The sequence below is a fragment of the Phoxinus phoxinus genome (assembly GCF_949152265.1).
Source record: "Phoxinus phoxinus genome assembly, chromosome: 9".
Taxonomy (NCBI): domain Eukaryota; kingdom Metazoa; phylum Chordata; class Actinopteri; order Cypriniformes; family Leuciscidae; genus Phoxinus; species Phoxinus phoxinus.
In genome coordinates, this window is record NC_136884.1 from 21,055,001 (window position 1) to 21,199,179 (window position 144,179).

General features: G+C 39.6%; 4 protein-coding genes and 1 long non-coding RNA gene across 16 annotated transcripts; 2 read left to right on the forward strand and 3 right to left on the reverse strand.

The window, feature by feature from the left end:
- Window positions 1-2,841: 2,841 nt before the first annotated feature.
- On the forward strand, window positions 2,842-20,163 carry LOC307004200 (uncharacterized protein). 7 transcript variants are annotated; one of them, XM_079623299.1, is made up of 15 exons: window positions 2,842-2,901; window positions 4,567-5,202; window positions 7,978-8,075; window positions 8,176-8,425; window positions 12,488-12,611; window positions 13,954-14,076; window positions 15,696-15,918; window positions 16,013-16,289; window positions 16,412-16,589; window positions 17,541-17,617; window positions 17,704-17,884; window positions 18,064-18,312; window positions 18,456-18,627; window positions 18,710-18,807; window positions 18,903-20,163. In XM_079623299.1, exons 2-15 carry the CDS (start codon window positions 4,921-4,923, stop codon window positions 19,028-19,030), a joined length of 2,460 nt encoding a protein of 819 aa, XP_079479425.1. In that variant the 5' UTR covers window positions 2,842-2,901; window positions 4,567-4,920; the 3' UTR covers window positions 19,031-20,163. The 7 variants fall into 7 exon arrangements, with proteins under 7 accessions (XP_079479425.1, XP_079479427.1, XP_079479429.1 ...); XM_079623301.1 differs by lacking the exon at window positions 13,954-14,076; XM_079623300.1 differs by lacking the exon at window positions 2,842-2,901 and having other exon boundaries at window positions 3,210-5,202.
- A 694-nt stretch (window positions 20,164-20,857) lies between these two features.
- On the reverse strand, window positions 20,858-25,330 carry LOC307003812 (uncharacterized protein). Its single transcript, XM_079622629.1, has 13 exons — window positions 24,628-25,330; window positions 24,423-24,523; window positions 24,224-24,343; window positions 24,092-24,139; window positions 23,911-23,994; window positions 23,762-23,827; window positions 23,158-23,246; window positions 22,581-22,638; window positions 22,277-22,327; window positions 22,154-22,198; window positions 21,832-21,896; window positions 21,659-21,736; window positions 20,858-21,580 (listed from the first exon to the last, which is right to left on the reverse strand). The coding sequence occupies exons 1-13, from the start codon at window positions 25,268-25,270 to the stop codon at window positions 21,121-21,123; spliced, it is 1,908 nt and encodes a 635-aa protein (XP_079478755.1). The 5' UTR covers window positions 25,271-25,330; the 3' UTR covers window positions 20,858-21,120.
- Window positions 25,293-27,879, reverse strand: LOC307004496 (uncharacterized protein; the record flags this gene model as incomplete). Its single annotated transcript, XM_079623816.1, has 8 exons — window positions 25,293-25,310; window positions 25,343-25,380; window positions 25,472-25,613; window positions 25,722-25,915; window positions 26,054-26,158; window positions 26,247-26,451; window positions 26,717-26,856; window positions 26,946-27,879. 8 exons carry the CDS (start codon window positions 27,877-27,879, stop codon window positions 25,293-25,295), a joined length of 1,776 nt encoding a protein of 591 aa, XP_079479942.1.
- Window positions 27,880-28,271: 392 nt separating this feature from the next.
- Window positions 28,272-30,482, reverse strand: LOC307004489. 2 transcript variants are annotated; one of them, XR_013799056.1, is made up of 4 exons: window positions 30,435-30,481; window positions 29,569-29,595; window positions 28,747-28,912; window positions 28,272-28,595 (listed from the first exon to the last, which is right to left on the reverse strand). It is a non-coding gene; the product is annotated as an uncharacterized lncRNA (long non-coding RNA). The 2 variants fall into 2 exon arrangements; XR_013799055.1 differs by lacking the exon at window positions 29,569-29,595 and having other exon boundaries at window positions 30,435-30,482.
- Window positions 30,483-54,224: 23,742 nt separating this feature from the next.
- On the forward strand, window positions 54,225-73,767 carry LOC307003862 (uncharacterized protein). Of its 5 annotated transcripts, none has more exons than XM_079622713.1 (4): window positions 54,225-54,277; window positions 56,385-56,516; window positions 70,139-71,082; window positions 72,025-73,767. In XM_079622713.1, the coding sequence occupies exons 2-4, from the start codon at window positions 56,435-56,437 to the stop codon at window positions 72,214-72,216; spliced, it is 1,218 nt and encodes a 405-aa protein (XP_079478839.1). In that variant the 5' UTR covers window positions 54,225-54,277; window positions 56,385-56,434; the 3' UTR covers window positions 72,217-73,767. The 5 variants fall into 5 exon arrangements, with proteins under 5 accessions (XP_079478839.1, XP_079478843.1, XP_079478840.1 ...); XM_079622717.1 differs by lacking the exons at window positions 70,139-71,082; window positions 72,025-73,767 and adding exons at window positions 62,913-63,725; window positions 63,803-66,928; XM_079622714.1 differs by lacking the exon at window positions 72,025-73,767 and having other exon boundaries at window positions 70,139-71,299.
- The last annotated feature ends 70,412 nt before the right edge of the window (window positions 73,768-144,179 follow it).

Consider the following 144,179-nt stretch of genomic DNA (forward strand, 5'->3'; position numbering starts at 1 on the left):
AATATTTTAAAAAATACTCAGCTTCACTGAGCTGCCAAACTAAAACATTTTAAGCAAGATAAAACATTTCTTTATGTCGCAAATAGAGCACGAATGGAACTTATGAAGAGTTCATCGAACAAGAATTTGCGTGCTGCTACAAGGAGGCTTTTTCGACAGTCTCGAAATTGACATTCAGGTAGGTATAGGCGTAACGTTATATATTTTGCAATATTTTGTTTTCGAAAAGCTTTCCTTTTTTCAGTTACTACCATCAATTCTCATTGGGATGCATACGCTTTTTCTCCATTCAATCTCATTAACATTTGATGTTGGTTTGTATGTTGCTGGAGAAATTTAAATTAGGCCTAATATTATAATAAATTATAAAAAATATGAAATGTAGCCTATTATGTCAAGAATTTGGTAATTGATGTGCAAATAAAAAATAGTCCCACAATTGTTTGCATTTTTTTTTTTTTTTTTATCAGCATGACCAGGGGTGCGTTTCCAAAGCATCAACTATGCTCGCAAGTTCTACGGGAACACGTGTCTCATTTCGAAGGCTGTTGAAATAATATAAAAATTATATAAGAATGGCTTGTACATGACCATTGCAAAAATGATAGTGTGCATAATTCATGGAGGAGTTGGCCCTCTTTTTTTCTGATTGTCTCTTTATGCAACTCTGTGATATCTCCCTTGAGGAAATAGCTTAAGAGAAAAAACACTCATAGGTGATTATAAACTTTAGACATCCACATTAAACAGTCTCATATATGCGAGGATTTTTTATTTTTGTCATTTGCAATGCTTTGTGATTTCATGGCATAACTTTCTAATGCTTTACTTGTAGATTAAAGAAGCAGACTCTCTTCAAAAAGCTAATTCTGCTATCTCAGATGCTGGGGACAGGAACATGATGGGAGTACAGTCTCATCACTTGAAGAGAGAGATTCTCTGGTCCAATCTGCAGCAGAATACTTTGTGAATGGGCAGACAATTTGGCTCTCAGACAGTAAGTATCCATCATGAGAACCATGTAAAGCTAAACAATCATGCTGAAATCTTTGAGGACCTGTTTGTCAATGTGGTCAGACCACTGGAGGCAAAAGATCTGACAACTCTTTTCGAAGTGGACTTCTCACCCCTTGCCAGCAACAAAAGGCAGCTAGGAAAATAAGTCCATCAGTTCCTTTAGAGACTGGTTAATTGATGTAGAAGGTAGGGGGTTTAATGCTTTATCATTTGAACATTACAACCACTTTGTGGTAAAAATTTAATTTGCATTTAATGTGGTTTTAAGTGACAGATTTTTGTGAAGTTACATTTCTTTCCAATAAAAAAAATTTGTTGGCTTGAAAAAGCCAACATACTGAATCTGCTATTCAATTTAAACCTTATTCTGCTTCTTAGTGTGTCTCTCTGTATCTGTGTGACTACAGAAGATGACTGCAATCCGTTAACACTGGAAATGGTGCTGGAGTTTGCTTCTGGAGCCTCATCTGTGCCTCCTCTAGGATTCCCACATCAGCCACATCAAATCTCATTTCTTCTTACATTTGGTCAAGACACCAGAATATTTCCAGAGGCCAACACATGCCTTATTGTTCCCAGACTTCCAGTACCTACAGTAGAATATTTTAGACCCTACGTACATGACCGAAGGTGTTCTGCAGTCGCCAACTTTCAGGACCATGTAGTACCTTGTTAATGTAAGGGTGATGAAAGAAATACTTGAAATAATTATCTTAACACTTATTCACCATTATTCCATCTCAAACACACATTTTACTGTTATTGTTGTACTGTTCTTACCTTTAATGTTTGATTTATATTAGCACATTTTGCTTAATTTACTCGATTTATCAACATCAGTTTTAATTGCTCTAAATTGAAAAAAGTACATAACAGCAAGTTGTGATCCAAAATAGTGATCCATCTGACATCCAAATGTTTCACTGCATAAATGGAACAATAAAACCTGAATCAATTTTGATTGAATTTGTCTGAATCCTTTTTTCACATTGGAGTCGAGTAATCCTGCTAAAAACATTTTGTCAGAGGCAGAGCATGAATAATACAGTGTGGTATTTACCTGAAGGCATTTAATCTATTTTATTTTATTTTTTCTATTGGGGGATGTGAAGCCAAAAGATTATGCTATTATCTTTGATTCAATCCCATGAGTTGTAACATTATAACGAAGTCAAAATTATTTGAGTTTTTGTCATCTTAATATTAAAACATTCAGTGGAAAAAAAAAAGTATGGCCAATAACAAATATGTTTTTTTTTTTAATAAAAAATAAAGTTAAATAAGTATTCCTTTAAAATTCTACACAGAATTTACAGTGTAAATGAGTTACTTGGGCGTTTCAATTTGAATATGGAAAACTTGAAGACTCTATCTTTTATTTGAATGTGAATATTCTATAATATGTTGGTTGGATGTCTCTAATTTAATTTCTAGACTGTTTGGAACATTAAGACACAGGATTCGTTTTTTGTACAGGATACCATTGATTCCAAAATAACAATCTTTTTTCTCATTCAACTTTTTATTTTACTTGGAAAATATCACATTCATGTGAAGAAATGGGCTAAAGCTAAGCCAAATTGTGAACACTTTATAAAATAAATTAAACAATATGGCACTATAGAATATATTAAAAGCAAAAAAGATTTCATCACTTTAACTTCTTGCAATATTTTACCCCTGGTATAAATTGTTTTCCCCTTATACACTCATCAGAAGTATATTTGTTTCCATATTTGTTGTGAGTTGTATATGTTTGTACAAATTTTGTATATATTTTTTTGTATTTTAAATACCAGAAAAAGAAAGGACTTTTATTTTGGTATGTTGATGTGACGTCACAAGGCTGCGCCACGGTCCTCTGTCTAATCTGGCTAAAGAAAGGTTTGTGCGTTTAAAGTGTTTAAGTCAATTCAAACTGTTGAAACAATTTTATAGTTTTTAAAAGAACTGTTAAAGAACTCAATTACTAATGAAAGTAACACTAATTCTTTATCTAACATTAATGTAAGTTATTTTTGAGAGTAAAGCTCTTCAAGCAGAACAGAAAATGTGCGTCTCATGTAACGTTAGCTCCTTGTATTATGAATCAGATTGTACAGCCCAAACACGAATTGAGGCACTGGAAAATTCCAATCGGAAGTGAGCATCCCTATGCTTTTTTTTTTTTTACTTTGTTTGTTTTTTGTAATGCTTTATTTAGTAACAAAGCACAACAATTAAATACAAAATAGCAATAATTAAAATAAAATAACAGCAAGAAAATCTGTAAAAAATATTATAAAATACAGATAGTAGGCTACTAATAATACAAATAAATAACAAAATAACACAAAGTACACAGGGGTATTGAAATCATATTACTAAATAAATACACATAATAAGGATAACATGTAATGGCTTTACCACAATCTATAGTATTTTTTGCCTTGGTGTTCTTTACACCCTCCAATGATTTAAGATACTGACAAAGCTCAAACACAAATTGTATAGAACTAGGTGTATTTATTGACCACAAACACATGAATGTGATATTTCCATAAAATAATTAACAAATTAAGAACAAAACTTTTTCTAAAGGCTTTTCTTTTTAACATGAAGGCACAACACTTGCATAACTAATAATCATAACAACTAACAAAAATAAGAAAGGAGCAGCAGGGTCTCCTTGTTTTACACATAAATATTAAAATATTATATCTGGAAGTTGTTCCAAAAGGTAATTTAATTGAAGCTTTGCAATCGTTATACACTGTACGAACCGCTCTGATCATATTATTACCAAAAAAATCAAGAGTATCCATCATGAATGCATGGTCAAAGGCTTTATAATAATCAATGAATGATATATAACTTTCATCCTAAATTAATAAATGATAATCAATTAAATGCAAAACTAGATGAATACTATTTCCAAAATATCCGCCACGCATAAAACCAGACGGGCAGTCATCAATCATTTTATCCAGACAAAGTTTCAATCTCTCTGCAAATATTGTCAATAACAATTTAGCATTATTAATTAATGAAATGGACCTCCAATTTTCAAAACTAAGTGGATCTTTACCTTGGAATAAGGGTTATTAAACTCTGATTCTTGTTTGCAGCATTTTCTCAGCTTCCAATATTTCCTAAAAATACATGTAAAAGGAACACAGAGATATCTTCCTAAAAGGTTTTTATTAAATTAAGTTACAAAAAACTGAGAGACCTTTGAAATTTTAGCATCAATCCTAAATCACTTTAAGGAGGACAATTCAGTATTTCTCTTTTCGAGATTAAAGGCCACCTATTATGTAAAATTCACTTTTACATGGTGTTTGAACATAATGTGTGTTGGCAGTGTGTGTACACAACCACCCTTTAAAGTCGCCATAAAATAAAATTTTACAATTCGTATTTTTATATGTAATATTGTAGTGTTTATTATAAATGATTTATCTATGCACTTCATTCACTTTTAAAAATCCATGTACCCTTATAATCTTTAATCAAATACGTTATCCTTCCCTCCTCCCTCAAAACGTCTTCTCTTCTCTTCCTGTCAAGTGCTATGGCGTGGGAGCGTGTCAACTACCCTCAAACCGTTAGTCTGCTATGAGCGAGAGATGGAGAGGAGGAGAGCTAAAGTAAAACCCTGCCTTCTATTCAATTTTCCATTTCATTTGGAAATACGTCACAACACTGGAGAAAAGTCGTTTGTAACTTCCGGTTCACGGGGACTCTAATGATAAAAATCCACACAGTGTGTTTTTTTTTTTTAATCCCCATAAATCATAAGCTGTCTCAGAACAAGCCGTTTTCTGATTCTGGGCAATGTGACTTCCTTTTGCACAAGCCCTGCCCTGAGTGAGCTGTACACAGGCCAACATTGTTTCAACGTGGGAGCAGCTGTAGACAAGAATGTCTTCTAAGCGATTTAGGTGTTTTGTTGTTGGATGTAAGAATGAACACCGCAGTCGTCATTTACTCCCGACATCTGAGACCCTGAAGACGCGGTGGATGACTTTTATTTTTGAAGGGAATGAGGCCCCGAATCTACCTAAATGCGTTTATGTTTGCGCAAATCATTTTACACCAGACTGCTTTGTGAATGAGGGTCAGTACAAAGCAGGTTTTGCTAAAAAATTGATCCTGAAGGACGGATCGGTACCGACTCTTCGTTATCCAGCTTCAACTCCAAAAGTAAGTGGCACACTGTTTATTTTTTATGATTTTTGAGCAAAATGCCATTTCAGTCGATGTGCCTGTTAGCCATTTCCTCAACAAATGTGGCTAAAGCTATTGTCTTAGAGACTAGGGACCCTATGATATACCCGGCGCAATGCAGCGCCAAGTGTGACACAAGTGTTATTTGATAGTTTCAGCCTGACGCCCCTATCATTTTCACGTCCTGCGTCACATTGTTTAAATAGCAAATGTATTTGTGCGCCCATGGGGTGCTGGTCCGAAAACGAGGTGTGTTCAGGCGCATTGTTGGTGCGTTGCTATTATGAGGAACTGAAATAGACTGCGTCATTGACCAACAAAAACCTGGTCTAAAGTCAATGGCGCAATATTTATTTTTTGTTATTTAAAGAGCACGTTAGTATGAGCCTATAGGCCGGTCAACAACGCGCGTCCACTCTGCTTATTTACACACACAGGAATACCCAGCGGCACACAAACTAGCCAAATATAAAAAATAAATGACAATTTAAAAGATTAATATTGCGTACATAAAGATATGGTGGAATCCGGCTTGTCCCGTAGGTGGTCTGGTTGCCCGCTTTAGATCCATTTCCTCTCTGGACACGCATTCAGTCTTTCCGCTTGGAAATTCCGGCATGTTAATAGCAAATCCGCCATGGCGCGAGCGCGACTGGGTGATAAGACTGGTTGTTTTTTTGCACGTTACGCTCAAAACACACGGGCCGATGACGTGACGCATGTTTTTTCTGTATTTAAGTGTAAATGTTTACTGAACTGCATAAAACAACACATGCCAGTGGGGCATAGAACATAATTTTATTTCAATATTATGATTTTGGGATGTAAAATGTATTTGGTGTTGTTCATATTTCAAGGTGAATAGCAAAATGTCCTGCGGTGTGACTGCAACATTGACTCATCAAATTAGTTATCAAATATTAGTAAAATAAAGCAGATATTTGGAGCAGCTAATAAATGCCTTGGCATTATTTTGTATGTATTTACTTAATTAACTTGTTTTCAAAATGCTAAAAAGTACTAAAATAATATTTACAGTACATTTAGTTTTGAAACACAAATGCTGTCCTGCAGTGTGACATAGGATATTAGATTTTTGTACTGGCAGTTACATGGACAGCCATAGGGGTCCTTTAGTCAAGCCCCCTACCAGAAAGTCCCCCAGATGTTTGGATGTGCTAAGGAGGTTAAAAGGTGAGTGATAAGCCGCGTTTCCACCGAAATTACCCGGAACAATTTGTCCCAGGAACTTTTTTTGCCCCAGACCGGTTGCTTTCTGCGTTTACACCGCGGTCTAAAGTACCGGGAAGATTATAAACTGCGCGCGACTGCTCCTCCCAGTCTGCACGGATAGTAATCAGTTTTGAGCGCCACATTTATAATAAGTATGGAGGAGATTCAAACTGTGCTGTAGTTGTGTTTGTGATGTATTGCGGACATTGACCGTGAGATGGCTGGGACGAACACGCAGAAAATTTCCTGTTACACAAATACGCTTATAAAGCCTGAACCTCGTCGTCGGTCCAGCTGGGTTTTTTTTTATTTTTTTTATTAAATTCCATATTTGCAGACAGACAACTCCTACTGCATGAAGCCACGAACCGCAATAGATTTTTTAAAAATGCCGGTTAAAATAGGATGCTGCGTGGAGTCCTCCATTCAAAATGCGGCGTGAACACGACCAATCAGCATGTTCAGCGCACAAGTCCCACCCCCGAAAGTTCCTGAACTTTTAAAAAGTACTACCTCGCGAGCAGGGACTTTCGGAGGGGGAAATATTTACCCGGTAACTTCATTTAGACCCTGGTTCCTGCGGTGTAAACACACCGAGTACCACCCCAAAGTTCCTAGTTCCTGGGCAAAGTTCACGCGGTGGAAACGCGGCTGTAATCTCTTATTAATTTGATAAATTTAATCATTTCTGTCAGACCATGAACTTGTCCATTTTGATAGTCCTGTGGTGTGACTGATCTAGTTCGAGAAAAAATAAAAATATTAAAAAAATAATCATATTCAGGTTTAAAACGATGAACTTATTCAGTTACTGTAATGCCCAAGGCCAGTCTTGTATAGCAATGACTCAAAATGGCTGCAAAGGTGAAAGAGTCCTGTGGTGTGACAGCCCGTCCTGTAGTGTGACATAATTAAGGCCACATTTACACATAGCCGGGTATTTAGAGAAACGAATATTTCTCCCCCTCCGTTTTCAATAATAACATCGTGCACACAACCCGCATAAATACGCCGTCGAGCGCCTTTATAACTATGCTAAACCTATGGGCGGCAGTGTAGGGAGAAGGATAAAGCCATGCAAAGCCAATCAGAATCCTCAGAATCGACAAGAGAGAACCTAAAACCCCGTTTCTCCCAGTTGACATGACAACATATAACCGGCGTTTTCAGAAATCTCCACTTTGGCCGGAGTTTTTAGAAATTATCGTTTTCTGGGATAAAAACGGCGTTTTCGTGTAAATGACAGGCCAAAACGCAGAGAAATATCTGCGTTTTCCTATCGTGTAAACGGGGCCTAAGTCAGATGTCTAGCTAGATTCTCGTCTGTTATGTTTGCAATATTAAATGTAAATCTCTCTCTCTCTCTCTCTCTCTCTCTCTCTCTAATATATATATATATATATATATATATATATATATATATATATATTAAACACAAATATATATCTGTCTTCATTTGTTTGTTGTATGTGTATGTTAACAGTCACTGATCATTGTTTTTAAAGTGACTTTTGTCAGTTTTTAGGCATGAGCAAAGAAAGGACAAGGAGGTACCGGGAAAGGTTAGCACAGGATGAAGCCAGGCATGAGGAGATCCTTAGGGAGAGAAGGAGAAAGTAAATACGTTTATAATAGGGAAATTGAGTTGGTGAAACATTCTCTAAGACGTACACTTGTATAGAAAACATGTAACAGCTGTCTCTGTTCCATCAAAAGATATCAAGAAAAGAAAGCTAAAGGAGAAATTCAACCACACAATATAACCAGCCTCCCAAAACTTAAGAGAGCAAAGCTTCGTGAGAAATGGAAGAAGACAAAGGCAAGGAACAGGAAGAAGGAGGAGGATCTTGCAGCCATCTTGGATATTTCTCCCCCATCACCCGAAGAACTTGATGTGTCCTTTAGTCCAGTTCATCTTTCTCCTGCTCATGGTTCCATTTCTCCAATTCCAAGTCCCCCCCAAAAGGTTTGTCCACCCAAGTTGACAGCAAAAATTAAGAGGCTGGAAAGAGAAAACAAGGAGCAAAGCAATGCTCGATGGCATGAAAAAAGCCAATAGTAAAATGAGGGTTTAAAAGCATCGCTGGAATAAAGCTAATAAAGCACGTCAACCTACCCTCAGATCTTCGACGAAAAGAGCTGCGACACAAAAAAACCCCCGGCAAGTCACCAACTTTCTTTACAGGGATGAAAACAGCAGGCTCTTGGGATACTGTGTGCCGGAAAAACAAAAAAATGCTGCGGCGGGTTTTGACCAAAACCATGAGTGAGCTATACTCTGAATACAACCAAGAATATTAGCTTCACAATGCAAATGTCGTACCGGTAGTTTGCTCGCTACAGGCCCAAGCACATAACAGAGACCAGGCCAACAGATAGAAATACCTGTGCATGCTACCAGCATGAAAACATGCGCCTACTGATTGACTCTTTGGTTTTTAAAGGCATGATTTCAACCAAAAGCCTGTCTAATCTTCTTTCCTCCATTATTTGTAACACAGAATAACAAAAATGTATGTACAAGCAGTGCACCAACTGCTGTTTTGATGAGGTGCGTCTCAACTCACTTAATCCTGATGCATTCGCTAGGTGGGAGCGGGTGAAGGTAACTGTAGGGGAAAAGGTGTTCACGAACTGGGTTAAAAAAGGGGTTGAGGGAAAGCTGGCAGAGACCTTCCAGCATGACCTGGAGTCAATTGCATCCCATCAATTCAATTGGATGCACCAATCAGCCAAAATGAGGGAGTTAAAGAAGAAATTGCAAGAAAATGATTTGGTGTTGCACGTTGATTTCTCTGAAAATTGAGCTGAACTAAACAGAAATTAAATCTTTCCACTTTGGTGGAAATAGAAAACAAGTAACCGTACATATAGTGGTTGCCTACACCAAAACGGCCATTCAGAGCTTTGCAACCGTCTCAAAATCCCTGAGGCATGATGAACGTGCTGTATGGGCTCACTTACAGCCAGTCATTTATAGTTCAAATTCATACACTTAAGTAATAAGATTGTACTGATATGTTGCATTTTCATTAAAGGGCACCTATTATGGAATTTTGAAATTTACCTTTCATGTAGTGTGTAACATAGATCTAAGTGAACAAAAACATCCTGCAAAGTTGGAAATATGAAAGTGCACCGTATATAAAGTTATTGTCTTTCAAAAGTAAGAGTCGACTCGGAGTCATTTTTATGAATCGTTAGAAGACCGAAGCTTTTTCTCTGACTAGATGACGTCAACTTGTCAAGTTATTTGAATACGATACGCCCACTTATTGCGCTCCAAGGCCAGGGAAAATATCATGGCGACGAGACGCTGTGTTCTGAAGTGCGACTCAAAAGCCAACTCTTTTCATCTGCCCAAGGAGGAGCATTTGAAGACTAAGTGGCTACAATTCATATAACTATACCACAGAAGTATAGTCCGAGCCTTGTGCTTTGTTCGCGCCATTTTGAAGACGATTGCTTTTTAAATGCAATCAAACTTGGATTCGCGAGCCGTCTGATATTGAAGGAAGGTTAATTTCTAAGTGTATTTGCATCAGCTTCCTCCTCCGTATCACAACCTGTAAGTGTTATTAATAATTGTTGCTTTTATGTTTTATGTAGCATGCTTAATTATTATTTTGTTTGTTGTGTACGCACCGTTTAGCTTCTAGGTCTTCAATGGCAATTATATTGAGATATGTTAAGTGTTTGTCATTGTTTTCGGAGTTGTCTTAAAGAATAGAGTAATACCTCGTAGTAACGTAACTGCATTTTTTTTTTTGTAAAAACGTTATGTTTATGCATCGGGCTAATGCAAACAAAGACTGATTGTGCTTTTACAATATGAACTCTGGGCTATGCTCGCTAACATAACATTAAATTCTTTATCTTATTTTTAGTTTTTTACTACAAACTACAAAGCAGTGGACTATAATCATTATTATAACACGATTTAATTGATAAAAGCATCATTGTACTCAGTGTTAAACAGTAAGTATTATCTCTGTAAACACTGCTGGGTCATCTGACCAATCGCAGATTAGCGTCGCGCAAAGGAGGGGTTTGGAAAAATGAGTCGTTGAACGAATCATTTGGGAGTCGGTGAGCAAATCAGGTAAAAATAAATGCATATTATACGAAAACAAAAGTGTTTTTTGACATTGCATGCACGTAAAACTGTTGTTGGGGACTCCCTAAACAACATTAGGAACATTTTAAATGTCATAATAGGTGCCCTTTAATGTTCAAATAGAGATGCAAATTAATTTGTTTGTTACAAAAGTATTCAATAAAATTCACCATAAATGTTCATACAGTGTCTCATTTCGTCCTGTGGTGTGCTGGGATGTCCTGTGGTGTGACATCACTTCAAACACAATTAAACGACTTTTACTATGTTACCTAGCTTAAATAATTATATGCATTTGAAAACGTAAAAAAAAATTGTAAAAAATAATAATAAACATTTTAAAATATTTTTTTTACACAATATTTCTACTGGAGTGAGTGGTAAAAGATGGCACAAGCAAAAAATATAATCGAAAAACAGCTGTGAAAAAAAATATATGCAGAATTTTAATGATCATTCTTTAAGAATACTTAAAGGGTTAGTTCACCCAAAAATGAAAATAATGTCATTAATGACTCACCCTCATGTCGTTCTAAGCCCGTAAGACCTCCGTTCATCTTCGGAACACAGTTTAAGATATTTTAGATTTAGTCCGAGAGCTTTCTGTCCCTCCATTGAAAATGTATATACGGTATACTGTCCATGTCCAGAAAGGTAATAAAAACATCATCAAAGTAGTCCATGTGACATCAGTGGGTTAGTTAGAAGTTTTTGAAGCATCGAAAATACTTTTTGGTCCAAAAATAACACAAAATAAGACTTTATTCAGCATTGTATTCTCTCCCGGGTCTGTTGTCGAATCTGCGTTCAGGACTCCGCAGTGACGCTGCTGACGTAAGACGCTGATGACGTGTTATCTGGTGCGCCCGAGCTTCGTTTACAGTCTGAGGGAGACGCACGCTATATTCAAGCTATTCTACATTGTTTGCGTGGATATCATTTTTTTAATGGTGCGTAAATGTGCATGTCGCGGATGAGACACTTTTACAGCGTGCGTTTCCCTCAGACTGTAAATGAAGCTCGGGCGCACCAGATAACACGTCATCAGCGTCTTACGCCAGCAGCGTAACTGTGAAGGATTCACAACAGACCCGGGAGAGAATACAATGCTGAATAAAGTCTTATTTTGTGTTATTTTTGGACCAAAAAGTATTTTCGATGCTTCAAAAACTTCTAACTAACCCACTGATGTCACATGGACTACTGTGATGATGTTTTTATTAACTTTCTGGACATGGACAGTATACTGTATATACATTTTCAATGGAGGGACAGAAAGCTCTCGGACTAAATCTAAAATATCTTAAACTGTGTTCCGAAGATGAACGGAGGTCTTACGGGCTTAGAACGACATGAGGGTGAGTCATTAATGACATTATTTTCATTTTTGGGTGAAATATTCAATAATATTTCAATATTTTAATTTTATAGTAATGTCATGTCACACCGTAGGACATATTTTGCCTGTAGCTGTGAGAAAAGCTTAATAAATTACATAATGAGAAAAAAAATCTGCTAACCTCTAACAGTTTTAGAAACAACAGTATTTGAACTTTACAAATTCATACAATTCTCAAGCAACTTAGAACTTTGTTAAAAAAAAAAAAATGCTGTTTCACCCTTATGTCATCTACCCACACCAATTACTCATTAAGAAAATAGGGAAAACCGTTTTAGACCATGTGCCGGGCGCAGACCATTTTTCCCGTCGTTAAACTAGTCACTTTAGACCATGTGCCGGGCGCAGACCATTTTTCCCGTCGTTAAACTAGTCACTTTAGATCATGTGCTTAGATCGTTAAAATAGGGCCCTGTTAAAATAGATGTCTGTTGTGTCTACCACATGTTTATAAAGAACAAATTCTAAAAACTGTCTAGGCCTATTTTAAAATCGTTTGTTTATCTGCAAAGGCCAGCACGTCTACACAAAGCCGTAGCTCGAGGGATGTCGGCGTCCAGACAGAACCATCACAGCTTCACAGTTTTGTCACACAACCATCAACGAGGACATTTCAAGAACACCACAGGAGTATCGGTATGTTGATGGTTTTAATTATATTTGTTTTGGACAGTAGCCGCAATAGAGAATGTGAATCTACCTCGTTGTGCATCGCATACTAGGTAGTGAGCGTCATATTTGTGGGAGCTGCTGAGGAGTGTACAATGACAACAAATAAAAATCACCAGTGGAGAAATGTCTGTATTTACGTTAAAACATTGCAAAAAGTGCTTGCACTCGGTTAGAATAAAATAACTAATATTGGAATGTCTTGCATTCATTTGAGCGCTTATTAGTCGTCAGTCTATCATACACTCGTAGAAATACTACGTAGCTTTCAATAACTAAAACATGACTATGATGTTTCTGCTATATTAAATAATAACTACAATATAGCTTGATGGGTGATTCTCACAAAATTAGACTTATGAGGTGTCATGAAACATTTTGATGATGAAAGTAAATGCTTTCAAAATAAGGATACAGATAAACATCTCTTCATGTACTATTTTGCACATGATTTCAAATGACATCATAAATACCAATTTGGTTGTTTTTTTCCACATTTAAGGGGACATTTTTCATTACCGCAACGTGTCCATGACTGGATTTGGGTTCTTTGAAAAGTTTCAGTGCATGTTATAGTATTTGATGATCATTGGTAAATGTAGTGACAATAATAAGGAATATAAATGTGTCCAAGACCACATTTCTCATCCTCCGCAACAATTTTCAATCATTGTTTAAGTCTTCAAGGAACTAATATTTTCAAGGAATTTTGTTGGAAGGGACATAATTGACTGTGACACTAAAGATGGCTACCAGGTAAGCAGTTCTTATTTTTTCTCTCCAGATAAAAGTTACAAATTTGTTTGTCATAGTACCTACACGACTTTTTAGTTCTCATTACCGAAAAATGAGTTTGTGAAGTTTTAAAAAATGTTGCCGTTTTAATTTTTTGATTACTATATACCCCATTATGGTCTAGATATAAAAAGAGAGGAAAAGTTTAGCTAACCCTCATTTAGCAAGAATGTTTAAGGTCGCTCATCCTCCGCAACACCATTATCATTCACCGCAACAATTGAAGGCCTGTTGCGGTGGAGATACTCAATGTTTCGATAATGAGAAACAGACTTATGAAGGAGGGACATGCACTATAACTCTTGCTCATTTCAATATAACTTGATATTTGCCTTAAACTTATTGAACAGATTGCGTAAACAAAATAGCTATCAAGTGCTTCCACAAAAAGCAGTATAAATGCAGTATAAGCCACCTACTATAAATGTAATATTATTTAATATTTAGTAGTTTTACTGTGAAACTTTTTTACGAAATGTTATACTCAAGATGGCTATTGTGTATTTTGTTACAGGCAAGCATCAGTTGAAAAGAAAAGGGCATCAGCGAAAGACAGGCTGGCAAAGCATAGGGAAAAAATATACAGCAATCCAGTGTTACTTGAGGAGTAAAGAAGAAAGGAGAGCGAAAGGACAGGGTGATAATAGAGAATATAACTATATTAACTATTAAATATATTAATATTAACTATAAATATAACTTGGATTCATTGTTTTGACCAACACTTGCACTCACTCCCACACAGACACATGTATGCGCACAGAAACATAAGTACAGACACACACACACGTACACACACACTGATGCTGACAGGCTAACGTGAAGGCTGACATAATTGTACAGTATACTATATTGTACATACACACACTCTCTTTCACACACATCACACACAGACATGCATGTGTGTGTGCGTGCTTACACTCACACACGCATGCACACACGAACACACACCATTCCTAAATTAAGAATTGTGTTCAATTTTGGTCATAGTGGTCCAAAGTTTGTATTTATCTCAGTTTTTACTGCATTTCACCTTTCATTCATTTTTTATTTTCCAGGTATCGAAAACGTAACGAAAATGGTAAAATTAAGACTACTCAGGACCTCACAAGTAGACGGCATGAAATTATTCTCAGAAAAAGGTTGTGTGGTTGAAATGTCAGGACCAAAGTCTTTTAGCTAAACTAAAATCTTTTTACAAGAGCGCATGATGCTGTTACATTTAAACGTTTCTCAGGGACCACATGATGGTATGTTACATTGAAAAAGTTATCATGAACACATGAATGTATGATATACTAGAATGATAATATTTATACTAATGGTTGTATATTTGTTAGTACTACAGTGTAGGCTATATGACATGATTCTTTATGAGCAAATTATTGTAACTTGTATACACAACACTTGTTAACACAAGGCATGGTACTGTGATGATTACGATAAATGAGAAAATGAAACACTGTTTATGAAATAAATATTCTTTTAAAAATTGTATGTGTTTTGAATATGTAGGTTAGGCATCAAACCCCTTTGTCAACAGTGAATGTGTGAGCTAAATCTCATTTCCGAAACATTGATCCTTATTACCGAAATGGCATTTTCATTACCGCAACATGCATCTTTTTTTTTTTTTTTTACAAATTAAGTAATAATTAGATAATCATATTTTGTTTTAAAATGTATATACATATTATACAACACTACTTATTTAAGGCCTGCTACATAACAAATGTGTATGTTATCTTTTAGTAAAACAATAAAATAAAATAGATTGTAAATCATCACGTATGTTTCGGTAATGAGAGAAAATAAGGAAATTACAAAAAATAATAAATATGAAAAAGAAATCTCTCCAGAGTTTTACATAGCTTTGAGCAGGAGTAATAAGAGTTTACTTTAACATTAGCCAAAAATACACATTTTCTTAACCATATATTTAATGTAATGTTATGTTGCGGTAATGATAAAAAAAATTATGGACTTCATCTAAATGTAAATATATAATATAAAATATTTTTTAAAATCTTATAAAATAATGGTTATAGTAAGTACAAACTTTAATCTTATATGTGCAAAAAGAAAATTGGCTTTTATGGCATTTTAAAAATTCTGATGCTAGACACCTTTTAAATCTGGATTTCGTGAGAATCACCCTGGCCAGTGGATCGTTTATTCAATCATCATATCACCCTAATTTCTTAACGTTAAATGATGTGCCATAACACTAAAACTTTGCTGCATTATACATTCCAGGTGTCCAGACAACTGTGTCAAGTTTTGACCTTAGCATGGCATCAGTTTCCCATACAGCCGTTATGTCTTCCACACCACTCAAGACTCCATCAAAGAGACCTCATCTGGACCTTAAGGAAGAGGGAGATGAAGAAGATGCTCTCAAGGAAAGCTCTTCTATACTAACACAAGAGACTGATGTCACATTCAATCACACACCAATAACAGAGCCAAAAGGCTTGTTGTAAGTTTCTCTCATGTGCAGATGGTTTAGAATTATGTTTGTTTTAATCATAGCAACCCTCACGCTGTGCTTATATGCATTTGTATACTTTCAGAGCTCAAGCTTCCAGTCCTGTTCAAAACATTAGTAAATATATTGTCTATGAGACCTGCATAATGGAACTGTTTGAGGTGTGCCCGGTATGTCAGCGAAGCTGTCATGTACGATCGCAAAGGCTTGGGACATTTCTACGTGTTGAGCAACTCTGCCACCACTGTCAGTTCTCACGGAAATGGAACAGTCAGCCAATTATGGGATGTACTCCTGCGGGCAACCTTCACCTTTCTGCTGCCGTGTATCTCTGTGGTGCTTCATTCTTCACACTTGAAAAAGTAATTGAATTTCAAATAATTAATAGCAATGCATTTACAGACACTAAATATTTATAATGTCAAAGATAATTACATTTAGTAATTTATTACTTTACTGTATAGCAACTTCTCTATGTTGTCAGATATTTGCAGCAATGAAGCTACAACTTTTCAGGTACGACACCTTTCGTCGTCACGCGCGAATGTGGATTGAGCCTGCTATTCTTCACAAATGGAGAAACTGGCAGGATGAGATGCTACAGCAGTTAACTCAAAGGGAGAAGGTCATTGTTGGAGGAGACATGAGGGCTGACTCACCAGGTACATTGTGGGAAAAATTTGTGATGCGATCTGGAAAAACCCACCACATGGTAAAATTTGACACATTACAGGTTTTGATACCACATTAAAGCTGTTTCTTTGCCCTTTCCAAATCTGTTTTTTTTTTTTCTTTTATCGTTTGTCTGTAACACGTTATGGTCATCTGAAGTCGGCTGATCGCTATGATTTTCAGAAACGGAATTTTGAGAAAAACAGATTTAATTAACTGTCCTGTCCTTCTAGCGGGACGACTGGCGCTCTTTTTTTTATTGCCTTTTTTTCATATTACATATTTTAGTAATGAACATAGCTTAGGTATCATTCGAAAACTTATAAACTCAAAATTCATCCTGTGAAAACCGTTTTGAAATTGGACAATTGAGAGGCGAGCAAGATCTTTTAAGCAAGCAGCTACTTCAGACTCCGTTGTTCTCTTGTGCTCCGCTCCGCATCACACAATAACGTTGGATAAAAATAAATAAATAAAAACGTGCGTGCCCTTGTAGTTTACACAGGACTGGCGGGACCTTACTGGTATGTGGTTTATTTTGATAGGTGAACTGTCTTTGTGGTGTTAAGAGAAGGAGAGCTGTGCGCGATTAAGTTTTTTTGCACCTCCACTCCGCCGTGCGTGTTCTTAAAGAGAAAGACACAGTCTTTTCAGCTTGCCACTATAAATCGCCATTTTTCTGCACTAAACTAGCGAATTTTCCTAAGATATATTCAGAGATGATAGACAAGATGTTATAGAATAATAATTTAATGAAAACCCAATTTTGACAAAAAACTGACATTCTATCTATTTTTAGATCTTACTGAAAACGTGCCAGCGTGACATCCAAAGGGGTTTTCCCAGATCGCATCACATTTGATTAAGAATGATAGGCTTTTTGCTCATCTACCAGACAAGGCATAGTATGTAATAAGGAATAATGTAACATTTTTTCTAAGGGCACTCTGCTAAGTGTGGCAGTTACACAATGATGGACCTGGAGACGAACACCATTGTTGACGTACAACTCGTCCAGGTAAGTGAGCAGAAACCTTTGTAGCAACATGCTGGAAGACTTGCGTTTTTAATTAAAAGACTCATTATATTACGTTTCTTTGACAGAGTAATGAAGTGGGAGGAAGTTACCACATGGAGAAGGAAGGTTTGAAGAGAAGTCTCGACTTTTTGGACGCTCGTGGTGTGACTCTGGACTGCATTGTGACTGACCGGCACCCGCAAATTCAAAAATTCCTCAGTCAGCGCAATGTCAACCAGTTCTATGATGTCTGGCACATAGAGAAAGGTTTATAACTTACTACCATTCACAGCATTTTCAAGAGTTTTACAAACTAATAAATGTGATAATACTGTAATAGCGGCTGTTTCTGGTTGTTGTTTATTTATTTTTATATCCACCACCTATTACACATTGGTCCACTTATTGTGAGTGTTGTCATACTTGTGTTTAATTGTAATCTCCAGGAATTTCAAAACAGCTGGAGAAAATTTGCAAGTTGAAGGAATGTGAGAAACTACGTAACTGGTTGCGTAGTATTAAAAATCACATCTATTGGACTGCTAAATCATCAAGCAATGGGCCTGAAAGAGTGGCTAAATGGACATCTATGCTGAACCATGTCCAAGATAAGCACACACATGAAGACACCAATTTTCCTGCATGTCTACATCCACCAAGGAAAAGTCTAAGCAAAAACAAGTGGCTGGCAGCGGGTATGTAGTCTAAAGAAGCAATGAAGTTTGTTCTAAACAAACTGTGTGCAAAACATAAAGCTTGTATTTTTTAATCAAAGTAAAATGCTTGTTCAGTTCTTATTTCTGATTAGTACAATAAAATAATATTTCCAATTCTTTAGGAACTCTGGCATATTACAAGTTGGAGAAAGTTCTTTCCAACAAGAGAATTTTGAAGGATGTGGCCAAGCTAAGTCCTCACTGCCAGACTTCTTCCATTGAGGTTTTCCACCGTGTCATACTACAGTTTGCACCCAAAAATGTGGTCTTTCCATTTCTTGGAATGTTGTGCAGGTAACGTAATTATTGTGAAATTAATTTCACATTTGCATGCACCGTTGACATGTTATGTTGATAATATATTTCTTGCTTTCAGACTGTACCTGGCTGCACTACACTACAACGAGAACGCCGGGCATCCTCGAGCCACACCAGCAGCAGGTCAACCCCTGCTCAAAGTACAAGCAACTTTCAGTATGTATAACTTGCAAAAGTTTACTTACAAAATGTGATAGATTTGTATATTTTTTTATTGCACTTTTTCTTACAAGCTATGTGAAATTGCACAGGATATGTGGATGACCTGCTGGACCTCATATTTGATAAAGTCTTTGTGGATCCTGCACCATATGCGGATGAGGTCTTGAGGATCCCCATACCACCGCCATTGTGTCCAGAGTACGACCGGCTTGCTTAGGATGAGGCCATCTCCAGCAGGGTGTCTCGTTTTAAGATATAGGTGGTCGAAAACCTACATAGCTGCCCTGGGCATCGGGAAACTCCCTTCGAATACTCAGGAACACACAGGCTGAATCACAACTCGTACTCTTCGTCCCAGGAAACCCAAGCACCAGCTAACAAAGCCACCGATAAGCTAAAAATATGTAATGACTGACACACAGGGACATTATCATAACAGGGTTCAAGGATTTTTGGGCGTTTCTGTTTTACGTGTCTATCAATACATTTTGGCACAATTCTTTTATTGATAAACGTCATTTTTAAAAGGTCATTTATTTGAAAATTATGTAAATAAATACATTTATATTATTCAAATTTTCACATGAATTTACATGATGTTTTATTAAAGTTCGGGAGGAGCACGTTCAGATAATTAACACAAGTGGAGAGCTCTCAGGAATCAACGATAAGAGGGTATATATAGACTCAGCAGTCTCACCTCAATCCATTGACAGTTTAGCAGCATCCCTCCACCACCCCTTCTCCACACTTCTAGTTCTAACCACTTGCATACAGGGGGCGAACTCTGAAAACTTTCTTTTCAAATATGATTTGGTGAGACTGTCCACATGACCTTTTAAATGTGGCACATATCAGAAACTTGTCTGAACAGGTGACACTTCAACAACTCTTTGTCTTGTCTTTTATTTGCATCCTTCACTTTTTACTTTGCCTTGACGCTGTTTATTTTCTTTTGCCATGTGGTTCTCCACCCTCATGACCAACTCCTCTGGCCACATCTTTAAATACTGAGCAAAACTTGTATAGAGTTCATATATTGATACAGTTGTGGTCAGAATTATTGACACCCCTGGTAAATATGATCAAATATGGCTGTAAAAATAAATCTGAATTGTTTATCCTTTTGATGTTTCATTCAAAGATTCCCAGATCCATGTTGGTGCTTCTCCTCTTCAGGGGACTGATATGGTCATGGCAGAAGCTTTGGGCTTAGTGACACATTTTGTGTTGATTTTGATGTTTGTTTTGAATCGTTGTCCTGATGGAAGATCCAACCATGGCCCTTTATAAGATTTCTAGGTTGTCAGGTTGTTGTTTTTTTAACATGTATCTGAACAAGATGTCCAAAAAATACAATATCATCCGACTGCGGCCACAAATGGGTGTTCTCGTGCTGGTGGGGGTTCCCGTTTTCGCAGACTGAAACGCCCCCCCTTTCTTGCTGACTGTCAACATCCGGCCTCCTCTTCTTCGCCTCTTTTGCTGAACTGCTAACTGTCAACATCCGGGTTAATATAACAACATTCGCTAGTTAATTTTTCTCAAAAAGAAGTCTGTAACGTTACGGTTAGCATAAAACTAACGTTAGCAAGCTAAGCCATCTACAGAACGTTAACGTTAGTCCAATTACATCTTAATAAAATTACATTTACGTGTAGGACAAGTTATCTCAGTCCTATCTTTAAGCATAGGAAGACGTCAGCTAGCATCGAACTAGATGACTAAGCCAGCTTTCGAGCGGCTTGATTAAGTTTAATTTACTGATATTACAACACAATTTTAGGGAGGCTCCATGGTAGCTAAATATAATGAGAATGTTGTGGTTGTGCAGTACGTTCATTATATTCTACGAGTTGAGGACACAGATCTCTCTATGGCCCTGCCCTAGATATAAGTTTGTTGCTTCAAATAAAGGAACCCTTTGAGATCCAGTCCGAAAACAATACAGTCGTCTTAATGTCTGAATTGAGTAATGAATAGATTAAATTAACACTTGGGACATTGTGCTGTTGCAGTCCAGTTAGCAGATGCACTTAATGAAGGCTCAAACAGTAGGCTATTTGACCCCAAGGATTCACTTACTTTTCCAACAGGCACTTTTGATGTTTTCAATAAAGACACAAAATACAGTAATTTCTCTTGAACAATTTACTTTTGAACATTGTAGTACATACAGTATAAAACAAACAGATTTATTGGCATGCAAAAATGAAAGGGATTACAAAATAAAACATGTCACAAATAAAATAAATGAGTAATAAAAGTGTTGACGTTGTTCTAACCACACAGACTCAGAGAACAACACTATGGTAGGCAGACATCTTCAATCAGATACCTGCCATAAGCCATGTGCCTCAGCCCCAGGCGTGCGCTCGGCCAATTCCTTCTTTTGGAAAAGCCTTTGAGGCGTAGTGCAAGGCCGCTGCCACGGCCTGCAGTCTTATAAATTTTTCTAACAGTTATATGCATCAGACTGTCTTTCTTAAGTTTGAGGTCCCTTGCCAAACTATCATTAATATAAACGGAGGGGTGGAATGGCTTTGCGAGTTCCTGGAAAGTTTTCGAAACTCTGTTGAACACGCCAAGCATAGCCATGTCCATACTCAGTGTCTCTTCAATAATACGCTGAAGGACTACAGGTGGTAAGAATGGACTGTCCTCTGTTGTAATGGGTGTGCCTGATGGACAGCTTCGAGATTGGAAGGTGTGGCTGAGATGGGGAGATGGAGAAGGTGAGATGGGTGTGTCAGCTAGTCCTGCAGGGCTAGAGAAAGAAAAGAGAGATCAGTATATTGGCTACCAATATAAGTAAATAGCAATATATGAACACAGTATATAATACCTTTCACTGCTTGGAGATTGTAAGGTGTGGCTGAGATGGGGAGAGGGTGAGATGGGTCTGCCAGCTAGTCCTGCAGGGCTAGAGCGAGAGAGAGAGATATCAGTGTATTGGCTTCCATCTTCATGAGCACCAAATATAATTAAATGGCAAAATATGGACGCAGTATGTAACACCTTTCTAATGTAAAGGTCTCCAGCAGCTGCCCACACCACCACCTCCTGATAGAGAGCATGTCCACCTGAAAATAAAGTTATGCTTTAAATGTCTTCATAGCCTGATACAAATCCATGTTACAGTACTATTTACTCATTGATGGGATCTATGGCAGTGTACATTTTTACAGATGTTGCCATCTCCTTCAGCAAGTACAGTACCTACAGACAAAGTTAAGTGTAAGGCCTATTGGTGCATGTTAACTGTAGCCTCCAGATAGGACAAAATGATTAAAAGCCTTATTTCACACTACAAATCTGATTGAGATTTGAACGAACTCACCTCACTGAAATCATATGGCTTTTGGAGGGTAGAATACATTGCATACTGAAATAAACATACAAATGTGTTAGTTGTTCTGCAAACTAGTAATCAGTTATCACTTCTGAAATTATTGCATCTCACCATCAGCATAAACACACCACAGCTGTTGCTCTGATGCTGGGGAGATGCGCCCTGTGGTGGTAAAAGGGGTGTGTGATTTATTATCAATGATTCTTATTATATGATGCCTACTGATATCCACACTCATTTTGTAGCCTTAAATCATACAAAAAGTGCAACACAATGTGCTTTGAACTTGCATTTAGCAGCAACTAGGGTCCATCAGCGTCACTTTATAAAATCATAATAAATAAAAATCAAGACACCTGCCTATGTACGCTACTTTACTAAATGCAATGAATCGTGCTCCAGCCACACATTTTACCTCATCAGCCAAGTAAAATGACTTCCATGGTCCATTGGACACCGCATGAGCCAGGTTACTGAAAAGGTTTGGAAGACGAGTTAATTGCAATTCATGACTTTCAAATTTAACATTGAACCCCTTTAGGAATTGCTGAATCTCTACCATGACTACACATACCCACCTTGAGCCCTAAGAGCATGGTTTAAAAATGGGGTTGAACTACACCTTCCCATGCTAAAAAGTGACCTGGGAGTAGCAGCAATTCCTAGTAGGGACTTAGAACGTATGGAACATATGAACCAAAACCATAAATGCAGAACTAAACAAAAAGGAAGTATAGTCCAAAACAGAACTACCATACTTCCAAAAAACATGATCATATCTAAGTTTTTGGGTTCTCAAAGCAGTATTTGGGTGGTCTAAATAAAAAAACAATTAAAGTAAAGATGCAGATGAGGTTTCTAGTGAACCAATGAAGAACTACTTTGGGGTGTAAACATGGAAATTGCTTTGAATAGAAAAATATAGTTACTGCTGCAAGACCCAGAGTTAGATATGAACATAGGGAACCAGTATTCAGCTTTCTATGAAAAACCTGAAGATTTCTAGGTAGCGGCCATCTCCAAAGCCACTAGGGTGTCTTGAATCAAAATACTGCATAATCCTCTGTCTTGGTTTGAGAACCTGTTAAGAGTTTTATTTCATGGAATGGCAAGATAAGGGTTGGTTAAAGACCCAAATCTTACGTCAAACAAAACAGTTATAGTAAATAGTGCATTTACATATATGTATGTACCGTATATGTATATGTGTATGCATGCATGTGTATATATATATATATATTAAATGAATATAATTTTATACAAAGTGCTTTACAAGTGATTGCTCTCATTCATCCATTCTTTGAGGCTGAAACAAAATATCATTCAAATTTATGTTCAGCATGGCCAAAAACATTAATTTCATTGGGAGGTGGGAGTGTATGGTAAGAGTCAACACACAATCCAAAATAGGGGGCATAGAGAAGTTGGAATTGATCCAGAAAAGGTTGGGTTAGATTCTTAGACCTGAAATCGTTATGCATATCAAAAATGTTGTTATGTACTGCATGAAATGTACCAACAAAGCATGAATGATGATTCAATAATAACAGCACAGTATTTCAGATAAAAAAGCCACTTCAAAGTGAGTTTACTCACACACAATGTCCAGTGCCCAGGCTGCCAGGCAGGGAGAAGCACCACGTCTTTGGATGCAAAGTCACACTGAGGAAAATAAAAAGAGTTCAAAGAGGAACTTGAACGTGAGGTTAAAGCTGAGGTACAAGTTCTGTTACATTACTACTCACAATCATTTTAGCAATGGGAGAAGCCTCATATGGAGGAAGCCAGGTGACCACCACATAGGCATCCACAGTCACGGTTGCAATGCCCTTTATTTGAAAACAGACGCATAACACACTTTGTGTAGGCAACAAAAGTATACAGTCAGGAAACTTGAATGCACAGATTATGTTAAATGTAACTTACATGTGCAATTGCAGTCTTGACGATAATGTTGAAACAACAATTTGCAATCTAAAAAAAACAATGATTAATTAGTAAGACAATTAATCATCTCACACCATAGGAAATACAGTTAAACACTTGGATCAGATTTACCGTTGCTTCAACATCTCGCTCTAGGCCCAGAGTCCAAAAGTCAGACCTTGTGAGGATCGAGTTGTTGGCTTGAACAATTTCCTCCTTAGGGTCACCCTTACTATCCAGCACATAGTCCAGCTATGGGGAAATATACAGAACATTATGAATGGATGTATATTTAAAATGTCTAATTCACAAAAACTAATCTCAAACTTACTAATTCACAGAGTCTTGCGTTTGGTTCTTGTTTCCAATCAGCAACTGTAAAGTTGGGATTAGCACGGTCAACAGCTGAGGAGAGCGACTGTAACCTTGAACCTAATTCAAAATAAAGAGATGAGACAAAAATGAGAGGAAATGTGTTATTGAATAAATATACACAATCACTAATACAATGCATAAAATATAGAAGATTTCCTTACGTTTAGAGGGTGGTGAAAGATCTGGGTCTGAGCTGAACCCCGTTTCTGCTGGCTGAGAGGAGGCGGCAACAACTGGGTCGGGGCTAAGTCCTGTTGGCTGAGAGGCACAGAATTCTGCCTGACCATGCTCATTGAGACACAGCTGAATTTCAGGAGTCACAAGCTTCTTTAATTCCTCCTTGATCTTCTTGTTCTTCCGCTGATTGTAATTGTGAATAACATTACGCATCATGAAAACATGAGCAGATGGCGAGAGCATGTTCATGTAATAATTGTTTTTTTTCATGGTTGAGAAGAGTTGTTCTGCAACCTGGCTGTTAATTCTCCCTGCCAGTTCAGGTACCATCTTTATCCTCCGGAGGATATCTTTCGGGTCTTTAGTGTTTCCCTCATGGAATCTGTCGTAGAGACAATAGTGGTCTGCTGACCCAGTCAATGGATGGCCACCCGGGTCCGGCACAGTTTTCTTAGTGTTAAGCCATGGTAAATTGACCATACCACCATTAGATGCGTACTGCAAGTTTTCATGGCTGGGGTCCAACAGCCTACCCTCATGAGGGCTGAAAGGCATCGTCTCGGGCTCTCTAAGGTTAGCATGCACTGCCAGACCTCTTGCAAAATCATATATGCATATGTTGGGCATGTGTTTCCAAGATAACAATAAATCAGTGAAGTCCCTTGGACTTTCTGCCCTAATGTTAAATTTCAGTGAGACAACCTGCCCACAGGGGCACATAACAACAGCCCAGCCACCTGAGGAGAACAAGTGTTCAAGGAAGTCAAACTAAATTACCAGCAGTAGCCCAATGAGAAAAGACATTGTTGGGACATTTTTTTTACTTACCAGATGCTCCCCAAACCTTTTGGAAAACTTTATCAAATTTGCTTCGGGTTTTCATTTCTTCTCTCAGCCTTAGAACTAATTCCATTTTGGAACCTTGGGAATCAATTCCGCACTCCCTGCAGAGCTTTCGGATGGCATGGACCTGTAATAGATTACCAAAATAAAGGTGTACACTGTAAACACATTTATACTAGCTATATTGATTATATAGAATAAACAACAACAACAAAAAACACATAGACCTGTTTACCTTCAAATTGGACACTTCATCCAATAGCCTGTCCTCTGTTATGTCAGTCTCTGTCTGTTCTTTTGGGTGCCTTGTTGTGTGGACCTTTTCATGCTCCGTATTGAGCACCTTGTTGGATTTGCGGGTGTGAGGTCCAATCCACGGGGCCCAGTGGTGGTACGTAGGTTTAACGGCAAAAGGATTTTGTTTATCACCTGAAAGAAAAACAGTCTGCATTGATGGCTAGAAATTAACTTTGTAATTCTTAAAGTGGAGTGAGAAAGACAAGGGGAAAAAAGGTAACAAAGGAATTATATATCTCTGGGAAACATTATATTTAAAAAGTCACTTACTTGGAACAAAACCACGTGCAATCCTCTCTAAACATAGAGAGTCCCAGAACTCATCAATGTCCACCTCCCCATCAAATCCATCTGGTGGATCCTCTAGTTCACTGACTAAAATAAAAAGAAATATCAATATACTGTAGTTAGACCACCTGGAGGGGTGGAGGGGTTCACCATACAAATAAAACCTGTATTGTACCTGCCAAGCTGAAGACACAGCTCTTGTGGAGATCCATGACCACCACAGGAGGGTGATGTCCACAGCGGACACAGGAGAAGTTATAATCATGGTCTGTTAATGCTTCAAAATGTAGGTATCCATGTATTAGGCTATTTTTGTTTGGGTACTGCTGTCCCGACGTCAGCTCCCATGTCTCGATGGCTCGACCCAGAGCTGTGTGAGTCTGGAATAAAACATCAATAATAAATTAGAAAATGTACTTCCATAAAAGTGTGCAACTGGGAAAGTTCCAATTATGTATTTAATGGCCTAATGTCATGACTGTCAGCTAAGAAGTCTCATCCTGCACCTTAGTTCTAATTACTTAATTAATGGCCTACTGTGCATAAAGATATGGAATATGAGATTTACGCATTTAACATACAGTATGGTCACATCATATTCATAAATCACAAAAATCACACGTATTGAATTTTTGAACATTTGACCTGGAGGCAGTTCCGAAGATACAGGCAAAAATGGAGGGTTAGAATGACTTTGTCATTAAAGTTATGTAAGCCATCCTCCCATTCCTGGTATCGCACCATCATTCCACATCTACTGCATTTTTTCCCATAAGTTGTCACACCTGAAATGAGATCATTGGAGCATTTAGTGGTATATACAACTTGGAAAAGGAAGAATAAATGTCAATTTTAGTTTAAACATGATACAGACCCTCGATGATTCCCTTGACAGTAATGATTTTTGCTGATTTGCTGATGATCAGGGGTTCACCAAGGGGAAGATCACCAGGACACTCAGGACAAACACACTCTTTGGGCATCAGATGTTTAGGCACTTCTGTCTCACTTGTCAACCCATACACCTTTGCTGGCAAGTCTGCAGGAAGCCTTTTCTTGTTGTGAATGTACCTAACAATTCTCCCCAAATCCTGATCTCGAGGGGGATACTGAAAATCACTTGAGGTGACAGTTTCCACCTTGTCTTCAGAGCCCTGACTATCTTGAGTATCCTCGCTCTCATCTCCCGTGAAGAGCTCCTTTCTTGTCTGGAAAAAGTGCCATTTTGCAATGGCCTTGTGGACACAGGCCTGTTTGGCTTTAACACAATGGCAATGCCACGTGTTATTTGCTGTGTCAAACATGACCATCACTCTGCCAAACTTGTTATAGTAAGACAGATTTGCCTCATAAATGGAAACATATCTTCTTGAGGAAGAGCTTCCCACCTCAACATCAACACTGAAGGGGATCCCTTCAGCGTTTGCCGCCGTTTTTTTCAGAAGACATGCCCTCTTCCGCTCCTCGCTGAACCACCTGCTACTGACAATGTCCCTCAGAACATCCTCCCTTAGTTCAATCTGAGGGCTGAGGGGTGGTGGGCAGTATTGCAGGGACTGCAGATGGGCACAATCAAAGGATATAAACCCACTCCTATGCATCACCTCAGTGTTGCGCACACAGGCATCCTGCTCACAACGAATTTGATGGCTTGGCCCCGATGTCCGCTTCTGTACATGGATGAGTGCGCTATTGCTGCTGAAGGACTTTACAACAGCAAATATTCCCCTTTCAATCTCTATTGGCTGACATGCCAGATGACGGTCGGCTGTAATGTCCTCCTTGACAGTTGAGTGGCGTCGTCTCATATGCTGCTTTACATTTTTTTTATTTAGCACTAATTCACACTTTGTGCACTTAACCTTTCTGACCCTCGAACGTAAGCCAACAGTTTTTTTTGGTTGATGAAGCTCTACCATAGCCTCCACAGGGTGTAGCCGGGCTTCTACCATGGCCTCCATAGGGTTTAGTGGGCCTTCTAAGGCTTGAGGTGAAAAAGAGTGCAGTGGGCCTTCTGCTGGCTGAGGGTGGGGTTGGCCTTCTGCTGGCTGAGGGTGGGGTTGGCCTTCTGCTGGCTGAGGGTGGGGTTGGCCTTCTGCTGGCTGAGGGTGGGGTTGGCCTTCTGCTGGCTGAGGGTGGGGTTGGCCTTCTGCTGGCTGAGGGTGGGGTTGGCCTTCTGCTGGCTGAGGGTGGGGTTGGCCTTCTGCTGGCTGAGGGTGGGGTTGGCCTTCTGCTGGCTGAGGGTGGGGTTGGCCTTCTGCTGGCTGAGGGTGGGGTTGGCCTTCTGCTGGCTGAGGGTGGGGTTGGCCTTCTGCTGGCTGAGGGTGGGGTTGGCCTTCTGCTGGCTGAGGGTGGGGTTGGCCTTCTGCTGGCTGAGGGTGGGGTTGGCCTTCTGCTGGCTGACGGTGGCATGTGCTGAGGTGTCTAAGCAGTTGTTTTTTTCTTTGAAACATTAGAATACAAGCACAGCAGTGGTAGTGGGACTCCTTTCTGCAGCCCCATTTGCAGGTATACATCACAACCTCTGAAAGGAAGGTAAAAAACAAAGCAGGCTTTAATAACTGGTCCAAACACAAGTGCCTTCTTGACCACGGCTAGTGTCCTCAACTTATTCATATCAACACAAAGGTTATTAATCTAAACCAATGAATCAGCCAAAGAATCCTTAAACATACCTCCATGCTGTACCACTGTTTTCAGATGGGACTGTAAATGTGTTTCCACTTTTGAGTAGTCACCCTTATAAAGTGGGCAAAAGGGGCAGTGGAGAAATTGGCATCCTTGCTCAAAACATCTTGTGGGCTGGGGCTTGTGACCGCTCGGCAAAATTGACAGATGTAGCTATAGATAAGAGATATATGGAGCACATTAACCAAGCTCAACTTACTTTTCGCCCCCTCCTAGCACTAGCTACTACCTGCTGCGTTGAATCCAAGGAATCTTCAGGTGAGAAAGCTAAAACTCTGTTAAAAAACTAACTACGTGAAAAACGAAGTTAGTAAACAATGTGTGTTTATAAATTCTGTACCTGTAAAAGACTGTTACACAAAGTTACCTACCTCCACCAAAATTCTCCCAAAACAAAGCAATGCGCCCACCAATGTTATCTGTCACCATAAAGAATCAGCGTGGACGCTACATCATGCCTCTTTGCGAACACGTTAACAATATTAAATTCAAACCTGATAATATATTTCATATATTGAAATAAATGTAATAAAATTTCACTTAAATGGCAATTATTAATTGTCATTTAAGGGAAATTACTAACTTATATACAAGCTTGATAAAAATGATAATTCTAGAAAATAAATTCTGATGGCACTTAAAGGCTTTTGCATCTGAATATATATATATATATTCTGTTACTAAAACCAATATCCAGATCAAATATATTCTAGAATCCAGTAACACACACCCTTTGAAGTTGAGATGAAAAACTATGATTTTTAAATACATTTATTATCAGGTTGATTACAAATGAGAAAAATACCTACGTGAAAATCTTTTAGGTCCATGCAACTCTATATTCAGAAAAAAAAAGTTTTTACACAAATGTATTTGCACATCTGAATCAGCATTGTTTTTGCATCACTTTTGACAGTTAAACAAAGCAGTTATTTAATTATTTTAACAATATAACACCATTTGAATTTTGGGATCGAAAATAAATGGTGTTTAGTCGGGTGAGATTGAGATTTTTCCTTTTCGTTTTTTACTTTGTAGACGATCCCTATCTGCTGTTTTACATTACAAAATGTATAGGTTGCGATACAGTAAAGGCGATTAAAACAAACACTGTGTTATCGTCTACATTTTAAAACAGTTCGAACACAACCTGTTTTTCATTCTTATGCCAAATCGTACTGATGTATTTAAGTGTTTCGGAGCTGAATCTCTGACAAATGTCAAACTTCCAACGTCAAACCAAATTCTGTAGAAGACTATTTTAGACAAATTTACTAAGTTACCACCAAAACGAGGCAACGCGCCCACCAAAGTTATCTGTATCCATATCGAAGCAGCTTGGCCGCTAACAGTTACTTCTTACCTCTTACCATCTAGCTAACACGTTAACATCCAACTTAACAATGTAACGTTATGTTAACTTAGTCTTCGCTACAAACTCTAGCTTCTAGCAACAAACATTCTTATACATTGCTTTCTTCTGGCTAGTAGCTATGGCTAAAATGAGATAGCATGACATTAGCGGCTACCGAACCATGCTTGCCGCGATTATTAATATCGGATTCGGATACATAACGTTACCATACAAGATTAAGAAGACACGACAGCTATATCAGTGATATAAAAGAGAATACTTCCCAGTCAATGTTGTAGAAATAAACAATAGCCTACTTACTGACATAATCTCTCATCGCATGACCGCTTGACAAACGTTACTTCTTCTCCGGCGAAACTTACGAGGTAAAATTGCAAATATGGAAGGGGAAATGACATCATACCCAGTGTGCCTTGCGAAACGCTTCCCGATTGGTCGATGAAACGCTACCAGGAACGCCCAAAGGGCATTCTTGTGTCATTACGGGAACGCCCAAGCTGCAGCTGGACCCTCCTCAAAAAATAGGCCCACAACATTAAAGATCCAGCAGTATATTGCAGATCCAGCAGCTGGTCGGTTCAATCAATTCTAGGCATGTTGTTGATGAGAGGAATGATGGCGTTCCCTTTCCAACATTGCCATATTTTTCTATATGCGCTTTCAAAAAGGAATCAAACTCGCTGATAACTTCCAGCACACCCATAAAGTTCCTATTATCCATTTGCCCAAAAACTTCACTGTGTCCCCTAAACGGTAGTCCTCGCTCTGCTAAAAACTTCACTACCGCAATCACCCTCTTTAAAACCTCGGCCCAATATTGTCAAATTGTCTTTTTAGTTCTGAATTTATCCACCCACCATCAGCACAGCGAGTAACATACACGAGCATTGCCTTTCTGTGGCTCTCTGATCCTTCATGTTCAGCTAGGCACACAGCTGCCTTTTTCCAGTCACTATAGCCTGATGTCAGTGCAGACCGCATGTCACTGTCCCCACATAATTTACATGCAAAACAAAACAGTGCCTTTTGAGGGGGAATAAAGCAGCAATTCTCTTGGCTGAGTTTTACCATTTGCCAGTTTTCTTTTAAACAGGGTTTTGGAAAAGTACTCTGTCAACTTTCAGGTCCCATTTTAATCCAATATGGCCTCATGTCTTCACCAAACAGTTTCTGAGTCCCATTGACTTCCATAGTAGGAAAAAAATATACTATGGAAGTCAATGAGACCCAGAGACTGTCTTGTTACTGACATTCTTCTAAATATCGTCCTTTGTGTTCAGCAGAGGAAAGAAATTCATACAGGTTTGAAACAACATGAGGGTGAGTATATGATGACAGAATTTTCATTTTAAAGTGAACTATTCCTTTAAGCTGGACTGTGACACTATTTTCTTCTGAAACAAACTTTGTTGCACTATTTTCCTGTTATCTCTGTAAAGTTGCTTTGAAACAATCTACAGTATATTGTAAAAAGCACTATATAAATAAATGTGACGACTTGACTCACACACCATGGCTCAGTATCCATTTAAGTTAGCACACCCCCTCAAGAGCTACATTAAGAAAATTACTAACAACAGTATTTAGACACACACACACACACTCATTACAATTACAGAAAGTCACAGGTGTAGAAACTTACCGTGTAAGTTTGCCATGTAAACATTCAAGGGTATGTAAACTTTGATCAGGGCCATTTTGGTGTTTTCAGTTATCATGATTAAAAACGGAGCCAAACAACTATTTGATAAACGGCTTTGTGTGACCAATATCCCAAAAAGTATTTTGTATGATCAGTTATATTTTACAAATAAATGGCAGTATTTAACAACATCTGCCGTTGTATGCAAGCTTTTCAGCACAATTGTATATGAAACTGGAATATTGATGAAGTCTCCCTTGGGATTGTTACTGCTAACCTCGTAAAACTTATGCAGTAGAATTGCACGCACTGGTTGTGACTTGATTCCAGTCTTCTGTCCTCTCCCACACCAATTTAGTTTGGTGGCAAATTCAGGAGTAAACACTTTCCTGCAGACTCGCCACACTGTTTTTTAATGTGGTTTCCTCCAGTTATGGACAGCTTTGCAATCTGTAATAAAATACAGAAGAAAATGTTACTACAGACAATCAAAATTGCCTATTTTCTGTCACGTCTTGTTAGTTTGATCAACACTCCTGCTTGGATTTGTGCAGGCCAACAAACAACTGACTCAACTAATCAACTCCCCATTTTGATGTTGCTTACCCACTGTATATACACCTCAAAGTATTAGAGGACATACCATGTGTTTCTTAAAATCGGCATCTTTCCAAAGCCTTTCGTCAAATTGATTTAGGTCTTCCAATATGGAAATTGGAAGTACGTTTTGGTAGTCAGGGCTTTCTTATTTTAAAGCCCTGTTTTGAGTGAGGGACTGGACAATTTTTGTCAAATGGTCCAGCTTGAGGTAAAGTTCCCCTAGCTGTTCTTGGACAATCCTTTCAACTGCTGTTAGAAATACAGCAACAATTCCATTATTAAACTTATCCTAAAAAGAGCAGTTTACCGACATCAAGAGAAAGATGTGACCAAACGTAGCAGTGCAGTTAGTTGGCATGCGTTGATGGGTAAGGCAATATCTTGGTTCTAGGTCACATTTGTCACATGTCACATTTAGGTCAGGAAACATTCAGTGGACCATGAAAAGGTAAAATTTTCGTATGAATACGTTTAGCTGTGTTTATCACTGGCAAAGCATTGCAAGCTATATAACTAAGTCTGTTTCATGCAGTAGACCTAGATATTGTGAAACTTGAACTCGAACTTGTAACCTCAAACACTGAAGGTGGCCATGCTAATAATTATGCCACAGCCACTTAGGATATCTGCTGTTCGCTGCCATGTCTCTTAGAGTCTCTTATAATTGTCCATCCTTTCATTTGTGTCTGTATTTGTAATAGAGTTATCACAGTAGCAGACATACATGCAGTGGCCAAGTGAGGACCTTGTAAAATACCCGTCCCCAGCAGTTTTAAACCATGCTGCACACCCATGTCTATGTCCCTAGTACTTTTCATACCAAACTGATGCCTGTAATGCCTTTAAGTTTGACACAATGCAGCCAGGCAGATACCATTCTCCAAACTCATCCATGACATGGTCAACAAATACCATGTATGTTAATTTCACCATGTTTCTTTTAGGAAGCGTCAACAAAACAGATCCCACAGACCCCAATGAGGTAATAGGATTAAATAGCTTACGTTCAGGAAAGCCCAGCCCTTCATCGGGCAATGGAGTTGGATGCCGTTCCTCCACTTGCTGTTGGAGGACACTGGTCTGGGCTGTGAAATGAAAACATTACAAAAAGATAAAGCTAGCATGTTTGTCACCACAAGTCTAGCGATGTTGAGTCTTAGATGTGACTTTGATGTGATTTATTTTGACACACAGATCAAAATAAACTTACCAGCTCTGATGGCATCTGTGGTCTTTGGTCTTATGACCACTGGTAAGGGAGGAGGGGCTGTTAAGTTTCTTGTAGGGGGTCGGTTAAGTCTTTTTGTTTTTTTGCAAGGTTGTATTTATGGTAAAGTTACCAGAAGGTCATCTTCCTCTGATGATGTTGATGAGGGTAATGGTGACCTGAGACGTTTTGGTCTATGTAAATGAACCATTATGAGACGTTTTGGTTTTCATGCATAATGCTATGCAATACAAGCAAAGGTGACAATATTTCCCTCAGGCATAAAGACATGACACAGTTCCATTACATTTTGTGTGATACAGTTAAAACTCAGACTAAAATGAGGATTATTTCATATTCAACAAAGAAATATGTGCTTACTTCCTTCGTTGTTGTACAGGTGTAACGTCTTGTTCTCTGTCTGATGTTATGACCTTTCCCATTTTTGTCTTATTTTGTCAATTGAATCTGTAAGCAAGATTTAGCCTGGTAACTATTCAACTATAACATAAACTAGGTATAACTTAATGTAGTGATAGTATTTGACAATATCAGAACAAAGCAACACCAGATGGTGTAGTACTCAATTGCATACTTCTACATCGAAAACTACCTGATTCGTAGAGCACACGTGCAGCAAACTGTTTCCAGCCCTTTGATGGATTGGGTGCAAGTATTTTTGGAACACCTCTCAAAATCTGGAACTTGTCACTATACGGGGGCCACCAAGCAAGGCCATCTGAAAACCGCTCCTATGCTACCGGGCCAGTTTTGCTTTCCTTCTCAAATAGTACTATTAGGTACATATTCACCTAATACAAAAAAAAAAAAAAAACTAATTGTGTTGTTTGTGTCAGAAGAATGAGACTTATTTTTAGTACTCACTGAGCTTGTGCTCAAACTTTAATGTCCGAACCAAAATCATCACATCAAGAACCCCGTTCCTCTACCACTGTCTCTAACAGTCCTTTTTTACCCGCTAGCCCCCTCTGCAGGTCTCATTAAGTATCACACTGTTTATTCATTGCATATCAACACATCCCCCTTTCTTTGAAACTTAGAACAAAAAACATACCTTAACATATGTAAATAACACCTGAATTGTACAAGATTCACATTTTCTCTTATATATATATATATAACTATAACTATAACTTATATATATATAAAGAACAAAAAACATACCTTAACATATGTAAATAACACCTGAATTGTACAAGATTCACATTTTCTCTTATATATATATATATAACTATAACTATAACTTATATATATATAAAAAACAAAAAACAAGATGAAAACATCACATGTCCAGTATTTATTCACAGATCGAGTCTGACTGGTCTTCTGACTTGACGCTCAGATCTCCTTAAGACAGGTGACTCTGTGTGACCATCACTTGTGTCCACATGCACACATCCATCTGATTTCAGCTCTGGCACTGACTCTGCATGTGACACGAAAGCACTATCATCTTTATCTTCTGTTTCTCTGAAAGTCTCTTTGGTTCTGAGAAGGTTACGACGGTTCCTTCTGAGCACGTGACCCTCCTCAGTCCTTACTTCATAGGATCTCGGTCCGACCTCCTGGAGAACAGTAGCTTTTTGACTCCATGCATCCTGGTCTTGAATACGCACTACATCATCTTTGGCAAGTGGTCTGAGTGTTTTGGTTGACTTGTCATAACGCTGTTTTTGTTTCCATTTTGTATTTTCAAATTTTGTCTGTATCTCAGCCTTCTCCTTGATGTCTTTATAGGCAGGTAGGGTCGTGCGCAACCTGCGATTCATCAACAGTTCTGCTGGGGATAAACCACATTCAAGCGGGGCCGTTCTGTAGCTTAGTAAAGCTAAATAAGGATCCGACTTGCTGTCTGTGGCTTTTTTGAGTAGCTGTTTGATGATATGCACACGCTTTTCAGCTTTGCCATTTGCTTGTGCATGATGTGGACTTGAAGTGACATGGTGAAATCCATATTGCCTTGCAAACTGTTGCCATTCCTTGCTGTTATAACAAGGACCATTGTCACTCACTACAGTCTCTGGTATCCCATGCCGGGCAAATATGGACTTGACATGAGTAATGACACTGTTGGATGTTGCACTTGTGAGAAGAGCAATTTCAGGAAAATTTGAATAGTAGTCTATCACTAGCAGATAGTCCTTACCATTACAGTGAAACAAATCTGTTCCAACTTTCTCCCAAGGAGCAGTGGGGAGATCTTGAACCATCATAGGCTCCCTTGTCTGTTTGCTCTGGTACTTGTTACAGGTTTCGCATTTTCCTATCATGTTCTCAATTTCTTTGTTGATCCCCGGCCAATACACGGCGTTCCTGGCTCTCCTTTTACATTTCTCAATGCCAAGATGCCCCTCGTGTAGCCTACGAAGTATCTCTGGCCTCTGGCTGTGTGGAATGACAATTCTACAGTCTCTCAATAACAGTCCATTTGCCACACTTAGCTCTGATCTTATATGATAGTACTTCGGACAGGACCCCTTGGGCCAGCCACTGTGAATGTTTTCCATCACTGTATGTAGCTCTTTGTCTTTGATTGTTTCGTCACTAATCTCTTTTGCTTTATTGTGAGATACAGGTAGAGACTCAACGATCATGTTGACATGATTTTCAATGTCATTTTCAGTGGAGCAAGCAGCAGTACTCAATTCTGGCGCTCGTGATAGCGCATCTGCCAGCACTAAGTGCTTGCCTGGTGTGTAAACAAGCTCAAAATCATATCGTTGTAGTTTCATGATGAGCCGCTGAATCCTCGGTGACATCTCATTGAGATTCTTTTTTATGATTGCCACAAGGGGGCGATGATCTGTCTCAACTGTGAAAGTAGGAAGCCCATAGACATAGCAATGAAAGATCTGTAATCCATAAGCTAGTCCAAGACATTCTTTCTCAATTTGAGCGTATCTTGTTTCAGTCTTCGTCATGGATCTAGAAGCGTAAGCAACTGGCTTCCAACTATCTCCTTCTGCCTGCAACAAGACAGCTCCCAGTCCGTCCTTCGACGCATCAGTTGAAATCTTCTGTCTCTTGTTGGGATCGTAATACGCCAGCACGGGTGCATTTGTCAGTGCTATCTTTAGAACATTCCATTCTCTCTCATTTCTCGATGTCCACTTGAAATCATTGGAGTCATGGAGAAGTTCTCTGTGCTGATGTTTTCACTGATAGACTGGGAATTAATTTTCCAATAAAATTGATCATCCCCATTATTCTGAGCACCCCTTTTTTGTCTGTGGGTCGCGGCATGCCCAAAATGGCTTTTATTTTCTTTTCATCTGGCTCTATCCCTCTAGAAGACAGTTTGTCTCCAAGAAACGTTATTTCTTGCACCCCAAATTGGCATTTAGCACGGTTTAACTTTAGTCCATTCTCACGCACCCTTTGGAGCACTTTTGTCAGTCTTTCATTGTGCTCACATAGCGTAGATCCCCAGATCACCACATCATCTACATAGCAACGAACCCCTTCTAGACCCTCTAGCATGTTGTCCATTGCTCTATGATATATTTCAGAGGCCGAGATAATGCCAAACGGCATTCTCAGGAATCTGTACCTCCCAAAAGGTGTATTAAATGTGCAGAATCTTGAGCTCTCTTCGTCCAGCTTGATTTGCCAGAAACCCTGTGCTGCATCTAGCTTGGAGAAATACTTAGCTCCTGCCATCTCACTTGTGATTTCCTCCCTTTTTGGTATTTGGTAGTGCTCACGTTTTATGTTTTGATTTAAGTCTCCTGGATCCATGCATATTCTCAGTTCTTTTCTTGCATTCTTTTTGTCAACGCATACCATTGAGTTTACCCACTCAGTCGGTTCTTCCACTTTCGTGATGACTTTTAACTGACACATCCTTTCCAGTTCCTTTTTAAGGCGCTCCCGAAGTGGAGCTGGAACTCGCCTTGAAGCATGGATCACTGGAGTTGCATCCTCTTTGAGTTTGATTTTGTATGTGCATGGAAGGCATCCTAGTCCTTTAAAAACGTCAGAGTAACGATGCACAATGGACTCAACTGTTCCTGTGTGAGCATTTACTGCCTCTGAGCAGTTGATGTGGTATACTCTTCTTACCAGATTCAACTTCTTTGAAGAAACACCACCGATCAGTGACTCTCTGCCCTCAGGTACGACAAAGAACAGTACATTGTGGATTTTGTCCTTCACTTTTACTTTTAGTCTGCACTGGCCTTTGCTTTCTATGTCTTTTCCGTTGTAATCTTTCAGTTGCACTGGTTTCTTGGTTATTTTAGGTTTTTCTTTCATGGCTTTAATTTCTGTCATGCTGATCAAGTTTGCTTGTGCGCCTGTATCAATCCTTAGTGCTACTAAAGCCCCATTAATTGGCAATGAAGCAATCCAAGTATCTTCATTTTCTAACTGTTTAGCATTTTCATTTTTTTCTTCATTATTTGCATTATCACATGACACCATGCCAACAAAGAAAGTCTCACTTAAGTCAGTATCTTCAACTAGCCTCACAGACTTGGGCTTGTCTTTTGATAAGCACTGTCTTGCAAAGTGATTTTTTTCATTGCATTTTGAGCATCTTTTACCATAGGCAGGGCACTGCCGGGGCTCATGTCTGCTACCACAACGTTTGCAGGAATATGCTGCTGAATCTTCTCTGTTTTTCTTTTGTGGTGTAAACTTTCTTGTCTTATTTTTGACTACAGACACATTGGCACTGTCATGAACTGTTGTGACATTCACTTCATTAAACGTCTTTGCATGCTGTTAGGCTAATTCACTTGCATGACACAGTCTCTCTGCTTCTTCCAGAGTCAGTTTAGCATCTCTTAAAAGCCTCTCCCTTATCCTTTTATCTTGGATTCCGTACACTATCTGATCGCGGATCATAGAATCTTTCAGATCTCCAAAATCACATGACTGCGCTTTAAGCTTCAAATCAGTCACAAAGCAATCAAAAGTTTCGTCGTGCAGTTGCATCCGAGACCGGAACACATACCTTTCATACACGATGTTCTTTTGTGGAGAGCAGTATGCACTGAATTTTTCCAGTATGGTGTCGTACTTTTCTTTGTCTTCATCTTCGCCAAACTCAAATGTATTGAATACTTCAATGGCTTGGGGACCCGCTACTGTTAGTAGCAAAGCAATCTTCCTGGCGTCAGGTTTATTGTCCAGTCCTATGGCAGCCATATACAACTGAAATTGTTGCTTAAAAGACCGCCAATTGCTGTCCACATTACCCACCAGTTTCAGTCCCTCCGGTGCTTTCAAAACATCCATTTTACGAGTTAAACTGAAGCTTGACAAATCGGTTTACTCCTGGTACCATGTGTTGTTTGTGTCAGAAGAATGAGACTTATTTTTAGTACTCACTGAGCTTGTGCTCAAACTTTAATGTCCGAACCAAAATCATCACATCAAGAACCCCGTTCCTCTACCACTGTCTCTAGCAGTCCTTTTTTACCCGCTAGCCCCCTCTGCAGGTCTCATTAAGTATCACACTGTTTATTCATTGCATATCAACACACTAATTAATTAATATTCATTTGGGTAAAGAAAAAAATACTACCTGTTACAGGTCATGCTCTTGTGTGATACATAACGTCGTACACCAGAAAAATCTCTCACAATCAGTTTATATCAGGACACCAGGGTTTAACCTTCTGGGGACGAACTGGGCGGTTACGCCCAAAATTGCATACTTTTACAAATGTGTAATTATCTTAAAAACTATTAATGATAGAGAGGTTTCAGAGCTGCGTTCACACTACAAGCGGCAAAGCGACACGTTACCATTCATTTCAATGGGGAGCGGGCGTTTTCCGGCGACACGCGCGATCGCGGCCATTGGCGACCTGATGGGGCGTGTCTGGCGACGCGACAAAGTTGAGATCTGTTTAACTTTATGCAAATGAAGAGCGACTTTCGGGAGCGACAACCAATAGGAGTGAAGTCAGTGGAGCGTGCGTGATCATCCGTCACTCTCTGACAGAGGCAAGTTGAACGAGAAGCTACTTTCAGCAGTCAGATAAACGAATGAATGAATGAATGAATATGCCTAAATAAATGAATGAATGCATAAATAAATGAGCTCATTAATGTAATGCTCAGGAACCGATGCTCTCGAGCCAAATATGGTTCTTTCAGTGAGTATATGGCTCGACGGCAGGAGAAAAATAAACCAAACCATTTTTTAACTTTTTTTGTTCAATAATAAAAGGTAGCGATACATCGTTTACCATTTGATGAAACAATCATAGTTTGTTAAATGAAGGCCAGGCCTACGGGCCTATTATGTGAAGTGTAGGCTGAACAATACGCGAAATGGTGACTTTATTATTTTAACATTTTTTATAATTTTGCTGCAATAGTATAATAGTAGCCTACAGTATTGGTCAAATTTGCATGCACATTTTTTTTTTTAAATAAGTCCCTTATGTGCATCAAGCCTGCATTTATTTGATAAAAAATACAGAAAAAAATATTACAATTTAAAAAACGGTTTTAATTTAGCCTACTTTTAAATATCATTTATTTATGTGATGCAAAGCATATATATATATATATATGCCTTTTTACATTTGAGCCCCTGCCCCTGAGGAACTCTCTGCACGTTTTATGCTTACCGTTATGAGACTACGTTCTGGGAGTCCCAAGTCCACTTGCTTCTTGTGGAGTTCATGGTTACGTCGCTAGCTGTGTGAAAAAGGTCCCGACAATATTACGACATAGTCCGAGGGCGCGCTCGGTTTTTTGCCACTGGTCATGCAATGCATTTGTGACAGCCAAGTTTAAATTGTGACCGAAGCAGTTAAGCCACGGCCAATGCAGGGACCTGATTGCAGCAGAAATGTTGGCAGCGTTGTCAGTGGTTATGGCTGAACGTTTTTTTCTCGTCAAGTTGCCAGTCCTGAAGTGCAGCTCTGAGTGCAGCAGCAAGATTGTCCGCCGTATGACTCTCAGGAAAATACGTTGTTTGGAGGCATTTGGATTCAAGTTTCCAGTCAGGTGTAATGGTGTGGACAGTCAGGGACATAATATGGTGTCATGTTAACAGACGACCACATGTCAGGGCAGCACTTGAACATTGTCTCTAACTTTACTATATAAATGTGGGAGTCACATTGAGTCAGGCTGTTTGTGAGAAATGTGTCCGTCCAGACAGCTCGTACTGGGCATCTAGGACCTTTACCATGTCCTCAAAGGACTTTTTTTCGTGTGGAAAGAGACCATTTCCTTCGCCAAGTATTTTGTCACTGCATCAGTACAGGTTTTCCACCGGACACTGTCCCTTTTGCATCGGTATAAGCGGGAGGCGTTGAAACTGTTGCACTGAGTGAACTCGGGTCCATCCTCGCAGCAGTGAGTGGATGGTGGTTTCGGAGATGCGACCTTAGGTTCGAGGTATTTCCATCTCTTGCGGTCAGCTTTTTATTGCACAATTTACAAATTGCCTCATCCGTATTTACCGCCTCTCCCTTCTCGTTTGGTCGGAACCCGAAATACTGCCAAACTGCAGAAGTTGTGTTCTTTTTCGAGATCAGGTCACTCGGTGACATACAACAGAATTTTTTGGTAAATTGTATGAAAGTGATTCTAATGCTATTGACCTTTTTCCTATTCTAAATTCAATTATGCTTAATTCTGGCTCCCAAAATATTCTAAAAATATTGGCATCTGTTCTGGCAAAACCACTTAAATATGGGATTTGATTGATGAGTGCCAGTCAGAGTTTATAAAGGGTCACCACATATCAAATAATAATAATAATGCATTTTATTTCATGGCGCCTTTCATAACACCCAAGGTCAACTCACAAGCTATATACAGGTCACTGCATAAGACAAAACACACAACAAATAAGCCCCATATACAGATAAAGTGCAGTAAAGTCTCAATAACATGTTATAAAAAATCCTGTATAAAAAGATGTCTTAAGATGCGTTTTAAAAGTCAACAAGCACTCGCTATTGTGAACATCAAGGGGAAGAGAGTTCCATAGGTGGGGGGCAGCATAGCTAAAAAATCTGGCACCCATGGTAGTAAGTTGAATCCGAGGTACCACAAGAGAATTTGAAGATGAAGATCTGAGAGCAGGTGAAGGAGTGTAAATATGGAGAAGTTGAGTAAGGTATTGTGGTGCAAGATTATGAAGTGCCTTATAAGTAAGTAGCAAGATTTTGAAATTCAACTCTATACTTTACTGGTAGAGAGTGCAATTGCTGAAGAACTGGAGAAATTTGCTCAGTATAAGGTGTTCTAGATAGAACACGAGCTGCAGAATTCTGAACCATCTGAAACTTATGTAGCAATTTGGAGAGAATACCTGTGAGAAGAGCATTACAGTAATCTATATGTGAAGTGACTACTGCGTGAATAAGAACTGCAGTATTATCATTTGAAAGAAAGGGACGGAAACGGTTAATATTAGTGTTGGGTCCGAGTCCACCTTTGTCGAGTCCGAGTCGAGTCCAAGTCCTTAACAACCGAGTACAAGTCCAAGTCCGAGTCCAAAGAGGGTCGAGTCGGACTTGAGTCCGAGTCCTTAACATCCGAGTCCGAGTCGAGTCCGGCCGAGTCCACAAAGATTTAAATTATTTGAAATTGACCTTTCACAAAGACCCGCCCCTCTTGGTTACTGTTGCTACGTCCGACAAGCCATTCCTCTCTCACTCCACATGTTCTCGGTCGGAGCAAAGAGGACACTAACAATGTGCCAACAGACAAGACAGAGCAGGGTACTTTTGGTTTGAAATAAAGTCTCAGCTTTCAATGTTTTTAATTTTTATGAAATTCAAACGATAAATACTGTTTTGTGGTGCTTTAATGTGTAGGCCTCAGTTCAAGCAGCACGTGAACTGATAATCTCTTCTAGTTATATCACAAATTAAACATAAATGAACATCAGAACTGCAAAAAGAAATCAATACACACTATTTTTCAAGTTCAAGTCCACTGCCTTTAATCTACTAACTGATTTGGTTTGTTTGTCGAACAAAAATGGCGTGTATCTGCATTATAATTGGTCAGATCACCTGTCAATCAAATCCCGGTGAAAGGTCTCAACACTGAGCTCTTAAATTAATATTTTAAACCTTACAAAATGATTGCAATGTATAGTTACAGTCATACGTTTACCTATTGTACATCTTTTAGAATCTGCAAGGTAATGCTTAATAATGCAACACGATGCATTAAGAGCCAGGGGTAAACTTTTGAGCAAGATGATGATGTTTAAATTTTTCTTATTGTGTTGTACATGCTAATATCTTATTTAGCCTCTGAAGGGTTGGACTAAATTAATGAATGTATTTTTAAACAAATAAGACCAATTTACACCAATGATCCAGTTCAAAAGTTTACACATCTTGGCTCTTAACGGATGCTTCCTTCTTGTGCATCACTAAATGTTTGCAGGGTTTGTAATAGTTGTGTATGAGTCCCTCAGTTGTCACCAGTGTGAAAGTATGGATCTTACAATCATAGTCACTGCTAGTAAGGAGTCAAATATGCAGAAGATGCTGGAAAAGCAAAGAATGTGCAGGAGCTGGATGATTTTTCCTCAACCATAAAAAAAAAAAAAAAGACAGGTAATGACACAATATTAAAATCGAGCCTATGTAATTTGTCTTTATTTTGTGTTTGTATTTTATTTAGGCTATTAAACATCTGTTATGTGAAAAAGCTTTTTCAGGGCAGTACTAAATAGAAACAATGTGTATGATCCTTCTTATTAAAAAACATATAAAAATAACATTTTGGAGATTCTGCAAAGAAGTATGTAAACTTATGACTAAAGTATAAATGCAACAAAAATGATAACATTATTAGACGCCAAAATGTTGCTATGGTTATCACGTTCTTATGTTGCTATGTGTCAAATCATCGCAATTTCATGACTCAAAGGACAAAAATTAAGTGGATTCAATCCCACATTTAAATGCAGTTATCACTCTTTATAATTTACAGTGTGAACGTAACCACTGGTCCTCTAGAAGTATGAAAAACAAAACTATTTAGATTGTCAACAGCGCTCCCTTTAAGCCATCACTTACCGCGTTCGGCACTCTCCCTAAAACTCTCGTCATAAACACTGACTGAAGTTGTCCGCACTGCACAGTGAATATCTTATTTATATTGCGTCTAGAGAGACTTTGTTGTTTATGAGGGGATTTGCGAAAGGATAAAGCTCGTGCTGATTCTAAACATACATTTTGAGCGAATTATTCGCATGCGGACTCTAAAACGCCTCTGATTTGCCACTGTGTTTATGCACTTAACTGTGATTGGCTACAATGCTCAACGCTGAAACAACGTTGTTTCGTTTCGTTTTTGAATAAAAAAAGATTCACAAAATTTCGTTTTGTGTCATCCAGTGCCCGGACTCGACTGGACTCGGACATTTTTCCGAGTCTAAAATGTCCCGAGTCCGTGTCAAGTCCGAGTACAAATTCATTCGAGTGCGTGACAAGTCCGAGTCCATTCAAAATTGGACTCGAGACCGGACTCGAGTCCGAGTCCGAGTTCGAGTACCCCAACGCAAGTGGAAGTATGCAATCTTTGTGATATTATTAATTTGAGCTTCAAAGAATAGTGTGTCATCCATGATGACCCCCAAACTTTTAACCTGTGAGGAAGGACAGATTGTAGTATTGTCAATGTACAAAGAGAAACAATTAGATTTAGACACTACAGATCTAGTGCCAACAAGCAGAGCCTCCGTTTTGTTTCCATTTGCCTTCAAGAAGTTAGCTGAAAGCCACTCTTTACTTGACAAAGATGGTGGAGGAAAAGAACCAGTGGGTTTGACAGACAGGTAAAGTTGGGTGTCATCCGCATAACAGTGAAAGTTAATACCATATTTCCTCAAAATATAACCAAGAGGGAGCTTATAAATAATGAAAAGAAGCGGGCCCAAAACAGAACCCTGGGGAACACCAGCGGTGACTATAGATTTTCTTGATCTAAAAACCTTTTAATTGAATACGCTGACTGCGTCCAGATAGATATGACCTAAACCAAGACAGATCAGTGCCAGTAATACCAATAGAAACTAACCTGTCAAGAAGTATCTTATGTGAGACAGTATAAAAGGCAGCGGTCAAGTCAAGAAGGACAAGTATGGTTAAAAGCCGTATCATGTAAGGTTAGTACTTGATTTGATTAATTATCGTGATTTTGTTTTGGGTCCTGCTCTAATTATGTTTTTAGACTTCCAAAAAGCCTTCGATACTAGTAGGCATAATTTATTTTTTAGTGTATTACGTTTCTTTGTCAAAAATAATTATTTTATCAATGCAGTGATAAATGTTGTTTGTAAGAGGAAATTGTCACAGGTCGGGGCGTGCCAATCACACTGTACCCACCCCTGAGACCCTTACCACCCTTGGGGAGTCGGACAGAGGTCAGGCAAGGAGGACAGACACAAGGCTTCAAACAACAGTTTCTTTTATTAATATAAAAATAGATAAAATCATTTAAAATGGTCAGTCTTCGGAGCAGGGTCGTTCCGTCCTGCGGACCCGCCGAAGGCCCACTTACGGCTGGGGAGCTTCACTGCCAAGCAGTCAGGTGAGTACACAGGCGCGTAATCCTCTTCTTCAGCAAGTGACAGACAGGGAACTTACGGCTGGAGGCTTCACTGCAAAGCAGTCAGGTGAGTATACGGGCACGTCTTCCTCTTCTTCTCTTCTCCGCTGGGGAGCTTCACTGCCAAGCAGTTGGGTGAGTACACAGGCGCGTAATCCTCTTCTTCAGCAAGTGACAGACAGAGAACTTACGGCTGGAGGGCTTCGCTGCAAAGCAGTCGGGTGGGTATATAGGGACGTCATCCTCTTGAGGGGCCGGCAGACACAGAGCTTACGGCTGGAGAAGTTCACTACAAAGCAGACAGGTGAATAATACAGACACGTAATCCTCTTCTTCAGCAGGTGACGGACAGAGAACTTACGGCTGGAGAAGTTCACTACAAAGCAGACAGGTGAATAATACAGACACGTAATCCTCTTCTTCAGCAGGTGACGGACAGAGAACTTACGGCTGGGGAGCTTCACTGCAAAGCAGTCGGTTAGGCATTCGCCTACGTGTCCCTCTTCACAATGGGCTGTCAGATAATACACTCGAATACCTCTGGAGTACAACAGTGTTAGCCTCCTCTTACGTCGTTAGAACGTGATAGAAAACTCAGGTAAGTAATGGACATCCAGCGGGTTTAAGTTCACACTTCACACATCAAATCAGTGCATCACATCACTTCATCACTTCAGTTTCAGCACTCAGTGGGAAATACATATATAAATGGCCGTCGCCCATTTTCTGACCTGGCATTCACATCAGGGAGTCCAAAAGACACGAGAGAGAGGATGGAGATCGATCGGACTACTCACAGCGATCTTACTGTCCAGCAATTTCCTCCCTCTGGTTGAGTCGGCATGTTCCTTCTCCCAAACTTTCACACTGGCAGTTTTGTTAGGAACAGGGCACAGTTTGCATGAAAAATCGCTAATGTGAACGCTGTCATGCGAACCCGGGTGCGCACTGGGGTACCGAACCCGAGACTACCTGGAGGAGGTGGTCTGAGTTCGGTTGCTCCCGAACCGTGCTGCGGTTCGCGTGAATGTGAAAGCAACATGGACTCGTGCTTGTTCAGGGAGTAAAATGACCGGCGCATGCGTTTTAGCTGATTACGGTGTAATAAAACGCATGTAAGGGATGATAGTGTTGATGATTTACCTTGGATAAGACAAGAGAGAGTGAGCCTGCAGGGTATTCGCGCATAGCGCATGGAATCGGCAACAAATTTGGAAATCCACTGTTTCCTCAAAAGAGTCCATTTGCAAGCAGCAGAAGGCCACCTTAAGCGACACACACACAGTAAACCTGTGTTGTTCTCTCAGCTGCACATCATAGCACAGAATGAATAAAAACACAATATATTAACCCACGTTCTGTTTTCTATCATGCCGGGAACAATCGAGCTCGGGCTCGGAACGCAGCAAACGAGCCCAGTGTGAAAGCCCCCTTATATCTGGAACAAAATCAAAATGTCCTTTTCACAGAGGAATAAGACAGGGTTGCTCTATTCCCACCCCTGCCTTTTTTTTTTTGTGACTCATGTTACTCATATTTTAAATACAATGGTCAACCAGAATAATGTGATTGAAGGTATAAGAATTCATGAAATATCAAAAATTTCCCAATTCACAGACGACACCACAATTTTCTTAAAAGATCAATCAGACGTTCCTATAGCATTGGACTCTCTTATAGAATTTTCTCAGGTCTCCGTGCTCAACATTTCAAAATGTGAAATATTGTCTTTAAAAAATATTGATAAACCGGCAGTCTGTGGAATTCAACTCAAAGATGTAGGTAATTATTTGGGGGTAAAAGTATCTTAAAGTTTAATTCTTGGGTTGCGAGAGATTCTCACTGGCTGAGTTTTATTGTCAAAAGCAGAGGGTCTATCAAGAGGTTGATATCTCTTTTCTGTTATGAATTGTCCTAAGTCATTATTCTCCTTATTAGATACATTATTATATTATTTTATATGGAAAAATTAAAAAGGAGGTTCTAAGAAATAAGATTAGTGATGGGGGTCTAAGAGTTGTTGACTTCACTTTACCCTATTTATCAATGTGTTCAATGTAAATTAGTTAAAAAAAGAACAGGCTCTATATGGAACATATTTCCTAATTAGTTTTTAAGAAACAGAGTAAGTAACAGGTTTTATTATCATGGTTACTGGCTTACAAACATAATTTTTCACCTCACCGTTGTTTTATTTGGAACAATCAGAATATTATTTTATGAAATAAATCACAATTTTTTGAGAAATGGTATTGAAATAACATCTATATTGTTAATCAGCTGATGGATGACGATGGTCAGTTTTATTCCTTTTCTGAATTTTCCAGAAATTTTGATTTTGGAGCATTCGTTAAATGAATATAATATTGTATTCAACAGAATTCTTAGTGGTATAAAAAAAAACAATTGAAAGGAGAGTAAACCTATAACCTATGACAAATTCAATAACCAATTTGTTTTCAATCATATTAATACAAACATCTATCAAATGGATGAGTCTAGTCTGGTCTTGGAGCTCCGTCGAATTGATTCATAAATCATTGATTTTCTTCGTTACACTCATTTATAAACGAGCATTTTCTATTTTTCCAGCGTGTGAACATATCTCCGATACTACTCTCTATAAAAAACAATCGGATTGCTTTGATATCGCTAGTTATATCCAACTTTCCGAACTTCCGTTACTATCTCTAACGTTAGCCCGCTAGCATTGCACGCGTGGTCTCGCCTATCGACCGTCTTATTTACACTCGAATCACTGAAATCGCTTTGTTTGTGTTGGAGTTTGTGTTTGTGCTTCGAATCGCTTTGTTTGTGTTTGGAGTTTGTGTTTGTGCTTCGAATCGCTTTGTTTGTGTTGGAGTTTGTGTTTGTGCTTCGAATCGCTTTGTTTGTGTTTGGAGTTTGTGTTTGTGCTTCGAATCGCTTTGTTTGTGTTTGGAGTTTGTGTCTGTGTTTCGAACCGCTTTGTTTGTGTTGGAGTTTGTGTTTGTGTTTCGAATCGCTTTGTTTGTGTTTGGAGTTTGTGTCTGTGTTTCGAACCGCTTTGTTGTGTTGGAGTTTGTGTTGTGTTTCGAACCGCTTTGTTTGTGTTTGGAGTTTGTGTTCGAATCGCTTTGTTTGTGTTTGGAGTTTGTGTTCGAATCGCTTTGTTTGTGTTTGGAGTTTGTGTTGTGTTTCGAATCGCTTTGTTTGTGTTTGGAGTTTGTGTTTGTGTTCGAATCGCTTTGTTTGTGTTTGGAGTTTGTGTTGTGTTTCGAATCGCTTTGTGTTTGGAGTTTGTGTTGTGTTTCGAATCGCTTTGTGTTTGGAGTTTGTGTTGTGTTTAGAATCGCTTTGTTTGTGTTTGGAGCTCCGTCGAATTGATTAATAAATCCTTGATTTTTTTTCTTCGTTACACTCATTTATAAACGAGCATTTTCTATTTTTCCAGCGTGTGAACATATCTCCGATACTACTCTCTATAAAAAACAATCGGATTGCTTTGATATCGCTGGTTATATCCAACTTTCCGAACTTCCGTTACTATCTCTAACGTTAGCCCGCTAGCATTTGCACGCGTGGTCTCGCCTATCGACCGTCTTATTTACACTCGAATCACTGGAAGGATACGGGTTCTATCCATGATTTCAGTCCTAAATTAGTAGTGATATTGGTAGCATCACTGCTAATTTATTGTTCATCTGTCATAATGGCGAATACATCGGATGTGTGTCTACCTCTGAGTGCAGGTGAGGACACGTTTGAGCTGCATTCGGTGCGGTTAGAGCTGGAGTCCGTGATCTGCTGGGGAGGCAGGCCGAGCTGCGAGACCGACGATCAGCGCTTGAAGCATCACGCGCCGATGCTCACAAGTCAGTGGTTAGTAACTTTTCAACTCCGGCCTCCTCTACTCCGTGTATTTCTCTGCACAGGACCCGAGCATCCCTGCCCTCATTCACCCCGGCACCGACACAGCACCATGGACCCTGGATGATTCCACAACGGAAGACGCGAGCCAGGACCAGAGCAAGGACCTCTCCGCCCCTCCCGGTCTTCGAGATCTCCACCCGGAACCGCTTCTCCCCTCTTCGCGAGACGGAACGCGACGACGCTGTGATCATCGGCAGTTCCATGGTCCGGCATGTCCGCGCTACCTCAGGTAAAGGTATGGTGCGCACTCACTGCTTTCCTGGTGCTCGTGTTCTCGATGTCGCTGCGCAGGTCCCCGAGATCCTGAACGGTGACGAGCGCGTCGGAGCTGTCGTGCTGCACGCTGGGGTGAACGACATCAGGCTGCGGCAGACGGAGGTTCTGAAGAGGGACTACAGGAGCCTGATCGAGACGGTACGCAGAACATCGCCTGAAGCAAAGATCGTCGTGTCTGGACCGCTTCCCACGTACCGACAAGGACAAGAAAGGTTCAGTAGATTGTTTGCACTAAATGAATGGTTAATGTCATGGTGTAATGAACAGAGACTGCTCTTTGTAAATAATTGGAATCTGTTTTGGGAGCGACCTAGGCTCTACCGTGCTGATGGCCTGCACCCCAGCAGAATCGGAGCGGCTGTTCTGTCGGACAACATCTCCAAGACGTTACACACCATATGACTAGTAAGTCAAAGTCCAAATCACATTCTTTGCTGTCCCAAATTAATTGATATAAGTACCAGTGTAGAACACTTTATAGAAACTGTGTCTATTCCTCGTTTAGTGAGGCCAAAAAATAAATCTACTGTAGGATCTAAGAAAAATCTAATTGTGATTAAACCAGAAAATCTCAATATTAGTGAACAAAAACAATTTCTAAAGCTAGGTCTTCTAAACATTAGATCGCTTACACCTAAGGCGTTTATTGTAAATGAAATGGTCACAGATAATAGCTTCGATGTACTCTGCCTTACTGAAACCTGGCTTAAATCGAATGATTATTTCGGTCTTAATGAGTCCACTCCACCAGGATACTGTTATAAGCATGAGCCCCGTCTGATTGGTCGTCGTGGCGGCGGTGTTGCAACAATCTATAGAGATATTCTTAATGTTACTCAGAAAACAGGCCACAGGTTTAATTCGTTTGAAGTACTTGTGCTAAATGTTACGCTCCTAGATGTAAGAAAGAAATCCCTATTATCTCTAGCCTTGGCTACCGTATATAGACCGCCAGGGCCTTACGCTGATTTCCTAAAAGAGTTTGCAGATTTTCTCTCAGATCTATTGGTCAATGTCGATAAGGCAATAATTGTTGGAGATTTCAACATACACGTTGATAACACAAATGATGCGTTAGGGGCTGCATTTACAGATTTATTAAACTCCTTTGGGGTCAAGCAAAACGTTAGTGGTCCCACTCATCGTCTTAATCATACTCTAGATTTAATTATATCATATGGAACCGATCCAACCGATATAGATATTATACCGCAAAGTGATGATGTCACTGATCATTACATGGTAACTTGCATACTACGTACGGCTGAAATGTGTCATGTTGCGCCGCGTTATCGACCAGGCAGAACAATCCTTCCAACCACTGTAGATAGATTCTTGAATAGCTTACCTGATCTATCTCAGCTTCTCAGTGAACCCAAACAAACAGATGAGCTAGAGGAAATGACTAGCAGTATGAGCACCATTCTCTCTAGTACATTAGAAACTGTTGCACCAATTAGATTAAAAAAGGTTAGAGAGAAAACTAAAGCACCATGGTACAACAGTGCTACGCACGTTATCAAGAGAGAAACTCGTAACTTAGAGCGCAAATGGAAACAAACAAATTTAGAGGTCTTTAGAATAGCGTGGAAAGACAGTATGTCACGTTATAAAAAGGCTCTAAAAGCAGCCAAGGCTGAGCATCTCCGCAAACTAATAGTTGTGTTTTTTATTAAACAGCTTTAGAAATTGTTTTTGTTTTTTATTTAAATAAAAAAGTGTTTTTTATTTAACACCGTGGCTAGATTAACAAATAAACAGACATCACCTGAACAAAATATTCCGTTACATTTTAATAGTAATGATTTCATGAATTTCTTCACTGAGAAAATAGAAAGCATCAGAAACACAATTGTAAATGTACAATCTTTGACAGCGTCTTATGATTCAGCCTCAATTATCGCCCCTCAAGAACAACTACAGCGCTTTACAACTATAGGACAGGAAGAGCTAAATAAACTTATCACTGCATCTAAAACAACAACATGTTTATTAGATCCAATACCCACTAAACTACTGAAAGAAGTGTTACCTGTAGTGGAAGAGCCTCTTCTCAATATTATTAACACGTCTCTATCTTTAGGACATGTTCCAAAAACATTCAAGCTGGCAGTTATAAAACCTCTTATTAAGAAACCACAATTAGATCCAAATAACCTAGCAAATTACAGACCCATTTCAAATCTTCCATTTATGTCTAAAATACTAGAAAAAGTTGTGTCCGCTCAACTGTGCTCTTTCTTGCAAGAAAACGATATCTATGAAAAGTTTCAGTCAGGATTCAGGCCACATCATAGCACAGAAACTGCGCTGGTTAAAATTACAAATGATTTACTTTTAGCTTCTGACCAAGGCTGTATCTCAATACTAGTTTTACTCGATCTTAGTGCTGCGTTTGACACTATAGATCATAAAATACTCTTAGATCGACTTCAAAATTACACTGGTGTTCAGGGACAGGCATTAAGCTGGCTTAGATCGTACCTATCAGACCGTTACCATTTTCAAAGATAACGTCAGTAAATTATGGAGTGCCGCAGGGATCTGTATTAGGCCCCCTGCTATTCTCAATTTATATGCTGCCACTTGGTAATATTATAAGAAAACATGGAATAAGTTTCCACTGTTATGCTGATGACACTCAATTATATATTTCATCAAGACCAGATGATAACACTAAATTATCTAAAATGACAGAGTGTGTTAAAGATATAAAATATTGGATGACGTGTAATTTTCTTCTATTAAATTCAGATAAAACGGAGGTATTACTGATTGGTCCAAAAAACTGCCCACAAAACCTCTTACAATACAACCTTAATCTAGAAGGACGTCCTGTTACTTTATCCTCTACAGTAAAAGACCTGGGTGTTATACTAGACCGCAATTTGTCTTTTGAAAATCATATTTCAAATGTCACAAGAACAGCCTTTTTCCACCTTAGAAACATTGCTAAGCTACGTAATATGCTATCAGTTTCTGATGCAGAAAAGTTAGTTCATGCATTCATGACCTTGAGACTAGATTACTGTAATGCTTTATTAGCTGGCTGTCCTGCATCCTCCGTAAACAAGCTACAGTTAGTCCAAAATGCAGCTGCTAGAGTTCTTACTAGGTCAAGAAAATATGATCATATAACACCAATTTTATCATCTCTACACTGGTTACCTATTAAGTTCCGTATCAATTACAAAGTATTGTTACTGACCTATAAAGCCCTAAATGGTTTAGCTCCTGTGTATTTAAGAGATCTTCTATCGCCATATAATCCATCGCGCTCTTTAAGATCGCTAAATTCGAGGCTTCTGGTCGTACCTAGGATAACTAAGTCCACTAAAGGAGGGAGGGCGTTTTCACATCTAGCTCCTAAACTCTGGAATAGCCTTCCTGATATTTTCCGAGGTTCAGACTCGCTCTCCCAATTTAAAACTAGATTAAAGACGCATCTCTTTAGCCAAGCATTCACATGATGCATCTCATACCTTTTATACTACAGTTAAATCAGATCAAATGCATTCATATTATGAACAGCAGCTACGCTAATTATTTCCCATCTGCCTTTTTTGTTGTTATCTCGGGACGCCTGTCCCGAGATAACTCAAATAGAGTTCGTCAGCTCCAGTTATGGATCCAGCCTCTCATGGAGACTTCAGATGCCCCAACGCCTGTGATGAGACGACTCGACGCCTGTGAAGAGACGACCCAACGCCGGCGATATGTTATGCCGTCCTTCGGATGAGACGTTAAACCGAGGTCCTGACTCTCTGTGGTCACTAAAAATCCCAGGATGTCTTTCGAAAGAGTAGGGGTGTAACCCCGGCATCCTGGCCAAATTTGCCCAGTGGCCACTGTCCATCATGGCCTCCTAATCATCCTCCTATATACTGATTGGCTTCATCACTGTCTCCTCTCCACCAGTAAGCTGGTGTGTGGTGGGCGTTCTGGCGCAATATGGCTGCCGTCGCATCATCCAAGTGGATGCTGCACATTGGTGGTGGTTGAGGAGATTCCCCTCTTCTATGTAAAGCGCTTTGAGTGTCCAGAAAGGCGCTATATAAATGTAATGAATTATTATTATTATTATTATTATTATGCCCTAAATTTTATGATTAACTAACTGTATTTTTGTATGTATATTTTTGAAATGCATTTTCTGTAAAGCTGCTTTGAAACAATATGTATTGTGAAAAGCGCTATACAAATAAACTTGAATTGAATTGAATTGGTCTCTTCCATACAAATATCCTTTAACAAATCGGACAAAATAAATTAAATTTTAAATACTACATGCTACCCTTGTAATAGTGTACTCAATAAGTATATCCAAAACATTGAAAATAAATGCACTTTCGGTGATGTAGAAGAAACAATTGTACATCTTTTTTTGTGAGTGTGTTTGCGTTAAAGCTTTTTGGAATGAGTTATGTACATATCTTCTCTCAGAAAAAACAAATGTCAGAATATGTTTTATATATTTATATTATTTTTCTTTATCACAATTCAAATTTTCATATCCAGTACATCATTAATCTCTTGGCAATTTTTTTATTTTCACATGCAAGTGATTGGGTATTTTTGATTTTACTACTGTCAATATTTATTGTTGACTATGACTCATATGGTTTATCTTTGATGGGCATCACAATACAAAAAATATTTGATAAATTAAAGATTGCTTTCAATATTTAACCTTTTTTTCTTCTTCCCCTCTGTCTCTTAGTTATTTTATTTGTATTGTTTTCGTGATATATGTCCTGGTTTTTAGTGTTCGTGTTGTTATGTATTTGTTATATTTCTTCTTCTTCTTCTTTTTTGCCATAAAAAAAAAATAAAAAAAGAAGAAGCAGGAAAAGACAGGACTTTTATTATCTATCTTGTGCTGTGACGTCACAAGGCTGCGCCATGGTCCTGTGTCTGTGATCTGGCTAAAGAAAGGTTTGTGCGTTTAAAGTGTTTCAATCGTTGTTAACTGTTAAAACAATATTATAGTTTTTAAAAGAACTGTTAAAAAAGCAATAATTATTGAAAGAAACACTGTAATGCTTTCTAACATTAATGTAAGTTATTTTTGAGAGTATAAAGCGCTTCAGCAGAACAGGAAAAGTGCGTCTCATTTCACTCCTTGTATTATGAATTAGCTTACTTCCTAAACACGAACTCAGGCACTGGAAGAAAGGGAGCTTTTGAGGGCAAATTCCAATCGGAAGTGAGCATCTCTATGCTTTTTCAATGCTTTTTTTAACAGTTAAATACAAAATAATAATAATAACAGCAAGAAAATCAGTAAAAATACAGATACTAATAATAAAAATATCTAAATAAAACAAAGTAGAACTATACACAGGGGTATCGAAATCAAATCCATATGTCTAATTGCACAAAGGTCCTTTTAAAAGGATAACATTTCAAGGATTTACAAAAATCTAGTCTTTTTTTTTTTTTTTTTTTTGCCTTGGTGTTTTTTTACACCCTCCAATGATTTAAGATACTGACAAAGCTCAAACTTAAATTGTATAAAACTAGGTGTATTTTTTGACCATTTATGAATGTGACATTTCCCTAAAATAATAAACAAATGAAGAACAAAACAAATGTTCTTTTCTAATTTCTTATTGTAATTTTTTTTATATATTTTTGTTCTCTAGAGTCATGTCAGAAATCTTCTTAAAAAAGGCCTAAAATCACACTAGAACAATGTAGTACAAAAACAATAAAAAACGATGACAAACATGTATCAAACATCATTTAAATTACAAGACACACATTTCAAATCAATTTCTTACTTAAATCTTTATATGGCCTGATTTACTGGATAAATAAATTGAATAATTTTAAATGAAACCTCGCGAATCTTATTGATGACACAGTATCTCCTGGAAACCACAAAAGCCTCCTCCTGCTTAATGTCCTGGTAGCATGAATTCCAGAAACTTTTAGCCCAAGGTATCCTAAATGAACAACAAATCTTTCAGAGGAAACTGCTTTTTTTATTAACAATATTTACCATCCAACTTTAAACTAAACTCAATAGTTACATCAAAATCAACAGTATCAGCAAAACGCCGAAGAACTGAAGGAGACCAGATTGTATAGCATCAAAAACAACTGCATAATTCTTTAAAGTTTTAGTAAGAGACCATCATTTTGCGGTTTATTCTAAATTTCGGTTAAAAAAAACTATTGCGAAATGACGGCGTTTACATTAACCGATGTTATGCGACTAAAAAGTTTTTTTTTTTCCTTTTGCGATCAGTCAGGATGGTAGGTTTATATATATCCCAGTCACCGCACTAGCCATTATTTTTAATGGAAGGACACGTAGGCGTGTTATCCAAGCATTAATGGCAAGGAAAGATCCCTGTGAGCGGCACATGTTGTTTCTGGGTGTTTCGCCTTTATTTCTGCTTCAAGCTCGTGATTGTGGCATTTCTTTGAGGTTTAGAATCAAGTATTCCTGTAATTCTTATCTCTTTTATGAATTTAATAAAGAACTCTGTCTCGTCTTCTGTCCAAAATACACCGCGCCATCTACGTCAGGTGACTGTGAATGCGCAAAAACTGTTTCCATTACAGGTTTGCAAAATATTCCTTTTTTCAAAATGCCTGAAAAACCACCTCATGTAAGTGTAAAACTTTTTTGCGATAAATGGGAGTTTTTGTGAAATTGACGTGTTTCCATTAAGCGTATTTACAATTTGAAGGGTAATGGAAGGTAATTGTGTCACCAATTAAATATTATTTCTAAACCAAATTCATTCTTTTTTAAATGCAGCTAGAGCACACCATAAGCATGATGGCAACTGAATATATATATATATATATATATATATATATATATATATATATTGGAGATGTTGTCATGAAAGTGGAATCTATTAAGTGCAAATTATTATTTATTATTATAATTTTTGTACTCTTGGCTAATGAGGCCAGTTAAAGGCCAATAACTATCAGATACTCTGAGTGACTCTCATGCCAGTGCTCTGACTACTGAACTATTTATTTTTCTTTCTGTTAATTATTATCATCTTAAACATGACAGAGTGAAGTCAACTCCTGGTGAAGCAACTGAGATCCACGTGACGTATAAAGATGACGTCTATTAAAGAGGAGAGTGAAGATATCAAGATTCAAGAAGTATTCAGCATGAAACCAAATACTGACACACAAACAGGTTGGTTTCATTATCATTCAACTCATTGAATTCTTTATTAAAATATCCACTTTCACAGAAAGTACTAATATTTTGGAAGAATGTCATGAGTGTTCTAATTAAAGTAATTAATTTATAAATTTTTCAAAGTGCCGTCAATCGACATGCAAATCATAAAATACCATGGCATTGTGAGAGGTAGGGTATCACCTAGGGCTGTGCAAAAATATTGATACTATCGCAATATATATATATTTTCACAATAGTGTATCGATATTCTTACCTCTAGTATCAATACTTAAAAAAAAAAAATCATGTTTTAAACAGATTTTACATTTCATCAAATCCCTCTGTGTCAAACGACCTCCTCAGTTCCTGTAGATCGCTGACACGCTATCTACAAAGCTAACCGTTGTCTGTCATATACATTCATAAGGCCAATGTCTCAGAAGTAAGCGGGAGCGAGCATGGCAGAAAATATGAGAGCCTCCAGCTTGCAGAGCCGACGTGTGGGTGCATTTTGGTTTTGGGGTGTGCGATATCATGATTTTTGATCGTGGAAGATTAAAATGCCTCCACGAAATATCGTAGTTACAGTGCATTCTATCAGTTGCAGTTCTTGCGTCTCCGTCTCAACAAAACGTACATTCACATATCACATGTTAAGGAAGATGTACAGTTACACTCATGGGACACTCCAATTGACAAAAGTGAATTATTTGCATGTGCTTTATAGCCTTGCCGGTTAAACATTTAATTCGCATGCTGATGCGCAGTTTCTGACAAAATAGGGTGCACGCGCGTCATATGCGCGTATATTTGCTGCGTGTCGGTCTTAAAGTGACAGTAGCCTTATAAACATGCTGCCGCTTGTCCTTAAAGGGATAGTTCAACCAAAAATTAAAATTCTTGGTTATTTACCTCATTAGTTATATACCTCATTATTATAATTTTCACAAATTCCCATGATCGATCGTCGTCGTTTAAATTAACGATCAATTAATCGTTAGCCTTAATACTTCAATATAGCTGCAGCGGCATGGCCAACAGCATGATGACAGGGTCTGCAAATCCTGCTCAAAACGCGATGTTCCTCACCAAATGATATGACTACTACTAATACAACGTATTACAACTTGCCAATACCCAGCCCTAGTATCTAGGGTGACCATATTTTAGTTTTCAAAAAAGAGGACGGGGGCGTGGTTTAGGGAGGCGTGGTTAAGGCGTGGGGGAGTGGTTGGGGGTTAAATGCGTCAAAAAATACTTGACAAATGCATTCACAACTTTGTAACTATGTAATTGTACTTTAATACATAAAGTAATACATCCTTTCCATTCAATGTTTGGCCCGCAACAATGAATCATATTTTTTTTAAATAGTTTAGCTTTTAACACCTTTTACATGACACTATTTCTTTTCATGGCCATGGGTTAAAAATTCTACTACACTATTTCAGTAAAAAAAACAATTTCAATCAACATGCATTCTGCTTTACATGGATCCCGACCAAAACAAAAACACAGGAATTTTCTCTGTAAATTATCTGTGAATTTACATTTGGGCTTTTTTTTTAATGCTGTTAGCTACTTGCATCTTATCTCGCACTTGACCGTAAACTGAAGCGTCGAGTCACTCTGCTAAAATTCTGTGAACATAAAGTCCGCCTACTTTGATTTGATTGGTCATTTTAAATATTCTGACATTGACGAGCAGTGACAGACCAATGAGGCTGAGATAAAGTGTACAGTGCTTTTTTCATGAAGTTTTGCCCTTTGTAGAAGTTACATAATATGTATAACTTTGTAAACATTTACAGCTTTTTTTTTTACACAAAGAAAGTTGTAGTGGTTGAATAGATAGGATGCTAATGCTTGCACACAGATGCCAACATAATTCTCAATTTATACAAGAGAATGTCATGGCCTGCGTTTCCTGACAACGTTGTCTCTTAGCGCGCTACGAAGACTCTTAAGGTATAATTTAACTAAAGGTATACCATTTCTAGGCGTGTTCCCCGAGCCATACCATAGGAAGTTGCTTAAGATATACCTTCTTACGTGCAATGTTACCAGGCGCTGTCCGCGGCGATAGTGCTAAATTTGTAGATACCGATGGCTCACTGCGTTATGTGAGAAATATTTTTCTTTATAAAATACCGTATTTTCCGGAATATAAGTCACACTTTTTTTCATAGTTTGGCCGGTCGTGCGACTTGTATATAAAAATGTATTTATACTGACTGAGATGAACCAAGAGAAAACATTACCGTCTACAGCAGCGAGAGGGCGCTCTAGTTAGCGGAGTTGTTCAGAAGCGACACCGAGGATGAAGAGTTGGCTACAGTGATGTGGAATGAGGCCGCGGGAGCTTGGTGAAATTGCTTACCGGTGACTCGCTGGCTTATGTTAATTTAGCCTATTCAGCCTCCCATGTATATGTGATTTATGCTATTGTGTAGCTGAATAAGGGTTTCCCGCAGAAAATGTGTTAGTTAAGGTGGTGGGGTGGGGTTTGTCAGAAAGAAAAAAAAAATTCTGTACCTCCATGAAATACCTTCAAGTTAGCCTACGTGTCGCCACCATACACATCAGCATAAATGCTCCTGATAAATTATTTGTTATTAAAGCATTAACATTCACAAACCACTGTTAAAGGGGTCATGACACGAGAACCCAAATAGGTCTTTGTACCATTAAAACGTCCTGCAAGTTTCATAGCTTAAGACGTCCTCCCCATTATAAACGAATCATTTATTTAATCAAGCTCTAAATACAGCTCGTTCTGGATCCATGGTAAGAAGTGACGTCACGGTACGAAGTGACGTACCAGCGTTTGCATATGACCGCCTCCATGCACATGACAACTACGCTTTAAGCGCAAGGCAACTACGCTCATTTCGTATCATCGTCGCGCCCGCGCGCTGCGCGCCTCACAAGTGTTCAGTCGACGGACAGCGAGTGGTTCTGTGTACAGGGAAATTACGGTGTCACGCAGATGTGCTGTTCCTGGCTGTGGACAAACAACATCTTTGAATACGCCGTCAGGGAAAAATGGATGCACTTTGGATGTCACGGCAGTGTTAGTTTAAGCGTTTGTTCTATACATTTGAAGGATGACTGTTTTGAGAACAAATCCCAAAATGATGCTGGCTTTGCCAGAAAACTGTTGCTCAAAGATAAGTCCGTGCCGACTATTCTGGGCTCAACAATGACGACGCAAACTGTAAGTAATGTATTTAAAACTTTAAACTACTTTTTAAATACGCTGAATCCGCAAACGTTCTGGCTGGGGGCGTTAATAATTGAAGCATAGGCACTGACGGTAGCCAATCATAACAGTGGGCGTTAACACTGAACTCTTAAAGGGGAAACACCCCCAAAACAGACAGTTTGAATCAGAGGATGAGAAACAGGGTGGGAAAAGGTCATAAATCACTACATTTTAAAAGTTTTTTGTAAAAAAAACTATAGTAATACTATAATTGCACCTAAGGGAACATAATAATAAAACAAAATAAACCATGTCATGACCCCTTTAATTTAACATAAAAGCAAGCAGGCTGCGTGCATGGTTTGCCATGACTGAATGCGCGCTCCCTTAATAATTCCTAAAAAGCTGACATCAGTTCATCGCAATCTCATACATCTCTGTTATTATCAATGAAGCTGACTGCATAATGAATCTTTCATAATATCTACACTTTGTTTGTTATAATCAGAGGATTTGCCAGCATGCAGAATTCAGCACTGAACAAAAAGTACGTTTTGAGCCGTGAGGGGATTCTATCTTAAATGCTTCTGATTGGCCATTGCGTTCAAGAAATCAACACATACAGTCATGGCCAAAATTGTTGGCACCCCTGGTAAATATGATCAAAACTGGCTGTAAAAAATTAATATGCATTGTTTATCCTTTTGATCTTTCATTCAAAAAATTGCCAAAATTCTAACCTTTCATTGAAGCAAGAGAATTGAAAGTGGGGCTAAATCACATTATGAAATAAATGTTTTTCTCCAAAACACGTTGGCCACAATTATTGGCACCCTTTTATTAAATACTTTTTGCAACCTCCTTTTGCCAAGATAACAGCTCTGAGTTTTCTCCTATAATGCCTGATGAGTTTGGAGAACACCTGACAAGAGATCAGAGACCATTCCTCCATACAGAATCTCTCCAGATCCTGCAGATTCCCAGATCCATGTTGGTGCTTCTTCTCTTCAGTTCAGCCCACTCATTTTCTATAGGGTTCAGGCCAGGGACTGGGATGGCCATTGCAGATCTTGGTTTTGTGCTCAGTGACCCATTTTTGTTTTGATTTTGATATTTGTTTTTGGATCACTGTCCTGTTGGAAGATCCAAACATGGCCCGTTATAAGATTTCTAGCCCCGGCTGTTAGGTTTCGATTTTTTATCTGTTGGTATTTGATCCAATCCATGATGCCATGTATCTGAACAAGATGTCCAGGACCTCTGGCAGAAAATTAGGCCCACAGCAGTAAAGATACAGCAGAGTATTTCATTTTACACATGGGGTACTTTTTTATCCCTGTGTGCACCAAACCCATCTTAAGTGTTTGCTGCCAAAAAAGCTATTTTTTTGGTTCCTCTGTCCATAGAACGTTTGAAAAGTACCTGACACAACTGGCACTTCAAACGGGACGGGTTCTATGGTCAGATGAAACAAAAAAATAGCTTTTTTGGCAGCAAACACTTAAGATGGGTTTGGTGCACACAGGGATAAAAAAGTACCCCATGTGTAAAATGAAATACTCTGCTGTATCTTTAATGCTGTGGGCCTAATTTTCTGCCAGAGGTCCTGGACATCTTGTTCAGATACATGGCATCATGGATTGGATCAAATACCAACAGATAAAAAATCGAAACCTAACAGCCGGGGCTAGAAATCTTATAACGGGCCATGTTTGGATCTTCCAACAGGACAGTGATCCAAAAACAAATATCAAAATCAAAACAAAAATGGGTCACTGAGCACAAAACCAAGATCTGCAATGGCCATCCCAGTCCCTGGCCTGAACCCTATAGAAAATGAGTGGGCTGAACTGAAGAGAAGAAGCACCAACATGGATCTGGGAATCTGCAGGATCTGGAGAGATTCTGTATGGAGGAATGGTCTCTGATCTCTTGTCAGGTGTTCTCCAAACTCATCAGGCATTATAGGAGAAAACTCAGAGCTGTTATCTTGGCAAAAGGAGGTTGCAAAAAGTATTTAATAAAAGGGTGCCAATAATTGTGGCCAACGTGTTTTGGAGAAAAACATTTATTTCATAATGTGATTTAGCCCCACTTTCAATTCTCTTGCTTCAATGAAAGGTTAGAATTTTGGCAATTTTTTGAATGAAAGATCAAAAGGATAAACAATGCAGATTAATTTTTTACAGCCAGTTTTGATCATATTTACCAGGGGTGCCAACAATTTTGGCCATGACTGTATGTCTGTGATCAGCTACATCACTCAACGCTGCAAACATGTTACAAATAGAAACTCTTGCCTGTAAATCTATTTTGTTTTAGTTGTTCTTGTTGCTTTTCTGCAACAGATGAATAACAATTTATTAGTTTTTATGTTTTATTCATAGATATTCTATTTAATCATTTTATTCTGCCGCAGCCCGCACACACAGAGTGAGTGCATTACCGCTCGCACTTGGCCATCAAATCTAGTCCCGCGCCGCACGTCTCTAGATCACGGGCCCGGCCCGAGTATAGCGGCAGGAAATATCGGGCTCGGGCAGAGAATCTGAGCTCTAAACAGGACAGAGTAACATGGCGGATATCGCTCATATAAATTTTTTTGACGACGTAGTTAAGGCGGCAGGCGTGTGTTGCTTAGGCGGCCGCCTTAGTTCCAAAGAGCTGCGAGTAACCCTGTGTTACTTTAACATGCCTATTCAGCCTGTTGTTCTGTGTGCTATTGTGTAGCTGAATAACTTGCCTTCCAGGATTAAATATTTTCTTGGTCTTGGATTTTGTGAAATACATTTCTAAATAAGTGTGACTTATAGTCCAGTGCGACTTATGTTTTTTTCCTCTTCCTCTTGCATTTATTAGGACTTAAATAATTATTTAAGCATTTACTAGGAAAAAATAATCCAAATTGCAAACTGAATTCAACCCTAGATATTTTATATAATTTCGGAAAGAGTGCATGAACGCGCAACCTCATGCTCAAACGTATCATGCGTCAACCCACTACACTAACTGGCCATATGCTTTCATTGCCTTTGAAAGGGCCATTTATATTATCATAATATATTTGCTATAGTGTCTTCATTTACTCCACAATCAGGGTTGATTGCCCAGCAGCTGCATTACATTATTGGTGTAAATTACAAATTTATGTTATTGGATGACCTACTCAATAAAAGCACAACACGCAAACATTTAATCAACAGCTACTATGGCGAAGAAAAAAGAAAGAAAGAGAAGAGCCCCCAGCTTTAATCCAACCGAAATGGCCATCCTTTTACACGAGGTGGCACTCCACAAAGATGTGCTTTTTTCGAGTTTTCGGACAACTGTGTCCAATAAAACAAAAAAAGATGTCTGGGAACGCATTGCCATGAAAATGGCAGCATCAAGTTCCAGCCCCCAGAGAGAGTGGGAAGTTATTCGTAAAAAGTGGCACGATTTTGCCAGTGCTGCCAAAGCAAGAGGTGCTGCTGTCCGGAGAGACCAGGCAAGAACAGGTGGTGGGCCCAGCTCTGTGCTTGCACTCAGCCCCGACGAGGAAAAGGCCCTGGCAATCATCAGAGAAGCGGCCTTACAGGGTATCTCGGGGGCTATAGATCTGAAAGTAAGTGTGGATACCACTCCATGCTCTCAGAGCAGGCCATCCTTGCCCCCTCGCATCCTCACACCCTCTCCCCCCAGCAGCAGCGATAGGGCTTCTCCGGGATCGGCGTCACCACGCCGGTCTGCACCTTCATCTGCCTCCACTGAGGTCGCCCAACACCAGCAATCTGCAAATGACTCTAGAATGTGTCGTTCTATCCGATGCGACTGCAGTGAAGAGCTGGTGAAGCTCGAAAAGGAGAAGCTGGAAGTGCTCCGAGGGATCGAGCAGAGGTTACAGGAGGCCAACAACCTTGCCCGGGCGACGCTGGAGGTGAAGAAGGCGAAGCTCCAGATTCTGGAGAAGCAATATGCTTTGTCCGAAGCAAAATTTCAAAGGCCAACCATTTCCGTTCCATTAATGCCAGGTCAAGGTAAGCATAATTATGATGCTCGGTAATACTAGTGTTGTCTGTTATCTTTTTGTTCAAACTATTTGATTACATTACAGATGAACTGTCAACAAACCAGTGACTGCGGGCTTCAGGAAAGCAGACTTTGTTTATTTTCAAATATATTAATTTTCAGTGCTTTTGTTTGAATAAACACCAATTTGATTAAACAAAAAACTTGCTGTCATCGATGTTGGGTGTACAGAGCATCTTTATTGTAAAGAGTTCATTGCGTAATGATCAATATCACATAATAGTAAAGTAAATGTTACTTTAACCTGTTAAGTTTAAGACATTTAAAAATGTGTTCACGCACATTATACCTCTGTGCTAAATATTGTTTAAGATTTCACATGACTGTTTACCGAAAGAAAAAGGGGACTTATATTATCAAGTGCCCGGAAGTGCGGTGGTTGTTGTTAGCGCACGAGCGAAGGAATGTATGTTTTGGTGCAGACGAATAAAACGGATGATCGATTCTGAAGTGTATCTTTTTGAGTAACAAACCATCCTCTACTGTGGAGGAGAAATGAACTCGGCTGTGCACAACAGCAAAAAAAAATTACGGAGAAAATGTGTACGTCCACAAAAAGGGTAAAGTTATATGGTGATGTAAAAATAGAGTGCAAAAAAATACATCAACCAAAAACAGTGTGAATGATTTGCTGCCTTTGTCCACCAGCAGCGTGTAGGGCATCTCCAAGTTGGGGTGGGTTGTGGACACCTTCCTCTTCTTCCTCCTCTTCTGGCAAAGCTGCACCTCCACTGACTACAATGTTGTGTAGCATTTCTACTGCAACTGCACAACATCTTTCTGGCTTTGGACACAACCCTCCTGCTGATTTATGCAGATACTGGAAGCGCATCTTCCAAGTTGTGGGTCCGGATGTGTGCTATGTTGTAATTCTGCTCGGCCTGCATGTTGGGCTTGGTGACTGGATTTAGAAGGTAGGTTCTGAGGGGGGAGCCGCTGTCTCCTATAAAAAAAACTCTGCCCAAAAAACCCTCTTTCTGCGTCTTGACCCACCGCAGAATTCGCCCACAAAAAGCTGTAGTGTGCGCTATCAGGCAACTTGGCCACCACGTCTGCAAACATCCCCCTGTGGCCACCACCACCTGGACATAGATGGCCGCGAAGCCCTTACGACAGATGAAGGCCTAGTTGAGCGCTGATGGGTTGGCTATGGGGATAAGTGTCCCATCGACAAGCCCTATTACTTGTGGCATACCGGCAATGGCATAGAAGCCTTGATGCGCCTCCATCACTTCGTGCCTGGCGGAAGGCATGTGGATATAATCTGTGGCATGACGGAGCATGATGTTTGTGACTGAATGAACGCACCGCCACACCGAGGTCTTACTCAGTCCATATCCATCCCCAACCACCTCCAGAAAACTCCCCACTGCATAAAAACAGCCAGCAGCTGAATTTCGGGGATGAGGGGGTAGTTCCGACGAGTTTGTCTTGACGCATTCGGACCAATAAGATCTAAAAGCTGCTGAATTTGCTGTCGTGGCAGGCAACATTTATTTTGAATTGTATCTTCTGACATGGTAGCCAGGGGACTAAAGTTTTCATGAATATAATAGTGCACATACACTAAATGGCTCCGCGGACGGCGCCGTCTTTGATTTAGGAAAGAAATTGAAAAAAATTACTAAAAACTTACACAGCTACTGATGTTATTGTTCGTGCAAGCACGAAAGAGAACTCGATTCTGGCGCCTGTCTGTGCGCACGCGTTAACATTGACAACCCTAATATAAATATTTTAATATTTGTTTATAATAATTTTTTTAATAGCCCAAGTATGCATACAGGCCTGTAGAATGGTGTGCAAAAAATGATAAGGAAAAAAACTATAAATAATATATCAGCTCCATAGCGGATTCCAAGTGATCAAGGGCTTAGCGCGTTCCATCACATTGTTCCACCAGTAGTGGGCACTCCAGGGTTTTCCTGGGTCAAAATTGGTCTTCGGTGTTGGCCGACAGACACGGTCATCCTTTCTTTAAGCTGTGATTTTACCACTTGCTATACCAAAAAAGATATTTCATAGCTTTGTAAGATAAAATCCTTCTTTGCTAGACCTGATAATTATTTTGGTTTATAATCATATCAATGTCAAAAAGTTGAATAAAAAAGTAGTAGTAACTAATAGTCTAATTTTCTATACTGTACAATTGAATAAAATTAGCTGCTAGATAACAACTTGATTTGCACTAAACTAAATCTAAGTCTAAACTAAATGATTTTTTGGGGTCATTTTTCTACACATTATCATATAAATAACCTGAAAATACTATGTAGTTTACCAAAATGGGGTAAGCACACTTTCATTCTCATTTTATGAGGTGTTCTGAATAAATGATTTGTTTTGAGAAACACAGCTGTTACATACATTAATCGTTTGTTCATGTTTGTAACGAGGTTCAGATGTTATGGGAAGAAGGAGACGGGCACCAGCAAACATTTCACAATTTTTGAACAAATACAAAAATGAAAGTATAAGCCAGCAGCCCCTCGCGGACAACTGCTGGCCACACAAAACAGAAACAAAACATCAAATAAAATCCAGGCCTGTCCTCTCTCGATCTTCACAGTCGTCGCTCCTCCTTTATACTTCCGCTCCTCAGTGAGAGATACGAGACCGGTGCGCCTCACAGGGTGCCGTTCATCATTAATCACGCCACCTGTTCTCTCACATCCCTCGACCTCGTCCTGCTCGCCACAATGTTTCTTCACAGTGCATTAACTAATATTAACAAATACAACTTTTGTTTCAATAATGTAGGCTACTACTAAATGGTGAAAATTAAGGGTGTATTCACACCAGGAAAGTCCGCTAGTTCACTTGCTTTGGTCCGGACCAAATACCATGTTGATTTTTCTTGTTTGGTACGGTTCGCTTTCACACTGCCCTTTTTGCAAGTGAACCAAAATTTTGTAAACAAAACCACATGTGTGCTAAAGTCATCCATTCATTGGACAGACAATCTCAAGCAGGGAAAAGCAGGAAGTACAAAAACAGGCAATTTATGGAGATCTTCCGTAGTGCAATTTTTATTCTTTTACTGATTTGCTGTTATCAGCTACTAACGCAATATGAAGAAACTTATGAGCGCAGAGCTGCCAACTCTCACGCTTTCGCCGTGTGACACGGTTTTGCCTGTTTTCACACGCACTCACGCAAAAAAAAACTCCCCGACCATAGATGGCGCTGATGAGCGTCACTGAACCCAATGCGCTGCACCCCGAACTTAGTAACAGAAGAAGAGATACGAGAAAGACGGCGGGGAAAACCGTGACGACTGGTGATGAGAATCTGAGCTCAGCTGAGAGATATTAGTAAATAAACCCGAACTTACCGAAATGTATGCCTCGGATCAATCAGTGTTTTTCAACCGCGGTAAGAAGTCAATAAAACAGGTAAATGGTAAATGTAAATGGACTGCAAAACAGGTCGGCTAGAACAATGTCACATAAGTTACATTTACATCAGGAAAGCAATTTAATGACCATTTATAGGCTGGAAAAATTAGCTAGAGAGTTTTGTTAAATATGTCCACTATATTAGGCTACATATATTTTTACTTATATCATTAAAATATTATAAAGTTGTTATTATAATAAAGAACGCATTATATTTTATTTAAGTTGTTATTTTTAACCTTTAATAAAAAAAAATAGGGCTCTCTATGTTTTCAGCATTAGTGATTTATTTGTTAACATGTATCTACTGTAACTAATAATTATCAAAATGAATCGATATTGAATCAAGATGTCAAGCAATAATAAATACAGTAACCTGCCAGCAATTGTAACCATGCAGCTAAACATTGTAACATGTTGTCAGTAAACTTAATAAAAATAAGTTACCAAATGTTTTGACAATCACAACTTATTGTGATGCAAGTTTTTTTTCTCCCACACACAGAAATGTGGGAGAAATTTTCTCCCTTTTTTTACTTTAAGTAGGAATATTGGGTTTATGCTCAGGCCAAGAAAAAATTACAAACATCTGGTTTATTTTTCAACTATGACATAACCGAGAGAATACTTGCAGAGAATTTAAGATGAGTCCGTCTTAAGGAAACGCAAAAGAGGAATCAATTCGGTGTTCGAGTGCTATAACGTGCCTCTCTCTCTCTCTCTCTCTCTCTGCGTGCGCGCATTTAACGCGGAAGTCCCGATTTTCGTCTCTTCTTCTGCGTTTAAAATTGTTTGAATGTGTAAATTGGCAAGACAAAACACGTCCAAATGAAAAACTTTCAGTAATTTTGTAGTTAATCCGCGAATCACATGCGTGCCGAACAATGGGGCAGCTGGTCCGTACGGATCACCGATCAACTGCGATCCATTGCACCACTAATGTATACCTGTAGGCATTTCATCACCCCAAATTACATTACCCTGTCAAAAAAGGTGCAGTGCTTTCTGCAGTTGGGTCGGTTCATGTTCACACCGTAAACGAACCGTACCAGAGTTTGTTTGGAACCGTACCGAGACCACCTCTTCAGCTGGGTCTCGGTTCGGTTGTTTGGTCCACACCCGAGTGCGATTGCTGTATTCACACCTGCCCAAAAGATCCGCACCAAGGGGGGAAACGTACTTGAGTTCGATTCAATCGAACCAAACAAGGCAGGTGTGAATACACCCTAACATTAACAAAGATTAAAAATTCTGTAGAAGTGCAGTTTATTAATAGTTAATGTAGTTAACTAGAGTTTAATAAATGGAACCTTATTGTAAAGTGTTACCGATCTGTTATACACCGATTCAGGCGTCTCGTGAGTTCAGTGTTGCATAGATCAGTTGTTATAACCATTCATTAAAGTGAATTGGTTCAAAGGAGTCATTAGTTCCCAAATCGGATGTGTACGGCACGCGTTGTGTGATTATCCCTGCAGTTAGGATATCACACAATATTTGTGTCAACACAGAAAACATTTAATCACTGGATATTTTTATTTTTTTGAAAGTGTTTTTTATGTCAGGTGAATGTGGGGAATGCTTTTCAGCGAAGATAAGGCAATGTTTTTCTTAGCACAATTCACACCCAGTGGTAATTCAAGAAATAAATCTCTTTTACCATCGTGTCAATTGATTTTGATTAATATGAGTGAGGGAGAGAGAGCAAGAGTGAAGAGAGTGCGTGCATATATACGTCACCTCCACTAGACCCTCCCAGACCCTTCTCCGTTCTTTCAGTTAACATGCGCCCTGTCACAAGCGCAGCAGTCATCTACATTACTCACTGATCAAATAAGGCTTTGGCTGGACAAAAATAGGCTTTGGCGGCCGCCCAAAAATGTTCAATGCAGGAAAAGCAGGAACATGCATCCGAGTGAACGAGACAGAGGGAACTTGGTGAGGGTAGAGCATTAAAAATTGGCCCACTGAACTCAAATTTTTTTTTTTAGCTTTTAGTATGAATATGTTGTATTTAAAGGAGTAGTTTACTTTAAAATGAAAATGAACCCATGATTTACTCACCCTTAAGCCATCCTAGGTGTATATGACATTCTTCTTTCAGATAAATACATTCGGAGTTATATTAATAAACACCCTGCCGCTTCCTAGCTTTAAAATAGCAGTGCATGGAAACTAAGTGTTTGAAGTGCTCAAAAAATGCATCTATCCATCATAAAATACCACACGGCTCCGGGGGGTTAATAAAGGCCTTCTGAAGCAAAGCGATGAGTTTGTGTAAGAAAAATATTCAGATTTAAAACTTATAATAGTAGTGTAAAATAAGATACATGTAAAAAGTAAAATAATTAGCTTCCGGCCAAACGAACATACGAATTTGACTTAAGTCTATCGCGCAACTTATTCGAGCAATACGACGTACTACTGATATACACGCAATATTATGATGCACTACGCTACATCCGACATCATAAATTGCGCTTTAGACGCGAGTAGACTGCATTTGGCCGGAAGCTAGAATTTTACTTTGTGACGTGTTAAATATGAATAAAATTACATCAACGCATCATACAAAGCTGATCTATCAAAGGCACACCAGTGGGCCTTTAAACGCAGCCCCAATCCTGCAGTCTGTACTTATGAGCTGATGAGTTGAACCAGGTGTGTTAGATGAGGGAGACATACAAGATGTGCTCTGGTGGGGGGTCCCCAGGACAGGTTTGAGTCAAGCTGTGTTTGATAAAATTTTTGATAACTGCCAGCTTTAAAGTTTTTTTTGGACGTGTGCTAAAGAATGTGAATAGTTAACAATACTGACATTAGTTCTGAGATTACAAGAAACACATTTTTTGGTAGCTCAGTGCCTATGTATGATTCCAGCATACATGTTGTTTGTTTTGATGTCTTTTGCTTTTTGTCCCACTAAACTGGAGTTAACTTGTATTTGTCTTTTTTCACTTTAGTCCTGATGGCTTTTACAGAGAAGAGTCAAGAACTGAATAAAGTAGAAGAAAATGTTCATTATGAGAAACATGATTTCTTGACTGGAGAAAAATCCACACAGACAAAAACGACTCGAAAAAGAGCTCCGAAGACCAAATCTAAAAGTTGTTTCACCTGCCGCCAGTGTGGAAAGAGATTCAAAGAAAAACAAAACCTTCATGCCCACATTAGAGTTCATACAGGAGAGAAGCCTTTCGTCTGCCAGGAGTGTGGAAACAGTTTCACTCGAAAAACACACCTTAAAATGCACATGAGAATTCACACTGGAGAGAAGCCTTTCACCTGCCAACAGTGTGGAAAGAGCTTCACAGCAGAAATAAACCTTAAGGATCACATGAACATTCATAATGGTGTGAAGCCATTCACATGTGATCAGTGTGGAAAGAGTTTTACACGTAAAGTAACACTTACTTGCCATATGGGAACTCACTCAAGTGAGAGCTGTTTTAAATGTCATCAGTGTGGGAAGAGTTTCAGTCATAAAGTAAACCTAAAGGTCCACATGAAACTTCACACTGGAGAGAAGCCTTACACATGCCCTCAGTGTGGAGAGAGTTTCACGTATAAAGAATCGCTTGATATCCACATGAGAAATTACACTGGAGAGAGCCCTCACACATGCAAACAGTGTGGGAAGAGCTTCACACGAAAACTAAACCTTAAGCATCACATGTACGTTCACACTGGAGAGAAGCCGTTCACATGTGATCAGTGTGGAAAGAGTTTCAGTCGTAAGGAAACCCTCAAAAACCACTCAAGGATTCACTCAAGAGAGAACTGTTTTAAATGTCAGCAGTGTGAAAAGAGTTTTGCAGACATGAAACGCCTCGACAGGCATGTAATAATTCACACTGGAGAGAAGCCTTTCAAATGCCAAGAGTGTGGAAAAAGTTTCAGTTACAAAGTAAGCCTTAAGACTCACATGAGACTTCACACTGGAGAGAAGCCTTACACATGCTCTCAGTGCAAAAAAAGTTTCACATATAAACCATCGCTTGATTTCCACATGAGAAGTCACACTGGAGAGAGCCCTTAGATCTGCAAACTGTGAGCTTCTCACAAAAACAAAGTCTTAAAGGGATACTCCACTTTTTTTGGAAATAGGCTCATTTTACAACTCCCCCAGAGTTAAACAGTTGAGTTTTACCGTTTTCGAATCCATTCAGCCGAACTCCGGGTCTGACGGTACTACTCTCATTCCGGCGTAAGAATCAAGGAACTGTGCGGCCGTACCATGGGTGCAGCAGGCGTAATGATATGAAGAAGCACCTGAAAATAGTCCCCAGCTCGGTAACTTCCAACATGACCGGGACTAAGTTTGTGTAGTTTTTAGGCGGCAAATTAGGTTTCCAAATAAATACGGTTCGGGATCAGCACCAAAGTAAATGTCATCTAAATCGTCTCTCACAAATGTCTCCATGCTACAAGGCACGCTCCCTGTGCAAGCAGGTTGTCACTTTGGTTTGTTGACGGCAAGTGCTTCGTCATATCATTACGCCTGCTGCACTCATGGTACGGCCGCACAGTTCCTTGATTATTACGCCAGAATGAGAGTAGTTGCTAGCCATATAGGCTTGGAAAATCGCAACTTTTCATTTTCCATCGATCTTAGTACACGGTTTAACTACAGAAGAGTCAAGTTTTAAATAGGAAAAATATTGAAACTCGTTGGTCAGTTTTAAAGAAATGCTACTGGACTCATCAGAATCAATGATCTATGCTAAGCTATGCTAAAAGTGGTACTGTCAGACCCGGAGTTCGGCTGAAAGGATTCGAAAACGGTAAAACTCAACTGTTTAACTCTGGGGGAGTTGTAAAATGAGCCTATTTCCAAAAAAAAGTGGAGTATCCCTTTAAGAGAGAAGCCTGTCACATCCCCCAAGGTTTCACTCATCAAAGAGAGTTGAAATGTCATAAAATGCAGTGTTCTGAGAGAGTTTCAATAATCACCTGCTCATTCACTCTGGAGGAAGGTCATTTGACTGTGATCAGTGCAATAAAAGATTTATTTTGCCATCACACTTACAGATACACCTGAAAAGTCATGCAGATGTGAGACCGACCTTATTTGTGTTCCTTGTGTGGAAAGTTTTAAATGGCTCAGCAATTTAAAATGGCACCAGAAAGCACAGATCTGTGTGGAATTAAAGCTATGTTTACACCACAGATGGAAGTGAGACAAATCTGAGTTTCTGTTCAAATATGATTTGGTGAGACTGTCCACATGACCTTTTAAATGTGGCACATCAGAAACTTGTCTGAACAGGTGACACTTCAATAACTTGGTCTTGTCTTTTATTTGCATCCTTCACTTTTTACTTTGCCTTGAGGCTGTTGATTTTCTTTTGCCATGTGGTTGTCCACCCTCATGACCATTTGCATCATGCACATTTGAACTCCTCTGGCCACATCTGATCACACTATTAAATACTGAGCAGTTAGATGTCTCTTTAATTTCTATTGTATATAGTTCAAATATTGATACAATTGTGGTCAGAATTATTGACACCCCTGGTAATTATGATCAAATATGGCTGTAAAAGTAAATCTGCATTGTTTATCCTTTTGATCTTTTATTAAAAATATCTGCAAACGTCTAACCTTTAATTGAAGTGAAATAATTGAAAGTAGGGGTGGAAATTGCATTATGATATAAATGTTTTCCTCCGGAACACATTGACCACAATGATTGGCACTCTTAGAATTTTTGGTAAAATATATCTGAAGTGTATTCCCATTAATATCTATATGTTCAATGTAATTCATGGGGTAATTCTCCTTTTAAAGTGAACTACTCCTTTAATGCTTCAGCATACCAAGACATTTTGGACAATTTCATGCTCCCAACTTTGTGGGAACAGTTTGGGGCTGGCCCCTTCCTGTTCCATGACGGCGCACCAGTGCACAAAGTAAGGTCCATAAAGACATGGATGAGCGAGTTTGGTGTGAAGGAACTTGACTGTCCTGCACAGAGTCCTAACCTCAACCCGATAGAACACCTTTGGGATGCGGAGACTGAGAGCCAGGCCTTCTCCTCATCCAACATCAGTGCCTGACCTCACAAATGCGCTTCTAGAAGAATGGTCAAAAAAATTCATAAACGCATTCCTAAACCTTGTGAATAGCGTTCCCAGAAGAGTTGAAGCTGTTAATAGCTGCAAAGGGTGGGCCAACACCATATTAAACCCTACGGATTAAGAATGGGATGTCATTGATGTTCCTGTGCATGTAAAGGCAGATGTCCCAAACCTTTTGGCAATATAGTGTGTATGACATTAATATGAAATCTATTTCAAACACATTAATGTACATATATATAATTATAATGTCATTATAAATATATAATTGTTTATATACAACACTGTAAATGCATTTATTTAAAGGGGTCATATAATGCCATTTTTGTACAAGCTAATATGATTATTTAGGGTCTAAATTAAAAGTTTGTAATACACTTTAATTAAAAATTCTCATTAGTATTGAAAGAAAACACAATTTTTACCTGGTCAAAAACAGCTCTGTTTTCAGCATGCCGTTTTAGTGCATATGTCTTTAAATGATAATGAGCTTTGCTCACCCCGCTGCTCTGTTCTGTGGTGAGTTTTTTACACAACACACGTGGAGTGTTGCCTTGACAACAGTTGAGGGTATATTTTGAAGAATGGCAGCGGGAGTCTCTGAGGATAACATAATAACTATAACGCATCGTTCAGTATAAACGTGGAATTAATAATTATATTGAGAACGTCGTAAAAACATGCTGTAATGTAACGTTACCCTGAGTGTAAACATTAAGTTAGCCGCATTCATCGTGAAGCGTGCTAGCGATTTGCAAAGATTAATATAAGGATTAATATAAAGGTTAATAAAACGTTACACTCACTTTTTCTGGAGGTTCAGCAGGAACATGAATAGTTGGTACAGATCCTTTTTTTCAGGAGCAGCTTCTTAGCAAAACCAGCTTTATATTGACCCTCATTTGTAAAGCAGTCTGGTGGAAAATTATTTGCGCAAACAAAAAAACATTTGTCCTGGGGAATATTCCCTTCTAAAGCAAAACTCAGCCACTGCGTCTTCAGCGGGTCTGATCTAGGAACATTAAAATGACTGCTGTGTTCCTTATTGCACCCGAGAACAGAACACCACAATCGCTTAGATGCCATTCTGCTCATAGACAGTGCTCCAGCGTATATCAACAATGACACGCGGACTATGATTGACAGCTCGCTCACGAGCGAGGGCGGGTCTGTGTTGAAATGCTGCTGTCAATCAACAATCTTGGGAGGGGCGTCGATTTTGTGACGTAACAAAATCGAACAGCTCAATTTGAGACAGGGTAAAACATAAAAGGAGATTTTAAAAAAAACACTGGATGGATTTTTATAATTTTATGATGGTTGTGTACAGGCACTGCTAACACACATTTCAGTACAATCAACTTGTAAAAGTGCATGTACCATTATATGACCCCTTTAAAAATATTTATCCCCAAGCTAAATAGGCAGTGAATGAGAGAGATCGACTGAGCACGTGCAATTACCCGTGTCTGTCTTTGAGGTCATATATATTTGTGAAAAGGTTGCCGTGTCCAAGGAAAGCAAAATATTTGTCATATCCTCCTTTTAACGTTTAAGGGGCCACATATCGCGTCTTTAGTGTGCTCAAGTGTGTTATTTTGGTAACACTTTATGGTAAGGGTACACACTAAAAAATGCTGGGTTGTTTTTTCAACCCAACCGCTGGGTTGAGACTGTTGGGTTATTTTCTGAGTGTTGGGTAGTTTTTGTGAATAACCCAATCGTTGCTGTCTGGGTCAGAAAGCTCTCGGATTTTATCAAAAATAACTTAATTTGTGTTCTGAAGATGAACAGAGGTCTTACGGGTTTGGAACGACATGAGGGTGAGTAATTAATGACAGAATTTACATTTTTGAATGAACTATCCCTTTAATGCATGTGTTTTTGACTTTTGATCATTTAAAACATGATCAAAACAGTTATGTTTTAATGACAAAAGTTAAAATAAGTGAGCAAATGGAAAATATCTGTATCGGCCACAAAAAACAAAAAAACAATCTTATTGGTGTATCCCTAGTGCAAAGTTGTCTTTATTGTCAGTCATTGATTTAAAAAAAAGTATGTGCTCAAAAGTTAAGTGTTTTAGAATTTCTCATATTCTCATCTGTTTGATATACTGTCCATGTTGTCTCATTTAAATGTTTTAAGAAACGTGATGACTACTTAAAACTCACAGCCATTTTTCCACTGACAGGTTGCAGAATAACAGCTTATAATAATGGATAATTTTGTACAGGAGAAGCTGAAATAATGGAACTTGGATGTACCAATCTTTAAGGTAAACTTTATTTAACTAAAATTAAAATGCACTTCTTTATATCCATTAAAACCCATTGAGCTCTGAATAGGCCAGTGTTCTTACATTCTTCTCTTGTCTCTTTTTCTCTTTACAGATGAACAAATTGATGAAGAAACCCTCCTGCTGCTTGATGAAAAATCACTTGAAGCAATGATACCAAAGATAGGCCTACGTCTGAAATTTAAAAAACACCTCAGAGAGCTACTTGTTGTGAGTAAAGAAATCCACATTTAAGATGGGATATATCTGCTTTAAGTGCAAAAAAACTGTTGGAGCCCATGTTCGTTTTTAGTTTTCTCTAAGGAGAATGCATAATGTACATAGTTCATCAAGTTATTTTGAGTGTTGTTCCTTAGAACATAGGTCTTCACCCCTGCTCCTGGGGACCCACCGTCCCGTGGAGTTCAGCTCCAACCCAAACACACCTGAACCAGCTAATCAAGCTTTTCAGGATCATTTGAAAATACACAGTCAGATTGTGCAAATACACAGTGCAGAAGCAGGTTGGAAATAAACGTTGCAGGACAGTGGGTCCCCAGGAGCAGGGTTGAAGACCTCTGCCTTAGAGTAATGACAATAAAATAATTCATTGATACAAATTTTTATCTGCACAGAAGCCCAAAGTGACATTGCACTCAGGCTGCTACCTGTGATACTGCCCACCCCTGTCTACAAAAACAGGATGAAAATGTTCAAACCAAGCTTGGAAGAAAATATCAAGTCTTTCATTGAATTCAAGAATGTAAGTAATGTAGCATTGCACACATCTTCATATGCAGACCATACTAAGAGCGAATTAAAATGGCTAAACATATCAAGTTATTTCAAAGTATTGCATTCTATATTTGTCATGGCTAAGAATAAAAAAATAACTGTTGAAGAAAAAACAATATGCAATAACTCATTAAAAATGCAATAATCAATATGCGATACGACCCAGTTATTGCAAGCCATTGCGATATGTACATTTGTGATATTTCAATAATTTTGACATATTAAACAGCCCTAATGTTATGTAACTGTCATGATTCTGCCTTAGTGTCCTTGATTTTCCCTGGTCGTAAGGCAGGATCATGACTGAATCATGTTTTGTGTGCAAGCACATGGCCTTTTGTTTGGGCCATGTGCTTGCGTTGTCTCGTTACTTAACCCCGCCCCCTTGTTATCCTCGTCTTGTCATTATTACCTAGTCAGTGTTACCTGTTACCTAGTCAGTGTTACCTGTTCCCCTCATTAGTTTCTCCCTTTTTAATCCCCATGTGTTTGCTGTCCTGTGCCGGTTCATTGTTAATCATTGCGTGTTCATCTCTGTGATAGTCCTGTGAGTACTTTGTCTGTATCCTGTTTAATGAGAATTGTGAGTTTGTGTTGCTGTTTGTTAGTCTAGTTATCAGTCAAGTCTTAGTGTAGTTTGTCTTTGCTTTTGCCCTCCAGTCCTGTTTTGCCCCCTCGTGGGTTTTGTTTTCCCCTGTTTTCTGTTATAAATAAACCTTGTGTGTTTGCATACAGTCTGCGCTTGGGTTCTTCTGCTATCCACATAACAGAATGAACCGGCCAAGAAGGAACCCAGCAGACAGCATGTCCTCCCGCCTCCGGCTACAACCGGAACAATGGTGGTTGTCGGCTCCCACCGACAGAGAGAGGGTCAACTGTCCGATCCCGTCCAAGGGTGAGTGGATCCTGAAGAACTATGCCCGACTCTGGGATCATTTCTCCCAGGAGGATCAACACACTTCTTCCTCGGGATCTCCACCCTCTGCCTGTGATCTAGGAGAGTCGCATCTTAGGCGTTGTTACGCAGGAGGAACAGGGGTGCCCCGCTTCGACTCCTGAAGCGTCATCCGCCCCTGTAAGTCTCCGCGGCAAACGGATTTCTTGGGATTCTCCTTCGGAATCTTCCTCGACGGAGTCAACGCTGCCTGAGACTGTTATTCCAGCACCAGTTACGATCCCTGCGGAGCTTCTCCCAGAGCCCGCTACCGCAAGCGCTGTCCCAGAGCCCGCTACCGCAAGCGCTGTCCCAGAGCCCGCTACCGCAAGCGCTGTCCCAGAGCCCGCTACCGCAAGCGCTGTCCCAGAGCCCGCTACCGCAAGCGCTGTCCCAGAGCCCGCTACCGCAAGCGCTGTCCCAGAGCCCGCTACCGCAAGCGCTGTCCCAGAGCCCGCTACCGCAAGCGCTGTCCCAGAGCCCGCTACCGCAAGCGCTGTCCCAGAGCCCGCTACCGCAAGCGCTGTCCCAGAGCCCGCTACCGCAAGCGCTGTCCCAGAGCCCGCTACCGCAAGCGCTGTCCCAGAGCCCGCTACCCATGTCTGTCCCATGTTTTGTGTGCAAGCACATGGCCTTTTGTTTGGGCCATGTGCTTGCGTTGTCTCGTTACTTAACCCCGCCCCCTTGTTATCCTCGTCTTGTCATTACCTAGTCAGTGTTACCTGTTACCTAGTCAGTGTCACCTGTTCCCCTCATTAGTTTCTCCCTTTTTAGTCCCCATGTGTTTGCTGTCCTGTGCCGGTTCATTGTCAATCATTGCGTGTTCATCTCTGTGATAGTCTGTATCCTGTTTAATGAGAATTGTGAGTTTGTGTTGCTGTTTGTTAGTCTAGTTATCAGTCAAGTCTTAATGTAGTTTGTCTTTGCTTTTGCCCTCCAGTCCTGTTTTGCCCCCTCGTGGGTTTTGTTTTCCCCTGTTTTCTGTTATAAATAAACCTTGTGTTTGCATACTGTCTGCGCTTGGGTTCTTCTGCTATCCACAAATCAGTAACGTTATGTTCTAAATTAATTACATAATGTCACTGGGGGACCACAAACGTTTGTCATTACATGGACTGCTTTAATAGAAAGTTAGTTAAAGATTTCTAATATAATTGCTTTTTTGTATTTTTGTGCTCGACCATGGGGTTGAAAACACACTCGCGCGCAGACACACTCTATCGTGCGCTCTCGGACGCACTCGGTCTCTCTGCGCGCAGACACACTCGGTCTCTCTGCGCACACTCGCGCGCAAACACACTCGGTCTCTGCGCGCACTGTCGCTCGCGCGCAGACACACTCGCGCGCAAGTCATCATTTATATAGCGCTTTTAAATGTATAATTTAAGGTAACAGATTGTTTTGGCTTTATAGCGGTTCTTCTATAATAATGTTATTTTCCAGCTAAAGTTAGTTTTGATTTGATTCATTTCCGTCGAAAGGATAATTTGTTATTAAATTAGGGGCCGCTAAGATGACAACTGTTCTCTCTACACAAGCCATTACAGATTTGCGCAAACGTTTTGCGCTATTTTCCTAATGTCGATAAAAAACTATTGCGCAATGGCAGCGTTTCCATTAACCGGTGTTATGCGACTAAAACTCGTTCTCCCGCGATAAGTCATTCAAAAAATCATGGCGACAGACGCTGGAAGGTTCACGTATATCATAGCCACCACACTACCCGTTATTTATAATCGAAGGAGACGTTTGCGCATCATACTAGCATTAATGGCAAGACAAGCCCCCTGTACTTGGGAGTGGCCGCGTATGCATTTTTTCTGGGAAGTTGTAGTGCGCGATTTCACAGAAGACCTGTGGATTCAGAATTTCCGGATGAAAAGATCAACTTTTTTGGAGTTGTGCAATGTAATCGAGCCTCTTGTATCACCTGCTGCATCATGCCCAAGGGAGCCAGTTTCTACAAATAAACGCATAGCAATAGCTGTTTATAAACTGGCTACCTGTGCAGAGTACAGGGTAGTGGCTGAGACATTTGGGGTTAGCAAAACAACTATCCACAGGTGTGTGTATGGTGTATGCCAGGCTATATGCACAAAACTTATGAAGCAGTACATTGCTTTGCCAAATGTGCAGGAGGCACAGCTGATTGCACAACGCAATTATGAGGCACACAGAATAGTCAAGTCAAGAATATTTGTATAGCGCTTTTCACAATACAGATTGTATCAAAGCAGCTTCACAGTATTAAAATAAAATTATAATAAAACGTCCATGTTTGGTAATGCTAATCAATATCAATATCAAAGAATACCTCAAGTCTACGGTGCAATTGATGGAACTCATATCCCCATTCGTGCCCCAAGTGATGGGTATAGGGATTATGTAAACAGAAAAGGTTGGACATCCATTGTTCTGCAGGCTGTTGTAGATGACCAGCTAATGATTACAGATATCTGTGTTGGGTCACCTGGCAGCGCACATGATGCCGCAGTGTTTGCCACATCCAATCTGTTCAGGTATTTCAGCATGTTTATCAATATACCACACTCCCCCACACTACCAGGTTACAGCATATGTATATTATGTGCACTCTTTCTAGATATCCAGCAAAACACCCCCAAGAAAGTTTGGAAATTGAAGGAGTCCAAGTGCCTCTACTCCTTGCTGGTGACCCTGCATACCCGCTACTACCCTGGGTCATGAAAGGCTTCTCAGGTTCAAATTTGACAGAAGCACAAACATTGTTCAATGAGCAGCTCAGCACCATCCGTGTGAAGGTGGGACATACATTTGGACACCTAAAAACCAGATGGCGTGTCCTGGCCAAAATGTGTGACATAGATCATGACTTCATGCCTACAGTAGTGGCTGCATGCTGCATTCTCCATAATATATGTGAGGGGGGAAAACAGCAGCTACCACCTGCAGCATTACAGGTACATCCAGCTCCTCAACTTTCTCAGGGACACACCCAGGATGAACCTGATGCTCCGGCTCTAGAAATCAGGCAGGCTCTGGTGAATCACCTGCTCAGGCAATATTAGGTTACCCACCTGTGTAAAAACACGCTTAAAACACCTGTCTTAAAACACATTTATCTGTTGTTGCAATTTGAAGAGTACAGTAAGAGATTTATGTTCTTTCAAATAATTTCTTTATTTAAAAGTTCTAGAATACAATGTTTACGAATTGTCAGTTATTTTGAATTATAACAATAAATGTCCATAAGTCAGCTGCCACTGTGCCAAAAAACAAAACAAAACAAAAAAACAGTACAGATGTTACATTTCTGTATCTCACCAGAACATGGCATGGCTTTAAATGACTTGTACATTTACCATTAAAATGGACATAAAAACAATGACCAAATAGTATGTTTTTGTACATAGCATCTATAAACTTTAAGCCGGTTTGCTGTAAGCCTGTTTAAACACTATAAATAAATAAATAAAAATCAACCGTAACTTGGCATGAACCATATCTACAGGAAACAATGGAAAAGGTAACAGTACTGTGTGTGTGTGTGTGTGTGTGTGTGTGTGTGTGTATGTGTGTGTGTGTGTGTGTGTGTGTGTGTGTGTGTGTTTTGAACAGAAATGCATATTTCTTATGAGTTGTGTATGTAATGGATGACCTACAAATTCTGGTAAGAGGGAGAGTGGCCAGGGGAAGAGGTAGATGACTGATGTTGGTACCAAGGTGACTGAGGTTGGGAGCTGGGAAGAGGTTGCTGTGGGTGATGGTAGTATGGAGGTTGCTGTTGCTGGTATGTGGGGGGATGTTGTAGAAGGTAAGGGGGTTGCTGGCGGGCGAAGGGGTGCTGAGCTCCAACCAAAGCCTCAAGTGCACGAGCATGGCGCTCAGCTGCCTCTGTCGCCCTCTCAAAACTTTGGACAGCACGATTGAGCACCTCAGTGATTGTGCTGAGGAAGGCTTGATCCTGCCGCGCCTTCTCCTTGAATATATTCATTTGGAGAGATGATCTCCGCCTTCTTGGCTGCCTCCAGCTCTCCTGACCTGAAGGTGTAGAGCAGCAATATTTTCTGGCCCGCCGGATTATTTTGGAAGTCCGTTTTTTTTTTTTTACTATAACGGTTTACAAATAGGCCCCGTGAATCAGTGATGCGCGGGATGATCCAAAATGAGCGACGAGTGCCTGCGGTCACCCGCGGTTACGAGTCATCCAAAAATATTTTTTATGATATTCGGGTCGCGGTCGGTCGGGTCGTTTGAAATGTATTTCATAATGTTCTACGAAATACATAGGTCTACACTTTATTGGCTGAATGCGCGAGGATGACGCACGAGCTCAGTCTGCAGAGATGACAGTGGGAAATCCTTATTTACCTGAATGTTGAGCGCGTTATTAACTTTTGAATAAGAGCTGAAGCGGGACAAAATGCCCGATTTCCCAAAACGTTGAACTGAGCAATGCCATTGTGCCATTTTAATAGGCTACTTTTTAACGCATATAGCTCAGTAATGCGAGTTTTATGTATTTTCTGAGAGCGGGCGGGATTTTTGTTGGGAAATTCGGAGGAGAGACGCACACTTCGATTAGACTGGATAAACACATGCAGCATCTTAATTGTTAAGAAAATGAAACGAAATAAATGAATAAATCAAGCCTTTATTACAAAACACAGCATTCAGAAAAATGCGCACCCCTAGTTCCTACGTCTATGGCCCAATTTGCGGGCCAGGAAGCGGGTCGGGTACAATATTTTCTTTCTTTTGTTTGCGGTCCGAGTTGCGGGCGGGTTGAAAACGTCGGTCGGGTGCAGATTGTTTATACATTGACCCGCGCATCACTGCCATGTATCATTCGTTCAATCGTTTTTTTTCCCCCCAAAATAAAAAATAAAAAAATGAAAAACGACTTGTTTTTGAGATTTGAGATTCTGAAAACGAGATCTAAATTTTTAAAGCAGGTGAACACTTTTAAGCTTTTACTTTTAAGTATTTTAAGCGGTTGCTGAATTGAACCTTGTGAATTTAAAAAAAGGAATAAAGTTCAAAAGTTGTACAGTCCATTGGTAATACAATACTAAATCAGATATATGTACAATAACATGTCCAACAATCGATTTAAATAGTACATGGGGTTTAATTTATCGTTAATAAGATGTATCCGCGGCATTTTCTCGAGTGCTTAAATGGTCCAGTGGTAGAACTTTCATCAAGTGTGTAAAAGGTTCTGGGTTCTATTCTGGATTTGTATAGTTTTTTTTTTTCCGTTTTTTTTTTCTTCATCAAAACCTATTATGCTCATCAGTGGTTGTATATAAGTAGTAGGGACATGTTTGTGTGCATTATATTTTGTGATTTCACCGTAACGAATAGGCCTATTCCATGTAGCTGGCCCGCCATCTACTGGATAAATAAAATATTGGCCCGCGGCCAAAGTTACTTGCCGACCCCTGGTGTAGAGGATTCACTCTCAGGAGTATCAGGGGGTTCATCATGTGGGGTCATGGGCCCATCATTTAAGGGTGCTGCTGTTAACCCTAAACAATCAGTTGTAGTGCATATGAGCTATAAAAACCTGATGTACGAAACAATGAAAACATATTACATTTTTATACAAAAGATTGGATGTGTGTTTTGTTGAGTTTTTTAGTTACATAGGCCTATTCATTTGTGTGTGTGTGTGTGTGTGTGTGTGTGTGTGTGTGTGTGTGTGTGTGTGTGTGTGTGTGTGTGTGTGTGTGTGTGTGTGTACATGACTGAAAAATGTGGTGACTTACCTGATGAATCCGACGATGTACCCATGGAACAGGCAGCCATCTCTGAGTCTTCATTCTCGTCATTGAAGGATAACAAATTTATTAAATGTTTAATTTAGTTTTTCCACTGCAATAGTATATAAACTGATAAAGTTTAGTAGACTGATTTCAGATGATTATTGAGATTCCTGCAATGCCAGCAAGAGATTCCTGCCAGACCTGTTTTCTCCATTGTAAGTTAAAGGGCACCTATTATGACATTTAAAATGTTCCTAATGTTGTTTTGGGAGTCCCCAACAACAGTTTTACATGCATGCAATGACAAAAAACACTTTTGTTGTCGTATAATATGCATTTATTTTTACCTGATTTGCTCACCGACTCCCAAATGATTCGTTCAACGACTCACTTTTCCAAACCCCTCCTTTGCGCGACGCTAATCTGCGTTGATTGGTCAGATGACCCAGCAGTGTTTACAGAGATAATACTTATTGTCTAACATGGAGTACAATGATGCTTTTATCAATTAAATTGTGTTATAATAATGATTATAGTCCACTGCTTAGTAGTTTGTAGTAAAAAAATAAAAAATAAGATAAAGAATGTAATGTTATTATGTTAGCGAGCATATCCCAGAGTTCATATTGTAAAAGCACAATCAGTCTTTGTTTGCATTAGCCCAATGCATAAACATAACGTTTTTACACAAAAAAAAAATGCAGTTACGTTACTATGAGGTATTACTCTATTCTTTAAGACAACTCCGAAAACAACGACAAACACTTCACATATCTCAATACAATTGTCATTGAAGACCTAGAAGCTAAACGGTGCGTACACAACAAACAAAATAATTATTAAGCATGCTACATAAAACATAAAAACAACAATTATTAATAACACTTACAGGTTGTGATACGGAGGAGGAAGCTGATGCAATACACTTGGAACTGAACCTTCCTTCAATATCAGCCGGCTCGCGAACAAAGCACAAGGCTCAAGACTATACTTCTGTGGTATAGTTGTATATATGAATTGTAGCCACTTAGTCTTCAAATGCTCCTCCTTGGGCAGATTGAAAAAGTTGGCTTTTGAGTCGCACTTCAGAACACAGCGTATCGTCGCCATGAGCCTTGGAGCGCAATAAGTGGGCGTATCGTATTCAAATAACTTGACAAGTTGACGTCATCTAGTCAGAGAAAAAGCTTCGGTCTTCTAACGATTCATAAAAATGACTCAGAGTCGACTCTTACTTTTGAAAGATAAAATAACTTTATATACGGTGCACTTTCATATTTCAAACTTTGCAGGATGTTTTGGTTCACTTAGATCTATGTTACACACTACATGAAAGGTAAATTTCAAAATTCCATAATAGGTGCCCTTTAAATGAACAGAATCACTGAGATTCGCACCTTTCAGCCTAGCTGTTGGGGAGACTTTCACCTTTTGTCTTTAATGGCTCTCGGATGGCCCTTGGAACCGGAGTTCCTGGCCATTTTTAGCATGTGAATAGTTATGCTGATTCCTAGCTCAGACGTTGGAGAATTAGACTGATTAGATTGGCAATACAATAGAGTGAATATGCTGATTTTGCTTGGTTTCTAGATAAGAATTAACTCCTCCTTGCTTTCGTATGATTTGTTTAAATTTGTCTCCACCCCAAGAAGTCTCCTCCCCCTTGGAATGTATATAACTACAATGCAATACTGTATTAAAGTTAGACTGATTTTGGACGAACTTGCAGCGTGCTCAATAAATAACAACTTCTGAACGCGATCCCAACTGTCTCACTGGTCCTTGCTTCGATGAAAGAAAAACTTTACAACATCATCTAATGTTAATTTGTTTACATGTAACCTATATTACTTACAAGAGTATATCATCGAACGCATGTATAGCTTTATGGTCGCATAAATTGACATGATAAGCAATAACATTTTTAGCTTATGAATTATGATTGGAACAATCAAAGTTTTACGTAAACAAAGCCCGAGGATAACAACCATTCTTGTAAAACACCAGGCTAATTCATATCAAATCATGCCTAAAAAGAAAAGAAAATAATGTTTGCCTTACCTATGCTGTTTAGAACTGTGTTCATTGACGTCACAATAGGTCTCTGGCCAAGTATTTCGTCCATTAAATCGAAATACTTGAATTTTACTTTCCCTTTCCCACCAGCACTGCTTTTGCAAAGATTTCTCTTCTCTGAAAGATACTTTTGTTTGAGAGTTTTCCATTTGGACCGTAAAATTTGCCACGGCTTGTCAAAGCCCTTGTCCTGCATGTCTGATTCCATTTCCTGATAGATTATGACATTTCTCTGTTGCTTGGAATCTAATATTCCCGTAATTTGTTTGTCTTTGATTAGTTTAAGGAACAGCTCCGTCTCATCGTCGGTCCATACATACCGTGCCATCTTTAAACAATGACCACGTGACTTTTAACGTATCCCATGTGATTAGGGTGACCAGATGTCCCGAAAAATTCGGGACAGTCCCGAAATTTGAGCTGTTGTCCCGAATCCCGAATCCGGCCCTAATTGTCCCGAAAATTATACTTATACAAAATCTTGAATAGAACTTGTATGATAAAACATTAAAAACTGTCCGTGGAGGTTGAGTTTCTTTTTATCTTAGAAAAAAAGAAACAAAAACAGATGCCGCAGCCAAAAGCAGCCAGTGTATTATAATATATGAGCCAGCCCCCGCCGGCCGGCGGCTCATTGGCTGCGGGCTGCGGCCGCGGCATCTTTTTTTGTTATCTTTTATTTCTAAGATACCGAAGGCGCGAATTTAGATATGCATTTGTAAGCTAATTTTCATTCATTCGTTTTGTGGACATGGCTGAACTGGAACACATCGCTAAAAAGAAAAAGCGCCACTAGGAAAGAGTTTGGTGTTTCTCACGGAGGGGAGGCCACTTGTGATTTTAAAGGCACACCTTTAAATACCTAATTTCAGTATGATTTCAAGTCATTTTTCATGTCATGCAGCATCACTTCAATCTTTAGATGCTAATAAAACAATTTCAACTCAAATTAATGTTTCATTATGTTTAATTTATTTGACAAGTAATTTTATATCGTTTGACCAGCAGGCGTCAACAGCGCGCGGTGTTTACAAATTTTTTTGTAACAGTAGTTTGCTAGCGCGTTATTTAACTCAAAGAAACGCATCCTATTTGAGATTAATCAGATATATTCAAAATAAACATAATATTACAAATTATTTCTGCACAAAATGACGCGAATGCACAAGTGAACTTGAACTAAGTTACATGCCATTCATTCAGACCCAGATAGCAGGCCGATGTCGATTCAACGTTGATTTTTAGTTGTAAAGGTTAGTATCAATCATCAATCAAATTTCAACGTTGAATCAACTTCAGAACGTTATTACACCGAAAATAAAACATCGATTCAACATTGAAATGCGGTTGAATGGCGTGTCTGACGTTGATTCAACGTTAATTCGATGAGCAAAACGATGTTGTTTCAATGTCACAAGAAACGTCGTTTCCACATTGATTCAATGTCAGTTTGCTATCTGGGGAGTGACTCGTGTTGTGGACGCGCTCTTCCTGGAGCAACGCGACACGGCAACTAAACTCAAATAATACACAATGTTTTATTACAATATTGTTCTCTTTATAATGCTATGTAATATGACAGTCCTCCCAATACTCATTATTAGTCGTGCAGTGCCGTTTGAGCAGCGCGCGCTGAAGCTGATCACGCGCACTACAGCGTTAATTCAAGGGATACATACAGTATAAGATAAATCAGATATAGATAGGCATACACTAAATAAACACATTTGCACAAAACAGAAGGCTACGAATGAACACGCAAACTTATTGTCATAATGAAGGTGTAAAATGGTCCCAAACAAAACGGGCTCGCTTTTTCGAGCTTCGCGGTTGAGCAGCACGAACCTGCTTAATCGATGATCAATAAGTTCTATCGATTAAATGTATTATCGACTATTAATCGATCGTCGATTAATCATTGACATCCCTAGTTTGCTTTATTATTTGTAACAGAAAAGGCAAACAATTAGGCTAGAAAATACTTTATCATTACTTTATCATGCGCATCTACATCATGTAAACAAATCTCTGAATATCTAATAACATTTAATTTAACAAACCTTGCAGATTTAATCGAATCCAGCTGTGATATCTTGTGAAGTGTGCATTTATAGCTTGCATAAACGTGTTACTGCGAGTGTCAGTCGGTCTGTGCGAAGTGAGTGAGTGCGAACAGAAGATCAGTTTCTGATCACGTGCGCACTGTTGACGTTGACAGCAGCACGGATTGATAGAAATGGAAAGAAAATAGTGCCGATTAAAACTGAGGTATGCATTTTGTCTTGCGTGTTTTTTGTGATGTAAATTAATCAAGCTTTGAAACGCAAATCATTTTTTCACGTAAAAACGCACAGTTTTGTGGCCCCGGAAACTAACCAGGACTACTTTCTTGAAAAACTTCCAGCGGCCAGAACGCTGACCAGGGAGGTTACCACAGGTCAGTGTGTATGCACTATAGTGCTGGTAAGGATTGCATACAACTTTGTTAGGGGGGTAACAGTTATAAGACCCGAGACCAGATATGAGGAAAGAAGACCAGGAGTCGTGAGGTTCAATCAAAAAGATAAAAATTTACTGAAGAATAGTTTACAGTTTCATCGGTAGAGCGAGCGTCAAAGTCTCACGAGGAGGTCGCAAGCCAACTCTCCCTTACACAAAAATAATACACCAATTATACCATTTTACAAGGGCAAGCATAGCATCATCATACATCTGATTGGCTAAGAGAACATAAAACCATAAACAATTTCACACATGTGAGCAGATAAAAGGTGCCTATCGCCATTAGTTAGGATAGCTGTCGCCAATCCTTAGATTTAGTAATGTAATGTAAAGTAAAGTAAAGTAATGTAAGCTTTCAAAAGGATATAGAATTAAATGTATATATAAATGACTGAAGAGACAAGGGATTTTGACCAACCCTTCAACTTCATGTCTTAAATGGAGATATATCCAGCTGCAGACCCGCAAGCACCACCAGTTTCAGAACCCCAGCGCCAGAACCGGAAGTGAGGGGCGGAGTTATTGACAATGAGAAAAGCAATACAAGTCTACAATAACTACAAATTAATTTAATATATATTCCTTCTGGAGATTCCCGAATGTTTTGTTCAAATATTTGACTTGCTGTATCCACATTATAATATAGGATCTACAGATGTACACTACTCTGCATTGTGAAAAGCCAGTGTCAAGGTCCAGCACACTGCTGAATGATTGGTGCCAGTTTTCATAATTCATTTAACAATGGTATGTGTTACTTTACAATAGTTTGTGGCATTTTCTCTCATGCTAGTTTACAATTATTTGAAATACCTGATTGGTAAGTGTCAATTTGTGGTGCACAAACAACATACTCCTGCTTGTAAGTAGTACCACTTTAATAAGAACATTTTACTAAAATAGCTAAATAGTTTCTATATTCTTGTATAGTTACAAATGGCAGCTTAACTGTCCTATATACAAATAGAAATAAATGTGTTATCATAACAACTGTATTTACAATACGTAGGTAAATACATTGTCAAAAGTATTATAAAAAAAGAACCATAGTAAATATAAATGCATACAACGGACCACGATATAAAAAATATGGTGAAGCCCAATGTTTCTGTACCTTAATGTATCATTATAACATACGTATAAAGTATGACGTTTCGTGTGTAATAAAAGCATACCGTTTCGTGTCTAAGCAAATTACGTTCCAAAACGTTAGGTGGCGTTACTCGGTTTAGAACGTAAGCTCCGCCCCTTACTTCCGGTTCTGGCGCTGGGGTTCTGAAACTGGTGGTGCTGCGGGTCTGCAGCTGGATACTATAGCTTAAATGGGCGAACTAACCCTTTAAATTCCTAGCGCGTTTGTATACAATCAAAGGAGGATGTCTAAGGCCCCGTTTACACGATGGGAAAACGCAGATATTTCTCTGCGTTTTGGCCTGTCATTTACATGAAAACGCCGTTTTTATCCCAGAAAACGATTATTTCTAAAAACTCCGGCCAAAGTGGAGATTTCTGAAAACGCCGGTTATATGTTGTCGTGTCAACTGGGAGAAACGGGGTTTTAGGTTCTCTCTTGTCGATTCTGAGGATTCTGATTGGCTTGCATGGCTTTATCCTTCTCCCTACACTGCCGTCCATAGGTTTGGCATAGTTATGATGGCGCTCGACGGCGTATTTATGCGGGTTGTGTGCACAATGTTATTATTGAAAACGGAGGGGGGGAAATATTATACCCGGCTATGTGTAAATGTGGCCTAAAAATATCACTCAACTCCGGATCAGAAGACAACAAATGCCAGTGTTTTTAAAAAATTGATTTTATCATGTAGGACTTAGGTGAATGTGTTGTAATACAAGAAAAAGAATACTTTCTTGATTTTTTTGTCTTCTTTTTTAACAGTTCAGACCGTGTCTTTTTAAAAGCTGTTTTAAATGCTTTATCAACCCAATCTAAAGGGTAACCTCTGTTCAAAATGTTTTTTTTTCATGATTTTAGATTTCTCAATAAAGTATTCTCAATAGGCAGTCCTTTAAAAAAAAAATAGGATGAAAACTGGTAACGCGTAAAAGTGTGTTACGATCAGTCTCTTTTGTAAACAAAGTTGTAGTTAAACTACCTTTTTTCTTCTGTACCCACATATCGAGGAAGTGTACTTTAAACTAATTAATTTCAGAGGTAAATTCCAAGTCGTCAACCAAGTTATTCAAAAATGTCACAAATTCTCGAGCCTCATCATGATCACCCAAAAAAATACAAAATATATCGTCAATGTATCTGTACCATTTGATGATCTGTGAATAGAAAGGGTTATTCTCTGTATTCAATACGTAACTTTCCTCAAAAAAAAACATGAATAGATAGGCATAGTTAAGGGCAAAATTCGAGCCCATTGCTGTCCCACTTATCTGAAGAAAAAAATCATTATCAAAACTAAATTAATTATATTTCAAAAGGTACGAAGCCATCTTGATAATAAGGTCTGACGTTGTGTGTTAATAAACATTAATTTTAAATTGCAAGTAACGATAGTGTGCGGGAGTTCCTTATCTGCTAAAACGACTAACTTGTTTGGTCCTATTATCCGACGCACCTATCACCTGCAGGTGTGCGATGGAGTTTGTTCACTAATTTAAAGACATCGTTAAAATAGTCCAATGACTACAGTGGCTCAACCTTAAAGGGGTGGTTCAGGATTTTGGACATCGGACCTCATTTTCAAGTTAGCCTGGTTGTTATTCATCAGTGGAGACAGTTTTCAAAAAAAAATTCATCCAGTCTTTCCAGTTGCACAGTTCGCATTCTTTCAATAGACATTTACATCGATAGTCTGTCGTTAAAATTTATTTGATTTTGGTGTACTGTGGAGTGGGTAAAACTGTTTTTAATGGCAGGCTAGCATACCGTTGACTCGCGCTAGCCTAGCACCGGCGAACTATGCGACTGTAAGAACTGGATGAAATTTTTTGAAAACTGTCTCCACTGATGAATAACAACCAGGCTAACTTGAAAATGAGGTCCGATGTCCAAAATCCTGAACCACCCCTTTAAGTTTATCAAGCGACGAAAATACTTTTTGTGTGCAAAAAACAACAACAAAAATAACGACTTTATTCAACTATTCATTTTCTTCTTTCCTCTGTGAGTTCACGGGAGCAACACAACGCATGTGTGAGAACTGAGAAGATGATGCAAATAGGTCTTGATGTAGTGTTTAAAATGGTTCTAAAGTGTGCATTTCCTGGATGTCTGAATCGCGCAGTTCTCGCGCATGCGTCGTGGTGTATTTTAGGATTTCATCAATAATATCTTAATTTGTGTTTCGAAGATGAACGAAAGTCTTACAGGATTGGAACAACATGAGGGTGAGTAATTACTGACAGAATTTTCGGGTTAACTAACCCTTTAATAATAATAATGTCTAATGCGGGGGCTGTGATATTATATAAAAAACAACCGTTGCCGTGATTTTTGGAATGACTTATCGCGAGAGAAAAAAGGACGTTTTAGTCGCATAACATCAGTTAATGGAAACGCCGTCATTACGCAATAGTTTTTTTATCGATATATTTAGATAATAGCGCAAAATATTTGCGCAGATATGTAATGGAAACGCGGCTACTGATGGACATTTAGCAATGCTGATAACAAAACATATGTAACATCAACCAATCTCCAAAAATAAATAATAAAGTCATACAGGCTCATATTGTATTAACACTAAGTATAACAAAATAGAACTAACATCTGTAAAATATTGTAAATATGTAGCCTACTTACTCTTTCTGATTTCTGACTGTGTTGCTAAGCGCATTCCGAGTTGCAGGCGGAGGTAGTGATGAAGCTCCATTCCTTTAAAAAAAAGTTGAAGAATATTATTGTATCGTGCCATCTTCCCAACGCGCAGGTGACTGAATAATGAAACTTGAAGCGTTTAATGCATTTGCTTGGGGGCGTTAACCTGTTTTGCATAGATGGCTTAACACATTATCTTGTGAATAGCGCGCTCCGTGAGTATGCGTGAACAAATTAAAGTTAATGAGCTCGTAATCAGCTCGACTGGAATCGCTCTCTTTTCATACAGATTACAGAAGCTGAGAATATTTGTTTTTTATATAAATTACTTCATTTGAAAGATGCGATCTCAAGCTTTATGCCCGTGGGTATGTTTGCCTGTTTGACTGAATTTCCGCGGAGTTACAGATCATTTTCGAACGCGTTTCAAATTGGAGTTCATTGACAGAGAGAGTGCAGAACTTGCATCATGTTAATTTTTCTTTATTTGGCAAAAAGCAAAACACTTTATTTTTATTGTGAGTATACAGAAAAAAATAGAAACTGAACAGGATCGATTGATGTATAACACGAAAATGAAAGATCAAAATATTTATTTTGCATTGCTAAAAAAAACACGAGAAAAGACGCGGGGTGCGTTTTTGGTCCCCAGAGGGTTAATATTGGCTAAACAACATTTAATTCAAATGTCAATTTAAATCTTTCATATTTGGTCACTTCTGTACGATAGAAATGCAACAGCCGCTGTAATTTCTTGAACAATAGCATGTGCACGTCAAAACATGCCTACCCAGCTAACACAGTTACGTTGTGAAGACGTAACCAGACCAGACCATATTCGTCGTAGCGGCACGTACCACATAGCGTTCCAGCGACGTAACTTTGTGATTCCCATAATCGTCGTGGTGACGTTATAGTGGTACGTCGCAAGAACGTGATGAGTACGTCTCAATGACCAAACTGGTATGTTGTGAGGACGTAACATCAAAGGACCGTGTTAGTCGTAGCAACGACCAAAATACTCAAAATAATCAGCATTCAGTGTGTTTCCTGTACTATTGTGAGTATGCACCACATGCATCAATGTGTCACACACATGTGTGCCTCAAGAATCAATCAACTAGAAAACATTTATATAATTTATTAATCAGCAGTTACTTAATTACATTTTCCACAGATTTAAAAACGACTGTATTGCTTCCGTTAAAGAACACTGTGTCCATGGCAACGCTCTGTTTTTCATGGCAACGGTCTGTTATCAAGAAATAATAGGCCGCATTCTACATTAAAATTCAGCCAAGCCAATTGTAATAATAAATAATTAACATATAATTTTTAACATATATATTATAAAAGTTAACAACAAAGTTATTGATAAGTGAAAATTTGGCATATACATTCATTTTAATTAATTTGATCTTACTTTAAAGGTGCAATGTGTATTATTTCTGAGGATCTATTGACAGAAATGCAATATAAGATCCATAACTATGTTTTCAGTGGTGTATAAGGACCTTACTTAATGAACTGTTATGTTTTTATTACCTTAGAATGAGTCATTTATATCTACATAAGCGCGGGCACCCCCTTCTATGAAGCTCGACATATTGTGGCGTCATGTTTCTACCGTAGCCGACAGCGAACAAACAGCGCTACAGAGCTTGTTTCGTCACTAACTTGAATGAGAAGCAGCAGAAAAAGACGCCGCAGAATTCCGCAAAAATTAATGACCACAGATATTGTATAGAAAAATAAGGGAGAAATGAAGGCAAAAATCACGGGTCAACATCGGTGTGGCTTTTCACCGATGGAAGGGTCTTATGAGGGGAAAAATGCTTTCAAGGCAACGCCGAAGTTGTCTTTTTTCTGCTGGATAGGTAAGGTATTCCAACTTTAACAATGCAAATGAAAACTGTTGTTTCATAATGTTAGCATTACCTAGAAGCTAGCGTGAAAAGACAAGTGACTTTTCCCTTGTCAGTGGTGTAAAATATGTAGCTATATTGTTTCATGTAACTTAGTTCTTCTCCCTTGCTGTGTTATGGCTTTGCTATGTGGGGATAAATGTGCTGGTTACGTTCGTGAGACAATCAGCTGATTAGTACTATTGACCGTAAAACACTAACGTTAGCCTACAGCATAACAGCTCATATTAGCCAGCTAAACTTTTACTAATCTTCTCCATCACTGTGTTGTGGGTTTGCTATGTGGGAAGAAATGTGCTGGTTACGTCGGCCACTGTAGCTTCCTCCTTCGGGTTTGAAAAGGGAGGGATAGGCCGTAAGTGACTATGTTTGCAATTTGCAAACCTCACCACAAGATGCCGCTAAAAATCACACACTGCACCTTTAAGGAAAACAATTAAAACCAATGAAAATTTCTAATGAAGTCTTATTTGTCTTCAAAAAGTAGGAGTGTGTCATCATCATGCTGTTGCACACCTTTTCTCTGGTCCTGCTGCTGCAAAATGAAAAGTATATTTCAGTTTTATACAATTGATTGCGCACAATTTTTTCCATTTGACTTTTCCATTTGTTGAAATTAAATGTTAGATTCAGCTGGTCAATATAATGTATTTAAAATATGATGGTTTCATTATATTAATCATGTAAGATAACAATACATATACTATAAATCCAGTAATTGTATTTGCTAAATGGCTCAAATGCAGGAAACAAATTAATGCAATAGTGAGTTTATTAGAATTAGTGGATTAAATTGGAATAGGATTAGTGGAAAAAATAGGATATAGGGATTACGTGAGAAAACCAGTTCTCTTCACACTTCATCACAGTAGGTGGTGGCATGTAGAGGTCTTCAGGTGAACCCGTTGACCCGTTGACCCGGGACCCGACCCGGGACCCGTACGGGTTCGGGTCTATATTTTAAATGATCAGCCGGGTCCGGGTCGGGTCGAATCTATTACTTCGGGTCCCGGGTCTGTTTAACATTGTGTGTAATACCCGTGCGAGTCATCAAATCTCAAAAATGCGTCTTGTCACACTCATATTTAATATATTTTAAATCAGTAACATAATCTGAGGTGAACTGTCACATGAATGTTTACTTTGACACTCAAAATAAATTGCGTTAAAAAGCATATTTTAGGTTGATCCATCCAGCTAGCGCGCATTTGCAGTCAAGCGCGTGTCATGTTTCTATGGCAACCAGTTACCAGAGGCAGAGCTTCAGTGAGGGACAGCCAAACCGCGCTTTAGATTTTACAATGTCAATTAATCGTTTTTGTTAAATCTTAAAGTTTTAGTGGTCAGATTCAGACTCGATGATGCAGAGCAGAGAGCACGGAGATGATAAATAACGTCAGCGCAGCGGCCATGGCACTGAACGAGCAATCGTTATTATAGTTCAAAAAGGCAAACAGCCAAAAGTTATTGTGCGAGTTAGCAGCTAACTCGTTTAATTTGTCATCCGTCACCGTGAGTCCGTGACATCATGTGGATTTTTGAAGCTGAAATAACAAGGATTAAGCTTGGACTTGGTGGAATAACGAGAGGAATAACATGGATAACTTTCTTGTCGGAGCCGAAGGATTGTAATGCATCACAGCCAGTCAGGTAACGTAACGTTAACGTTACAAGGAAAGGATGGAGAGACTAACGTTACTACGCTGCTACGGCTCCTTAAATTAGGTAAGACAAAAAGTTGTAATTTTTCGCAACAGGTTTATTGACTTGTAATAGCAGTTTAAGGTGGAAAATGTGACAATCGGGTCCAGTCGGGTCTGTGTCTTCCTGGCAGTTTCGGGTCCAGCTTACAAAAAATTTATCGGGTCTGCACGGGTCCGGGTCCAGCTTTTGAAATAATAGTCGGGTCCGGGTCGGTTCGGTGTAGCAAATTACGGGTCCCTTCCGGTTCGGGTAAGAATTTTTGGACCCGTGAAGACCTCTAGTGGCATGCACCTATTGATGTTGGTTCGCAACCCGCCATTAAACCAAATAAAGAAGAACTGACGGTTGTTTGGCAGTTGTTGAACGATATAAGAAAAAACTCTGCGCTCAATGTGAGTAACCATGAATCATATCTTTCATTTTAATATTTTATTTGTTGTTATGATTGTCAGATGTCAACTATATGTAAATTATGACGAGGTGAGATGCGCTAATTTTCCTACAGCATTCAAGCAGGCTCGGGTAACTCCACTGCTTAAGAAACCGACATTAAACACATCACTCTTAGAGAATTACAGACCTGTCTCTCTCCTACCATTCATTGCGAAAACACTTGAACGAGTTGCCTTCAACCAAATATCATCTTTCCTCTCTCTGATCAACCAACTAGATGTAAACCAATCTGGCTTCAAGAAAGGGCATTCAACCGAGACTGCATTGCTGTCAGTCACAGAAGCCCTACGGATCGCAAAAGCTGCCTCCAAATCATCAGTTCTCATTCTCCTGGATCTGTCTGCTGCCTTCGACACTGTGAATCATCAGATCCTCCTGTCCACCCTCTCATCACTGGGCATCACAGGAACTCCTCTCCACTGGTTTGAGTCCTATCTCACAGGTAGGTCCTTCAGGGTCGCATGGAGTGGCGAGATATCCAAAGCACATCAACTGGCTACAGGGGTTCCTCAGGGTTCAGTTCTTGGACCGCTCCTCTTCTCCATTTACACCACATCACTGGGACTCATCATACAGGCACATGGCTTCTCTTACCATTGCTATGCTGATGACACCCAGCTCTACCTCTCATTTCAACCTGATGATCCCACAGTAGCTGCACGCATCTCAAGCTGTCTGGCGGACATCTCGGCATGGATGAAGGAACATCACCTGCAGCTCAACCTGGCAAAGACTGAGCTTCTCGTCCTCCCTGCCAATCCGTCTCTACAGCACAACTTCACTATCCAGCTAGATTCAACTTTAATCACCCCATCAAGGTCGGTCAGAAACCTTGGAGTAACATTTGATGAGCATCTGACCTTCACAGACCACATCATAAAGACAGCTCGATCATGCAGGTTTGCACTGCACAACATCAGGAAGATCAGGCCCTTCCTAACTGAGCATGCAACACAACTTCTCGTCCAGGCCTTGGTTATCTCTAGGCTTGATTACTGCAATGCTCTTCTGGCCGGTCTTCCATCATGTGCAACTAAACCTCTACAAATGATCCAGAATGCTGCAGCTTGTCTTGTCTTCAACGAGCCCAAAAGGGCCCACGTCACTCCTCTGTTCATCTCTCTGCACTGGCTACCACTCGCTGCTCGCATCAAGTTCAAGGCACTGACGCTTGCTTACAGATCGACCACAGGCTCAGCTCCCTCCTACTTCCACTCGCTCCTACGAGTCTACATCCCTACCAGAAGCCTGCGATCGGTCAATGAGCGACGGCTCGTGGTACCATCACAGAGAGCCACAAAATCACTCTCCAGAACATTCTCATTCACGGTTCCTTGCTGGTGGAATGATCTCCCTACCCTCGTCCAGAATGCAGAATCCCTGACTACATTCAAAAGACAACTGAAAACTCATCTCTTCCGTGAGCACTTGACATAAAAAAATTAAAATTAAAATAAAATAAAAAAAACCTTCTCTTTAATCCTCCCTTGTTTTGGCTTATGCTACTCTGAGCCATGCCAGAACTTTGTATTTTGAGCACTTCTTGCGTTATTTTTGCCTCTTCACGATGACTCGCTTGCTGTAGTCCTCAGTTGTAAGTCGCTTTGGATAAAAGCGTCTGCTAAATGACTAAATGTAAATGTAATCATGTTAGCTTATAGCACGAGATCCATGTTTGGCTTTATTAGACCTTCATCACTGGTAAGTGTTGATCACTACGTTGAACAGGGGGGTACATATGTTCAGTTCACATATCGTAGGCACTACATATTAATTCGTGGGAATGTGATATGTTGTGGCCAAGATATGATTGATGAAATGACATCCTTTTGCCATGCCCACGCGCTGTGAGGTTGTGGCCTCGAGATCCCATGTTGAGGGAATGAGATATTTTCCTTGTGTAAATTTTATTTACACGATTTATTTTCCTTCTTTTTCTTTTAGGACCCCTAAATAGCAATCCATAATGTTAATCTCATCCTGGGCACAGTATGCTTCTCTTGACCTGTAGCTATTTCCTTTCCCAAAGCTGAGCTTTGGTTGGTACTTTGCAAACTGATTGTTTCTGTCGTTCGTTTAAAATAGTTTAGCTATTTAGGCCTACATCTTATCTCGCACTTTATGACCGTTAACTGAAGCGTTGTGCGGGAATTCGCGCTCGGCTTAATTAAATAATTAGTTTGAGTTTGAGTTTGTTTATTTATAAAGCACATTTCAACAGTCACAGGACTGACCAAAGTGCTGTACAATCATTAAATAGAACATAGCATTCAGTTAAAATACACAACAGCTGAGAAGTTACATGTATAGTAATTAGACAATTTAAACTATAGGCATATATTCAACATCAAATTAAAATGTATGGGCTACAGAAGAGAGAACACTTAGATGATGTTAAAAGCTAAGGAGAATAGATGGGTTTTCAGTAGGGATTTAAAAACTGGTAGCGAATGAGCTGTTCTAATTTGTATTGGCAGGTTGTTCCATAATCTAGGTCCCACTACTGAAAAGGCTCTATCTCCTCTGCGCTTCAACCTTGTGCAAGGAACAGCAAGTATATTAAGATTACTGGACCTTAAGACGCGGGACGGGCTGTATAGGTGTATGAGTTCTGATAGATAACTTGGAGCAAGGTGGTGCAGGCTTTTGAACACGAATAGGAGAATTTTGTATTCAATCCTATACTGGACAGGTAGCCAATGTAAAGCTCGCAGGGTAGGGGTGACATGATCAAATTTACGTGTTTTCGTAAGAAATTTGGCCGCAGCATTTTGAACAAGTTGAAGGCGTGTAAGCTGGGCTTTTGAAATGCCACAATAAAGGGCATTACAGTAATCTAAGCGAGAAGTTATGAACGCATGAATGGCTGTCTCCATGGAACTTTCAGGAATAAAATGTTTGATTTTGGCAAGAAGGCGGAGTTGATAAAAGCCAGACGCAACAACAGAGGACACCTGTTTCTCTAAAGTTAAGCGACTGTCAAGGAAAACTCCAAGATTTCGTACGCAGCTTGTATTAAAAACTGACAAGTTACCCAAAATGCTGCTGTCAAACTCAAATTTGTCAGATGGACCGAAAACTATAACCTCCGTCTTTGAGTCGTTTAATGTTAAGAAGTTATTTGCAAGCCAGAGCTTTACCTCGTCAAGACAGTTCATTAGAGATTTAAGTGCAGAGGGGTCATTTCTTTTAATCGGCAAGTAGATCTGTGTGTCGTCCGCGTAGAAATGAAAGGAGACACCGTGTCTTCTTAAAATCTCGCCCAGAGGAAGCAAATATAAAGAAAAAAAGTGTGGGGGATAAAATAGAGCCCTGAGGCAGACCAGTTTCAAGGAGGGCAGCAGAAGAGGTGTAATTGCCAATCTTGACTGCAAAATATCTATCGGTTAGATAGGAATTAAACCATTTTAAGACTGAGCCTTTCAGTCCCAAATGTTCTAATCTGGATAAGAGCAGTGAATGATTGACAGTATCGAAGGCTGCAGTTAAGTCTAATAATACTAAAACCACAGGGTTTCCAGCATCTGTTGCAACTAAAATGTCGTTTAACACTCTCAGCAGAGCAGATTCGGTGCTGTGAAAAGACTTAAAACCAGACTGGAAAGTTTCTACCGTTTTTGACATATTTAGGAATGACTGAAGTTGATACAATACAGTCTTTTCCAGAATCTTTGAAATAAAAGGAAGTACAGAGATAGGTCGATAATTATTTAGAACTGAAGAGTCTAAGGAAGGCTTCTTGAGTATCGGAGAGACAAAAGCCATTTTTAGGCATGAAGGAACCGAAGCGGTGGATAAACATTTGTTTATAAGAGATAACAGGCCAGGGCCAATAGACTCTGTTAGCATTATAAAGAAGCGAGAATGTATATCATCAGAAGGGCAAAAGGAGGGTTTGATTTTAGCAATGGTTTCCGTAAGTAATTGAAGAGTGATAGGGTTAAAAGTTCCCCATGATGTTTCCGGCATGCTCAGATCACCGTGATCACCATATGGAACTGTTATCTGAGGCCTTAATTTAGCAATTTTGTCAATGAAGAAACTCAGGAAGCTTTCACATAGTGCATTTGAGGGGTTTTGAAAAGTATTTACAGGTGGATTTAAGGCAGCATGTATAACGGAGAACAGAATCTTAGGTCTATGATGGTTGTTAGAAATCATGTTTGAGAAATAAGCAGCTTTTGCGGCTATTGCAGCTGACTGGTAGGCCAGTAGGCTATCCTTCAGTGATTTAAGTGACGACTGAAGTCTGTCCTTTTTCCATTTCCGCTCCGCTTTTCTACATGCTTGTCTTAAAGTACGGGTCTCTGGGGTATGCCACGGATCTGTTCTCGTTCTTTGGTTTTGTTTAAAAACTTTCAGAGGAGCAATTTTGTTTGACACCTCCAACCATGCGTCCTTTAGTAGATCCAGATGTTGGTCAACATTAAGATCAGGAAAGGAAGAATCCAGCGCCATTTGTGAACTCAGTTCGTTAAAAAGTATGTTAAAATTCACATGAAACTGAGGTGGAAAGTGCCGAGCAAGAATTTCTACCTTTGCCGGTGTATAAAGCAGATCAGGGAGAGATATATTAAATATGATAGGGTTATGGTCAGATATCAGTGTATCCGATATTACGATTTCAGAAACGGGGAAACCATGGGTAAGCACTAAGTCCAGGGTGTGGCCATGGACGTGGGTAGGAGAAGTTATCCACTGTTTTAAGTTGAAGGACTCAATAAGATATAAAAATTCCTTCGAAAGCTTGTTTGAAGGACAACACACGTGAATATTAAAATCACCTACAATTACAAAGCGATCGAAGTTAGTAGTGATGTCCCCCATTAGTTCTGTAAATTCAAGAATAAAATCCTTTACAAGCTGAGGGGGGTGGTACAAGACTGCTAGCAGAATAGGGCCATTCCACTCAAGCCTTAATAACTGCACTTCAAAACTGGAGAAGACCTTTGCAGAAATCATTTTACAGTGGGCGAGAAAGGATTGTTTTAAGACAGTCACCAAGCCACCCCCCCCCCCGTCCATCTTGACGAGGTGAATTAAAAAACGAGCAGTCATTTGGAACCAGTTCAGTAAAAGGGCTTAAATCTCCCACCTGTGTCCAAGATTCCGTGATAAACAAAAAGTCCAACTCATTCGAGGAGAAAAAATCGTTCAGTAAGAACGTCTTATTCACCAAAGACCGAGCATTAATCAAAGCCATTTTTGGTGAGGTGATGACGTTGAGTGTGCGAGCTCTGTTCAATGGGCGAAGATTCGAATGAATCACCCCTCCGTGACGCGCACGAAGAAACCGGATGTTGACAGAGTCGGATCTTTTACCACCCGACGAATCACTTGCAGGGTGTATGAGGCGCAGCCAGCGCGGGGGGAGATCCATCGAGCCGCGGACAGCGTGACCACGGCCAGCTCGCAGGTGTGCTTTCCATCGGATGGATATCCCAGCCCGTTTCCCTCGTTTCCTCCTGCGCTTTCTCCGGACAAGATCGAGAGGCCAGCGGCGTATACAGATTGGTATGTCCAAAGGCACAGATCCGTGCGGTTTGTAGGAGAAACAATCAACAGCGGCCTTTTTTCCCGCGGGAATAGAGGTACGAATGTTCAGTAACGTTTGACGATCATACGTCAAAAGTGCATAGCAAGTTGGAAGAAAGTTTAGTAAAAGGATGAGTGACAGACGGCAAGCCAACCACAGCGGCGCCATCTTGTCAACATGTCTTCACTTTAATTCAATAATTAAATTAAGAAAAACTTTTTATAAGTTTGGTTGACTGTATTTTATTTTGATAATGAACAGGCTGCGATGTCAAATTAGCTGTGCTAGAACTGACATGTTGTGCGCGCACGCGAGACGCCGCGTGCACAGTATTTATAATTTTTTCAAATAAAGAAAACAGCAGGATGCGGGTTCATGCCGTCCCTGTCTCGTTTCTGGCGCACGTGCCCCAAAATCAACCAAAACACAGCGAATAGTCTACTTGACGCACAGACATAAGAAATACAGATAGATTATCTATCTATAGAAACCTTTAAAGTGCCTACTTTGTATTATTTGATGTTAAATGCATTATATAAGTCACTTTGGAATAAATAGCATGTTTTCAGATGATAAAGAAAACACGACTTACAGTCCGGAAAAAACAGTAGACTGTTATAAATTATTTCGCGGAGGAATACATTTTCAAAATGGTAATAACTTTTATTTAACTTAATTCTAACACTTTTTTGGCATTTCACGTATAGTTCACTATTAACATACCACTCTATTCCGAAATGTCTCCTCTTTCATTTTTTCATTTAGAGGAGTTCCTCCATAGTGCCACACACATCAAGGCTCATCTCCTCCACTCGCTGACTAGTCCCATCACCCAGGGCACGAGTTCATACAGGGCTGCTGTTGAGCTCCTCACCGCATTCATCTCACTCTCTATGCTGATGATTCTCTGAGTGAGTAGGCTCAGGAGGTGACCTGGGAGAATCAATATTGATTCATTCAAATAAAAGTTAAAAACTAAGTTTCAAATTGTTTTGCATTTACCATTCTTCTGGATGTCTCTAGAAGGCGCTGGTCTTAATGATGCATCAAGAATGGTATAATCTTCAGGTCTTGATGGTGTTAGTGTGGTTTGTTTGTTGGGTTTATATGCTGAAATGGCAGCTGAGGTTCCACTGTAAATTAAAAGTTAATTACAAAAAAATAGGAACAAACGAAAAACTATGAAATGTACTGGTATTGGTATCAATCAACTAATGAAATTTTGGTATTCTGAAAACCCCCAAACACTTTTTAATATGAAAATGTGCACAAGTGGTAAAGTAGAATAATTAAAACTAAGAAAGGCCTACCAGTTGTTGTACAGTTCACCCGGCTCTTCTTTTTGGGGTGAGGTACTGAAGAAGTATCTCAATTTTAGAATTACTTTAATTGTTTACTTGTAAACTTATTTCACATGCTCAGGTTCATACCTTCATCAGAGCTGATGAAGAGATTTTTTCTCTTGGGAACGTCATCAGAGCTCTGCACAGCTGCTGTTTTGGACCACTTTTTAGCAGTTTCATAGTCACCTGAAGTAACAATACAGTGAGTATAATTTAGCATTCCTTAACAGCCGTTGCACTAACATTTTGTTTGAATGATCCTTTAAAGTAAAATGAAATACCTGTTTTTGCAAATACTCTGCCCCTGTGCCTGGTCCAATTTTTTTTTATCAGGTAGTTCAAGCCTTTACATTTTTTTTGGTCACATTGGTGGCCAGTAACAGTATTGTACCTGCATTAAAATAGTACAATTAAATTATGAAATAAATATTGTAGACGTAGAAAATTAATTCAAACTGTAATATGAAAGCAAGAGTAACTGAAAATGTAACCCAAGTAAAAAGATTAAAAAGGGCTTTACAAAAAAAGTGCATGAATAATTAAAAAAAAAATTACTGTTATGTTCCATAAAAGAAAGAATTGTCCATTTTGATTTTCATGGTGACTGTAAAGATATTTGTTAATGTATGTTGATACAAGTGAGATTTAATACCTCATCTTCTTCAAAAAGCCAGGTCTGTAGTACTAAATCACAAGTCCCCTCCTCCAAATTCTGACACCCCATTCCATTCAATTCAACTATTGCATATATTCTGCAAGAAGCAAGAAAATCATTATAAATGGAAAAGAAGCTGATTATATTTACAAATCGCCTCATATCACAGCATACGCCAACCTATTACCTTTGATTATAACTTGTGGAGAAATGACAGAAAAATCACACTCCTGTCTTATGCATTCATCTTTATCGCATGTTTTGTGAGTTCTGATGTTGGAATCCATTTAATAGTGGTGTTGTTTTGGTTGTGCGTGTAGGCACCAATCAAAATGCATGGGCTGTGGAACAGAGGGTACGGTTTACTGTACACACGGCAAAGCATTCTTTCTTCCTTGTCTGGCCCTTGAAGAACCTCCCAGCATTGGCCCCCACTGAGGATGTACACACAGTCTTGGGCCTTTGTAGAGATTTTCTGTACATTTGTTTTGTTTGGAGTTTTCTTCTGTTTTCTCATCTCTTCCAGTCTCTTAGAAACCTGAATCAGTGGGTGTCTGCCAGAACGCACTTCTTCTTAAGTGACTGCAGGTAGTTTTCAAACATGAAGGCACTACAATTTTCCAGACAACCAAAGTTTTCTGCATCACTTGCTATATGCAGCATGGTATGGGTGTTGTACACGATGAACTCCTGTCCATAGAGTGTCCTACCTTTTTTCCACAAAGTATTGCAGCAGTTCATTGGCATATTTGGAATGTTCCTGCACAAGACTTGGACATACTAGGATTGCCATGGCCACACTGAAAGAAAGGAAGTGTAAGTACAAGTCATCTGGCAGTATTCCCTTTAACACAATCTTGCCTGTGTATAAAAGGAACTGACAAAACTCGGTTGCTTTCCACCTGTCCAGCTCCTCAAGACCTCTAGGCTTTCGCACAAATTCAGATGGTATGCAGTTCCGAAGAGACAGCAGTCTTGCACTAATCTCTTTGGTTTGGCTGGCCGAAACCCTCACAGCTCTGTCTCCTCTGGTTCAGATGAGCAGGAGCCTTTTCATTACACCAAAACAAGCCTGGTGCATGTAATCAATAGGAAAGCACCTCACCATGTCTATGGGGAGGTGAGACACAGGTGTGTTCCCATGGTGATGCTGAAATTGTGTTTGCTTTCGGAATGCTTCATCTGTCCGGAGTATGAGGTCAGCAGTCTCTTGGTATGTGACTCTGTTTAACCACACACCTTTTTGCTCACATCGGTCACAGCCAAAGTACCCGGAATACTGTTTGATATTTTTCACTAATGCACGAGCTGGAGCATCACACACAAAGCACCTCAGATTGACTTTTATTTTTCTTCCCATGAAGTTAATCCCGTCATTCATCAGATGACCCAGGTCCCTTACTGTGTCTTCCAAAAAGCCAAGATCTGTTGGTCGACTTGCACCACATGTCAGAGCCGTGGGAAAAATGGTCACAGGATCTAGCATGACTGCGCAAAGGACTGGCCACATACATGTTTTGGAGCTTTTGTACAGTGGTAATCCATCAACGTTCAGGGATAAATCAACACAGTGGAGCTTAACTACTTCATCAAGTGGGTAACTTTCTAACGTTTCTTGTAATTTCTGTTTTAGTGGAAAGTAAACGCATTCCATTCCAGATGATTGCTGTGTTTCAAGTTGCCGGGGAGTGTGCAAAAGGGTCCGGGCAGTTGAGGGTAATTCCATGCCTTTTTAACAGTTTAAGAAGGTTGTCAAGTGCATTGTGTTTTATCTGGTATTCAATGGCCCAAGTGGACAGCTCTTCTGCCAGTGACATGTCCTTACTGTCGTCGTCTTCAAGGTAAAAGGCCAAAGATTAATTTAAGCTGTTAATTACCTCCCATGTTGGCTGTTCTCCTGCATTTTCAGAGTGCAAATGGTGTTCTGTGTCAGATGAATATTCCCCTTAATTCTGCTCCATATCAACTGACATTACTACTCCGTCAGCACCTTCTGATTGTTCTTCAAGTGGAAGATCAAGTGATTGTACTTCAACGGCTGGATTAGTCTCCAGGGGACCTTCTGGATCTGTTCTTTAAAGATTATTCCAAAAAGTAAAAAAATAACATAATAGGCTATAATAATTTAGAGTGTTTTTTTATGGACTGTGAGAACATTGTACATTGGGCAATAAAATTAACAAAAAAAACTAGTTAAAATTATTATATTGGTCAAATTAAGACCATTGAATGTCTGTATATAGGCTAGCCTACAGTATTTCTGCTCTTTGAAAGTAAAACACATAGCCTTACAAACACAGGATTCAGGAAAAATGTTTTAGTGTTGTTTTAGGGGTACAATATTTATATGTATGGCCTTTTATGTCCATTTATAGTCTTTACACATCAGTTTGGATACTTGCATGGTTAAAAAACTGCTAATTTCAAGACGCTGACGTCATGTCAGGTCGTCTTGTGGGTCGCCCGCTCGGTAAGACGCTCAAAAGTACAAGACGTTGGATCGGTCGGTCGTTCGGATGTTTGATTTTGGTACGGAGTACGCGCCATACAATAAAGTAAACTACAGGCGACTGTCAGCTAGAATGCGCGTTCTTCCGCCTGCGTGTTAATGAGACTAATGAGTCTATTTCGACAGATATATTCATCTAGATTAGTCATTCAAAAAGGGAAACCGACGCTGCCGGCTGCAGATACACAAACCATAAACAAAGCAGTTTGCCAAGGAACACTCAGGTAAGAAGACGTAACATCTGTACCGTTTTGACTTCTTTGCTCGCTGTTTTGCTGGCCCGAAGCCGATTCAACAAGTCGAATCGGCCGAAAAAAGCCACCAAGGACCAATTTCCGCCCACGGTGCAGAACACACTGAGAAAACTTAGTCGACTGACCATCAGCTTGGTGTGTCCCGGGCTTAAGAAGGCTGAATTCAAATTGTAACAGATATCCATTACTTTTTAATAATAATGCTCCCAACAACTACAATATGGACATAGGGATGTGATTGTGCAAGTGAAAGGGGGGTTTTCCTGCGTGAAGCACTTTTTGCTTTTCCTGAAACACCTGAATCAGCCATTTACTGCATGAACTACCAGGAACTGTGAAGAGTGACACATGGAAATATATTTAACAGCTATAATTAATTTCTAGTAATACATCTTAACATCTCTGGGGAAAATGTAAGGCTGATAAGTGCTATTCTGTAGTTCTGTAAATAAAACAACTGCGCTCCCAATACCGATCAATATCATTCAACAAATAAAATTCCACTCAAACTTAGTGCTGTGCAATTAATTGAATTTCGATTTTGGCTCCCAACGATCACCAAAATATTACAATCGAGTAAAAACGATTATGTGGCCATGTTCTGTTGTGCAAGAAGACTCTTATTTTGTCTTGTGTTCTGAATGACACGCACATGCCCGCCCCTCCCGAAGCCATAACCTCTCTCAGCTTGAATGTTTAAACTGATAAGACTTAAAAAGTTTTTTAGTTTACTTTTTTGTTACGATGCAATGCTGGCCCGATTGTGCAAGTGACAATTTGAGAAGGGTCTGACTGCAGGGCGGAAGAGCCACAGTTTCACCCCAGCAGTTTTATCCGGGTGTTTTGATTTTACCCGTGCCTGTGAATATTGAGAGAGTACAGGCGGCTTTAGAGGGAGTTTTGTCTACGAGAACTATATGCATATTATGGCACTGGAAGGTAATAATTTCCCTAATTGTTCTAAATGGTCGTCTTGCTGTGACCAATATCACTGTCCGTTCTGCTTGATACATTATTATAAACCGTCCGGAGAAAGTCACCTTAAGCGCCAATTACATCTTAACCGAGCAGTTCAACATGACAGTGAGCCGAAGCTAACTTTAAGTTAGCCAACTTTAGAAAGCTAATGTATTATGCGGAAATGTAGTTATAAGTAACGTTATGGCTATAACGAACTAACGTAACCTGTATCTAGGTTTATACTATAATATTCTTTACTATCAAAAATTATAGTTTTTAGTTATATCGAACCGTACAGTCAGATGAATTGTTATCGTTATTAAGTCCTTAACAGATATAATTTTGACTCTCCTGTTGTGTTAATTTCATATGTTGTGTTCCCGGCCCAAAAAGGGCCCCACTATTGTACCAGATTATAGATTCATAATAATACATATTATCACCTATTTTTGTGATAGATTTTTTTTATTAATGTATGTTTTTGTGAGTTTTTGTTTGTTTTTGTGAACAATTCAAAACAAGATCCAAATCATAAAATCTTAACTAATGTATTCGGTGAGGACTAGCCTGCCGCATCACAGATTTCATGTAGGGAAACCCCCGATAATAAAGCCTAGAGGAAGCTATACTCCTGGTAGAATGGGTCCGGACAGCCAAAGGTGAAGGCTGTCCGGCCGCTTCATAAGCAAGTGAGATAGCCTCATTATCTGTTTAGCTTTTCCTGATCTGGGGTATTAAAGGGATAGTTCCCTTTTCAAAATGAAAATTCTGGGCCCCCTCAGAGGCCGAGCCCACAGTATCCATAACTCTAGATGAGGGTAACTCCCGGGAGCAAAGATATCGGGAAATGCACACAGGTGTAGCCTCGACCACACCTAATACATAAAAATAAAAATTATGTTTCTCTTCTTTACTATTTTAGTAAGTGATCTGGAAGATCCTCATGAGAGATACAGCGGGGAAGTGGATATTGATATGTTTTGGGACGCACTGGCTATGGAGATGATTGGTTGTGGATTTGTAAAAAGTAATTACAGCCTTATGATACAATACCATTTGCATAATAATCATAGACTGTAAAATTAGACTGCAATTACTGCTAGTTTAATTGCTTTTATTGTTCTCATTTGTAAGTCGCTTTGGATAAAAGCGTCTGCTAAATGAATAAATGTAAATGCACAAGGTCTACTATTTATTATATCATTGAATTACTTGCAAACCATGCCTAATGGTTACTTACTGACATTTGTATTTGTTTTAATCTTCTTTTGCAATGATAATGAATATTCTGTTCCATGTTCATGAATAGTGTGATGCAAGAAATTTTAACTAGCTTAAAAGATGGAACATAACTGCACTATGGCATCTGGAAGGCCTGCAGTCATCCTGGAGAGGGCATCTTTCACAGCCAGGGTCTTCTGCATCAGAACTTCAAGTGTGGGTAGTAAAGTCCCATAAGGACAGTCGCCTTGTAAAATGTCCAGTGCTGCAGTCAGAGGCTTCATGGCGGTGCAGTACTCATGCAGGAACTGGTACTCTTTGTCTTTAAAGCACGTAATTCCCAGCTTGGTGCACAGAGTATTCAGCTCACTCATTGGGATTTCTGCAATTCTCTTTATAGCATCAAAAAAGGAATTCCATCTTGTGGATGTTGGTACCAGGAGCTTTCTTTTGCTGACTTCCTCCACTGTTTCTGATGCAAGGGTAGATCTACTTGATTTGGTCCAAAGAGCTGTGCATTTTCTCTCAGCATTTTCTCTCAGTCTTGCTCTCTGCACTGGAAGTTAAATATTTCTCCACATCATTTGTGGAGATGAGGTTGATGGTGTGTGAAGCACACCTGTGGTGCGGGGGAAGAGACAGCTGGCCATCACTTTCGTCCTCAGCTGAGAGGATTTCTGACAGATCTAAAAAAGTGACATCATCATCATCTGTGGGGGTGGACTCTCCCTCCGTCTCATCATCGGACTCTGTGACAGGCTGATAAACTTTAAACGCCTTGACAAAGTTGGATCCATTATCAGTCACTTATTTTCCATTAAAGAGAGTTAACCAGCTTTCGTCTCCGAACCCTTCTGTTCCTGACATAATCCAAGATGTGAACTCAGAAAATGGAGCCTTGGTGAAAACCATGAGCCAGATAGGCAAGAACAGGTGGTACTGGCCTATGAATGATGACATAATTTGGTATCAGCCAGAGGACGTTGTAAGGTTGGTCCCAGAGCCTCAGCCAGTGACGAAACGTCACATGATGTTGGATACATTAGTGTGGGAGGAAGTACTCACCGAATTTGACTGTGAGTGAACCTTGGGTAATATACGGGTGATTTTAAATTCAAACAGAAAGTATGAATTATAACCCAAATCAATCAAATCTAATATATATAGTTTCTTGTATTTCTTTTCAATTTGGCATATTTTAAAAATGTTGAACACTTGTCCCTTGGGTTCACCTGTTCATCTGTGAGTGAACCTTGGCCCATATACACTGCTCTAGTTCAGGGAGTGGTGAAACATTTCACATTTTCACAGAAATGATCATTTTAATTTTTTATGAAAACATGAGGATGATTGTGTTTATGATATTGTTTTTGTTTCAAATAATTTGTGACAAATGGAATGAGTTATCTTTTTTATTACTACTGCTGTTAGTCCAGTTGTTCATCAATACACTATCCCTGTTTAAAATAAAAATAAGAATAAACTTCAAACTTGAATTTGAGATTAATTTTGTCCTACACATTGAGGTCATGACTCACTTTTGCATTTCCATCATTTATAATTCTACTACAGGTTTAATATCTGAAATGTTATTTTCACCATATCCCTTGTCATTTCCACAACCACAAATATTTTTGGGTAAAACATTTAAAAAAAAATAAAGTTAAGGTAATGATGGTGGCGGTGTTGATTATTTAGCAGTTAAGGGTAAAGTATATGTATATGAGTTGAAAAATATCAGATTTGAAAATGTCAGAAATATGAATGAAAGGTTTCAGTGGCTTAGTGTTCAGTGGGTTTTTTTTTTTGGTGTTAACTTTGTAAAATCTTAACAGTTGCATTTCAGATAAATAAATAAATTTACAATTTGGAAAGATGCAAGTGTGATGTGTAACCCAATATATTTATAACTACAAATATTTCAACATTTTTGGTAGAAAACACATGTTTTTGTGCGGTTGTGGAAATGACAATTTATTTTGCGATGTCTGGAAATAAAAAAATAAAAAAACATTATTTCATAAAAATCAGCACAGCCAACTTCAGGGCAGGTATCTAGGCATACTGGGGAAACAAATTATGCCAGTAATATTTTAATTAAAAATGTTTCATTTTATGAAAATATCCAGGTCCAAAATGTACCATAGTTGGAGAATCACTCAGGGGTGAAAGTGGACACCCCTGTCGAGTGCCCCTATGCAACTCAAATTGGGGTGATCTATCGAGATTAGTTAACACTGATGCGCAGGGATGGTGATACAACATGCTGACCCAGGAAGAAAACCTATCGCCTAAATTAAATTATTTAATAGTGGATGTAATTCCATTCAACATTTAGAGTGGGAATTTAGCTTAGAATAGACTATATTTAGGAAACGTCTAACATTAAAAAAGAAAAATATTTTGGGGATAAAGCCAACATGGTCAGGATGATTAATAGTTGAAATACATTTGTTTAATCTTGTTGCCAAAATTTTTGTGAACACTTTTAAATCCGTATTGAGAAGAGAAATTGGACGAAAAGACATCAGTCTCATCCTTGCCTTTCTTAAGAAGTAAAAAAATATTGGCAGAGTATAGAGAAGAGGGAAATTTCTGCTTAATGAAGGAATGATTGAACATCCGAAACATAAGGGGTACAATTTTATCTGCATATTTCTTATAAAATTTGAAACTGAAGAGATCAGGGCCAGGGGTCTTCCCGTTAGGAAAGGCATTAATTGTGTCTATTATCTCTTGAATTGTAATATCAGCATTCAAGATTTCCTGGTCCGCTTCACTTAATTTTGGGAGGGAAAGTGAACGAAGTACCTCAGATGATACTGACGTCTTAGATTCGTACAAGTCTGCAAAAAATTCCATAAAACGTATATTGATATCCTTTGGATCAATCAATATTTTACCATCCTTGTCAGCTATACTATGAATTGATCTACTGGCATAAGAACCCCTCAACTGACGTGCTAATAATTGATCTGGTTTATCCCCGATCTCTAAATGTTTCTGCTTAATTTTTAATAACATCTTATTCACCTGGGGCCTGTACCATGAAGCCGGTTTAGGTGGCTAGCCAGCTATGTCTCAGCTTAGTTTCCGCCAACCCTGGGTTTTAGGTACTATGAAAGCAGCTCGGCTTTAATCGGTGTTCGTTGCCATGGTATCTTACGCTGCACGGCTAGCCTGCTCCGGGGCAGGTTAAGTTCTAGATTCGAGATCTCAGACTGAAGTTTGACCAATCAGCTGTGAGCAAAGAAACATATAGGTGACGTAACTAATTCCCAGTGTCTGTTGCAATGGCTTTACATTTTCTTCCAAATCCTGTGGACATCTCAGCGCAAATTGTTAGACGAGCACATCGTAGAGAAAGAGTTTTTAGCCAGACAAAATCCCCTTGCCTTTCCTGATAGTTTGTATGAAAGATACAGATTTTCTGCGGAAGGAATATCTTATCTTTGCAAACTTCTTGCGCCGCACATAAAGAATTTAACACGTCGAATTCATTACTGTACCGCAAATGGTATTGTGTTGCGTTTTTTTGCAAGTGGTAGGCTACATACTTGCACGATCGGTGATGCACAGAATCTAGGGGTTTGTCGAACTATTCGCAAGGTGGTCCTCGCTCTGCAGGAGTGATAGTTTCATTAATAATGTTCCCCGGACATATATCGACCATGTCCATAAAAAAGGGCTTTTATAAAATTGCGGGTAAGATATATTGATAGGGTGACATCACATGAACAATTTTTTTTTTTTTTCAAAAAGCTAATTTCACAAATGTTGGCTACTACAGTACATAAGAATTATTTTAAATATTTTGTATTATTATTCGGTTAATCTTATGGATTCCCTAGAGTCATTGGAGCAATAGCCTGCACACATGTTGCAATCTCCACTTCTCTAAGAGAACATTAGGCAGATTATGTTAATAGAAAGTCCTTTCACAGCCTTAATGTTCAGGTAGAGATGATGTGAACATGTGAAATTATTATTTTCTGTGAGATGAATCTTTAAATTAATAGTAACATTAACAGATATAACAAGGATCTACTTTCTGTGAGTCTGTGTTGTGTCAGCACTTTGAGGAAAGCAAGTTAAATTTGGTACAGTACAAAACACTGTTAATTTGCAACCTACAAAATAACCATAATGATGACCCTCAGACAGGGCCACTTGACCACCCAGTGCAGATGTAGATGCAATCACCATGCAATATTACACTTAATAAAAGCACATTGAAACTGCAGATAGGTCTCAAACTTTTTATTGGTTTTGTGGGACGGGGGGGAGAAAGAGACAAGATGAAGTTGCATTAATAAATATTCATGCTAAAGTGTTACTTGGTTAAATAAGTTCACATACTGAGATCAGTTTAATCCAGCTGTTTGATCTCCAATTTATGTATTATTTAAACGTGGATCCTCCTCAGCTCACAGTCAGGCTCCTTTAGTGTGCAGTCTCTATGTCTATAGGCTCATTTAGTGTGCCGTCTAGCTCTAGGCTCCTTTTGTAAAGGGCCCTGAAGCATAATTCCACCACAAACAAGTTCACAAGTTTACACCACGATCATTACAAGTTTTCTGGAGGCTAATCAACTCACAAAAAGTTCCTTGACAAACACCTGTAATTTATGTCAATGGTTTTAAATCCTTAACTTGTTCACATTTCTTCTGAATGTTGTTGTTGAATGATGTGTAAGGGCCAGTCCCTGTTTTATGCCACACATTCAAATGTTTGCCTTAATAAAAAGCCCAGTGCAATCACCTCAGCAACTGTCTCAGAACACAGACAGAGAGTGTCTTCATCATTTCCTCCACCCTAATAAATAAAAGTAGGGCAATATAAAGCATAACTGTTATAAAGCAGGTTATGTTTCTGGTGTTCTGTCTGCTGCATACTGACCTCTGTGTGGGAGACTGTGTGTGAGACTGTGTGTGTGTGCTGGCTTCAACAGGGACACTGCATTTCCCTCGACTGCAGAACATACAGTCAGCCATATCTAAAACTTAAAATAGTAATGTATCGCACACGTACCCAGTGTTACTTGCTTAGAGGAGCCAGTACAGGGTCAGATTGTACAGCACCTGTAATCCCATCCACAATCGGCCGTCCCTTATTGCTACTCAGAGCAACTCAGTGTATTCTGGAGGAGTGGCCCTCCACCGGTTTTCTGAATTTCACTCTTTTTTCTAGAACTAGAAGTGTTTGTGATCAAATGTTTACAAAAAATAATAAAAGGTTACGTGTAAATACTTACTACTTTGAATTATATTTTTATATTTTGTCTTTATCTGCTGCCAAGAACGTTTGGAGTTGCATCTAAAAATCAATGAATATTAATCTTTATTAGTAGCTATATACATGCACATTTTTATATATTATAAAAAATATAGGCTATATTTCACACACACATACATTGATAGCCTACTTATATAGCCTACATAATTTTACATTAATATAGAACGTAGCCTATTTGTTTAGCTTACACATTAACGCAATCAGCAATCTTTCTCCAACAGTCTTCTCTTGCTTTGGCAGCAGAGACCGTATTGTTTCGAGCTTGTAATACATATTTAAATTAATCGTAATTCTGAATGATTATCTCTTGCTCCTCCGCGGAAAAAATATATCGCTCTCGCTCTATCCATATCGAACGCGATTGGTTGTTCGGTGCCAACGTCACTTTGGTATGTGCACGCGCTCGTGGATTAATCATAACTTAAGATCAAAGCCTGAGTTGACAGAGAAAGTTGATGAGCTGTGTCATGGTACCAATACAGCCTGATTGCATCGGTTTGGTTTTGTCAACTCAAAACTAATCCTGTAACCCCGAGTTTGTTAAGCTACCTTCATGGTACAGGCCCCTGGTCTGACATGATCTTATTGTATTCAAATTTAAGTGACCTAATGTCATTTAGAACACAAGAGTCATTGGTATCCCTATATAGTTTTTCCAATTGGGCAAGACGAGCCCATCTATCTCTACCAGGCGTTTCTGTCTGCGTTTCTTTACTGCTGACTCATAAGAAATGATGTGCCCCCTCATCACAACTTTAAAAGTTTCCCATAACACTGAATCAGAAACATCTCCTTTATCGTTGATCTCTATAAACTCTGTTCAAAGAATCCAAAATATGCTGACTAAATTTCTCATCTAAAAGGAGGCAAGTATTAAATCTCCTATTATAACTTGGCTTTGCCCAGCTGAAATCTAAAGATACCGTAACAGCAGAATGATCAGAGATCAGTATATTATGATACTTGGATGAAGAGACATTAGATAATAATTAAAAATCTATATATATATAAAAAAAATCTATTCTTGAATATGACTTGTGAACATGGGAAAATAATTAGTACTCCTTATCAGCCGGGTGTTGTAGCCTCCAGATGTCGACAATATCCAGTGACTCGGAAAGATGTTTAATGACTGAGGTAGAATTGAGAGAAGGATCTGAACGGACAGGAAATTTGTCCAGAACAGGGTCCAATATACAGTTAAAATCGCCACAAACTATAAAGTAAGTATCGGTTTGAGAAGGTAGAAGATTAAATACTTTACGAAAGAAAGCCGGATCGTCATAATTAGGGGCATAGAGATTTAAAAAAGTAAAATGTTGAGAAGCAATTATGCCAGTGACAAGAACATAGTGGCCGTTAGGGTCTGTTAACGTGGATATATGTTTAAACGAAACTGAGTTACGAAATAATATTGAACCCCCTCTGGCTCTGCACGAAAAAGTAGATTGAAGTACCTGGGAAATCCAATTACACTTTAAACGATTCTGTTCACCATGTTTAATGTGCGTCTCTTGTAAGAAAATTATGTCAGCCGAAATGGAACGTAATAATATGAAAACACTTTAGCTGGTTTCACCTGACTGTACAAGCCGCGCACATTCCAGCTGGCTAGTGTAATATCGCCTCCCTGTGATGAAATCATACTAGTTGCCATTTTACAGCAAACACTAATAATTCAACAGAGAAAATGTAATAACACAGATAAAATTAACGGTGAACACCGCTTCCCCAAACCAAGCAGTTTAAACAACCCATATTTACTGTAGAGCCGAAAGTCAACACAATGAGTAGCAGTGTTGCAAAAAAGAAAAACGAAAACGAGTAGGCTAGTGACTAAGGTTAAACAACCTCAAAGAGCAACCCATGTTAAAAATTCGCCTCCTTGAGACTTTGCCTCACGGTATTGAAAGACTGACGCTGCTTCAGAACCTCGGAGGTGAAGTCCGGGAAGATAAGTATGCGCGCTCCGTTGTACATCATAGGTGACGACAGCCGTGCAAGATGCAGAATCTTCTCCTTATCCGGATAGTGATGCAATCTGGCCACCATAGTCCGAGGACGAGAATGTGCATTTCCAATCAGGCCCGTCAATCTTAAGAGATTTCTGAAAATTACTGGCGCCAAGGATTTTCACAAGGAAGACGGCTACAAACTGAGTTGGACGGCCCTCCTCCACCTTTTCGGGCAGAATATTTTGCCGCCGCGAACGCCCTTCAAGGTAATCTAATTTGGATGACAGAGATTTAGATGTTTCGAACCAGTCGCGACAGTGAGCCTCGGGTTCAGAAATTCGGCTCTCGTAATCCGCACTAGCCTTTTCGAGTTCCGTAACTCGTGAAGTATCTCTTTATTACTTTTGGTTTATGCCAGTGTTTCAACACTATACCAACATCCAAATTTAAGCGCCATGTCAAAATATCTGTATATAATACAGACATATAAAGCCAAGAAAATATTTTAAAGCACATACACATTTCAATACATCTTTTAACATGCGCATCTAATTGTCTTTTAACACTAGTATATACGACTACTTGTGTTTAATAACACTACAATACCAAATCATTCTAGTTTACAATGTTTAAAATACACACACATTTCCTTCTTGTTTGTACATGTGGATTACAATTTCTCATGACACAAGAGTGTTGAACTGCTGGACTGGTCTGTTAACTAAATACTTAAATTGTATGGTTTACAATGTTTAACATTCATACATGTTCATCCAGCTAGAGTATTGACATCTGATTTTCTTTTAACAAATGAAAGAAGACACCAGTCACATCCATACTTGCCATTAAACTGAGTGCTGTCTTTTAGCATTGGTCTTGCAACAGCATCACAAGCACTTACAACTGCAAAAACTCTACTAGAGCGAATCTCAACACCATCAATCCACTGTAGTCCAGTCTCTTTTAAAACTTCCATCTAGGCCCACTAATAATGTACACATCTGATTGTCTTTTAACACTACTATATAGGACTACTTCTGTGTTTAATAACAGAGTACAATAGTAATGAATCATTGTGTAAACAAACAGATTATTGTGTAGTTTACAATGTTTAAAAAACACATATTTCCTTATTTGTACATGTGGATTCAAATTTCTCCTGACACAAGAGATGATGTTTTATTAACAAGGTTCGGGAGAAGCACGTTCAGATAATTAACACAAGTGGAGAGCACTCAGCAATCAATGGTAAGAGGTGTATATACTCAGCAGTCTCACCTCATTCCATTGACAGTTTTTGCAGCATCCCTCCACCACCCCTTCTCCACGCTTCTAGTCCTAAACACTTACATACGGGGGGAGTACTCTGGGTTCGGGCCGAACTCCGAGCTCGGAGCCCTCCCTCCGGACAGCACGCCAAATACGCATTAAACTTTACCCCTTCAAATTATATGTAAGTGTGAACTCGTGAATGCTGAACTGCTAGGACTAGTCTGTTGAATAAAACTTAATTGTATGGTGTACAATGTAGCTTATAGATATTTGATCTACTAACACAAGTGGGTAAAGCTACTTATCTGTTAAGATGCTTGTAACAACGCTAAACAAATTTTTTTTGTCTGCTTCGATTGTGTTTACAATTGGGATCATATACTGCTTTTCCCTAATCTTGATGAAAACACATTTTTGTTTTAGTGATGAAACCGGAACCACAATTGTTTCGATACTCTCCGTTACTTCGGTCACAAAATTAATACTGAAGTTTAATTGTCTGTCTGTGAATGGCGCTTTTGCTTTTTTTTTGAGAGAGAGAGAGGATGACCTAGAATTAGAGGCATTGATGTGCAGTAACAATCACTAAATCCACAGTCACAATGACCCCTCAGCAAAATTAAATGCTGAATAGGCAAAAAGCTTCCATCCTGAAGCATCGCGATAGAATTGATGCGCTTTCACATTTTTGTGTACGTATCGGAAGTGTACAAAATGCCATCATTTAAAATATTTTGAAGAACTGTAATGGACGAAGTACCATAATTGGAAATGTTCAGCTAACAGCAGCAAATTAGCTTGGTGCCAGTGGTTGAAATTTTGGAGTGCCAAAGAGATGTAGATTGTTTAACCTGGTGTGTGTGTGTCTAAAAGTGCAATGGTGAATTGAATTTGTTTACTTTTCCTTTCGTTTTACTGAGTCCTGTTTCTTGCTATTATTGTATGTGTCAGTGATTAACCCTTTTTCTCCAGGGTTGATTTGTTTAACGTTTTGACTCATTTGTCTAATTTGTAATTCAGTTGTGTTTTTTTCTTTTGATTGTGTTCATGAGTGACTAAGGGAGGGATGTTCTTCTCCCGTATCTGAAGATTGAGTATTGTCCATCCATCCATCAATCTTCTTCCGGTTATCCGGGGTTGGGTCGCGGGGGCAGCAGTCTAAGCAGAGATGCCCAGACTTCCCTCTCCCTAGCCACTTCCTCTAGCTCTTCCGGGGGGACACAGAGGCCAGCCAGAAGACATAGTCTCTCCAGCGTGTCCTAGGTCTTCCCCGAGCCACCTCAGCTGACCCCTCTCGATGTGGAGGAGCAGCGGTTCTACTCTGAGCTCCTCCCGAGTGACTGAGCTTCTCACCCTATCTCTAAGGGATCGCCCAGCCACCATGCGGAGAAAGCTAATTTCGGCCGCCTATATCCGGGATCTTGTCCTTTCGGTCATGACCCAAAGCTCATGACTATAGGTGAGAGTAGGAACGTAGATTGACCGGTAAATCGAGAGCTTTGCCTTACGGCTCAGCTCTTTCTTCACCACGACAGACCAGTACATCAACCGCATTACTGCAGAAGCTGCATCGATCCGTCTGTCAATCTCCCGTTCCATCCTTCCCTCACTCGTGAACAAAACCCCAAGATACTTAAACTCCTCCACTTGAGGCAGGAACTCTCCACCAACCTGAAGTAGGCAAGCCACCTTTTTCCGAGGTGAATACTTGATTGAGTATTGTGATTTTATTATTATTTTCTGTCTCTGTGTATTTAACTTTGTTAACATTAGTTGGGGAATTCTTTAGTCATTAATGGGTTTTGAGGTATGGAAGTCTAGATAACTGTCTCCCCTTGACCACATTCATTGTTGCCCTGGGACTGTGGTAGTGTGATCTCCTGTTCACTTGAGAGTGTTGTATTTCACCGGTGTGGTGGTGTGTGAGTTGAGTGAGCTTTTTTTGCTTTCCTTGTAGATCACTTCCAGCAGGGGGTGCCTGCCTAAAGAAGATGTCCTTCAGCCCTGCATGGTTGTGTTGATGAATGTGTTTGACCTCGGTTAGAATTCATATTTATTTTTATTTTCTATTGATGTGTTTTTTTTTGTGATTTACTGTTGCTGTATTTTTGGATTCTCATTCATTAATTTTGCTGCTAATTCCTTTGTGCATGTTTTGAATTGAGTGCTTAAAGGTGCTGTATGGAGTTTTTCTACAAAATTTTTCCATTTTTTATTACCTGTGTGTGAAGGGGTTGTAATCTCACAATAAAATTATCCACTTGGCGGGTTTTGCTATTACCTCTGAAAGCAAGTATTCCTATTTCTATGTGAAGTCTCCGGGTCGAATTTGCTGCGAAATCCAGTGACGTGACTGAGACCTGCATGCGCGCTCCCGAGCGTCTCGCCTCTCGCCTCGTCTACTGACTTTGCACTCAACAGCGACGACACTGCAACTTTATGACATGGAGTCTGCTAATACTAGGAAACGACTAGCACAACACAGACTCCACATAATAATAAAAAACAAAAGAAAGCACTCGCTTGTAAACGTATTGGTTGCAATCTGAAACATCACCGCTAGATGCCGCTGAAAACTCCATACAGCACCTTTAACCCAATGCTCTATTGGGGGGTGATTTTATGAGTGTCTGAGGTTTATTGTAATAAAAAGAGTTTCTTTTGTAGGACCCATGACTCTGCCCATTTATTCGCTGATGATGAACTTGTGTGCTTTGAGTAGGTAAAAGCCAGTGGCTTGTAATTAATCCTTAGGGAGTAAGTCCCTAGGTGGCGTAGTCGACAAACAAAATTATATTTGAAATTACCTCCTTTGAATTAGGCTGATTCGTGTTTTGCCGGGAACCGTTCGGTCACATAAACATTTTCAAGATATCTGCTGAGAGTTTACCATTACAATCCTACCTGTAGAGCATCCCACTGGTTCAGTACTCTCTGAATGCATGTAAGCAGACTAAGCCATCTAGTACTGCAGTACCTCAGCAGCTTCAGGTTGTCAGAGTCTGTGAACTCTACAAACTCCTTGTAGAGCTCTCATCTCTTTGCACTGAAATGAGACAATGATTTTGAGTTTAGTAAGTGGTCTCAGATTGCTTAAGCTTTTTAAGGGAGTACTCTGGGTTCGGGCCGAGCTCGCAGCACGCCAAATACGCATTAAACTTTACCCCCTCAAATTGTAAGTGTGAACTCGTGAATTATTAGACATAGAGTTGTGTGCTTTCATTTTACATTTACCTTTTGTCAAAGGTATGATGGTATCCCAACTAAAATGTCCTCTACTCAAAGTTTGGTTGCTTTGATGCCACAACCAGTGGCAAGCTGGAAAAGGTGGCAAATGCAGCCAAGGTCCTGGACATTAGGCTGACTTCCTCTTAGTCTGCTAATCACTGAATTGTGTCTGCCTTTCATTACACTTGCATTGTCAGAGTTGAAGGCAATGACTTTCTCCCATGGAATGCCTCTTTTGCTATTGGAAAAGGGAAATCAAAACAATATGCCCATAATTACAAAATAAACTATTTTACAAAAGCTTTTATGTAAACTGTGATCACATGAAACTTAAAGGGTTAGTTCACCCAAAAATGAAAATAATGTCATTAATGACTCACCCTCATGTCGTTCTAAGCCCGTAAGACCTCCGTTCATCTTCGGAACACAGTTTAAGATATTTTAGATTTAGTCCGAGAGCTTTCTATCCGTCCATTGAAACTGTATATACAGTATACTGTCCATGTCCATAAAGCTAATAAAAACATCATCAAAGTAGTCCATGTGACATCAGTGGGTTAGTTAGAAGTTTTTGAAGCATCGAAAATACTTTTTGGTCCAAAAATACCACAAAATAAGACTTTATTCAGCATTGTATTCTCTCCCGGGTCTGTTGTCAATCTGCGTTCAGGACTCCGCAGTGACGCTGATGACGTGTTATCTGGTGCGCCCGAGCTTCGTTTACAGTCTGAGGGAGACGCACACTATATTCAAGCTATTCTACATTGTTTGCGTGGATATCATTTTTTTAATGGTGCGTAAATGTGCATGTCGCGGATGAGACACTTTTACAGCGTGCGTTTCCCTCAGTCTATAAATGAAGCTCAGGCGCACCAGATAACACGTCATCAGCGTCTTACGCCATCAGCGTAACTGTGAAGGATTGACAACAGACCCGGGAGAGAATACAATGCTGAATAAAGTCTTATTTTGTGTTATTTTTGGACCAAAAAGTATTTTCGATGCTTCAAAAACTTCTAACTAACCCACTGATGTCACATGGACTACTTTGATTATGTTTTTATTAGCTTTATGGACATGGACAGTATACTGTATATACAGTTTCAATGGACGGACAGAAAGCTCTCGGACTAAATCTAAAATATCTTAAACTGTGTTCCGAAGATGAACGGAGGTCTTACGGGCTTAGAACGACATGAGGGTGAGTCATTAATGACATTATTTTCATTTTTGGGTGAACTAACCCTTTAAATAAAAAATGTTCTAGTTGTTATAATTAAATGCAAACTAGATAAACACATTGCAGTTACCTGACCTCAATGCTTCGGACAGCTTTTCAAATAGGTTCCCTTTCAAGGGAACTCGAGCTGCGTTGAGACGCGGTGGGAACGCCTTGCGTGATTGCGTCGTGAAGCACATGTAAAATCAGTCCAATGGAAACGGGAGACGTCATGGGCGGGTGACGTCACCGACCAGGAAGCTATAAAGCACTCCCGCGATCAGAAAACACTAGCTTTGTTGCCTTCAGCAAGTGCTCTCTGTATGTCTGTCCATGTCTATTTATTGTTGTCTGTCTCAGTATCTAGATATATATTATGAAGAAACAAGAATTCAAAACGTTGTGTTGTTCCCTACCCTCGTTTTATCTCGGGTGGCGCATCAGCTTTGCGTTGCTTGTTTGGGAGTAGAGCATACCCAGTCAGTTCTCGCGGGGGCTGACTGAGTTGCAAAAGGTTGTCTGTTTCACCTCGCTCCCGCCGGGCGTTCTTCGAGGAGGACGTTTGGTGCGCGCTTCCCAAGGCGCGAGTCCCGCTGCTGCCGAGGCACAACGGCGACGCGCATCTCGGGGAGCGCAAATGGATCTAACAGCGAGGTTTGAGACGGGCGCGCCCTATCTCTGCCTTCACGTGTTAAATCCACTGGCTTATCTTGGGGAAAAGCACGCGCTGCGGTTTCTTTTCCCCGGGATGAGACTCTCGTGCGGCGATCTCCAGTTCCGAGGAATTGGTGATCGTTAATGTTTAAGAGGATATATGTTTATAGCCTTTATATATATATATATATATGAATAAAGCAGATGTGTGTGAGTTTTCAATGAATAAATAAATAAGTCAGCTCATAACTCTGTTGTATAAAGAGGAGCTTATAAAAGGAGGTTTTATTTTGTGCTGATTGCCAAGTTAAATGTTTTCTGGCCAGCTGAACATTATGAGAGTGAGAATATAATTAAATCTCTATATCTCAGCCTCCTCGTCGGGGATTGTCGTTTTTTCCTATCTCCACACTGAGGAGTTGAGATCGTGGAATAAACCGGTTTCTATTTTATGTGTTTATCCCCAAAACTTCTACTAAAGTAATGTTTTGAGTATTAAATGTCATAGTATGACAGTGCCTCGGGTTAAAGAGACGCTTACTAGCTATCTCTCTCCCGAGTCGGCGTCATTATTTCCCCGACGTTATCCACCAGCCATCATAAATAATAGATAAATATTATTAGGCAGCATTGGTGGGTAAACTATATAAGGACATGGATGTATGTGAGGGGTGACTCTCTGAGGAGGGTCGCAGCGCTGCCAGTTTGGTTGTTTTCCTGCTGGTGGCCACGGAGTGATATATATAAGTTTTTCTGATGTAAAGAAAAATAAAGGAAAAATAAATAAATAAAATATATATGTCTGTTCTCTGAACGCTTCACTTTCAACAAAATGAAGATATATTCTATCCAGCGGCGTTCCAGAGGTGTCTTCCTCACCGATCTAATGTTCCTGAGACTGCTGGGCGGGAGCAGTCTCAGCCTACTAAAGCTCCTCGCAGCTTAAAGTGCTGCAAATTAGAGCGTCGCCATTCGGGCTCATCCACAATCGAGAGGGACCTGGGTGGCGGTCGCTGTCTAGCCAGTTAGAGATATGCAAGATCTGAGAACTGTTTTATCTCTAATATAGCTTGGAAGAAGAAGCCCTGACGCCGAGGCTGCAGGCTTCTGAGGGTGGTCCCCTCCGGGGTAGGGACGGTTTTGAGAAATCGTTTCTCCTCGGCGCCCTCTGGGGTGCGATCCTCCGAGGAGGGTCGTAGAGCAGTCAGTTCGGTTTCCCTGCCGGTTCGCCGTTTCAGGGCGCCGAGGTGCCTGCTTTTTCCATCGATCCTCCGAGGAGGGTCGTTGGAACTAAGATAGTTAGAGGTAGGCAAGATCTGAGGACTGTCGTTATCTCTAATGAAACTTAGAAGAGAAGTCCTGACGCTGAGGCTATCAGGCTTCTGAGGGTTCCTCCGGGGCAGGAACGGTTTTGAGAAATCGTTTCTCCTCGGCGCCCTCTGGGGTGCGACTCTCTGAGGAGGGTCGCAACGCTGCCAGTTCGGTTGTTCCCTGCCGGTCCTCCGTTCAGGGCACCAAGGTGTCAGCGTCCCCAAACGATCCTTCGAGGAGGGTTGTAGAGCGGTCAGTTCGGTTTCCCTGCCGGTTCGCCGTTTCAGGGTGCCGAGGTGCCTGCTCTTTCCAACGATCCTCCGAGGAGGGTCGTTAGAGCTAAGATAGTTAGAGGTAGGCAAGATCTGAGGACTGTCGTTATCTCTAATAAAACTTAGACAAGAAGTCCTGACGCTGAGGCTATCAGGCTTCTGAAGGTTCCTCCGGGGCAGGGACGGTTTTGAGAAATCGCTTCTCCTCGGCGACCTCTGGGGTGCGACTCTTTGAGGAGGGTCGCAGCGCTGCCAGTTCGGTTGTTCCCTGCCGGTCCTCCGTTCAGGGCACCGAGGTGTCAATGTCCCCAAACGATCCTCCGAGGAGGGTCGTAGAACGGTCAGTTCGGTTGTTCCCTGCCGGTTTGCCGCTTCAGGGCACTGAAGTGACTGTTCAACCAAATCCAGAGGCCAGTCTCGAGAGACTGGTGCCCTTAGCAGAATTTCTGGCAGCGTGGAAACTACTGCCACATATTTCTCAGTGGGTCCTGCATACTATAGAAAAGGGTTCAGAATTCAGTTCGGTTCTCGTCCGCCCAGATTTCTAGGGGTCCTCCCCACAGTGGTGGACCTCGAGCAGGCTCTGGTTATGGAGCAGGAAGTGCTGACACTTTTGCAAAAAGCAGCTATAGAAGGGATTCCTCCTCCCAGCAGACAGTCAGGGTTTTACAGCCGCTACTTCATTGTTCCGAAAGAGGATGAGGGGTTGCGTCCTATTCTAGACCTGCGTCAATTAAACGGCAGGTTTCAGAATCTCATGTTCATAGTATGCTAACTATGCTAATATGATTGTGTCACAGATTCAGCCCGAGGACTGGTCTGTCACAATAGACTTGAAGGACGCTTATCTATACATCCTCATCACAGGAGGTTCCTGAGGTTTGCTTTCGGGGGAAAAGCATACCAGTATCGGGTTCTTCTATTCGGCCTCGGTTTATCACCCCACACCTTTACAATATGCGTGGATGCAGCTCTAGCTCCTCTGAGACTCCAGCGCATTTGCGTATTATACTATCGACGATTGGTTGATCCTAGCTCAATTTGAGCAGATGGCAGTTCGGCATCGAGATGTCGTTCTGTCTCATTTAAAGATGTTGGGGTTGCGACTCAACACCAAGAAGAGTGTGCTCCTCCCAGATCAGAGGACCACTTTTCCAGGTGTTATAAATGATTCGCTGTAAATGGGATAAAACTAGGCCAGTCACTCACTGTGGAACAGTTTCAGACTGTTGGGTCTCATGGCAGCTGTGTCCAACGTAATTACTTTTGGCCTTCTGTACATGAGACCCCTGCAGTGGTGGCTCAGGACCAAGGGGTTTTCTCCGAGGGGAAATCCATTTTCGCATGATCAAGGTCACGCGGCTATGCCTACGTGCCTCGGTCATGTGAAAGAACCTTGGTTCCTCGCCCAGGTCCAGTGTTGGGGGCTTCCTGTCGACGCTTATGCTATCAACGGATGCTTCCCTCACAAGTGGGGGGTGATCATGAGTGGTCACTCGGCGAAGGGTCTGGCAGGACCATCTCCTTTTGGCACATAATTGGCTAGAAGTGATGGCGGTATTCCGAGAATCTCAATACTTCCTGTGAGAACCGAGAGGTCACCATGTGCTTGTCCTTCTGGACAGCACACTGATGGTCTCGTATATCAGAGCAGATATCCTGTTGAGGCAGGGGCTGAGGCCCGGGGAATGGAGACTTCACCCCGAGGTGGTGGAGCTTTGGGAGAACTTCGGTTAAAACTTTGCCTTTGTGGTTATCCCTGACGCATCCAGCTCCGCTTGGACTGGATGCGATGTATTAGGTGTGGTCGAGGCTACACCTGTACGCATTTCCCGATATCTTTGCTCCCGGGAGTTACCCTCATCTGGAGTCATGGATACTGTGGGCTCGGCATCTGAGGGGGCCCAGCTCATAGATTCAGGTCTCTCGACTGAGGTCGTGGAGACCATACTCCAGTCTAGAGCTCCCTCCACGAGAAGACTGAATATGCATTGAAATGTAAACTGTTCTCTGCCTGGTGTGCAGAACACCTTCTGAATCTTGCTATCTGCCCTATGGTACAGTACTTGATTTCTGCAATGAATGTTTCTTTGCTGGGTTATCTCTGAGGAGAGATCCTTATTTCATCTTCTCCGTGGTACATGAGGCTGAGGCCTGCACGTACTTGGATTTGCACCTGGTATGGTGGTAGTCTTTCTTCACCCCAGGCCGGGTTGTATTCCTAGGTCCCTACTCAATTTGCGGGTCATTTGTGCTGCAGGCCTTCTGTCCTCCACCTCAATCAGGAAAAGCTAAAGACAGATATTGAGCAAGCGAGTAGTTGAGGCTATCTCACTTGCTTATGTAGCGGCTGGACAGCCTTCACCTTTGGCTGTCCGGGCCCACTCTACTAGGAGTATGGCTATAAATTCAGGAGTTTCTCTCCATGACATCTGTAATGCGGCAGGCTGGTCCTTACCGCATACATTTGTCTATTTTTATGACTTGGACCTAGACTCCACTCCAGGGTCTAGGGGGCTTGTTTCTTAGTGTGCGCATGGTCTTCATACAGTACAGGCATTTGTCATATGGCGTCGTGGGTATAGGGTTCCCACCGCGTCTCAACGCAGCTCGAGTTCCCTTGAAAGGGAACGTCTCGGGTTACGTATGTAACCCAGGTTCCCCGAGAGGGAACGAGACGCTGCGTTGCTTTGCCATACTCCCTGCATACCTGTGATCATCTTGGTTCAGGCTTTTTCAAAGCTAGTGTTTTCTGATCGCGGGAGTGCTTTATAGCTTCCTGGTCGGTGACGTCACCCGCCCATGACGTCTCCCGTTTCCATTGGACTGATTTTACATGTGCTTCACGACGCAATCACGCAAGGCGTTCCCACCGCGTCTCAACGCAGCGTCTCGTTCCCTCTCAGGGAACCAGGGTTACATACGTAACCTGAGACGTTTTCTGCATTACCCACATTGCATATGGGCATTTCAAGGAACTTTGTTGTCACCTCCAGATTGGACTCATCATAAATTCTTGCAAGGATGACAAATTCTTTGTCACAAGGGCTACAATAAACGATATGAAATGAATAACTAATATAATAATTTTAAATACTTTAATCAGAGATATGACTCTAGATGAGACTAGATGCCACTATATCATCACCAATAAGTAGCCAATTTCATCTGATCACATTTTATCTGTGCTTTAAAAACGCACAGTTACAGCAGAGAAAAACTAATGTTAAAAAGGAATATATGCTAAAATATAAAAAAATTTAAGCCCAAAGTGGGCTGAGCCGGCCATTACTGGATAACCGAAAATGGGCAAAGAGACGGGATTAGCTGAGGTGACGTGATGGCTTAACGGCTAGTAGTGACAGCAGCGGCAATCCACCTGTCACCCTAGTGGCCACGCCCTTAATTATACAGAACTTTAACCTTTTCAAACGCAAGTTTAAAATATTCTGGCTTATCCCCCAGTGTGAGTTTTTCAAGGCGACCGTTATTTAGCACCTGTCACTTTACTGTTTCCATGGTGACACGTCATTGCTTGTCATGTGACACACCGCAACCACAACAGTGCTGAATGAATGATGATCTGCGTTTATGTAATTTTTCATTTTTTATTCAAAATATTCACACATTTATTAGCTATAGCATGATATATCTGATATTCCGATTGTCAAATATGTGCAAGTGGATGTGCTTTGTTGTTTTACCTTTATAACGATCGCGTTAGTTGAGCTGTATGCGCAATGGGCGCCGCCATGTTAGTTTGTGCCACAGTTCAGAGAATTGGTTCTGATGAATTTACAAAGTGTCAATTCATCCACTTTTCCTGAAATACATGAAAGTAAGTGGCCGTTTGAACTGCGAGAAGAATAGAGTAAAATCTGTATAGTTTACAGATTTATTAAACTCCTTTGGGGTCAAGCAAAACGTCACCGGACCAACTCATCGTCTTAATCATACACTCGATTTAATTATATCATACGGAACCGATCCAACCGATATAGATATCATTCCACAAAGTGATGGTGTCAGTGACCACTTCCTGGTAACTTGTATATTACGGACTACAGTACTATGTCATACTGCGCCGCGTTACCGACCAGGCAGAACAATCCTTCCATCCACCATAGATAATTTCTCAAATTGCTTATCTGATTTGTCTCAGTTACTGCCTGAACCCAAACAAACAGACGAATTAGAGGAAGTAACTAGCACTATGAGCACCATTCTCTCTAGAACATTGGATATTGTTGCACCCATTAGATTAAAAAAGGTCAGAGAGAAAAGTAAAGCACCATGGTACAACAATACTACGCATGTTCTAAAGAGAGAAACCCGTAAATTAGAGCGTAAATGGAAACAAACTAATTTAGAGGTCTTTAGAATCGCGTGGAAAGACAGTATGTCACGTTATAAAAAGGCCCTAAAAGCGGCAAGGGCTGAGCATCTCCGCAAACTAATAGAAAACAACCAAAATAATCCAAGATTTTTATTTACCACCGTGGCTAGACTAATAAATAAACAAACGTCACCTGACCAAAATATCCCGTTACAGTTTAGCAGTAATGATTTCATGAACTTCTTCACTGAGAAAATAGAAAGCATCAGAACCACAATTGTAAACACTCAATCTTCAATCGCGCCTTATAAATCAGCCTCAATTATCACCCCGCAAGAACAATTACAGCGCTTTACAACTATAGAACAAAAAGAGCTAAATAAACTTATCACTTCATCTAAAACAACAACGTGCTTATTAGATCCTATACCAACTAAACTACTGAAAGAAGTGTTACCTGTAGTGGAAGAGCCTCTACTCAATATTATTAACTCGTCTCTATCTTTAGGTCACGTTCCAAAAACATTTAAACTGGCAGTTATAAAACCACTCATTAAGAAACCACAATTAGACCCACATAATCTAGCAAATTATAGACCCATTTCAAATCTTCCATTTATGTCTAAAATATTAGAAAAAGTTGTGTCCGCTCAACTGTGCTCTTTTTTGCAAGAAAATGACATCTATGAAAAGTTTCAGTCTGGATTCAGGCCGCACCATAGCACTGAAACTGCGCTCGTTAAAATCATTAATGATTTACTTTTAGCTTCGGACCAAGGCTGTATCTCAATACTAGTTTTACTTGATCTTAGTGCTGCGTTCGATACTATAGATCACACAATACTCTTAGATCGACTACAAAATTATACTGGCGTTCAAGGACAAGCATTAAGCTGGTTTAGATCATACTTATCTGACCGCTACCATTTTGTCTATTTAAATGGAAAAAAATCGATCATAACTTCAGTAAACTATGGAGTGCCGCAGGGATCTGTGCTAGGCCCTCTATTATTCTCAATATATATGCTGCCACTTGGAAATATTATAAGGAAACATGGAATTAGTTTCCATTGTTATGCTGATGACACTCAATTATATATTTCATCACGGCCGGATGAAAACGCTAAATTATCAAAATTGACAGAGTGTGTTAAAGATATAAAAGATTGGATGACGCGTAATTTTCTTCTATTAAATCCAGACAAGACGGAGGTACTACTCATCGGTTCAAAAAACCGCCCACAAAACCTCTCACAATACAACTTTAACATAGTAGGATGTCCTGCTACTTTATCCTCTACAGTAAAAGACCTGGGTGTCATACTAGACTGCGACCTGTCTTTTAAAAATCATATTTCATATGTTACAAAAACGGCATTTTTCCACCTTAGAAACATTGCTAAGCTACGTAATATGCTATCAGTTTCTGATGCAGAAAAGTTAGTTCATGCATTCATGACCTCGAGACTAGATTACTGTAATGCTCTATTAGCTGGTTGTCCTGCATCCTCAATAAACAAGCTACAGTTAGTCCAAAATGCAGCCGCTAGAGTTCTTACCAGATCAAGAAAATATGATCATATAACACCTATCTTATCATCACTACATTGGTTACCTATAAAGTTCCGTATTAATTATAAGGTATTGTTACTGACTTATAAAGCCCTAAACGGCTTAGCTCCAGTTTATTTAACGGATCTTCTATCGCCCTATAATCCATCGCGCTCTTTAAGATCGCTAAATTCGAGGCTTTTGGTTATACCTAGGATATCTAAGTCCACCAAAGGAGGGAGAGCATTCTCACATTTAGCTCCAAAACTCTGGAATAGCCTTCCTGATACTGTTCGTTGCTCAGAGTCGCTCTCCCAGTTCAAAACTAGATTAAAGACGCATCTCTTTAACCAGGCATTCATATAAATGTTTTAATCTTACAGTTAAATCCGGCCTCTAGTTCATAACCGCCAGAGGAGAACTGGCCCCCGACTGAGCCTGGGTTCTCCCAAGGTTTTTTTTTTCTCCATTAGGTCACCTGATGGAGTTTTAGGTCACCATTAGGTCACCTGATGGAGTTTTTCGTTTCCTTGCCACTGTTGCCTTTGGCTTGCTCAGTTGGGGATATTCAATTTAATGAATCAATCAATATTACTATTGATTAGCATTACCAAACATGGACGTTTTATTATTATTTTAATTTAATACTGTGAAGCTGCTTTGATACAATCTGTATTGTGAAAAGCGCTATACAAATATTCTTGACTTGACTTGACTTGACTAAACTTTAAAGCTACTTACACAATGTGTATCTGATATTAATAAAACGTGTTGTCTAATTATAATGGAAAAGATTATTATTCCGCTTCCATAGAGATCAGTGTGTATTTTACAAACTCAAATTCATTGTTTTGCTAGTACTTATGTGATTTTAAATGTCTGAAACCTAAAATAAACATTATGTGGTTCAAAACACTGAATAGTTATGATATATGACAGCGCTGAGCACGTTTGAATTTAGCAGTTGATCACGTGATGCACTGACTGTTCCAATCACACCGGTGTGAACTTACGTGCGAAAATAATATAATTTAAACGGATGAGTTATGAAAAAATTTGCTCCCTCACAGTTGTTATGAAGGGCAAAAAAACAACGCGTGAAAGCACGTTTGAATTTAGCAGTTGATCACGTGATGCACTGACTGTTCCAATCACACCGGTGTGAACTTACGTGCGGAAATTATATAATTTAAACGGATGAGTAATGAAAAAATTCGCTCCCTCACAGTTGTCATGAAGGGCAAAATTAGCTATATAGACCGTTAAGCTATATAAGTTAAGCAATTTTCAACTTTTTTATTTTTAAATAAGTGATACAAGATTCAACTAATTTTTTTAAGTCAGTTTAAAGTAATTTAAGTTTCTCAAAGGGACACTTTACTCATTTGCATTAAGCTTTGTATTGTTAGACCAGTCATATATTATAATGGTCGTGTTTTTTTCCTTTATTTTTCCATGAGATGGGAGAAATAAGGATTTAAGTGTTTCACTTCCTGCTTATAATGACGTAAAAATTGTCATTTTGCGTCATTATAAGCAGGAAGTCACATTTCATTGAATAGTGTATGAGACTACAAACACTAGCTCATTATTCCAGGGGGTGGGACCCACTCACCCTATAGGCCTATTACAGATAAGTGGGGGGGACTAAGCTTACACAAAACTAAAATAAATATCCGCCATCTTGTTCGGAAGCTATCAAGCTAAGCTAACAAGCGCTTATGGAGTCAGATGGGAATTTACGAGAATGGCTGAAGGAACTACACATGATATGGAAGAAGAGGATTTTGAAAGTCTGTTGCTCGAAACAGATGTTCGTGGCTATCTGTACGAGCCGTAATATAGCGAAGAGCAGCTGAGGCTGATGGAGGAACAGCCTGGCAGAAGACCTGCCTGTCGCGGACGAGAAGCCCGGACTGGCTCGAGCTGGGGCGGACTGGTGGTGCCTGTGCGCATACGGACACAGAGATAGAGTCCGTCTGCTGCAAAGAATTTCAACGATGCCAATTTCTCCTGGACGAAATCTCTGAATCAGACGAGGACACGGACGTTTGTGTTGTGAACCATCATAGATCCACACCGCATATGTTCTGACTGAACATCCCGGTACCATGCAATAATTCACCATTTCGAAAGAAATACAAACAAGGAGTAATTCACTAATGAGTTCGCCAACTAACTTTAATGTTTGTGTGAAATTAATTTCAAGCTCTGGTGGTTAGCTAGCTTTGTAGACGGAAGAGTGATTTCTCTGATAGACGGATACCTCATACGCGCCATTCTGGATTAGTGGGAGTGGCTTGCGGAGCTTTGCAATGTGGTGCATTGTGGGAGTTGTTGTCTTTCATACAAACGCACCCTAAAGTTACTTTCTGTCTTTTGGCACCAAATTCGAAAATTATTTTACATTTCGACTACATATATGACCCACTTTCAATAAAGATTAATGTTCCCGCAGGTGAAATGCTCCTTTAAACATCCAAGTTGATTGTACTTAAAAAATTAAGGCAGCAACTTTTTTATAGTATTAAAGAGTAGAGTCTGTGCTTTAGCCCAGGATGGGCCAGAAAACATAGACAGTATGCTGTATGTTGCTTTATTTAAAGGCAGTAACCGTGTAGACACTAACACAGTGATGTCTATATACATTAGCATGCATGTGTGCTATTGCTAGCTAACAGTTAACTGTAAGATATTAGCATTTTACAGTGAAAGTGTTTGATCATAATAATTCAGGAAATACTTGTAAAATTGTGTTTTTCTTTAAACTGTTTAATGAAAATTTTATAAAATTTCTGTTGGATATTTTACGGTTGTTGTTCGGCAGTTTGACCATTCTTTTATAATTTTACAGTGTAGTTTTTCAACAGAGGCCATTTTACATTGGAAAAAAAAATGCATGGAACAACAACAACAGACTTCTGGAGAAGCAATAGATGCCTACGTTGATGAGCCCTAGTTTAAACAAGTACAAATACATTTAATCACTTTTAAGTTCTAAAGAGAAACAGCACATACAGTGGAAAAGGATAAAATTTTTAGTGTGCATGTGTTGACTGCCTGTGTTCATGCATGCTATCAAATGGAGTATACTTTAAAAAGCTATGAGTTTGGCTGTACAGATACGCTAAGCATTTGCATAAAATATGATGCATACCTTGTGTATTATGTAAATGAAATAAAATTTGACTAATTAATAAGCTAAAAAACACCTAGGATTGGCGGTGAGAGAGCTGGAACCAGCCTCCAGTGTCACCAGATGAGCCCCAACAATATCCATGTTAAATTCCAGGATGAAAACACGTTTACCTATGCATTCTCTAACTAAAAATAAATCAAATAATGCAGTTCAATGTTCATTACTTTCATTCAGTTTATGTTCTTTCGTTTACAGTCTTTCCTTTATATTGTGGCAATTCACAGCTAGAAATAAGTTTAATATTTTGATTCTGAGATATCAATATATGGAATGGAGCGACGTCTCAATTAGAGGGTGTCTACCGCAACCACTCAATATATTAAACTATAGCAAAAGAGATGGTGAGGCGTGGCTACAAAAAGTTCATATGTACATGACAAAAGAAAATAAAAAGCCTCAAGAGGTGAAGGATGCAGATGATCATGAAAGTGGTTTTGCCCCACAGATTTGCTCCACATTCTGCTGCTGGGTGAACATTGACTTAATTTCACAGACACGTATTCTCTGGTGCCATTTTAAATTGCTGAGCCATTTAAAACTCTTTCCACACAAGGAACACAAATAGCGTTTCACATCTGCATGACTTTTTATGTGTATCTGTAAGTGTGATGGCAAAATGAACCTTTTATTACACTGTTCACAATTAAATCGCCTTCCTCCAGAGTGAATGAGCAGGTGATTTTTGAAATTACTACTTTTTCCAAATATCTTACCACACTCAGAACACTGCAATTTCTTTCCGGAATGAGTTTGCAAATGACGTTTCAGGTCTTTTTGATATGTGAAACACTTTTCACACTCCAGACACGTGAAAGGCTTCTCTCCAGTGTGAACTCTTATGTGAGTTTTAAGGTTTCCTTTAAGTGTGAAACTCTTCCCACACTGAGGGCAGGTGAAAGGCTTCTCGCCAGTGTGAACTCTTATGTGAACCTCAAGATTTGCTTTGTTTGTGCAACTCTTTCCACAGTGATGGCACATAAAAGGCTTTTCTCCTGTGTGAATTATTACATGATTCCTAAGGTGATTCCTGTCTGTAAAATTCATTCCACACTGCTGACATATTAAACAGTTTTCTCTTGAGTGAATCCTCACATGGTAGTTAAGGTTTCCTTTACGTGTGAAACTCTTTCCACACTGACCACATGTGAACGGCCTCTCTCCAGTATGAGTTCTCACATGGGCATTAAGTGTTGCTGTATATGTGAAACTCTTTCCACACTGAGGGCATGTGTAAGGCTTCTCTCCAGTGTGAAGTCTCATGTGAGTCTTAAGGCTTACTTTATGAGTGAAACTCTTTTCACAGGACGGGCATTTGAAAGGCTTCTCTCTGCTGTGAATTCTCATATGAGCCTTAAGATTTTTATTGAATTTGAAACCCCTTCCACACTCTTGGCATTTGAAAGGCTTCTCTCCAGAGTGAATTATCACATGCCTGTTAAGGCATTTCATGTCTGGGAAACTCTTTCCACACTGATGACATATATAACAGTCTTCTCTTGAGTGAATCTTCATGTGGCAAATAAGGTTTCCTTTACGTGTGAAACATTTTCCACACTGAACACAAATGAACGGCTTTTCTCCAGTGTGAGTTCTCATGTGAGTCTTAAGATTTCCTTTTAGCGAGAAGCTCTTCCCACACACTTTGCAGGGAAAAGCGCTCTGTCCAGTGTGACTTCCCATGTGGGAATCAAGTGATGCTTTATATGTAAACCTCATTCCGCAATGAGGGCATGTGTAAGGCTTCTCTCCAGTGTGAAGTCTCATGTGAGTCTTGAGGCTTACTTTATGACTGAAAGTCTTTCCACAATGATGACATATTAAAATGTTCTCTTTTGAGTGAATCCTCATGTGGTAATTAAGGGTTACTTTACGTGTAAAACTCTTTCCACACTGATCACATGTGAATGGCTTCACACCATTGTGAATGTTCATATGATACCTAAGGTTTGGTTCTGCTGTGAAGCTCTTTCCACACTGTTGGCATGTGTAAGGCTTCTCTCCGGTGTGAATTCTTAAGTGGCTTTTAAGGTTTCCTTTTTGAGTGAAACGTTTTCCACACTGTTGGCAGCTGAAAGGCTTCTCTCCTGTGTGAACTCTTAAGTGGACTTCAAGGTTTTGTTTTTGATTGAAACTCTTTCCACACTGACGGCAGGTAAAACAACTGTTAGTGTCAGTCTTTTGAGCTCTTTTTCTTGAGGAAGTCTTTTCAGTCTGTGTGGATTTTTCTCCAGTCATGAAATCATAATGTTTCTCATACTGATCTTTTTCTTCCATCAGTTCTTGACTTTCTTCTTTCAGTACCATCAGGGCTAAAGCAAAAAGACAAATACAAGTTAACATCAGTTCTTGGCACAAAGCAGACATTAAAACCAACACAAAAGGCATTAAAGCATCAAAACAAACATCAAAACCTATAGAAAAAGCTACTGAAAGATGTGTTTCTTGTAATCTCAGAACCTCATCAACTGTCACAACAAATTGCCAGAATAAACCCTGTCTTCCATGTCAGGGACTGGCCCTCCGATTGAAAGAGAAGATCCCCCAACGCAACCAGGAACCAGATGTACAAGGACAGTAAACCAATAGGTGTGTTGACTTCGGCTGGATTTTTACCAATCTGTGAGATTTTGCCGCAGTCAGGGAAGGAGTCAGAAACTTTCTGCTTTCTGTAGTGAACTTTCTGCTTCCTGTTCCTCTCATCAGTAAAACTGCAGTGTCATCAGCTTGTGGTACTTTGATGGTATTTCCAATGCACAGTGATGTGGCATTGGACAAAAACTTCTAATCCATCTGGGAGCCACAATTAGACCCTTGTGGTGGCCCAATGCCCTAAGCATCAGGGATATTAAGGCTTACAACTATTCTTCCAGGCATTTTTAAACAGTGCATCTATACCCAAAGGACCTCCCTGGCTGTACAGAGAGAACCACCTGCAGCAATGGGCTGCGTCAGTTGTGGTAAACATCCATTTTGGCTATGCTGAAGGCAGTGCTCTCACGCAGTGGTTCCCAACTCCTGGAGTACCCCCAACACTGCACATTTTGGATGTCTCTCTTACCTGATACACCCATCTGAGGTGTGTCTGAAATCAAATACTTCCTAACTATATAGTATACAAAAAAACAGTACGCCAAAAGAGTATTAAGTCCGAATGCATGGTTTTCGAAAAACAGTAGACGAAAAGTACCTGGATGACCTACTTCTTCCACCGAGATTCTAGAGTGTGCATTCAATGGAAACTTTACTATTCAATGGGGAGGGGAGGAGACCGAAATGAACTCTGGGTTTACGGAAGAGAACCTGCTACCGACCAGGTTAGGTTCACAGAGTTAGTCACCATGGTAACGGCTTGACTTACCCTGGTTTCTCAGGTTTGACATACCTCCCTCCCCTTCTGAAACGGAAAACAACTTTTCCCTGAATGAATCAGCCGTTTTTAATGATTTAGTGACTGAATCATAAACACTTTCCGCCAGCTATTGGTGGGTTTAGTTTCCCATTTAAAAGTAGGCCTTTCTTTTCATTTTCCCACAACATTTCATATTTCTATATTTATAATTTTATATTTAAAACATTAATCTCGTAACATTTTTAATGCAATTACAATTGCATTGTAAATGCATAAACACCACCACGGATTTTATTTACACTTATTTCATTTGATTGGTAACAGCCAGTTATTAATTCTCATTAAAAAAGTATTTGGAGGAAAATATGGTTTGTTTTCATTACATCTACAGTATGCATTTATGAAAGTTTGGTTCATTTTGTAGATTTCAACTATGAATTAACGCAATACTACACAGTATTGTGATACTAGTCTTCCTTGCAAAAACGTTCCAGATCTGTTAAATTGTGAGGGTATCTATAAGGATTAAGGTATCTTCAAGGTTCTATAGGATTCAGGTCTGGGCTCTGGCTGGGCCATTACAAAATATTAATCTTTCTTTGCTGAAGCAATTCTTTTGTTAGATGTGTGTTTTGGATCATTGGCAAGCTGAAAGGTAAATGTTCCCTTTATTTTCAGCATTCTAGCAGACACCAGTGGGTAAACGTGCATACCTATAGACTAAACACGTAATACGCATGTGTACGCTGCCAGCGTTTTCACAGATTTGCATTTTTGAAGTTTACGCGGAGATGACAACGTTTATCAACATTTTTCAATGCTTGCACCTTGGAACCTATTTCAAGGTTTGCGTTCTCGAGCCACCAGGCACTGTTGTCATGAAAATTAGCTGGCTGGAGCACATTAAGGGTTTTCTATTAGAACGGTGTCATCTAAGCCAGTGATTCCCAACCGGTGGGCCGCGGCAGCGCCATCTGGTGGGCCGTTAGGCAGTGGTAGACTACCCCCAATATATTTGTATTTATTTTTAAAATAAATTGTTCTTATGAATTTATATGATCAAAAACACTCAATTCAAGATGCATTATCTAAAAGCTAATTTATGTTTAAATATCGCAACACCAATCACGTCAGATTGAACGTTTGTTCGATAAGATGCAGTAACATTACGTTACTGTATGGATCGTTTTCTGAAAAGAAAAGTAGATGTGGGAGACAGACCTGTGCAAGGAAAAGCTTTGAAGTGTGTGGTGAGAAAATATGACGCTGAAAACATACTGAGACTTGGGCACACGGGCGAGAAGCGCAGCGCTGCGTTTTGAACGGCGTCAGTGTGTGTACGAATAAATAATGTGTTTGAATTTTAAAGACGTGCCACTGCGCTTCTCGTCCGGTGTGCGACCCCCTTAAGCCGAAGGCGCGTTGTGTGTGTTGAATGTGGAGAAATGTTGTCAAATGAGGCGCTAAAACCATCAATGCAGCAGAGACATTTGAACAAAACCCAGGCTGAGTTGGGAAGCCAAAATAATATTGTTTTAAACAGTCTAACTGTATTTGATAAATTACACTTACAGTAGGCTATGTAAATTGGGGTGAATGAAATTTGATGAACATTTCTGCCCAATCTCATTAAAGTGCGTATCTATAGGCCTATAGGTTTTCGTGTGCATATGATACGCACTTTATGGCGTGTAATACGCACGCACTACCCAGCCCTAATCCTAACCAAGCATTTTCAGTGCATATCATATGCACACAAAAAAAAAGGTTGGCAAATAAATGGCACGAGAAATAACATTTGTGGTATAGATACGCACTTTCATGAGATTGTGTTGCTGCGAATAGAGAGTCCCCTCTTGTGTGTCTGACCTGTTGTTACAGGTATTAGCCTGTTATTGTTACAGGAATGGTTACTGAGTAAACCTGCAAAGTCTTTTTTATACATGGACAGTTTTCATCTATATAGCTGACTTGACCTAGTCTGCTAAAGTGGCATAACAGATTAACAGCAGAGCATATCATTTGTATAGGCTACTTTTACAATTTTCTGTTATTCTGTGTTCATACTATCATTTGTGGAAAGGTGGTCCTCAGAATGTTTTTAAACACTCATTGGTGGGCCATGAGTTGCAAAAGGTTGACAACCCCTGGTCTAAGCGGCCCCTAAAAAAAAAAACTAACGATCTTTGAAGTGAATCAATCAAAACTGACTTTAGCTGGACAATAACTTTATTCTAGAACTGGTGTAAAGCCAAAACAATCTAATTTCCTATTATCAATGTAAAGCTGCTTTGAAACAATCTATATTGTTAAAAGTGCTATATAAGGTGACTTGACTTGTGGCAAAATCGACTGGTACTTGGAGCTAAACATGATTTACTCCATCGGAATGAAAATTTAAATGGAATTGTGGCAGGTCCAATGAAGTTCTTCCTGCCTGCATGTGGTTGGTTAGTCTACTCATTGAGTCCTATCAGTGGGCTGCAGTAGAGTGTATATAAACTGGATGGCTAGAGTGTATGGCGTCACGAGTCACTGCCCTTTCTTCCCTTGTCGTCATTTAGTCGCCATCCAGGTATGTTAGGTGATGTTGGCTGGGTTGTCAATGGCATACTGTAGCTAACGTTAGCCTATTGTCAGGGCGGCGTATGAAGTCCTGCGGCTGGCATTGGGATGAGGTTGTCCCTCTTCTGGTAGGTGAAAGTCATGATTGTGTTTTTATCTAAGTATCCACTCGTATTGTAGCAGCATCCTTGTTTGTGTACAATCAAAGGTTTGGGTAGGACTGATTCAAGCACGGCCAGTACTGACTGATTTGGTTGCCGGAGATCGCACTCATAAGGTATGTGCTTCTAACTTATTATAGGTTGAGTGGTGATCTTCTGTAGAGATAAACAGATTTATAGATGCATTAGGTACAGATTGGTTACATCTGCATGAACGATTAGCTTCCGTGCCCGTTGGGCTGTGTGGGACTTTCGTCTGGAGGCGCTGTTGCCATTTGGATTAAATTTGCTTTCCTTTTGTGTTGGTTACTGAAGTGTTTTGTGTGTGTGCTGTGCTAAGCTGTGCGCTTAGATCCTTAAAATAAGTCCCAAGGTCTGTCAAAACAATAAAGCCATTGAGAAGCTTAACTTAGCTAGTTACTATGAGCACAATTGTAATGCATTCCTTTTAAGACCCACGTGATTTTTATTACATTCAAGACAGATATATCAAAAGCGAACAAGTCTTACTCTAAAATGTTAGCATTTTTATGTACAAAATTATTAAGAAATGTAGACTTGCAAGAACTAAAATTGACATCAGAGACGAGAATGCGCATGATAATATAAGGTATTCTTACAGAATTATATTTGCATTCCGTGACTTTGTTGTGAACAACAACAGGCTTCAGCCATGAAAATGGAAAACAATTCTAACCAATAATATTTAGATTTATACATGATCAGTCTAGTCATCTGTGTAGCTATAATTAACCTACTCCTGATGTATTGGAAAAACGTAGTTGTGTAGCTTATTTGTTATTATTTGTTTTTATAGGTTAATCAGAAGATTTCTGTTGGATCAGAAAAAATAAGTGAATCAAGCCAGGACAGTGGAGAAGAATATGTTCCATCCACAAGTGGGGATAGTACGGATAGTAATGTGAGCCAAGAACTATCATTAAAAAGTCGAGCTGATGCAACAGTAGGTTATTCACTTCCATGCAAGCGCAAATTCACCTCTTGCTAAATTCCAAGACAATGACAGAACTGCTGCTATAACACAAAGCCAACATAATGCTCCTGACAGCACCACATCAGGTAAAACAACAGTTGGAGATGTATCAGTACTTGTTCCTGCTGTCGTCAGAAAGAGTAATGGATCTCGAATGTACAACAAGCGACAGTACTGCCTATATTGTAGATCAGCGGTTCAAAAAATATCTAGACACTTGGAGCGTGCTCACTTAAAAGAGATTAAGGTTTCAAGAGCATTGAGTTTTCCAAAGGGATCCCATTAAAAGAAATTGCAGCGAGAATTTCTGAGAAACAAAGGAAACTTTGCACATAATGCTAAAGTTATAAAAACAGGGTCTGGAATTCTTGTTCCCTTCAAACAACCCCCCAAAAAAAGTGTGAGGATCAAGACTTTATTCACTGTGTGTACTGTCAAGGGTTGTTTATGAAAAGATTGCTTTGGAGACACATGCAGAGCTGTAAATTCCAACCTAGCAGTGTTAAATCTAAACCTGGAAAAACTCGAGTCCTATCCCTCTGTGCGTTTGCTGAACCGGCACCCTCTGCGGTTAGTGAAAGTCTTTGGAAGCTGGTGAGCAACATGACACAAGATGATATTTCTTTTGAAGTAAAAAATGATCACTGCATCATGGAGTTTGGAAAACATCTATATAACAGGCTTGGAGCCGATGTCAGCAAGCATGAATACATTCGTCAAAAGTTGAGGGAGCTTGGTCGGCTGTGTTTACATGGTAGAGAGGTCACACCACTGCAAACTATCAAAGATTATGTCACACCAGAAAACTTCATGCTAGCAGTTACTGCAGTAAGACACACAGCGGGTTTCAACGAGGAAACTAGCAAATTCAAAACGGCAACACTTGCTCTAAACCTTGGACATGGACTGAAAAATGTGTCCATGTTCCTTGAAACCGATGCAATGATGAAAGGTGATAATGATGGTGCAACAGCGGCTCGCTCCTTTCGTCAAGTGTATGATGCCAGGTGGAATGAGCTCATATCAGCCAAAGCCTTACAGGGTCTCACAGAGTCCAAGTGGAATTCCCCACAGCTGTTACCTTTTACAGAAGATGTAAAAACTCTGCATTGCTACCTGGATGACAAGCAGCGCCAGTTCTACGGTGACTTGACATCAGAGTGCTCATCTTGTAACTGGGCTAACTTGACAAAAGTGACCCTGGCACAAGTTATTTTATTCAACAGGCGTAGAGAAGGGGAAGTCTCCAAAATGCTTGTTTCAACATTCATCCTAAGAGACAAATCAGATCCTCATGAAGATGTCAATGTAGCTCTCTCTGAGCTAGAGAAAAGTCTCTGCAAGGATTTTGTGAGACTTGAAATAAGAGGTAAGAGAGGGCGGAAGGTGCCTGTGCTCTTAACCCCTGCGATGGTGGATTCCCTTAATTTGCTTGTGGAGAAGAGAATAGAATGTGGAGAGGCTGATAATAACTTATACATGTTTGCACGGCCATATGCAGTGTCGCAATACAGAGGGTCAGATTGCATTCGTTACTTTGTGAAAGCTTGTGGAGCCAAGAACCCTCTCTCACTCACCTCTACAAAGCTCAGGAAGCATGTTGCTACACTCTCAAAAGTACTCAATCTCAATGACACAGAGCTTGACCAACTGGCAGACTTCCTGGCCCATGACATCAGAGTCCATCGCCAGTTCTATTGCTTACCTGAGGGCACTTTCCAGCTTGTGAAGATCAGCAAGATTCTCATGGCACTTGAGCAGGTGTGTTTATCAGAGTTTAAAGGAATTACCCTAGATGATATCAACATCGCCCCAATGGTACCAATGCCTTTTTATTAGACAAATATAAGAAAGTGCAGATAGTGTTTTTCCAGTACACTCTGAATAGCGCTGTGATTGTTTTGTTACCTGCCTTCTTTTTTTTCTAGAGACAATCCTGTGTGACAAAGAAATCCAAGAGGCCAGGCTGGAGGAGAACATGCCAGGTATGTATTTCAATACTTGCTGTACTTGTAGATGCATGTCTGCATCAGTTTTTCCTTTCTGAGGTATTTGCTTCCAGAAAGATTTGATTTGAGTATGATTTTTACTGCTCTTTTAACAGAATTTGGGTTATCAAAAAGTAATGTTCTCTTTCTTTACTAAATCCTAACTCCTTCATGCTTCCACCTAGAATGGGGTGTAAACTAGCTTTGAGGTAATATAAAGCAGCAGCTTCTTAATTCCTCTCCAACATCAAAAATTAGGCTGTGTTTATAGGGATGTGCACGAATATTCAAATTTTTTAATATTCAATCTGTAATTATTATTCGAAAAATAAAATACTATTCGAATTTATGAAGCCGTAAATGCTTTGCTGGCCATAAATGCAGTGAATCCCTGATAAATCCCAAGCACTAACTCACCGTTATAATTAAATGTACTGGGTGGCGCTGTGGGATGTGTTTAACAAGTTGTTTGTATTTGATTACATAATGTCGTCGTCTGCCTCGCGAAGTTTGGAATTACTAGTTGAAAATGATGTTACTAAATGATCTTACAAAAGGGAATTACTTTTGGTCAAATTAATTAATTAATCTGAGTTATATCATCATCAACACACATGAAAATCCAAACAGCAGTCGACTGAGGAAAGACAGCTGTCCATCACTGCATCACGACTGCAGGTATGCACAGATGCAGCACGAGTGATCCGAGATGATAACTTATCTAATAGCAAAATTATTTTGAGACATATACTTCCCTTAAGTTTCGTTGAGGGAGAGGTTTAAGAACAGAAAACGCAAAGTGCTGTTATAAACTCAGAACTCCGTTATCTGTGTGTCTCTGAAGCGTCTGTCAGCGCAGCGTTCACACTCCAGCATAAACTGCTGGCGGCGCCCCTGCATGTGGATATTATTGTTCTTCTCAACATAAACGTGAAACAATATAAACACGATAATCATGCCGACTTGAGTGTATGTGTACGTTCTGGGGTGCGTTTCCCAAAGCCAACTATGGTCGCAAGTTCTGTCGTTTCCAATAGAGTTCAATGGAACTTGCGACCATAGTTGGCTAACGATGCTTTTGGGAAACGCACCCCTGTACGATATCTGGCGCTGTCTGCTACTCTACTTTATTAGGCATTTTTTTCTCCGTTCGCACTGCTTGAGCTTAAAGTCCCACTCCAATCATATTTTGAGCTATTTTTAAACATTCCCAGTGGTCTTTAAATTATGATTATGCCATTTTTAGCCAAAATCTCAAAACCTGTGCCGTTTTCTGGGACTTCGCTTCAGCAGAGCGGCAGTAGCTCATTAGCAATTCGCCTCTGCGTTGTGGGCGGAGCCGTTGGCACGGAGAAGCATTACAGTATTATATATACACGTTAATTATTATTATCCGAAGTTAATCAAAGTTATCACCGATCACCGATCATTATTTCACTCCGAGACGTCGCGGTAAAAAACAGCTCGACTTCGTCTCAATATTTCATCCCTCCCACAGTGATCAATCAGGACATATTTAGTATCAGTGGATTGCTCGGAATTTCGGGATTATTATGATGCTAATGTCACCGCTCTATCTGAAAAACTGACTGACTCTCTCACGAGTGATGGGCTTGACACACGAGAGGACAAACGACTGCGACAGGCGAAACTCGTCGCCACCCGGCGTGTGCAAGACAAGTCTACTTGGACGAGCGCGGAATTTCACATGCACGAATGTCGCCTGTTGCTTGGCTGGAGGAGGCTGGCTGCCCTCTCTCATTATGTAATGATGTAATTACTGACGGGATCAGTCTGTGCTCTCCAAACTTTAGTTTTGACGATTGATAGACGGTGAAAAGTGACTTATTTGTGACAGTATGTGTTCCAATTTGAGTATGAGCTCGTGGCCCCGCCCAGTGGAGTTACTACGTCATAACTCCAGTCTATTTTAAACGGCATTTTAGCGTCTGCTACTGATTCACAGACATTTGAATGTAGAAATACTCAGAAATACAACTTTGAGCTTATTTTTCTCAAGATATGTCCTCTAACACCAGAAAAATGCCACAAGAACATGTTAACACCTAGAAAAACATGATTTTCATCGGAGTGGGTCTTTAAATCCTTTTGTTCTATATATTTTTTGTTTACACATAGGCCAACTGTTTAATGTTTTCAACTAAAAGAAAACTTTAACATATACTGTAAGCTTGTTGTGTATATTGCCTAATCGTAAGCTTAAGAAATGGTGACAACTTTTTTTTTTAATTAACGCCATTTAAATATTAGAATATTTGATTTTCATGAGCTCGAATGCAATATTTTTGAAAAATGCCCATCCCTAATTTATCTATATCATGATGGTCAGAGCGTGAAGGAGCTTTGGTTGAGATTCATAGGCCTTACATGACCAAAAGCTGACAAATGTGTTTTACAGTGTAGGGCTGCCAAGATTTTTTGCAGATTTGTTTTTGTTAACAGAAATTAATCTAACCTCTCAACCAACTGACTAGTCAAAATTTAAAAGTTTCAAGTTTTACTGTCAAATGTATACTTCAACTCCAACAATGCAGTAATAATAATAAATAAGAAAAAAAGCACCATCTCTATCAATTACCATATTATAAGAAGGTGGCCAGAGAATTAAAGGCATCTTATACTACAGGGCCGTTGAATGCTTGAATCTGATTGGTTGACGAACGTTCTGAGGTGTGCAATTATTTTCAGGGAACCGCACGGCTAAAGTAGTTCCAGCAGGTCTTAACCGCATTACAGTTCCATATCACTGTGCGTAGTCAACTGTAATAATGGAAAATAGGATACAATTCATAACAAGAAAAACTGCAGCCCCATGCCAATGCAGGATTCTGTGATAACCATGATAATTTTGTCACTATAATCATGAAATAAA

Excerpts from the sequence above, each read along its gene's own strand:
- LOC307004200 (XM_079623299.1), top strand. The coding sequence starts at position 4,921 with ATGTCTTCTAAGCGATTTAGGTGTTTTGTTGTTGGATGTAAGAATGAA. Across the intron at positions 8,076-8,175 it reads CTTAGGGAGAGAAGGAGAAA|ATATCAAGAAAAGAAAGCTA; the intron begins GTAAATACGTTT and ends TTCCATCAAAAG. Across the intron at positions 16,590-17,540 it reads CATGAGGGCTGACTCACCAG|GGCACTCTGCTAAGTGTGGC; the intron begins GTACATTGTGGG and ends ATTTTTTCTAAG.
- LOC307003812 (XM_079622629.1), bottom strand. The coding sequence starts at position 25,270 with ATGCCCAACATATGCATATATGATTTTGCAAGAGGTCTGGCAGTGCAT. Across the intron at positions 22,199-22,276 it reads GTGGTGTGTTTATGCTGATG|TATGCAATGTATTCTACCCT; the intron begins GTGAGATGCAAT and ends TGTTTATTTCAG. Across the intron at positions 21,581-21,658 it reads CAATCTCCAAGCAGTGAAAG|CCCTGCAGGACTAGCTGACA; the intron begins GTATTATATACT and ends TTCTTTCTCTAG.
- LOC307003862 (XM_079622713.1), top strand. The coding sequence starts at position 56,435 with ATGACGTCTATTAAAGAGGAGAGTGAAGATATCAAGATTCAAGAAGTA. Across the intron at positions 56,517-70,138 it reads AAATACTGACACACAAACAG|TCCTGATGGCTTTTACAGAG; the intron begins GTTGGTTTCATT and ends TTTTCACTTTAG. Across the intron at positions 71,083-72,024 it reads GAAAAAGTTTCAGTTACAAA|TATCCCTTTAAGAGAGAAGC; the intron begins GTAAGCCTTAAG and ends AAAAAAGTGGAG.